A 108,873-nucleotide genomic window follows, 5' to 3' on the forward strand; every position below is an offset into this window, starting at 1 on the left:
ACTATAAGTATGCAACCCATAGTACTACTTGCGTTTCACATGAACCCTCCGACACGGCCATTCTGACAAGTCACACGTCCTCGTGTGATTTTCCTGCAAATTAAGTTCAAACAGTAATAGTTCATTCGGCTTTTCCTGACTAATATCAGGCTATCGATAGTTTTATCAACCTTTCAAATCAAATGCATAAAAGTTTGCCCCAATGCGTGTTACATCTACGATATTTTCGAATATAAGACTAGAGTTTATCTATGGACATGAAAACCTCAAGATCTGCATCACTTAACCAGCAATACAGATTCATCACTTAACCAGCGATGACTCTCAACAGAAATTATCACTTAACCAGCGATAAAATCTCTTCGCCACTTAACCAGCGACGGCTCTCACTAGAAATTATCACTTAACCAGCGATAAAATCTCTTCGCCACTTTACCAGCGACGGCTCTCACTAGAAATTATCACTTAACCAGCGATAAAATCTCTTCGCCACTTTACCACCGACGGCTCTCAACTTAATCAGTGTCCACACAGTTTTCAGTCCAATGATAAAATAATAATAAAAATATAAAAAATGAATAAAATTAAGATTTAAACTATTATTTACGTTGATTCTTCTTCTTCAGAAAAAGTGATTAAATCATCGTCATTGGGTACAAAGTTTTCTGGCATTTTCTTTATGCGGTCATACCAAATAAATATCTGTTACAAGACACTCATAAAATAATTATTACATGTTTTACAATTAACTCTTTCCCAAAATAAGACAACCGATTCCATTCAACACAGGTACTGTTTAGATCGATTTCAAAATATCCGAACATGAACATTGATAATAATTCAAATGCCTTTGTTTATATTCCCAATTAAACACATGAATCATCGTCTACACAATGATCATCTACACACAACGTCTCTACATTGCCTCTGCCCCCTGCGCCATGATCAAAACCAACTGATTTTGCACTTGCAGTTACAGATCGACACATGTAAGACAATCCACAGTCTCGCTACTCTCACTAGACTCAAACTGACGTCTCTTTCAGCGCAGTTCAACTGGAATATAACTTTCTGGCATTTTCCACGATTTTTCATGCGCTTACTTATAAGTTCGATTGCTACTTAATGACTTCAAAAATATAGATTACCATTCAATACCTCTGTCAGGAAGAAAACAATTCTAAACATAGGATCAAATTTTGTTTGGTGTCTGACTTTAGAGCGATCAAACCTGACTTTATGATATTTATGTAAATTTTGCATACTTCATAAACTTGATATACAAGATATTGAATAGACTTTTTAAGAAAAGAACATTTCTCCATATTAAAAGAAAATCTAGCTTTTGTCAGTTTCTATGTCTAAATTTTGAAAATTAATTTTGTAGGAATCGTTTAAAACGCACATGTTAACTACATTGATTTTCTTTAGGCTAAGTTCCTCAAATGTCATATGAACAGCTAATCCTTTACTCAAAATTTCTCGGTCAATCATTGTGTCATGTTGCAAACAATAATCCGGTAAAAAGTGAAACAATACTTCAAGAGAGATATTATAAATTTCAACAACAGCCTAAATTTGTTAGGTACTGTTTATACTCATCTGTCCCATGCCAGTCATAACAACAACATTAGAAAATCGTTTACCATTAAGCTTAAGTGATATAGATTTTTTAATGAGCGAACATTCCGACCCGGAATCAAAACAAAATGAAAACTTCTCACCCTTATGTTTTAAAGTGGCTGCAGGTGTGTTTACCAAACACATATTGACGCGAGTTAAATGTATTAGTGTTTATATTAGTGTTTATGTTAGATATAGTTTTGTATATAGTTAGTTATCTTATCTCTTGGTGGTTTAGGCATGGGAATGTTTTCGTCCACTTATTAAGAGTATCCCTTAATGGGGTTAACGTAAACATTCCCTATTTTAAATAGGTCCATCCAAGGGGGTGGATGGCAGTCTAGCAGAAATTATTGTACATAAAGCATCTATATTGAACAGTGTAAATTGTAGAAAATAAAGTTTTATCTAAACTGTTAAATATACTTATTTAACTGGCGCAGTCGTAGGGTTCACTTCAGTGAAACTATCACGTCGATTTCAATCGTTTGGAAGTGAAAGAACCACATTCCGAAGAAGCATCCATTAAGGAAAATCTAAGGAACAAATACTACAATTAAACACAATCAGCCGAGGACCATCCATCGAGGAAATCCAGAGTAACACATAGATGCAACACAACAAGAAGAATCTACGAGAATCCAACTGAGTTAAGTCCATCGTGGAGAAACCATTAAGAAGAGATTCAGGAAATCAAACAAGTGGAACTCCCAACTAGTTACGTCCATCGCGGAGAAACCAGAAGGAAACCACAAATTAAACCATCCCACACGCTGAACTACGTCCATCGAGGAGAAGTCCACGCAACGGGGATAAAATTATAAATTTTATGTAAGTAACTCATGTTTGTCCCATTAACATTTTAAAGAATTGAAATTGAAGCAATTCAGAATTAGAGTACTAAAAACTGCTAGAACTCGATATTAATTTCAAAATTAAATTTATTAACTAGTAAAAACAAACAAATAAATCAAAATGGCTCAAATTACAATTAAAGACATGATGGATACCATTCCTACCTTTGATGGTGATTCGTCCAAACTTCGATTTTTTATTGGGAGACTGGAAAAAGTAGTTAATAAATTTTATGATATTAAGGACCCCGAAAGTTTAGTAAACGACTACATCACCGCTTCTATTACTAATAAACTACGAGGCCCAGCCCTCGCAGTTATTGAAAACTCAAACGCAACTTCGATTACACAAATTAGAACGGAATTGATTAGACACTTTGGTGATATTAGAAATGAGCATAGTTTGTTGTACGATCTTCACCAGTTACGGCAAAGCCGCAGCGAAACCGCTTCGGATTATTACAATAAAATTTACGAATTATGCAATATTTTTAATAATTATGTAACCCTAAATGAACCGAATCCAGAAATGCGACACATGAAATTAGAACATTTTAACCAAAGCGCCCTAACGGTATTCCAAGCAAATGTAAAACCAACTATATTAGCCTCAATGTTAAGGGTAAAAAGCCCAAGAAATATGTTAGAAGCTCTTGAATTCGTAAAAAGCGAAGAAAAATTCAATTACTATGCTTCTCAAGTTCAAACAAATTATAATAGACCACTCAATCAAAATTTTTCCCAAGGTTCCCAAAATCGCCAGCATGGTCAAGGCGTCCCCAACAGACAACAAAACTTTCCCCGTAACCCTGTAAATTTTCGAACTAAACAAAACAGAACCCAACACCCTACACCAATGAGTGGTGTATCCCACGTTAGAGCCAAAACAATCAATTCTCGTCAAAATCAGTCACCTAAATTTCAGTTTGAAGAGCTCTATAACTTAGAAAACAATAATCCAGTCGACACTAAAACCAATCAAAACGAGACTACTTACGAATTTAACGAAGAGAGTCCTTATTATGAAAAATTTTCGGGACGACCAATATTCAAAACCGACAAAGTAATTCAATTCCACACAAATCCCAACGGAAAAAAACTTCCTTACATCCAAATAAAAAACCCTCAATTAAAATTACTTATCGACACAGGCTCTACAAAATCTTTTCTTAATCCTTTAATCGCTCATAAATATTACCCTCACAAAATAATCAAAGAACCATTTATTGTTACAACAGCATTTGCATCATCCAAACACGACGACGTCATGCAAACAAAGGCATTTCCAGAATTTAATAGTAACGAGGTGATAACATTTCATTTATTTAAATTTCACGAAATTTTTGACGGTCTAATAGGAGTAGATAACATGCATATCCTACAAATAAAACTAGATATTCCTAATAACATTCTAAGCACCCCAAATTCAAATAATAAAATTCTCTATCTACAGACTAGTAATAACATATTAATTCAAAAACTTATTCCCGGTAACACCACAATAACATTACAAGTGCCTACAACAATCTCCGAAGGTAATATATTAATTCCAAAACAAACAATTCAAAATTGCAAAATTCCTGAAATATTAACGACAGCTAAAAATGGTAAAGCACTTATAGAAATTTCAAATGTATCAGATGACGAAATTAATTTTTCCTTACTTTACCCGCTAAAAGCCTACAAAGCAGACAATAATTTCGAGCTGTATAATTTTCATATAACAGCAAAAGAAACTAAATTAAGAAATATTTCCGAAATTATTAGGACTGATCATCTAAATTCAGAAGAAAAAAAAGAAATCATCAAACTCTGCACAAAATATAAAGACGTCTTCTTTAAACCAGATGATAGTCTAACCTTCAGTAATCAAATCACACACAGGATTCGTACTACAGACGAAATACCTGTTTTTACTAAAACATACAGATACCCCTTCGTACATCGCGAGGATGTAAAGAATCAAATTAACAATATGTTAGAACAGGGCATAATCCGTCCTAGCCACTCTCCTTGGTCCGCCCCTATTTGGGTAGTACCTAAAAAAACAGACGCTTCCGGAAAGAAAAAATGGCGAATAGTTGTGGATTATCGCAAATTAAATGAAAAAACAATAGATGATAAATATCCAATACCAAACATAAATGATGTCCTGGACAAACTAGGACGTTGCAATTATTTCTCCACTCTAGATTTAGCCAGCGGTTTCCATCAAATCGAAATGCACCCCGACGATATACAAAAAACGGCTTTTAATACCGAAAACGGCCATTACGAATACGTCCGCATGCCTTTCGGTCTAAAGAACGCCCCGGCGACTTTCCAAAGAGTTATGGACAATATCCTGAGAGAACTGATTGGAAAAATCTGTCTTGTGTACCTAGACGATATTATCGTTTTCTCAAACTCCCTTCAAGAACACATTAACAACCTTGAACTCGTGTTCGGTAAGCTACGCAAGGCACACTTTCAAATTCAACTAGACAAATGCGAATTCTTAAAAAAAGAAACATCATTCTTAGGGCATATAATTACAAAAGAAGGTATTAAACCAAATCCAGACAAAATAATCGCAATAAAAAAATTTCCAATTCCCAAAACTAGTAAAGAAATAAAAAGCTTCCTTGGACTTTTAGGTTACTACAGGCGCTTCATTCCCAACTTCGCACATTTGACCAAACCAATGACCAAACTATTAAAGAAAAATGCAAAAATCACTTTAACACCGGAATACATAAATTGTTTCAATAATTGTAAAGAACTGTTAATGAACGACCCAATCCTTCAATATCCAGATTTCACAAAAACCTTCAATTTGACAACAGACGCGAGCAATTTCGCAATAGGCGCCGTTCTGTCACAAGGAGAGCCTGGCAAAGATAAACCCATTGCATATGCGTCTAGAACCCTTAATGAAGCTGAATGTAATTATAGCTCCATTGAGCGCGAATTGTTGGCAATAGTTTGGGCAACAAAGTACTTCCGCCCTTACCTGTACGGTCAAAAATTTAAAATTTTTTCGGATCATAAACCATTACATTGGTTATTTTCAGTCAAAGATCCTAATTCACGACTCACCCGTTGGCGTCTTAAATTGGATGAATATAATTACGAAATTATATACAAAAAAGGTTCATCGAACACTAATGCTGATGCACTCTCCAGAATAAAAATAACCGAATGTAATATGCACAATAACGAACTTGATCCAATGGCAGAACTAGAATCTATTCTGGCAAATGCCCCCGAAATGTCAGACGTCGAAAATCTAGACGAAATCCTAGAAACACTAGAAAATGCTCAACCAAAAGACAATTTAGAAATTAACGATAATGTAACCGTCCACACGAGCTTAGAGAATCCTATTTTAAATATCCCAATTTCAGAAAAGCCCTTAAATATGTTCAAAGATCAAATTATTATCAATGTAGTGTTACAAAACCCAAAGAAACCTGTCTTGAAAAAACTATTTGATAACAAAAATCGAACAACCATCGAAGTTACAAAAATAAATTTTGAGCAAGATATAATAAAAATATTTAAAGAATTTACGACCAGTAACAAAACCTTTGCAATTTTAATAAATCAAAAAGAGTACTTCAATCTATTAAATTGTACACTACAATCTAACTTCAGAAATTCCGCTCTTAAGTTAGTCATTTGTAACGAAATCTTACAAGACGTCGAAGATGATCATGAACAAACACACATTATTCAAAAATACCACGAAGGTAAAACAAACCATCGGGGTATCAATGAAACAACAATGCAACTGCGAAACCGGTATTATTGGCCTAATATGACTAATACAATTTCAATGTACATAAACAACTGTCAAATTTGTCAAACATTAAAATACGACCGAAACCCCCCTAAACAAATCCTCAATGTTTCACCTACGGCGTCTCACCCATTCGAAATTGTACATATCGATATATTTTCAGCAAACACACAAAAATTTTTGACGATAGTAGATTCATTTTCAAAATATGCTTAGGCATACCCGGTAACTTCCCCAAACGGAATAAATATAATTAAAGCCCTTATTATTTTCATGAGCCATCATAATTCACCATCAATTATTATCTGCGATAATGGCACAGAATTTAAAAATACAGTTTTCAAAGAATTTACGGATCTTCATCAAATTAAAATACATTTCACAACCCCACACACACACACCTCAAATGGTCCTATCGAACGATTACACTCCAGTCTAATTGAACACCTACGAATATTAAAAACAAAAGAAAAAGACCAAAGCATCATAGACCTAATGCCATTAGCCATACTAGGTTATAATAACAGCATCCATTCAGCAACAAAACACAAACCGAGCGATCTAATTAACGGCCACCTTCAAACGAACTCACCTTTCGACATTGACATCAACAAAAAAATGATGAATAATTATATTCTCAAACACAAAGAGTTAACTCAAGAAATATATAAAAACATCAAAGAAAAATTAATTACCGATAAAACAAAGAACATTACCAATATTAATAAAAATAGACACGAACCACTGGAGTATACACCTGGTACAATAGTCTATCACAAAACTGACCACAGGAACAAACTTGCCAACAAGTTCAAACCCTATGTTGTAAATAAAAATTTAGCACAAAAAATACAAACAGTCAATACAAATTACAACAAAAACAACCTAAGAAGACCTCTGTCTAACCAATACCATTCTAATGCAAATCTCAAATATACCGGATAATTTAAAAATACTCTTCCCAGACTACCTAAAATTCATGTTAATCGAACAGTTAAAATATATAAAAAAAAAACAAACACATAAATATTACAGTATAATACAGTATTTATTATATTCTTAGTAGATTCATACTACTCTAATTCAAGAATTGTATTCCCTGTTCCTTCGACCAATACATGAGTTCTAGGCAGCGCATAACAGTATGATTGTAATGTATTATGTATTATTAGTATATTATTGTATAGGTATTATTATGTATGTATTATTGTAAATATTATTATGTACGGCCCTTAAAAAAAATATATATATATATATATATATATATATATATATATATATATATATATATGTATGTATGTATATATGTTTAAATAAGATAATAATAATATTTTTTTTTTCTTTCCTTGTAAGGCCCTCTCTAAGAAGGGAGGAGTTAAATGTATTAGTGTTTATATTAGTGTTTATGTTAGATATAGTTTTGTATATAGTTAGTTATCTTATCTCTTGGTGGTTTAGGCATGGGAATGTTTTCGTCCACTTATTAAGAGTATCCCTTAATGGGGTTAACGTAAACATTCCCTATTTTAAATAGGCCCATCCAAGGGGGTGGATGGCAGTCTAGCAGAAATTATTGTACATAAAGCATCTATATTGAACAGTGTAAATTGTAGAAAATAAAGTTTTATCTAAACTGTTAAATATACTTATTTAACTCGCGACGCTCGGTACTTGATCCCTTCGACTACGGATTGGCGTCTAAGTGGTTGGGTACAGTACAACGTGATGCAAAGTGTCCCTGTCGTCCACACTTGAAACAGGCAATCGATGGCTTCGTTGAATTTGGTCCATTGAATGATGGGTGTCCACTCGAGGTACTGGGTCTCGACATCTGGTTCTCATTATTTCTTGAGCTCCGACACTTGTCCGATTTATGACCCAATTTCCCACAATTGTAACATATTGTTGAAGCCACTGGTAATTTAGGCTTTTTATTGGGGTTGTGGTCGAAGTCGTTCGTCGTTGATTTCCTTTTCATATAAGAAAAAAACGGTCAGTTCTTTTAGCAGTTTAGCTCTTGTATCGATGTCGGAGGTAATCGCAAGTCGACGAGTCCTGGGTTCGAATGATGCGATATGTGCAAGAACTGCACTCGCTAGAATTTCTTCTCTTGTCAGATTCGAACACCTAGTCATTAGCGACGTCATTTGGCGAGCTGCAATACGATGCAAGACATTCATCATCCTTTGGCTTACTGTTTTGGAAATTTAGAAAAACAGTCGCTGTTGTTTCGGGACAATGATATCTTGACGCAAAAATGTCTTTAAATTCCGACCACGTCATCTCCGGGTATGTCACTTTTGATAGCCAAGAGGATGCTTGACCCCTTAAAGCTTTACTAAGCAAAATTATCAAGGGAGCACCACTCATTGATTTGTCCGAAATGCACATATCTGCCGTCGAGATCCAAGCTTGTGCATCAGCGTTCTCTGTATCCGGATCAAACTCTGGCAATTCTACACTGACCTGATTCGACGGTGGCCGCAGAGCTTGTAGAAGAGCCAAAAAGTTCCTATTTTGTTGTTCCAATAGCGACTCCCACTTCACTTCACTTCCACCAGATCCAGATCCAGATCCTGATCCAGATCCTGATTCATATCCCACTTCTGATGTCGCAGCGCGGTCAGGATTATCGGCCATTTCGAATATTAAATAACACGCAAATAGTCCTTACAATGTAATTGAACTAACAGGCACAGGATTACAACTAATAGTCAAACAATTAGGTAGGAGTCGTATGAAACGCGGTGATCCCGACGGTTATGCCAAGCCAAGCCAAGACTTCTACGCAGCTTCCCTGACAGAGCTTAACTGTCCGCCCTCGCAGGTCTCCTCTACCGTCACCCTCGGTTCGAGTACCATCCCCTGCTTAGCACTTCCGCTGATTCCACCCAAGTACTATAAGTATGCAACCCATAGTACTATTTGCGTTTCACATGAACCCTCCGACATATATATATATATATATATATATATATATATATATATATATATATATGAATTTTAATTTAGTGTTGTGGATGCTTAAGAATAATAATATCGTCCGCTCATTCCATTTTAACATACAATATACACTTCTTCCTGTGTTGGAGGCCCATGGATTTTGTCTGCTCTGCCATCTTATTTTTACAGCACTGATATGGTTTACAGCAGTAATAGAAAGTAATAGAAAAGTTAACGCGGTATCGCAAATTAAGTGGTACAAAGTTTAAAATACTGATTAAGCAGTGGTTTTCGTGTCCATAGAAAAAAAGTATAGTTGAGGTATTTCAAAAATATCAATAATACAAAACTTGTATTGATATTCAATATATATTGAATAATTAATGAGTAAATATTAATACATATATTATATTCTATATATTTATCACGGTTTAAGTATTAATGTTTAACATACTTCAATAATTAATATGTGAATATATTTAGTATAAAATTTCCAAGGCCTTACTTATTTTAAATAAGCTAACACTTTATTGATATCACAAAATTACTTTTAAATCATATTCAGGTCACACTAAAATTACAATAGTTACAAATTACAAGTTTGCTTCCTATACAGGTAAGTTAGTTTTGTTACAAACATTAAATTACCAGAATCTACAATTACATGAGCTAATTTAATAAAATTAGATTTAAGTTTTAGTTTCATATTATCAGTATTAATATATATTAACATTCGAATTAAACCAAAACTAATTGTTTTAATCAGAATATTAATAATATAATAATATTATAAACATAATATAATTTATCATATAGAATTGGTTAGCTTAAAATATAATCCACACGCTTATGAGGCCTTGGGCAGCGCTTCGGCTACGATCTTGTGATAGTAAATGCAGAAAACAGTCTCATTGTGCGATACTATTCTTAAAAGTTGACCGGCGACTGCCACAAGAGGTTCCTGAAGTGCTGTTAGACCAGAAGGCACTTTCTGGGGATTAGCTGTTGAGGATTCAATGATGTTGTGGTAAAACTCTCGTACCCTTTGTTCTAAAATGTATGTAAGAAACAGAAATGTTGTGAGATGAATAAAGGAATACTTACTGACGATAGCTCTGACTTTGTGTTCAGGATTTGCTATATCCATTATTTGTTGTCTAATAGTGTTTACAGCTGCTGGGTTCATTTCAGGGAGGTGATGCTTGATGATAGTTTCTTTCGCATCTGTTATAACTTGTTCTGACACGTTTTTTAATATTTCGTCAAGATCCCTAGTATAAAGAATAAATAGATTATAAAATAATTTATAGATGAAAATTCGATGATGCGACATAATTATATCAGTAAATTCAACTTACTTCTCAGTCTTATAAGATTGTAATAATATCATGATGTGATCCTTTAAAACTGTCTTAAATTTCTCTATGGTATGTAAATCAACACTAGTATTGCTAAGAGTAACCAATAAAGCCGTAGCAGTGATAATCAACCTTTCTGTCTTTAATTGTAAATCTCTTAACCGCTCTTCATCTAACATGAACGTCTGCAATCAAAAAGTGAATGTAATTAATACATAGTAATAAAATAGAATTGAATTTAAAGAAGCTACTTATAAGTAAAAATAAAAATATTCTACCTCAGGGAAGGGTTTAGAAGCGTTCCAGTCGATTAGATCCCAACAAGCTTGACAAAAAGCTCTTTTGTAAGTATTCTTAACAAATAAATCGTACTCAGGAGACGCCGGGACCTGTTGATTTAAATCCACATATTTCAGCAGCCACTTCCTAGTCTGTTCCAATCCATCTATAAATCATTTTTTTGTTAAGTTAAAAATATTCATTTATATATTTATAATAGTTAAATAAAATAAAACTTGATATTTATGTCATTATTTCAGTCAAGAGTTTTTACCAGATTGAATGGCCAGAAAGTCAGCAAACTTCTTTCTCTCCAGTTCCACACTGCATGCAATAATATCTGGCCTAGCAAGTCGAAGTGTGAAGTTGGCCATGTCAAGTACCATAAGGTCCAAAGTCTAAGCAAAAAGTATGATTTAAATGCTTATATCTTTGAGCAGAGGAATATACTGACCTCCAAAATACCTCTAAAAGTATCAATAACATCTGTAGTTTCAGTCAGTTCTTTTATTCTTTCATCTCTGATCGGGGCGCACAGTTTTCCCATGATCCCGATGACGAATTGAGCATAACCCTGCGAATCAGCATAATGTGAAAACATTTTTTTCAAGAGATAAGTCTTACTCTGAAATCAATGGTGCCCTGTTCAGCTTGTTGTTTTATTAGGGCGGAATCTAGTACTTCGGATATCTGTTGACGAGTTTTTGTGTGTTGCGGGAGTAGAACCGAGTACAAGCCCTCCTTTATATCTTCCAATAAAACCAAAGCCTAGAAATATAAATAAATAACATATCAACATATCAGATTATAATTATTATATTATAATACTAAAATAGAGAATGGCCATGTCCAATGATCGAAAACTCGAAGCCGTTTTTACAAGATACTTAGATAAATTTGAATCAAACATTTTTATTTCTTACTTTAGTTAATCTATTGTATCTTTTTTAGAACAAAATGAAAGTATAAAAAGTCTCCTGTATTGTTGAAATTAATGATGACAATGATGCAAACAATTAAAATAATTTTAAAAATCAAGTACATGGAAATTTAAGTAAAAACAAATACTATCCATAAATAATATGATTAGATACTAATTGTTATTTCAATTGAATTGTATTCATATTTTGTCATGATCTTGTACAGACCATAATATATTTGAGTAGTAAAAAAACAATTTAAACCTGCATATAGTTGTTGCTCAGAGTGTCAATAGATGTGAAAACCAGATTGATGTTGACAAACATTATGAAATTTCAAATTTTAATAGTAAAAGTTCTAAGTTTTCACTTCTATCGGCAGTCTCTACTACCAATTTTAAATTTTTTTATCTTATCTTAGACCAACAGGACTTAAAATGTTTGAATCTCAACTATTTTTTTATCGAAACAAATCCGTTTCCTCGCAATTTAATCAATTTTTTAATGTGATCGGTACAAAATAAAGCTTAAGACTATATTTTTAACAATCAGGTTAACAGTTAAATTTAGAAACTGCATTTGAGAAGTAATTTGGAAGTTTGCCAACTATACCAAATTTTATTATTATCTTAAAATCTTTAAAATATTTTCTTTATTTTTCCTTATCTTCCTGGTTGATATATATAAATTTTAATTAATTGACCAAAAAAGTTGATTAAAAAATCATAACAAAAAATTGCAGGCATGTAATAATTGGTCTCAGAAATAATTTGTGTATTGTTTATTTAATTTACTAAACAAAGAAATTTGTAAACTCAAATTTGACATTTATTATTTGGGTTCATTTTATAAAAATTAATGGTAAGTAACAAAAATGATATTTCTATTCAAAAATATCCAATAAAAGGAAAAAAAATCTTTGGCGGATTAACGGCGCAATTTAATGAATAAACAAATAGAACAACGACCTTCCCAGATTGGCCCAAGGTCTCATGTGGGCATTGACAACAAAAGTTTACTTGGAACAAAGAGAGCACATACAAGTGGTAATTGTGGACAAAGATAAAACAAAATAATGAACAATTAAATAACTTTTGAATATTTACTTACTTGCGTATAATTCGGCGTTTCTTCTGATAACTGCTGTCTAAGGACATCCCAGAAAGCTCGATGCATTGTATCTTTGATGACCTTTTGCACACTATTGGGTTCGACTTCGGGCTTCTTGAGATGGAAATCTTCATCAACCACTATTTGATGCACCAGTGCCATGTCCCGCATGCTATTTGCTGCCTGCATTATCTCTTCTAAAGATACGAATTTCGGTGGAGACGCTGATGTAAAGCTGCTGCCGACCATATATTGTGCTGAATTTGTACGTTGTCTAGAAATGCACCATATTACATTAATTACAAATTAAACTTACCCCAATATTTATTGTATTCTAACTTTTGTGTATTACCTGGGATTCATAATTGAAGTTAATTTACAAGAGTTTAAAATTGGACTGATTAGAAAGCAGACATGAGTTATTATGCAAGAAAAAGATTTATAATTAACTTTCCCTGTTCAAAATAATAGAATTGTTTACATTTTTCCTGGCAATCCAGCAGAACCATCGTCACTGTTGAAGGAACTTTCACTTTGGGTTCTCACCCTGGCAAATGTACCAGTACCGTGAGGATGAGTTTCCTTGTTTTCCCCTTTGTCATTCATTTTTTCGATTTTAGTTAAATTTAGACCTAGCCGTTTGATGCAACTGACCTAAAACAAAATCACGGGGATACTATGAAAAGATGGCAACGTTGATCAACACGGAAGTGTCGTGTTTCATAAAGGAGAAAAATAAATAGAGGTTATTTCCTTTTTAGAGAGATTCGGGGTTAACTGGTGGTTACAATTTGTTTACCTCGACAAATGACGGTACACACACACTGAAAATTTTGTAATGATGATTTTACAAATTAGAAATGTCACACTAGCTCAGCTGTTCTTTGTTTGTCAACAATGAGCGTAGCACTCTTCCCTGGCAATCAGTACAGACGCATGTGCACTTCAACACATTAGTTTTAAGAATTTTTCAAATTGGACAATGTAAAATTTTTATTTTAGATTACTTGTGTACAATTAATTTAATAAATAATTTATAAATTTCTAAAACTTTTATACTTGGACTTTAGAACTATTAGTAGTTAAAACAACTTCAATGCCAAATGATCTAAAAACATACCATAGAACAACCCAACATTATCTGTTCTGTGCCATTCACCAAAGATATTCCATACCATACCTATATTCCACACCATACCACATTGTGAGGATGCTTGGACATACTGGACAAGTTTAGGTATTTAAATCTTCAGAAATAGTATTTATAATTTTTGAAAAAACTGAAACTTGTATTGCAAAATTGATGTATATTTAAAATAAAAGCCTCCTTGGTATTGGTTTATTATGCAAATGATAAATTAGGTTTTCTTCCATCACATTGTTTATAATCATAAACAATTCGTTAACATAATTTTACAAATTAATAATATACATACAAGGAAGAATATTGTAACAAATTAACATTATTTTGCCATCCATAAGTAGTAGAATACATTTAATTTCAGATTTATGTTTAAGAACTAGGTATTATGATTTTTATGTTTATATTTTAATCATAGAAAATCATAGAAAACCTAAGAAGTAGAAAATAAGAGTACCATCTTAATTTTGTTATGCGCTATTATACACATGTAGTGACCTAGGGTAAAGTTGCAGAATCGGTCACTCTAAGGAATATTTGTAGCGCATGCGTCAACTGGATTTGAAATCGTCTGTTTCGGAGATTTTAGACAGCATAGTTGCCAGATTTCATTTTTAACGAAATATGTAGAGAAATGATTTTTAGAAAAATATATATGTAATTTATTATGTTTTTCATGTATGACTTATATTATTTATGTGGTTGAATTCGAAAAGAGATAAAATTCGGCAAATCACTTTATTAATTAGTATATTCATTTTTTATTTACTCTATATTTCTTTGGTAGTTTAACTATCTAATTAAAAGTTCTTTATTAAATAATTAGGTAAATTTACAACATTAATATAAAATTAACAAAAAAGATATATTTATATATTTTATAATAAAAAAAAATTAATTAAAACAAAAAAAACTATTCCACTGGATATTGCTCACTAATACAATTTAAAATGCTCATAAACATATTATGATTTTTAAATTTATTTCTCCATATGAATTCGTGGAGGTACGATGGAAACAGATCTTCCGAGGAACAGTCATGGTCTATGTAACTCGAAAAAAATTGTTCAATACAAATATAGTATAAATTTATTAATAAATTGGAATAAATTAAAAAATAATAAAAATTAAAAACATTTTTAATTAAATACAATACAATTATCTATATAGTAAAATATATTAATTAATTAACGACCCGTATCAATAAATTAAGATTGTACAAAAAAAAATAATAAATGCAGCACACAAATAATCTATAATGTAAGATAACTTAAAATATGACTGCTAACAAATTAAAAATAATCTTACTAAAGGAATAAAAGTATAATATTTTAAAAATGAGAAAGATCTATAAAGTAAAATATATTAAATGAGCATACAAATAAATTAAGAAAGTAATTAGCAGAAGAATAGGAATAATATATTGTTTTTAAAAACGCCATGAGAATATAATCTGTAAAGTATAATATTTTAATAATGAGCAATAATCATCAAATTAGAAGAAATAATATACTTACCAAAAAAATAAAAAGTATAATACATACACAACAACACAACAATAATTCAACCATAAAAAATGATTCGAATATTTTGACCGTTGCAAACCGACAACACTGCACTTCAAAATGTTCAAGAAGCGCGAAATCAGCGCCTTACGACGCATGCGCTATATAATGTTCCTTAGAGTGACCGATTCTGCAACTTTACCAAATTTCAATGAGTATTTTGTGCACGAGTACTCATAGACATTTTTAAATGTGCCCCTTCGCGTTTTAACGTTGAATAATTCGAACAATCGTGCACGCGCTTTAAGGTCAGAACATCGTTTTAATGGAAGGGTAGTTGAGGTGTGCCTCTGGCCAATGAGATAACTCAAAATACTGACACGAAGGAGGTTCTTGAATATTCCCAATTATTAGATTTCACAAACTCCTTCATCGTGTGGTGTATTAATTAGGGAAAGGTTTGGAAAATACAGGTTTTCTTTTTTATTATAATATGGCATCAAGTAGTTATGATGCAAAAGAATATATTAATATAAGAAATGCTTTTGACGTACTCGATTTTTTATAACATATATGTGGTTTTCTCGTTTAAGTTACTATGACAAAGTTTATGTTGTTAAAAAACTAAATCGTCTAGTTCTTAATTTAACTTCAACTAATACGGAATGAAAAAAATGCAGATTTAATATATCTTGATACGTTAAACTTGATTATCTAACGGGGAGTACTGTAATTAATAAATAATTATGCTGACCGTGTCTTTTATTTTCAAACAGTAGCGAAGTTATTTGGCATAAAAGGGGTTTTTGTGATTTAAAAAACCATATTCATCAAATTGCAACCATGATTGACACAGAGCGAAAAAAAGAAAATGAAATTTTAAATTTAATGTTGAAGAAAATCTGTCTATTATTAAGAGTTTACTAGATGTTACTACATCAGATACTACAATCAGATAATTTATTAAATCGGGAAAATTTTAAAGAACTTAAATTTGCGTAATTTTTTGGAAAAGGACAGTGATTAGGAATCAGTTTTTTAGGAAATGTCGTAAATTATAAACAAAAGTAAATTATGAATAAAAATAAATTATTATAAATAAGTTTTTGATCACATTATAAATAATAAAGAATACGACGACGCACCTATTCGGGGTGTCGTAGGTATACGAAACTTTTTGGAAAACAACAAAAATATATTTCTTTTAGAAACTGATGTTCTTTTTCAATTATTCAAAACAATCTTACGGACATTATTAAGACTCGAAAAGTAATTCAAATACTTTTAGATAAATAACGTGGATTTAGAACTGAATATTTTACGCAAATTTTGAACAAGAACTGAAACGTCGTATGAAATGAATGAAATGAAAACCTCTCTCCTAAATTAAAATTAAAACAAGCCCTAGAACGCGAGTACGTGAAATTGATCGCCAGCTAAGTGAATTTGAAAGAGGCGGAATTATTGGTCTACTGGAGGCGGATTTTTTATTTCGACAGATCGGTAATCTCACTAAGAAAAATCCAATTACTGTTGAGATGTTGTCAAACGTGGTTTGATATTTCCAAAAACCGGAGTAGAGAGGCACCGGACGTCGAAAGGGCACAGATGTAGTTCAAGACTTTGACAACTAGATATTTGGCTGATGAGTGGTAAGGAGAACAAGGGCATGTTATAAGTGTCCGAACGGTTTATCGCCGTATAAGGTCATTTGGACTGCACGTCGCAGACAACGACTACAGCTGTGTAGAGAACGACAGCACTGGAATGTGGAATGGCATACAGTCCTCTTCTTTGATGAATCCTGATTCTGCTTGGGTGGACATGACGGATGAAGATGAGTTGTGTCAAACGGCTTTGGGAAAAAACACGTCAATCTCAGTACAACGAGCAATGGGCCTTAAGGCATGGGGTGCTTTAGTCTTTATTAGAGGCAACAGTGCAACGTTATCTACAGAAAGTAGTACAGGGATCCAATATTTCAGCAATATAATGCTCTCCCCATTGTGCCAGTGATAGTTTAAACTTTTTTGAAGAGACCTATGTGAATCAGATTCCATATCTAGCCAGATCTCCCACCTTTCACCCACAAAAGATGTTTAGGATATGATAAGTAGAAAGCTAGGAAATTTACCACAGCCTCGACGGACTTGAGGTTCTAACACATGAAATCCAGGTAGCTTGTGATACTATACCTCAAGAATAAATAGACCATCTTATTGTTTAGATAACCTCGATAGACAAACACATTATTATCTAAATTATTTTAAAAAAAATCTAAAATCTTTCATATTTTGTTTTCAACCTTGCTATAACATTTATTTTTTACCAAAACAATATTAAATTTGAACATCCTTTTCTTGGTGTTGCAACTCCTTTGTCACTGAGTATATAAATAAATTTACATAGTTTTACACATGTAGGGTATTTATTCGTGATATTATTTCTTGTGATATTAGAATATTGTTTTATTTTTATAGAATTACAATGTTAAAATGTTAGAATTAATGTTTATTCTTTTCTTAGAATATCGTTATGTTTTGTCAGAATTTTTATTTATTTTAAAGAATTATTTTTATATTGTAGTTTTAACCAGAGTTTGCTTTTTTCCATATTCCCATTACCCACCTAACTATTCCATGAGTACTCATCCCTTCTTGGCAAGATTTCTGTACACCTCTACTTTGCATCTTGCTGGACTTTTATTTAAATATTTTTATAGAAATGAGTAGGTAGAGATTTTCCTACTTTATTTAACTTTATTTAAATAACTCAAAATAATCTCAATACTTGTTACGGGGAAAACTGCTTACGTGGAAACGCCCCTCTTAAAGTGACAACATATTTATTTAAATAACTCAAAATAATCTCAATACTTCTTACGGGGAAAACTGCTTATGGGGAAACGCCCCTCTTAAAGTGACAACATATGCCTACAAAAGTTTTTTTCAATACCAAAGTTTGGCAATTTGACTATTCGGCTTTTTGTCTCTAGGATTTTACAACTATGTGAGTAAGACACGGAGTATGGAGATTGGAGAGATCAGTCGGACAAGTCTGACCATTTCACGGGTTGACTCTATTCTGTCGATGTAGTTGAGGACGAAGCTCGACTTGGAGCCTCAAATGGTTAGCTTCGTTTGGAGTCTAAGCGGATGGTGCTGTTTAGGGTTCATGTAATATCTTCGCTTGGAGTTTCGAGTGGTACACATGGCCTATCCTCTTATGTGAGGTGTCAGGCTAACGTGAATGAATGTCGCTATACACAGCACAGCTATTAAGCTAACTCTCTGAAAAGTCCTAAAACCATCAATGAAAATCACCCTCGTGGCCTTCTTCCTGCTGAAAGTACTGCTAATAATTTCAACAATACTTATAATTTGAAACTCAACAAGGAGTTTACTCCTAAATCTAAACTGATTACATAAATTTGTAATTTTGGGAAAACATCATGTCATGCCAACTCATCATTATGATCATCATTATTTAAATTCCACAATTCAAATTAATAGCAGATACGCCTATTTGAATCCATGGTGACACAATCTTCGTTAATGAATACTTCAATTTTCCTCCTTACATAGTGCCACTACTGCGAGTGTCTTACCGTCTATGCACACCTCTCGTGATAAAAATATGATGTTTTGGGTATTTTAATTCAACTTACGTCTCATTATATCACAACTGGAGGTTGATTTTAAGAAAAAAATATCAACGAAAACAAAGATTAGTAGGTAGAGTAGGTAAGTATATACTATATATGTGTAATTTATAATAGATTTTATTAAAAAATAACTTTAGTATCATCTTGTATACTATAAATTATTGGTTTTTCTATTTTACTATAGAATAAAAATAATGATAGATACTCAAAAATATTATTTATTTTCATTGTTAAAAAAAAAATCAAAAACCGTGTTCAGGTATTAACTTTCCTTCTGGATTGACAAAGAATAAGACGAAGTTTGCATAGTAGTTTTATGTAAAAATTAATTAATTTTATTTCATTGATACAGTTTAAATATTTTCTTTCTTAACTCCCACTTAACTTAAACACTTTACAATTGAAGAATAATCCACGTCCTGTTGATTCACATTTACTTGAATCATTTATTAATGCTGAATTAATTGATTAAGTAGACATGTAAACTACTTTTTTGGTATATATCTACAGGTGTTTCATAGTTAGTGCGACAATTATTTAGGGGTTGTAGAGGGCATCAAAATAAGTAATTTAATCAAATTGAAAATTGATGTTATACTACAGTTTATATAAGAGAAGAAAAATAGTCGAATCTAAATTATTAAATTAGTAAAAATCGTTATTTTTTTCCTAGTGCGTTAATGATTCTTTTCTTGATTTCTCAATTTTTTTCCATACGAATAATTTCCTTAAGTATGCCTGTAAAAGTATTTTCTAATTTATTCAAATAATAAACTTGTATTCAAGTAAACTAAAAACTGAATAATTTATTATATTATACATTTTTAAAACTTTTATTTCTATTTATATTGTTATTATTTATCAATTATTGTAAATAATAACAATATGAACTTATTTGATTTAATTTATTTTTATGTATTTTGCAGAACATTTATAGAAGATCATAAAAATAAATACCTTTCTTCACACTAAACTTCATTAAAAAATCATTATTATTTAAAATACATTTCGTAAATCGAGTCTTTTCCCTATCTATATAAATGAATCTTCTCGTGAATTAGCAGATGATCATTCCTCTGGAAACTTTTCCCACAAACTCTACAGCTGTACTTGTAGCCAGTTCCATGAACACTCATATGTCTCTCCAGATCAAACTTATGTCGGTAGGTTTTCTTACAAATCCCACAAATGTACGGCTTGTTTGTATGATTCAATATATGCTTGTTCAGAGACATCAACGTGGGGAACCTCTTTCCACACTTTGAACACTTGTGAATACGTGGACCTTTATGATGAGCGTTGTTATGTTGTTTTAGATACGAAGGTTTGGAAAACTGTTTGTTGCACTCGGCACAATACAAATTGTCATCATGAGGAGTATTAGAAGGAAACTCCAGTAATGGTTTTCGCCTCTTCCTCTTAACCTTAACCTTAACTGGGACAACAGTCTCCGTAATAGATGTGTCATTGTGGTTTGGTATAATTGGGTCAAATAGTGTAGACGGCTCCCGTTCTCGAGGTGGAGGACTGGATATTGGAATTGATGGTAAATTGAATAGGTTGATTGCAATGCAATTGTTGTCAATTAGATCACACTGAGGTACATACTCGTGTTCAAATTTCTTTCGTGTTGGTTCATGATAATTTTGTAAAATTGGTTCGTTAACTGAAAACAATTGATCCGTATTTTGTGTAAAATTTATATTAGACTTGGGTGAACTATTAAGGGTTTCTCCTGAGTGATGGTTTTGCAAAGTTGATTCAAGTTCAATTTCTGGAGAATTCCTTTTATTCATGTATTCCGTTAAGTAATCATAAACATCTGATAAATCATCCTCATTATGAAACATGGACGTCATTATAATTATAAACATTTCTTTTGACAAAGACTTATTATCAATGTACTCTATAGGAGCCATGTCAAACAATATCTAGTAATAGTTTCATCAATATTATATACCTGGAATTAAAACACCTAATTTAATTTAGATAAATATAGAAATCTAAAGGTGTATAATATAAATATAACATAGTAAATTTGGTTTACTTACATCAAATTTTAAAACAGAAAAACACAGAATAAAGCACTCTTTCACTTAAAGTAGGTAAAACATAAAATAAAATAACAAATAACACAAAGTAGTGTGACAGAGACTTTAAGTTGAAGGTACAAAATAAATTAATGGTGTGAAACGTTTTGTAATATTTTGTTTGTTTTTTCAAGTTATTATACAGGGTGTCAGTCAATAAGTGTATCAAATTTTAATTAATTTGATCAATGCTGAGAAAAATAGGAAAAAAAGGTACACTTCTGGACCAATTTTATATTATATATTATAAAAAAGAAATTAAAATTGAATTATATAAAAAATAATTATTATAATCTACATATTCATTTTGGTTTGGCCCATAACAAAAAAATAAAGGTTGCATATAAATTTTCATAATAAATAGTGTTTTTTTTTCGTGTTCCAAAATTCAAATCAAAAGCATTTGATCGCATAGTGTGATACATAGACAGTAAAAGTTTCACACTAATTTTTACTGTCTCTAACAAGATTCGAATGGATCAAACGCTTTTTCATCAGTATAACTTTATTAAAAATAATTTGAGTACTGTAATATTACCACAAGAGCTATCGGAAACATATCTTTATATATCAAAATCACTAATCATTAAACAACAAATTGTAGAAAAGTTCCGGAATGGTGATGACAATTTCCAATTTTAACAGAAGGAATATACTGGAAGGAGTTCCGAAATGTGGTAGAAAACGAAAGACTAACAGAGCTTGGGACAGGAAAACAAAAACCCTTGTTGTCCGCGACACTTTTATCAGTGCGTCACTCATAAATCAATCAAAATAAACGAACTCTGTGTGTTTATGAGTACCATAAAACGAAGACTAAAAGGAGCTGGTTTCTATGGTAGAAAACCAGCAATGAAGTCCTTCATTTCTGCAAACTATACAGCAGCGAAACAACGTCTGCAAGGGAACATGTGAACTGGACAGCTGGGCAAGGGAAACAATTTTATTTTCCGATGAAAGTTGGCTTCAATTATTCAAATCTGATATCATTTTATAGGAGGACCATTTAATGAAAGTTATAATCCCAGGTACACTAGACCTACTGTGAACCATGGTGGAGGAAGCGTTATGGTTTGGAGATGTTTTTCTGGGTTTGGCATGGGCCCACTAGTTAAATTAGACGGGATAATGAATCATTTTGTTTTTTGTGACATTCTAAAGAATCTTCTGCTTCCATTTGCCAAAGGTATCATGAGTTTAAGGTGAACTTTCCAGCACGACAACGATCCGAAACACATGTCTAAGTTAGTTAAAGAATGGTTCGCTTCTCAGGGAGTACGTGTCATGTTTTGGCCAGTACAAAACCCAGTTCTCAATCCAATGAAAAACCTTTGAGAAGAAATTGATCGGAAAAGACATGTAAAAAGACTGTCAAATATAAATGAACTGAAGAAGTTTCATCAATGAAGAAAAGGTGTTTAGAAGTTATTAATAATAATGGATATGCTACTAGGTACTAAATGAATATTTTTCAAATATTAATAAATATGCAACTAAACCCACTAATAAACAATTATGTTGCTGTATTGTTTTTATCAAATATACTGCATAACTGACAATAATATAGATATACACTACACACACACTACACGTACACTTTTATCAAGACAATTGAAAATTTCTAAAGTTGCTCTACATAAAATCGACAGTGTAGGTTAATTTTTAACTTAACTGTTATTTTCAAAATAATTAAATAAATTTGCCATATGACATGCGTTTGATAATGATCGCGTCTGATGATCAGTTTAGTTGATTTGACCTTTTCAGTATATTTAATATGTAGTTATCGATATGTTTATATTAATTGAAGGCCTCTTATATTAATTGTTTCATTAGTTGGAGTGTTTTATTGTTTTATCTTTGTCACACTCCAATTGTTACTAAAGGTCGTATCTTATCAATGCGTCCCTAAAGAGATGCAACCTATCCAGACTAGTTTCAGCACTGTCAATAATTCCTCAACTAAATTATTTATTTATAACGTTATATTATTTTATTTTTTCTCAAATAAAATTTATATCACATTTTTTTTTATTTTCTTGAATCTCGTAAACATTTTGACATATCAATACATATTTATATAGATATAGACAATTACATAATTGTAGCAATCAGGAACTGGTAAATCGAAAAATCCTTTGGAATTGTTACCAATTCAATCATAAGCACTCTTATTGTGGGAACTTCTTATTGCATACGTTACGGTTGATGTGTTTTGCAAAAAATTTCATTAAAAATATAGTGGGTACAAGTTATCAAATTAAATACCATATTTTAGTAAAGTTTGCTTGATTCTCGAGTATTTAAATCTTGCTCTAGTAAAATTTACGTATAAAACCAGAAAGAAAATAATTTAAATCGTGTATTCTCAATATTACATGACTCACATCATGTGATAATTAAAATTACTTCTTGTAATACCAGAATTGAATTCTTAACTAGTTTTTGCAAATGGAAAAGATTCATAACCGTCCCAACAATTTTTCGTCCTTGTGATTGACTTAATTTTGTTATGCTGAGAATGGTCTTTTCTGACATTCAATCCGTGAACTGATCCATCGGATCTTCCTCAGATTGGTCTTGTTCTTCCGAACCCAGTTGACAGGGAGCTGGCATCTTTGTCAGTTCTGTCTTCTGGTTCAGCATACCCCGTATATGCTAATATACGTCCTTTTCCTCCCATATATGATTTATCATACATGGTAACATTATGGTTATGATCGTTAGATCGGTGCCCGGAGAGGGATTTTTAACTTTCCCCGCTTTGACTCAAAAAAAAAAAAAATAATTTTATTTCCCTCAGGGTGGATCCACCTTGCCGTGGACCTGGGGCTCAGTATCGCTCCACAATCCAGTGGTAGTGGGAAGCAAACGGGTCCAACCCAGTAAGACCAATCCTTCCCCTGGAAGATCTCGCATCTTCCTCAGATTGATCTTGCTCCTCCCGAACCAATTAACAATGGGCTGGCTACTACGTCAGCTTTAGTCTTCTGATTCAGCTCACCCGCATATACCTCGCATTTATGTTTTCCATCTGGGTTGTGATCTTTTGGATCGGTACCCGGAGAGGGGTTTTCTGTCTTCTGAGTTTCCTCTCTCGATAAAAAAAATAATTTTGTTATTCCCCAGGATAGGTGAATCTATCCATCCGTCGTGGTCCTGGGGATCAGTACCCAGCAAGACCAATCCTTCTCCAGAAAGATCTTGTATCTTCCTCAGATTGGTCTTGCTTTTTCCGAACTCAGTTGACAGGGGCTGGCATCTACGCCAGCCTAACGTCTTCTGGTTCAGCTCACCCGCGTATGCTTTGCATCATTGGGTTATGACCTTCGGGATCGATACCCGGAGAGGGGTTTTCTGACGGTGAGTATTCGAATTGAAGAAATATCCTTCGGACAACGTTTTTGTACAAAAAATATAAAATCTTGGAGCATATTTCTTAACAAATTTGATCCATATAAATCATTTTTATAAAATAAACAGTGTTCAAGTTGTGCATTGTATTTACGTGTTAATTTAATAACCTTAAACACCCAAATATGTAGATATATTGTTAGATAAAACTAAAGGCAACCCGATGTTGTTATGGAAATTAAAGTCACTTGTCACACTAAAGTAATCCCTTGAATCCAAATTATATTAATATGTTTTTATCTAGAAATAATCTAAATATATAAGGCAGTAGATTTTTTGAACAATGAGCTTATGTTGAACTAAATTGTAGGTCAAACTTTGATAACGGGGTTGCATAGTCGAAAAAATTTTAACCGGTTTGCCCTTTACCTAGATCGTATCATGGACGGTAATGGCGATTGAGGCAAATCTAACATGAACCAGTCAGTCGGCGCGATACGGAATCATATGCACTTTATCAGTGCCACAAGCTAGCTTGTAAACAGGGTCAATAAACCTCACACATCAACCGATATTCATCGGGAATTGTTTTTTTTATCACTTTGTTCAGTTTGCGTTCTGGTTTTGTGTAGTTAACACAAAATGCGTCTAGTGATCTTAGATGATTCGAAGGATGTTGCAGAATGGGCAGCGAAATATGTGACTAAACGAATTAATGAATTCAATGCTGGACCGGACAACTACTTTGTATTGGGCCTGCCCACGGGTAAGGAATTAATTAATGAATAATCAATAAAAAATCGAATGTTTTACGAAGTATTCACCAATTCACTTTATTTTGGACAAACAATTATATATTTATACACTAGTACGAAATATTAACCTAAAAAAAGTACTAGAAACCAAAGATAATTAGATACAGATACTTTAAATTATATATATTTTTTAATTGTGTGATTTATGTATTTCAAATATTAATTAATATTATTAAAATTATTCCAACATCAAACAAAAAAATCACTTAATTTTTGCATTCATTCCAAAAAAATAATTACATTTTAGGGATTTAACTTTTAAACTTATTTAAACTAGAGAGAATGTTATTGAAACTAATAAAACAACAGAAATAACAAATTATATCAACAGAAATAATATAAGAAGAAAATTATTTCAACAAACATTAAATGAAATAAATATAATACATTTTTAAAATAAATGTTGCTAGAAATATTGTAATAATTCTTTATGCATTTATGTATTTATAAAATGACGAATGTAGAAAGTAATTACTATAATATATCAAACACATTCACACACAACATATTTATAGATTCTTAGTTAAATCAATTATATGTATTTGCAATTATTTAGTTTTATTTTTAAATCGATTTACTCCCACGACGCTATTTCTCGTTGTTTTACCACTGTTACATTTAAATTTAATATAAATGGTCCAATCTCAAAGCTTATGTATGCATTATATACAATTAATATTTATTTGTCTCAGCAAAAAATTTTTTTATTGAAATATAACTGTAAATTGTGTTAAATAAAATTTGTTTTATATATAGTATAAATCTAATTTAAGGCAGTACCCCATTGGGAATGTACAAGAAACTTATCGAATTTTACAAAGAGGGCAAAGTCAGTTTTAAGTACGTAAAAACTTTTAACATGGACGAATACGTCGGTTTACCCAGGGAACATAAAGAGAGCTATCACTATTTCATGTGGCACAATTTGTTTAAACACGTAGACATCGATCCCAAGAACGTGCACATCCTTGATGGAAACGCCGAAGATCTGGCAGCTGAGTGCACAAATTACGAAAAGAAGATCGCTGAAGCGGGTGGAATTGAACTTTTCATTGGCGGTAAGCTTCCAATAGTTACTCATTTATTTAGACTGTATGTACTTTTTTGAAGGTATCGGACCTGATGGACATATTGCATTTAACGAACCAGGATCGTCGTTGGTGTCGAGGACGAGGGTGAAGACGTTAGCTCAAGATACTTTGGAGGCTAACGCTAGATTTTTCGACAATGATATCAGCAAGGTGCCAAAACAAGCCTTAACAGTTGGAGTTGGAACTGTTATGGATGCTAAAGAAGTAAGTAGTTTTACAACGAACAGACAGTATAACTAATTGTAATTATGTTTTGGTAGTTACAATACATTAAAATAAAAATAAAATTTAATAACAGACATCAATTAACTAATATTGAGAACACATGTTTGCGATGATAATGGAACCACATGTTATTGTTATAATATATTTGTAGGTATACGGCGATTAGATTAAAAGTGTACATATTTACAAGTTAAGATTATGTTACCACTTGATTTTTTAAACTAAATAATTCTACTACTTACAGATTTCAGTATCAGTCTCCAGACCATTTTTTTGATATGTTTACGGCAATAGTGAAGAAATACCTAAAATATATTTTTGTGTTAGAGATTTTCAGAGTTTAAACATTCAATCTTGTCTAGAAACTAGAAAGAAGAAAATAAAAATAATAAATTGTCTATATGTACAGGATATTTGCAACGCTAAGATTGAATAGAAACTTGTATTTAATCGCGTTCTATATAAAAAATAATTAATTACTTATTTCGCTGAGAGTGATATTTTTGGTTTGATTTAGATTAGACCTAATTCTCTTACACGATAGATACGTTCCCAAAAAATTCGTGTAAAAGGAGAATTAGGTGTAAACAATATTAAAAAATTCTTGTTAGACTTCACTTAAGAATTTATTTCATGCTTACACATTTCAATTCATTAAATATATTATATTTTAAAAAAGGAAAATAATATAATAATATGAGATTCAAGAAAAAAATAGAATATTAAATTCGTGTTAAAACAATTCGTTTAAAAAGAGTTAGGTATATTAAGACACCTAACATAATTGTGATTACAACATGTACAGGATATCCCACAACTTATCCGATGAATTTTAACCAAATACATAAAAGATGATTTAACAAAAAAAGCTGTTTGAAATTGTTCTCATTGATTTGAATGCAAGCTTGGACCCGTCAAATCCAATTTTGGCGTCTTCGTTCATATGTTCCTTCTTCCTGCTATCGCAAATTATTGTTATGCCCTTCTGATCCTATCGAACAATTCTTCATTATTTTAAAGTGATACGTACTGATGATACTTCTTTTTTAAATAATTATTTATAATTATAATAATTTATTGTTTTCAATTCAGGTTTCAAAGATTATATTTTATTATTTGTTATGTTGTTTATGTTTAAATTGACTTCTTAAATTTAACTGTGAAAATGTGGTCAAAATTTGTTGGATAAGTTGTGAAATATTATACTTCATTGTAAAATAGACATGAATTTCAGATATCATTTACTATTACATTTAACAGAAATTCTATCAGTTGTTTTAAATTAAACGCAAGTTTTAAATAAGTTTCTCCCTAGGTAATGATTTTAATTACTGGTACCCATAAGGCGTTTGCTTTATATAAGGCTATAGAAGAAGGTGTTAATCATATGTGGACCGTTTCTGCTTTCCAACAACATCCGCATACACTGATGATTTGTGACGAGGATGCAACTTTGGAATTAAAAGTCAAGACTGTTAAATATTTTAAGGCAAGTTCTAACCTTTTTTCTCAATTGGGTAAATATACTGCATGTTGTTTTTAGAATGTGCAAAATGAATTGGCAAAGAAAGCCGATAATCGGAGGTATTGCTTAATTTTTTGTGTTTTGTCTTTTGTTTGTAATTAACATCATTTTTATTTCTAACACAGGCTCTAAGCAATGTTCATCACAAGCTGATTGAAGATGATAAATCTATTCAACATACTAGGATTGTTCATTGAGAATATGGTACGAATATTACGTCATTCAAATAGTATTAAGAAGTAAACGCATTATTACTAGTTGAAAAACTACATTTAATTTTTGTTCTTACTATTATTTAAATAGATTAATACTACAATTTTTAAGGGCTGGCTTTTATTGTAGCATGTGCATTTAATTTTATATTATGTCAACATGATTATTAATAGTTCATTTTCTTTTTCAGTCGCTGGCGGATCTACACAATAAATTGATTGATGGATAACGATAATATTTTTTTAAAATTATAGTATTTTATCAAATTATAAATGTATATTTTTAAATTATTGTTTTTTTTTTACCCTATTTAAAGTACGAGATAATAAATGAATTCTTTAAGTATATAAAAATTCAATATTGACAATTCAGCAGACTAAATGCTATTAAATTAAATCTTCTGCGCATTATAAAAAAGAAGAATTTTCTTCCAACATTTAATGATACATAAACACAATGTTTTATGTTTTAATATATATTGAATTAAATATGTAAAAAATATGTATAAAATAAATAAATTAAACTAAATCAACAACAATTTCAGTTCCATCTCTCCCAACAATAACTTTATGCTTCACTCTCTTATGCAAATTTAAAGCAGATTCTTGCTTGAATTTTTGCATACACCCTTCAAAATTGCACTCAAATGGTCTCTGAGTTTGATGAGCCATATTATGTTTATACAAACTTGAATACTCTGTAAATCTTTTGTTACATCCCTGTGAAAATAATTGTGAGAGATTTAATTCATGAATAAATACAACACTTACCTCTATACTACAAACATATGGTTTCTCTCCAGAGTGTATTCGGAGATGATTTTTATAGTTTGTAGCTGAAGAAAATGCTTTTTTGCAATGGGGTTCTGTACATACATAAGGTCTTTCACCTGTATGTGACCTTATGTGGACTTTACGAATGTTTGATGTTGTAAAAGATTTTCCACAACCAGCTATAGGACACATGAATGGCCGCTCACCTATAAAATAATAAGTATAAGCTTTTGTCAAATGTCTCTACTATGGTACTAATAGTTTCTTTGCTTTCCATCAAACAAAGTGTTTCTTAACCTTTAGTTTGGGCAATTACCATTACTAACAAAATTGTTGTAATAAATAATACAATACCAGTGTGTATCCTAACATGCTTTTGCAAATCTCCAGTTGTTTTGAACTGTTTAGAACACATGGGGCAGTTATATGGCTTTTCTCCAGTGTGGGTTCTAAAGTGTGATTTCAGTGAGTAGTTGGTTGCAAAGGACTTATTGCAGTCTTCTGCTGGACACTTAAATGGCCTAGAATGACTTCTGATATGTACCTATAATGAAAAAGTAAATTTTTGATAATAAAATAAATAAAATTGTATGTTTTATTTTCATTTAATTTTATGTAGAAATATATGCACAATAAAATCAGATTTAAATTTTAAATAAGTAAACAAGTTTTTCTTTAATGATTAAAAATAAAATATATTGTAGTTTTACTTACATTAAAATGTGTCGGATTTGAATATGCCTTGTCACAGTCTTCATATGTGCAAATATATTTCTTTTCCTTTTTCATTTCCTGTGGAGATTCAACATTACAATAATATACATTCATTCCTTCTGTATCTTCAACCATTCCATCAACCAATTCAATAATTTCATAACTGTTGTCTAAAAATATTCATCATTATATAAATATTATCTGTGAAAAATTATAAGTTTACCTGTTTTAATGTCAGTATTTTCATTGATTTCTACATCAGTTGTTGTAATTAAATGAGGTTCAATAGTTTCAAAATTTTCATCTTCATCAGTGGTCAAGAGAATTTTGCATTCATCTAATTTAATAATTTTAACATTTTGATTGCATTTGACAGTATCTATAGCTTCCATTTGATCCTCACCTCTGATGCCCCCATTTGTAGCTTCATGTTCATCTTTTAATGTTAATAATACAATTTGTTGTTCACTATCAGCAGTGTCTTTGTAACATATATTTTCATTGTTACTTATGATTGTGTAATATTTATACACTTCACCAGCTTCTTGACTGTTGAAGTCTAAAATACAAAATGTATATGATATTTTAAGGTAATCAAAGACTATGTGTCTAGTATGCAGCAGTATATCTAGCAATTTATTTAAAGAATTATTTATTTTATTTGTGTACAAACAACAACGTTCGATAGATTTCTATGGAGTGGAATTTTATCACACCATTTGCTTAGATACACTTGTTGTGATTTCTTATGTGAAAACACAAATAGCGGGAGAAAATCCACTGAAATTTAAATGTAACATAAAAATAAACTTGGGAAATTACCCATAATGGATTGTACAACATCAATCGGCAAATCAACCATCACAGAACGCCGTTAAAAGATACACAAGCGCACTGATTACCACGGCGCCAAATTTGAATATATTGATTCCGTTTTACGTTAGACAAATGGCTAATTAAATTTTGTTTATGATAATTAAAAACTTTATCATATTTTTGTAGTTATAGTTACGTCTGTAGAATATAGTCATATGAACAATATGTTGTTGACACGTATCCAATATGATTATTTAATAAATATTAAGTACAGATCAAATTTAAAACATATTTGTTTAAAATATAAATTTCCTCTTAATTAATTGAAATAAGCCAAACTAATTTATTGTTACTCTGCCAATACTTTTGGTGTATTTAAAAGTTCGACGTACAACCAAAGATTAAGTTTTTGTTAAAACTGGCAACATTGTACCAGACTGGATTCTTAAAATTATATTACAAAGTACAAGGAAAGAAAATTTGTTTTGCATCGAAGCCGAAAAATTTGTATAAAAAGAAAAGTATATGGAGAAAAGCAAAAAAAATTACTATAATTTATAATTATATATTTATATACGACACTTCTGTCGGAATCTCTGATGTTTCAAAATCAAATTATTTAGTCTTGACGCCCTTTTTAACAACGTTGTAGGTTTTCTATGGTAGATTTCTAAGATGCGTGGAAGAACTTGAGGCGGGGACGGGCTAAAATCACTCAATATCAATCGCCAATTATAAATTTTCAGGGTTGCGCACCGAACATTATAATTTAAAACATGTATGTGTATTCAAACTTTGTAATAAATGTGATATTTTTATGGTTTTTCTATTATTAAATATTAATAGTAAAATTTCAATTGATATATATATTTTACGTTAGACAAATGGCTAATTAAATTTTGTTTATGATAATTAAAAACTTTATCATATTTTTGTAGTTATAGTTACGTCTGTAGAATATAGTCATATGAACAATATGTTGTTGACACGTATCCAATATGATTATTTAATAAATATTAAGTACAGATCAAATTTAAAACATATTTGTTTAAAATATAAATTTCCTCTTAATTAATTGAAATAAGCCAAACTAATTTATTGTTACTCTGCCAATATTTTTGGTGTATTTAAAAGTTCGACGTACAACCAAAGATTAAGTTTTTGTTAAAACTGGCAACATTGTACCAGACTGGATTCTTAAAATTATATTACAAAGTACAAGGAAAGAAAATTTGTTTTGCATCGAAGCCGAAAAATTTGTATAAAAAGAAAAGTATATGGAGAAAAGCAAAAAAAATTACTATAATTTATAATTATATATTTATATACGACACTTCTGTCGGAATCTCTGATGTTTCAAAATCAAATTATTTAGTCTTGACGCCCTTTTTAACAACGTTGTAGGTTTTCTATGGTAGATTTCTAAGATGCGTGGAAGAACTTGAGGCGGGGACGGGCTAAAATCACTCAATATCAATCGCCAATTATAAATTTTCAGGGTTGCGCACCGAACATTATAATTTAAAACATGTATGTGTATTCAAACTTTGTAATAAATGTGATATTTTTATGGTTTTTCTATTATTAAATATTAATAGTAAAATTTCAATTGATATATAAATATTAACGTGTTTTATAATTTTCAGGCGTAAATGAATATCTTTTATAATAAAAAATGAATGAAATATTTGGCATAGCTAGATACAGCTAGATTGATTATTATAAGTAGTTGGTTAAATCTAGAGAACAGTATTACAGTTTATCAATTATATAATAGTACTCTTAATATTACAACCATGGTGGGGTAAGAATTGTAAAAGAAAATGTTTGAAAATAATTGATTTTATTTTTAAAGTGTTAGTCTTGTTTATTAATAATTAATAACATTGAAATATCTAAATTTACTACGCTTTACCTTTAAAATCTAAATTTGCTCCGACCAATCATCAGTTTAAACCACCATCCCATATAAAACCTATCCAATTGCTTTGAAGAAATCTTCTGATCGATTCGAGGTTTAGTTTATCCTTCCTTTTAAGGGTAAATAGTAAACCTCCTTATCCCAATTGTAATACTCTTGATTTTCAACGGGGATGCAAGATAGAAAGGTGTGAAGAAAGTGACAATTCGGATGAGGAGTTCTACGTTCCAGGTAAGGACAACTGTAGTTTGTTATGCAATTTGTTGTTCCGCTGTTTTAAATTTTTCGTCTAGGTCCCCGGGATTCCATCTATTTTAGTCCATTCGTCACCAGTAGTAAGGAGAGGACCAGGAAGGAATATCATGTCAGAAAATCACCCAGAGCTGCTGCTGCATCACGAGTTTTACCGAATAGAAGGTAACATTTGTTATAATTAATGTAAGAAATTGTTTATTTATAAATTTGAAATGAACGGGACGCGTATAGGAAAGGATAAGAAAAAATTTCCACAGCTCTGCCGATTGATCGAGTTATACAGATTTCAGGTGGAAGATCTAGATAAAAGGTTCCAAAACGTTTGATGAAGGTTACTTTTCTATGCAACGCCAAAGCTTGAGAATGTCCGTGCTGGCAAATGACGCGCGGAGGAAAATCAATTCTCCTGGTTTGACGATGAAAAGTATTCTGAAAATTGATGGCGTAAAATTATCCAAAAAGTCTGAGCTCTTTAGAGATGATGTTGACGGTGAAATTGAAGAAAGTATTTTTAAAACTGTAGTCCAATTATTATTCACTGTGTTAAATTATTAAATGTTTTATTTGTGATTATTAGCTATTTAAGTTTTTATCGAATTGACTTTTTGTATTATAAGCCTAATAAAAATAAATTTATCCACTTTATAAATGTTGTTTATGTTGCCATCAATACTCTCTTATAAAACTAACAGTATATACGAGTAAAATCATTGTCCATAACAAAATTTGATTACACTGTTTGCATTTTATTCGATATACCATCATAAATTTATGATCCTTATTTGAAATTTTAGGTTTCCACTCTTTAAAACTTCCACATTTACTGAATTTATAGCACATCATCCAGGACAACCCACCACCCATATTACAATACACACTTTTAATGATTTAATGGTTTAACAGTTCCAGTTTTGTCTTCTTAACTGATTAATTTAGAGGATGTCAGATTTGATCTTCGAATCAAAGAGTAAATTCCATTAATAGGAGGTGTAGTTGATGAATCGTTTATCAGATAGATTCGATAGCACTGAAGGTCTTCAGGAAGACACCAGATCGACATCTTCGAAATTCGAATTAGACTATGAAAAATTAATTTATCTAGAATTGTGGACACTCTATTATTATGCATTTTGATGCCTTGGAATTGTAGCTTTTTTTATGCATGTTTAGGCAAATTACAGAGACACGCCTAAATTTTTTCATATTATATATACTATTTTTTTAAGAGAAAACATTAAATACATTAATTAATTGAAACTTCTAAAAACTTCAACTTCTTAACAATGCTAAATAAAATATGTAACAAGTTTAATCAAATTATTTCAGGCATCGTCGATCTGGCTTGTAGTAGAATTAGTTTTGAAGTTAAATACGTTTTTGTGGTGTTGATTATTTTCTACAAAACTTAAATTGTGAATTACGACTGCTAGTTTTATGACTGGAGATCTTCTATAATTTACAACATTCTTATAATACACTTTCATAACATTGATTGATCGACCTTTTTACAGCTGGTTCTGGTAATATCATAGCTTTGTTTGAGTGAAAAGTGATGAACCGAGAGTTAGAGAGTCCCACATTAAAGTAGTTGGACTGAGTTCTTAGATAGGATTCGGCATTCTCACGAAATACTTACGTCTGTATCCACCGATTGTGGTACTTGGTGTGGGAATATGTCGATTCTTATTCGAATATTCCCATTTGTCCCGTCGATAAAAAATGGAAATCTCGAAACATTTCTCATCGGTTTCTGTATAGTATGGACAAATTATGTTGATACACGACTGGAAAATGATACGTCAAATCAACTTGATTATCCGCGTATACAATGACGTCGTAATTATTTTTGATGTAGATCTAACTACATTAATAAATATTAATGATTGGGTTAGTCAGTCCTAGAATTATCCCTTATTCGCCACCGCATTTATTATAAGTTATTAAAAATTTATAGACTCAATTAATGTCATGTTTTATTATTAATTTTATGATATAATTTAATAGATTTTTACAATTATGGGATTAATAAAGATTTGCAGTTTAATGTACTTCTCCCTCATGGTGCTATTGTGTGATGTACAAAGACCTTTCATTAAAATTTTTTTAATCACCACATGAAAATTAATTTTATACTCCTACTGCGTAGAAATATGATTCCGATTTTTGGTTATTTCTCTTTTAAATCACCAATTTAGTATCCAAAAATAATGTAAGAATGCCAAAAACTTTTACTGCGAGTGTAATTCACGTTATCTATCTTCATTTGAAGCTATAAATTTCAGTCTTCTTCTTTTGTCTTACAATGAGATGTTTTATCTTAAGTCAAAGGATTGTTGTGAGAAATCATCGAGTTGGATTTTAAATCTTGAACCACTGGTAGTCATTACTATAGCAACTTTTTAAAGTCTTAAATATTTTATCCACGACTCTTTTATTTAATGTGAACTGTTAAAATAATATTAATTTATTATTTTTTATTTATATAAAATATTACATATATTTTTTTGAATTAAGCAGGATTAAGGGATTTTTAATGATTAAATATGTATGTGTTATTTAATTTAACAATAACACTTTTTCCGTGATATAGACTCAATAGGCCAGTCATTATAGGGAGTTCTCGTATAAAACTTCTATTTTGACATCCCAAAACTTGTTTCAAAATTCACACATGATATGATGGCCGTAACTTAAAAAATCAGTCTGATTTAAATTTATACGTCTAATTTGATTAAAAATTCTCGATGTTTTCTGCGGTTGATGTCTGGAGATTGGAACGGGCAAGACAAAACATCGATGCCTTGGTCTTAATCAATGTGTCATAATTTTGGATTCGTGTTTGGAATCGTTTTCATGTTAAAATACATTTTTTAAAAGTATTATTTCTTTAATATATGGAAGAAGAATTGGAGAATCCCTAAAGCATAATTAAACTGCCACTATGTTTTCAATCAATCAATTTCGATGTCTCTGTGTTTTTCTTGGTTGCATGGTATAAATATATTATGTTATTAAAGACCTTTGTTTTCTTTTCATGTTAATAAAAATATTTTAATACTTTTTTGTTACTTTGTGTACTGAGTTATAATTGAATAAAATTTAGGAAACGCTTTTGTTAATTACAACTACCTAAATTCAATTTAAAAATTTAAGAAAAGAAATAACGCAATTAGGCCACCTAATTACAGAAAATGATGTTAAATCAGTCTAAAATAAAGTCAATGCAATAAAAAGGTCACCAGTTCTCAAATCTTAGACAATTAAAACTTTGGTTAGCAACATTGATATTATCAAATGTTCATAACATTTCCAAATCACCCAAAAACTCATCCAACATCTAAAAAATATACTTTCAATATGTCTAGTTCACAAAATAATGCATTTGAAACTCTCAAAAAACTTTTTACTTTTGAATCTTTTATTTAATGATAGACAAAGGCGAATCAAATTACTGTATAACCGAAAAAGAACAAGCAATAATCTGGAATGTTTCGTCCTTACGTTTACGGTCGAGAAATTACAAATATCAGACTACAAATCATTAACACCGCTAAATAATGTTAAAATCTTGACCTGAGGCAGTATTTTAAACCATAATGTATTTGAAAATGATCAAAATTCAATATTTAATCAATAAACAAAAAAACTAAACAATAATAAAATATCGATGTTTGATTTCCGATGATCTTGAATATTAAGTTAAATTCATAAACGTTCACCGTTTTCGAACCTTGTAAAAAATTATTTGGAACTAACACAAGTTCAAAGTTATTTAAAATGAAACGTATGAATTATATTTAATTCTAATCTTAATATAATCTAATTGTAAAAACAAGAGATTTTGAATATACAAATAATGTAAGAACGAAGTAAGAAACAGAAATGGTAATACAAAGGACAATATTTAGATGATAACCAAAAATAAGAAGCCTATAAAATCTACTATTTAAATAAAAACATAGTATCTGAGTAGAAGTATTGGCTATGTGTAAGCGGAGAGATTACCGTGTTTCATGCGACTCTGGATTATTGGATGGTTGCTTAAGGGCCGATTACACGACACGTTCCTGACCGTCAGTTCCCGTTTATGGTCCCCATCACAGAACACCCATCACCCGATCTCTGTTTTCCCCACTCCTCGACAGAGTGTTGTATTTACTCAAACCTTTTTCTGACCTGCCTAACTATTCAGGATGTTCGTAAAAATGGCCTGCCCTCATTAACTTGTAGCTTCAACTGGTAAACAATAAGTTTAAACTCTCCTTTGAGAAACAGAACGTCCCCTACAACAATACTACTTCAATCAGTGAACTACCGTCCCCGGAACTTCCTATGGAGAAGAGTCTTTAGTCGGTGAAAATCCGACAGTCTTCGACTCTCATCAGGAGTGCGTCTTTGAAAGATTTTCCCCAGCTAATAGGTCAAAGAAGCTTTTGCAAGTTGAAATTTAATAAAAATTTTTGGCAATGATATCTATCAAACATATCAATATTGTCCGTAAATAAGAAGAACTTGAAAATGATTTAATATATAAGTATAAAAGTCAAGGTAAGTAAGTACACATATATTCACAATTTGATACACTTTATTTTTTTAATGTTGTAATTTATGTGTGTATCGGTTGACCAAATAGAGGAACACAAAAAAGTATTACCAAAAGTGTTCTTGAAAAAAGCTTTGAAAATTTCTAAAATGTCCACCGGGTTATCAGAAAATTTGTTTTTTTTCTAAATTGCATATTTTTTACACTATATCTTACAATAAAATAAAGAAAAATATATCAGCCGATAACTTCAGTTTGTTTTGACGGAAGTCGATAAATTTTGTATATAATCAAAGAATTTTATTTACACTCTTCTACGTTTTACAAATATTCGTACCTGTTTTATATAAACAGGTAGACATAAACATTTTCATATATAGGTAAATAAATCATAAACTTTACTTTTTAATATTGCTATATTATTATTGTTACTTTAAATACATAATTTCAAAATCCCTAAGAAGATATGACTTTTTTAAAAATATTTCATATTTATAGTCATATTATATTTTTTCTTAATTTAATTTTATTTTTCTAGTAGTTTGATGTAAAAATAGAGAAACTTTCTCTTACATATTATTGTGGAATTTTAGTGCGTAAAACACGAAAATTCTTTCGAATTTCCTTCGAAAGATTGTTACATGTAACTCAACAAGTAATAAATATTTAAAATAAACTAAATATTATTCAAATTGTTTAATTATTTATTGTTTTAATAAACATGCATTTTCTGGAGTCGATGTCCGTATCAGATGTTATACCACATCAAATTATACAAATTTATATTTGTGTAATATTGTAAGAACATCTAATTTCTTACTCACATAATTAATATAATTAACATCTCATTTATTCTTAATTTCAGGGGTAACGGAAATGTTAAATCATGTAATAAATTTTAGAAATATTTTTTTTCGAGATATGTTTTTTTAATATTGAAAGAAGTATATATTAATAAGATAATTTAAGTAAAAGTAAAATAATATTTAATGACTATAACATAAATAATGAGATTTTATTAAAATTATGATTGTAAACTAAAGGCGGTTGAAATCGCTTTAAATGATAATAATAAAAAAATAATAATAGTAATAGTAATAATTATTTTTTAATATGTAGTGGTAAGGTTATTAAACGATTTGCTTTTGCAGGTGAGAATTTTTACTGTTTTGGTGTGATTACCTAGTCACTTCTCATAACTAATTAGCTTGAACGAAATCATTATTGCCATATGCACTGAAAACAATATGCTGTTCTCATAAGGTAGTTTGTCTGTAATCTTGTGTGAATTTATGAAACATAACACTTGCGAATCAATAATGATATAAAGCGCAACTTTTTATGTTTTCCTTAATATGTTATATTGTTAATTAAGTAAAGAATGCCACATTATTTTAAAATGATTTTCTATTCACATATTAATAATTGTAGATTTCATTTTTATCATTACATTATTCGTTAGAATGAATTTTGAAACTAATCTTAAACTTTCATCGACATCCTATTGCAGTCGCCTTGAATAAAACGTCGCAAAAACACGGCAATAAGCAACTACGAAGTGTAGTTGATGACTTCTTGGCGCACACTTGCAAATAGAACCACCACCTTGTGACTGGGACTAACAGAGGATACAAAGAGACGAGTATTGTATTCACGCAACTGTCTATGTACAATAGTAGCACTATAGTGCTTGAGGAAAAGACGTGCATTCTGTGCAATATGTGGATTTTATGGATTACATTGTAAAAGAAATGGTAAGTGGTAATATATTTATTATTATATTTTTATTATTTTATTGCTAAACAATAACTTTCTGAGTGCTTAAAATACTTTTAATAAAAATTCATCGTTCTTCTGGTATGGTATGCAATTACGTGGGTGATAAATTTTTAGACCAGTTTATATATGTATTTTCTTGGCACACGTATTGTAGACACTTTTCCCAAATTTCAAATTTTGTATTGTAATATTTAAATTTGATTTAAAAATTATCAATTTATGAATAATAATTGCAAAGTAATGTATAAAAGAAAATTAGATATACTTTTAATTGGTGTTGGTAATCAGTTGTCATGAAAATGTTTTTATAAAGATTTTACAAATCAATACCATATTATTTCTTATTTCTAAATATGCTGATTACAATAATGATTACGAAGAACAAATCGTGGCTTATGTGTATAGTACACAAGATAGGACAAAGAGTCGTTAAAGATGAGTATAAACCTGTATAATAAACGAAATAATATAATTTAAGAGGACATCTGTAATATTATCTAAATGAATGTTTAAATTTAGAAATAAATAATTTTACAACAAAACGAATAAAACTAGCAAATTATATTAAATTGAATTATTATATGAGATTAATCATACATATGTCAATAAAAAGAGAAATTTAATTATGTTTAATATTATTTACTACTATTACTTTTAAAGTTTAAAATTGAGTTATATAAATTACCTAATATATCCCTTAATGGCAATTAAATGATACATTAAACCGTTAAATTACATTTATATTTCAGAGTACTTTAAATCATTTACGTAACTTTTCTATATTATCTGAATCTTCTCTGATGTAACTGTTCCGGAAGTAAGTGAAATCGCAATTCAATATTGATTGCAATTGTGTGACATTACCCAGTTACAATAATATTTTAGTTAGTTTTGATAAGTGAAAGGTTTTATTACAAGATGTTTGTGAAGGATTTAATTATATCTTTTATTTCCCATACTTTTTAACGAAAAGTGATTCAAAAGTGAATAAATCTTATATTTTAGTGATTAAATTCCGATTTATTGTTAAATATGTATTTATATTTTATGTTACATAAACTACTCTTTTAGTATAACATTTTCATTTTATACAGAACATCGTTAAGGTTAAATGTTCATCTCTAATAACAAATCGGCCAGGTAATAAATATGTAGAAGATTGCATATCGCAACGATTCCGTTGCAAAATCCCAGTGCGCACTCGCCTATGACTAATTAAGGATCTACGTTGAGTCTAAAATTCAAAACATCTGATTTTAGAAAATAATTTTCTAGTCCATCTCTTAAACTGGTTCAAGGCAAGGCTAAATAATATCCTATTTGTAATAAACGAACCTTTCTTAAGTACTAATAGGTCCAGAAGGTCGAAGAAGTACCATTACATTGATCTCTTTGTGTTATTTCGACTTTTTACATCCTTATATACAATACGAAAAGATGTATCATATTTCTTGGTGAAATGCGGATACGCAGAACCATTTGCAATCTTTAAGTTACACACTGTTGGCTTTATTTTCATTTTTGCTGTGAATTTTTAGGGATCTCGTTTCCATTAGTAACAATAGTATTTGATAATACTGACTTTATTCAGTTATTTCTATGATATTTAAAGACATTTTGTTTACAAACAGTATAATGGATGTAGATATTTAAAACTAATAAATGCAACATAAAGCTATAAATAATGAAAGGAGGTCAATGTTATTTAGGGAAATATTTAATATATATATATATATATATATATATATATATATATATATATATATATATATATATATATATATATATATTATGTTCAAAGATCTGTATTACTTTCTTTATCTCTTATTTTATTTGGTTTTTATTCTCACCGCCAATGAAATATAAATATTTAAAAAATATAGTTTTGTTTTATTATAAAATATTATGCTCGCAGCTCCATTTTGCTAGATTTTTAAATGACATTTGTCTAATATGCACTATAATAAAATAATTAGAAAGTATAAGTTACACAACGAAGATGCAATAAACAATAAGTGTTACATTAGTAAACAAATTATAATTTTGCATTTTAAACAACAAAAAAAGGTTGTTTGCAAGTAAGGATATGGATACATGACTTAACCTAATCCCGAGGTTGTGTCATTCACTAAACAACTGGTTGTTCGTATTAATTTATAATTATCTAGATTAATTTCTCAGATCATTATGAAAAATTAAAGGAAGATATATTGTGTAAGAATTAGTATGATGGCCCAGTTTAATTGCATCAGATTCCTTTCGTTTATTCATATTTCAGAAAATCTGATTTAAATAATTAATTAATTAATATAGATCCAATGAATAAAGAAAATAAAATATAAATTGACCTTTTTCATTGAAAAATGAATTTATTTAAATTCGTAATTTTTCACGCTTTGTTTTCTACAAAAGTTACAACTATTGTTAATAATGTTTTAAAATGTAGTAATTTTTGTTTCAAATCAGTTTAAAATTGTGTTTTATGTTTTATATAAATTGATATAAATTTGTATCTACCTTCTGGTAAAGTAAATTAAAACAAAATTGCACATTTCAATTTTAAAAATCATGTAGGAATTTCGGATATAAATAGATTATTATTAAATTATTAAAAAATTTCATAATACATTTTTCTTCGTTTCCAAAAAGTATAACTATTATAAAATGGCGAAATAGTCAAAAATAAAGCAAACTCTCGGTATTTGATAAACATATATGAAATTTAGATAAGAGCAGAAAGGAGCAAAAGATATATAATTTTTAATACTTTGTATCATCTCTTATCAATTTTTTGGATAAAGAAAACAATTATTATTGTTATATTAAAAACAGTAGAAAGAATCAATTTCTGAATATTTACTGCTCCAAAATAGAAATATTTATTCATTCCGTTCACCAATATGAAGTGAGTCAACGTATATACGTAACATTAAAGTGGTGTTTAAAATATGATTAGATTTTGTTAATAAATTTACTATATGCAGTATGGCCCATTTGAAAGCTGGACACTCCCATAATTTTTTTGTCCGAATTTGATAAACATTTTTTAATCGTAGAGTATAAAAATTTGTATTTATAAACAAAATAATTTGTACATATTTTCTTTCTTTATAATTGAGAACATTTTTTTTTAAATCGCACAAAAAATACAAATTTTATGAGGGTGTCTTGCTTTCATATGATTCACACTATATAAAAAAATATTTATACAAACAGAATAATTTTATGGTTAATATTGGAGTTTAAACTTAAAACAATAGCATTAAAATTGAAAGTGTTTTAAAAGGTTCTATCCTTTCATGAACGCTAATTAACATATTCAACATATTCATATATAGGTAACATTATTACAAAATCAACTTCATCTATTAACAGTTTAGAAATAAAAATAAAATTGAAATTATTATAAAGATTAAAGAATAAAAATGTGTGTGGCGTTGACATTTCACAACCTTCATTAATCGAATTGATCTAGTTTATTAGAAATTTTTCATTCATTGGTTTGTGATAAATACAATTTAAAATGTCAATTTTAATTTACTTGCTCCAATTCTGATTATGTGTAGTACATATGTATAATTGTTAATCTTAAATAGTGATGAAGGTTTATTCCCAGTAAATATATATCAATGTTTTATTTAATAACACTGTATGCAAATTTCGAAAAGTGTTGATGTAAATTGTAGTATATAAAGTTGGATATTGGTCAGTAAAAATTGTATTTTTATGACTTTATTTTTATGAATTTACTCTATTTTAAAATTATTTGGTAAAGATAAACAAATATTTTTAAATATTTTACGACTATAGTATATGGGTAACTATGAGAAATTAGATAAAAAATACGAGTTGTTTTTCGTTTTTTCGATGAAAACTGGCATTTAAGGTATAAAAATAACATAAATATATAATAATCAGAAACCAAGTATCAGACATTCGAAAAAAAAAAACAATAAATACTATTTTTCGTAAATTTTGATTTTTTATACTGGTTAAAAATATAGTTAATGTATATTTATTTTATCGTTTAATGTTTCAAATTTCTTATTACAAACTATTATAATCAACATTTCTTTTATTTTAGTTTTATCTACGTTTTGTCGGTTTTATCATCTTCTTCTCCACTGTGGAGTGTGGAAGTTACCAGCACGTGCGGTTTTTCAACGAAAAAGAACTTGCCAGAAAAAGTCCTAGACATTTGATACTTCCAGAAATTCCCGAATTACCTGAAATAACTTTGGAACTGTGGAACGAACCGGTTTTTCCACTTTCTCATACACTGCCTGCACCTTCAAAGCACATTGATAGTCCAGCATATGTTATTGATCATGGACCACCTCGATATGCTCAAACGGGACAATCATATCAAGGTATTGTATAGATAAGTATTTTTAAACAATATATTAATTAGTTTTGGCTTTTAGGAGTTTATGATCCTTTTCTTTTGATCGGACCAGCAGCTAAACGGGCAGCTAGATATTTATACAGCAAGGAATTGTTTTTCAACGAGATTCCGCATGAGAGGGCAATGAAATATAACGAAGAGTTAAGGATTAAAAATGGACTTTCAGCTCATAGATTAGGCTCGCTTAGATGGCGGTCTCCTTTTTACAGAAATTACTGATATTTACTATTTAACAATTACAGTGTCTTAAATAAACTTTTTATAAAATTCTAGATTAGTATTATTGCAATTAATAAATTATATAACTATACATTACTTTTTATATCATAAATATAATAACAATTTACAGGGTAGTGTAATTTTTAAAAAGGCAAGTAAACATGTAAAATAATTTTAGATTGACTAGTTTTTTACTTAGTAAAGATTATCTAAATAGTAAAAAATTTTACTATTTAGATAATCAAATTGAGATCGAAATCTATTATATCATTTTTTATGCCTTTCAAAATAAAACTTCTGAGAATATCTATAACAACTTGACATATCTTAGAAATTTAGGAACTGCCCTTCATGAAGAAAAATTCAATACTCTCTCAGATCCCCCAAAGATAAAAAGAACCCTCAACCGCTTGTCTCGACAAATATTATTTAATTTAATAAAATCAGTGCTCAGAAACATAAAATTGCTACACAGATAAAATCGGCCATTCAGCAGAACGACATTTCTCAAATAATTTGTATATACAAATTGTAGATCCTGTGAAAAAATGACCATGCCCTTACTGTTTCAAAGATATTACACATTTTTGCCGTTACTTAAAATGACATTATGCAGAAAAAGGTGCTGTTCAAGAACTATTGGCCTTGTCACTTAAGAATCCAAAACAAACAGAATTACTAAATGTCATTCGTGGGCAAGGTAATTTTCAATCAGTGAATTATACCCACCTTATTCGTCTTATCAGAATACCAACAGCAAAGAGAAGTAACTCTAGTAGAGAAGAAAATGTTGATAGTTTAAAGGAAAATTAAGTGGCATTAATTTTTAAGGCTGATTTGTGTTTAGCAAAGAACCTATTAAAAACATAAACCAACACAAATAATAAATGTAATATCAAACAAGATGAGAGAATTACGGCGCTTTAATCAAATCTATTTTTTGATAATTTTGTTGCTGCTACAAAAATTATTAGCAGCAGTACTTCTCTAAAGCGACTGTGTGATATAGTCACTTAAATGTTCATCAAAAAAGTCCCAAATTAGAATATTTAATGTAAATCTTGCAAATTTTTTTCAATATAATTAATTAAGAATTACAGATTTATTAATATTGGAACAATATTTCAATGTTCATCGTCAACATTTGCTAGCTACATAAATAAATATATTTATAGTCTATATCTTGGATATCGAGATCTTCAGCTATAAACTCGTATAAATTTATATTTCGCATCTATATTGTAGAGAAATAAATTCTTTACAACTTTTGTTTTAAACATTTTTTCATACATCAAACCGTTGTCGAAATAGAGGACATAAAGCGTGCGGCTAGAGTATCATTTGATGTCAACTGGTAGTTCTGATCGAAAACAGGTAGTATAAATATTGCTAAATATATAATTATCATTTTGTACAATATGTTGGAGACAATGCCGATGTAAATGTCTACACTTTTGATGATTAAGATAGTAAGTCCAAAAGCTGCTCTCTACGATAAAGGGATACAAAAATGCAGAACCAAACCAAGTGAGAAAGTGTGTACTTGGATATAGTAAATTTCAAATCGAAAATTTACACGATGATGAAGCATTCACAGCAAAAAACATTAACGGAGTAGATATTGCATCGTTGGTAGGTGGTTATCTTAAACTGCACTAAAAATAACAAGAACTTTTCAACATCTCAAGTTGTGTGAATTGTTCAAGATAACCATTCCACCATGGCAACGATGTCTCTTTACTTTCCATACAGTCACAAAAAATCAACTCCGTTTAATTCTGTGAATGCTTAATCATCATGTAAATTTTCGACTTAAACTTTGCTGTATCGAAGTACGATTGATTTTTCATAAACTTGAAGAGATAAATGTGATATGGCTGCCAATTCTTTCACACTTGGTTTGGTTATGCTTTTTTTATCCGTTCATCGTAGAGAATAGTATCTTTTGGAGTTACTATCTTAATCATCCCCATAACATGAAGAGTATTGTTACCGTCAAGAGTTTGGACATTTACATCAGCGTTGTCTCCAACATATTGTACAAGCGCACTAGACTCCGATAATAATAATAAAAAATAAAAGTATATATTTAGCAATAATTTATACTACGTATTTTCGATCGGGACTACCAGTTGACCTCAGCCACGCGCTCTATGGCCTTTATCTCGTCAACGGTTCGATGTATGCAAAAATATTTAAAACAAAAGTTGTAAAGAATTTAATTCTCTACAATATTGATGTGAAATATAAGTAGCGTAAAACCCATAGGAAACAAAATATTTTCAATAAATGTGCAAAAAATTGATTTTTGATATTTTTGACCTTTGACTTTTTAAGTTCAGGCCATTCTATCATGTGTGAATTTTGATACAAATTTTGGGATGTCAAAATATAAGTTTATACGAGTTTATATCTGGGTATCTCGATTTCCGAAGTGAACTCCCTGACTGGACTATTAATCAGTAACAAATTTGATAATTTCATTCCAAATTAAGGTCTTTTAGAATTTTTGTACACTTATTTTCAGTTAATATTAAAATCAATTTTATGTTACTTGCTACTGTAAAATTTATTTATTTTCATGTAAGTATATTTATAAAATTTAGATAAATTTATAATATTAAGTTAATAAATAAATTACAAACGTCTGCATGATATAACAGTAAACTACTATCGGCCGTGAAATATTTGTTTGCATAGTTGCTAAACATTTATACATAATTTAATCAATGTTGAAATATTTTTACATTGTATGTAAAGAATAAATTAAATTGAAAATAAAGATTTAAAATCAATTTTTGTTACGAGCAATTTGGAATTTGGAGGTTTAAAATTATAATTAAAGTTAATAAAACCTATATACTAATAAATATGGATTTCAGATTGTACAAATACAATTTATTTACTTAGGGTGGTATAAAAATATTAAATCCTGCTGCAGTAACTTCTTAATCAACATATGCCATCTATCCAACAGAACTCAAAGTGTTTAATTACATCCTGCTTTTACCTGATGCTACCTGTAATTTCTACAAGGTCGTCGAGTTCGTTGCAGTAGAATTAACAATCGTGCACGGCAGAGTCGAACTATAATATCAAAGAGAAAGTGTCACATCGACAAGATGTTATGGTTTGCGAAGTGAAATATAAAATACTAAAAGATTAACGAAATGCATATTAAATTGTTAATGTTGTGCCCTTTGGCCTTTGTTCTCGTTTTCATATCGACGTGTGTTGAAGGTAAGATACAACCGAAGGTTTTGTTTTGCATCTAGTGTTGAAGTCTCTCTCTTTATATATATATATATATATATATATATATATATATATATATATATATATATATATTATATGAAGTGTTTTAATGATTTTTTAATTTTGAATTTTAGTACTCGAACTACTACCCATATGGCTATATATATACATATATATATATATATATGATAGATTAGCGACTGTTAATCTGTCTTTTTAGTTTGATTAAAACACTAAATTCACAATAATACGCTTTATTACAACAAACGTAGTTTAACCCTCGACATCTAAAGCTTGACTGCTCGGTTCTTTCTTAAGAACTGCCCCGATTATTAAATGTAAACAAATACTTCAGATTTGCTTATGAAACAAAACTAGTCTAAATAGATGTGAGCACGTCGCATCGGTCCATCGGTGAAGGTGATGACGTAAGCTAACACGGCCTTCCTGACATGTGGGGCGTCCTCGCACCTTCCTCAGTTCTGCAAAGATTCACCTGACACCGGTAATCTGTAAACATTATAACAGCAGCAGTACAAGCTCAAAATATATTCGAAGAACTAAGTCTAAACCTTATTTCATTTAACAAAATAGACTGTTATGTGGCACAGTTAACAACCACTAGAAGCTCAGAGGCGACTCAACCATCAACAGGTCTGTTACACCCATGACTCTCAAGTGCTATCAAAAGATACCATATTCTAGCCAGGAGCTCAGAGGCGGTTCAACCACTACCAGGTCTATTACCCGCTTGTCTCACAGACACAGAACACAACAATCTAAGCCTGCAGAGCAGGGACCTTAAAAATAGCCTGCCGAGCAGGGACCTTTAAACATAGCCTGCAAAGTAGGGACCTTAAACATAGCCTGCAAAGTAGGGACCTCAAACATAGCCTGCGACGCAGGGACCTTAAAAATAGCCTGCCGAGCAGGGACCTTAATCATAGCCTACTAAGCAGGGACCTTCACATATAGCCTGATACACAGGGACCTTAAACAGCCTACTATGCAGGGACCTTTACACACATTCACACATCAATCTTATTAAATAAATCTATATCCATCATACCTTATAGAATTTCTGTATCTGGCCAGGTTCGTAACTGTTCATGCGCTGCTGTTGTAGTTCTACCTCGGCTGCCAATCCTTCGGAGTGCGTATCTCTCATTAGGTAAACAATGCGTTACCTCAAAGGGTCCGTGATACTTTGGTTTCAACTTTCCTCTATTCGACAGCTAATAGCGACATCTAATCCTAACGAACTTGCTTCTGTATGTAGTTCGGTTGACAATTCCAGATCAAAAATGTTGAAAATCGGATAAGAAGTCAATCGTACATTTTCACATTTACATGTCCATTCAAACGATTTTCCATCACGTAACAGTGCAGATATTGGTGCTGTTAAAGTAGCAAAGTTTTTTCACAAGATGTCTAAAATATCCAGCCAGTCCTTTTTCGATCACACCTAAATATTTCACAGATGTTTGGAAAAAGTTACATTTTTGTATATTTAAGGGCGTCAATGTCCTTTCTTAAGTTCTTAAGACGTTCTTGAATGGGTCGAGCAGGGCACAACACATCATCAACATAAACAAACGCAATATCGTCTTTAAGTGGTCCAAGGGCTTTAACGATGGCGCTCTGATAATCTGATGAAGAGTTTATGAGATCAAACGGCATTCGGTTGTTCTTTTATTTATTTCGTAACCCACTCGTCCATTCCTGACAAATTCAAGTCATATTCCTCAAATGCAATTTCTAAATCTTACAAGTCGAAACTGCGCTGCAGCCACACTTAAACCTTCTGCGCAGTCATCTTCAATGTTGCTTGAGTAGTTTGGGCGTTGGCCATTGTCGATAAAATTTCCATGTTTTGTTTTTGGAATCTGTTGTTACTTTCTTGCTGCTAGTCTCTCTCCGATGCACTTTCGGTAATGTTCACAACGTTCGGACTCACTGCGCGTTTGTGTTTTTCACTATTGTCTGTTCGTTCACAAAGAAACACAAAAAAAAATTTATTTTTTTAGGTCCTTTCTTCCGGAAATAATTCACGAGAAGATATCCCACTTCTGATGATAGATTAGCGACTGTTAATCTGTCTTTTTAGTTTGATTAAAACACTAAATTCACAATAATACGCTTTATTACAACAAACGTAGTTTAACCCTCGACATCTAAAGCTTGACTGCTCGGTTCTTTCTTAAGAACTGCCCCGATTATTAAATGTAAACAAATACTTCAGATTTGCTTATGAAACAAAACTAGTCTAAATAGATGTGAGCACGTCGCATCGGTCCATCGGTGAAGGTGATGACGTAAGCTAACATATATATATATATATATATATAGTCTTGTAACAAGTATTGTTTAGTCGTTAAAAAATGTCAACCAATACAGCGTCAAGGTCTAGAAAGTATTAGATTTGCCACGAATTAACAACATAATATAACAAAACAAATGCTGTGAAATTTTGAATATCAGAATTTTCATATTTTTGCAATTACAATAAATTTAGTATATGGTTTAAAGGGTTTCATAACGACATATAACTGTTATATATTAAAATCAAAATAAAATAGTTTGTGTTAGCTACATAATTTAATTTGTTTGTTTTTATATTTTTATCTTATATCTTTAATATTTTTCATTCTTCTGTGTATATTGTTTAATACATATATTGATAATTAATGTATTAAAGTGTACACTTTGTGTCGTGTGTTTAATCATACATGTTTGAGTTACAATAAGTGTTTGTTATCAAATAGTATTAATGATTAGTGGCTGATAATTGGACGAGGGTAATTTTGCGTTTTAATATAAGTAATTATGGTGACATTAGTGCGAATTATCGAATGGTGCGAGTTACACAAACATTTAATTAGTTTAATTTGAAAATTAAAATAATCGGCACAATTTAACAGAAAGTTTTTCTTTAATATCTTAGTATAAATAATGATGGCAGACTGTTAAATTATGTAAAATATGCATGTGTATGTACAGTAGGAAAAGCGTTTGACCAGTTTGAATTTAGAGAGAGACATCATGCAGGACACAGACAGTAGAAGTCTATCCCATAGTAGGAGACCTACTGTCTCTATTGTGCATGATGTCTCTTTCAGGATTCTTTTCGTAATCAATATTTTCCATATTAGTATGCATAGTATCATCTTGTGACTATATAGAGGTGAGTTGAACATAAAATAATATGGCACATAGTATATCAGTCTGTGTTTTCCATTTCAAATAGTGTTGTTGTTATTTTAACTTTAAATTTAATAACAACCAATCCGTAGTACAATAATGAATATTCGGGAAATTCAGTATTAATTATGAGATTAACATTTAATATTAAATATTAACTTAATAACTAATTATTGACGATAAACATAACTTGGTACGCTTTTGTTATTTTTCATATTTAAAAGAGTGTAATATTCTGTTTTATTATTTTAAATTCATAATACAACAAAAAAATTAAAATATTTTCTGGTTTTCTCTTTTGTCATTAATTAAAAAAAATTTCAGGTCTTCAGAGATGTTTCGTATGTAGATCAAGAGGAGAGTTAGGTAGTTGCAAAGATCCCTTTGTTTACAATGTAACTCTGGCTGAACCAAAAAGTAAAATCGGAATTGATACTATCCCTTGTGCATCGGGATGGTGTGGAAAAATTGTAGAATCGGAAAATGCGTTAAAAGAAGGTAACGTAGTATCCAGCATTTTATTCTTAATGTATCCTAAAATTATTTATTATTATTTGTTGCAGAGTACGGTGTAGCAACACAAAGAGTATGTTTACAAAGAGGACCTTCTGATAGTGAGGATAGATGTGCGCAAACCAAATGGAATCACAAGAAAGTCTTAATGTGTTTTTGCAAAGGGGATCTGTGCAATTCTTCAGTAATATTCTCCTGTAACTATATATTAATATTATTAAATATACTTGTTAGTTTTAGACTGATAATTACAAGTTAAAAAGACATTATGTAGTATATTTGTACATTTTTTAATAAAACGATACTTAAAATTGTACAGATTATCTTTACATAAATTTGTATTCACATTTTTGTGTTTGTGCTATGCCATTGAGTTATACTCGATGAAATCCCAAAAATCAATCAATTCAATTTTAAATATGATATTTGGTTCTTCAGTTATTCGCATTTACATATTTGATGCTGGACAGAAAAATGGAATAATTTATAAGTTTAGTGTGTAAAGATGAGTAAAAATAATTGAGAAGACTTTAAAAAGCGAATCGTAGAATAGTGGATTGAATCAACGTAAAGTTTCGCAAAATTAATAATAATTAGTTTAGTACTGTTTCATATATTTTGAGAAAATTTTTCATGTAGAGCAATGTGAAAACACGTATAAATGTTCTTCGGACAATAAATTCAAATATCGGTAAATGCATTAACACATTTTTCTAATTGAACGGTAAAACGAAATATTAAAATCCGAATAAGGAAATTATATGGACTGGACTCATGCATGTGGAATTTAGTACTATGGATTGATAAAACCGAGGATAGCTGGAACGAGACACGATTTTAAGTACTAAAAACTAATAGTTAAAGACGGTAGTGGAAATATAGTTGGGGAGTGTTTTTCAGCATGTGGTAATACATTTTTTTTTTGCAAAATATAATTCACAATTTGATTATGGTATTTATAGTTAACTGTTTATTCAATAAGAAAAATATACAAGTAAATCTAATTAAATCAAAAATAATTTAAATTTAATTTTGACCACCACTATATAGTTTATAAATTATTGCGAAATATATAATTACCATTTTTTATTACATTATATTCAATCATTTTTTTGCTTACTTATCTATTTTTAATTTCCATTTCCCACATATAATATTTGTAGTATGCACAGCATAGACACTTTCTTTTGTACTTCGACTACGAGGTCACTGATTCACTGATTTCATAAGAGAATTGAATTTTTCTGTTCGTTTCACGGTGAGAAATTCATTTTTAAAGTTCTCAGAAGTTTGTTCATCCATAGTTTCTTCAAACTTCAGCATATCTTGAAGCTATAAGTGTGCTGATTTTGCGTATAAGAAGTGACCACTGGTGTGAAAATACAACAGCATTTTGCTCACTGCATCCAGATATTCTTTAAAAAATCCAAGTCTTTCAGCCCGAATAAAATCAAGTGCTATTGAAACCATTTCTAAATATCGCACCTATAACTGTGCGTTTAATTCATGCAATTTGTTCAGAAATGTTGCAGGAAAAAGGGTTGAGCTACCTATACCCTTCTATGTTTTCGTAGGGAACATCTCGAGAAGTTATTTACTATATTAACTGATCCAAAGTACCATCTTCAATCTTCAAAATTTATCATTGATAATGCAAATCGTAATAATGTATGGCCTCTGAAGTTTCTCGAGTAAGCCCGACCACTGAGCAATATGTCAACAGAATTCTTTACATATATGTCACCAAGAGATTCCTTGAGTCCACTTCATTATGTATCCTATGTTTCCAAGAAAAGACATCAGCATATGAAATCCTCCTAATTTTTACATCTATTGTACATGATGGTGAGTTAGCATCTGATGCAGCTACTATTTCACGAGCTTTACAGTAGAGGGGTTGATGAAAAGTAATCACACACGTTTTGTGTGTGACTTAGCAATATCGAGAGCACAATGTAAAGTTGTGTAAATAGTATCTACGTGACTGGCAAGATTATCAATAAAAGGAAGAAACATAACTTGAGATGTTGAGAAGTGTTTGTTATTTTTAGTGAGATAACCATTTCACCCTGACAATGATGCAATGTCTCTCCATTTTCCATACAGACACAAAAAATCAATTACGTTAATGCTTCATCATCATGTAAATTTTTGATTTGAACTTTACTGTATCCAGGTAAGTCTGGGTTTTCATAAACTTAAAGAGATACATAGGATATAGGTGCCAACTCTTTTGCACTTGGTTTAGTTATGCATTTAAATAATAAAAAATAATAATTTTATATTTAGCAATAATTTATAAACTTTATACTACGTATTTTCGATTGGGACTACTAGTTGACCTCAAATGATACTGTACTCACGCTCTCTCTACCCTCTATCTCGACAACGGTTCGTCGTACGAAAAAATGTTTAAAAATTGTAGAGAATTTAATACAAGTAGCGTAAAACGATAGGAAACGAGATATTTACAAAAAATGTGTAAGAAATCGATTTTTGTGACTTTGGTCCTCTGACTTTTAAAGTTGCAGCCACCCTATCATGTATGAATTTTGAGATGTCAAAATATAAGTTTATACGAGTTTATAGCTGGGTAACTCGATTTCCAAGATATTCACCTAATTTGGACTAAGATGACTGTACTATCTCTGAATATGTAAAATATGTCAAGTTGATATATGGTATACATTCTATGATATTAATATTAAAACACTGGAAATTAATATATAAATTCTAATTTCATGTTTATATTGAAAACAATTTGTAATTTTAAAATGAATAATTATATAGCATAATCAAACAAAATAATAGAAATTTCTATTATATTTTACATATATATTATAAAAATTAATCAGTGTTTTGCTTGATCTTCCAAGCACCTATTGTGTACCTCAACCATATAAGGCCAAGATCTGTGCCCATTTGAATCCAACTCCATACAGGAGTAACTTTGGAACCATCGATTTCAGTCCATCTTACCGCAGTTTCAGTTATTGCTATATTTAGTTTTTGTGCTATGTATAAGAGCTCCACATCAAACGCCCTAAAAGGTTACATACATAAAATTTATTTTCATATATATACATTTTATACCATCTTTCTACATGCATATTCTCAAAACAAATTCTTGCTGCTTCTCTGGTTAAAAGTTTAAAACCACATTGTGTGTCTTTGATACCTCTCACTGCAAACAACCACACTAGAAAATGAAAACCATACATTAGAACAGTTCTAAAAAAACTTCTTGACGCAACTGACTGCTCTTCTAAATGAGCTCGGGAACCTATTGAAATGGCCAATTTGTTTTCAATATTTGTTGGATTCAACAAATAATCATCTACAATAAAAAGTATCTTTAATAAATATTTAATTAGTACTGGGCAGTATTAATAAAGACCTTGTAATAAGCATTTTAAGCTATCTTCTAGCTTTTTCAAGTCTGCAAATGTAGTAGCACCATCTGCATCAGCAAATAACAATAAAGAACCTCTTGCACTTAACATTCCCTAGAAATTGAATGATTTGATGTATAAAAAGAACAGCATACCCAAAATATCAATGTAGAAAAAATATTCTTTTTAAGATAGCTCATATTGATTAAAGCAACTTCACTAAATTGGAGGATATTTATTTTTTAAACATCGACCTACCAAACGAACAGCACCTCCTTTGCCTCTATTTGTTTCCAAATCCAAAACTCGAAATTTATCTGTGCCTAATTTTTCACAATATTTATCAGCAACATTAACTGTAGAATCTTTGCTTCCATCACTGACAAGAATAATTTCATATTTAAAATTTGAATGTTCACTTCTTTCCTCAAGGAATGATATACATTCATCTAACATTGGGGGTACTGAATAAAAAGGATAAACATTAGGCAAAATTTCATGTCTGTTAACTAGTAACTAATTAAACTTACATCTGACTTCCTCATTATAGGCTGGAACAATTACACTTAAATGTACTGTGCCCTTCTCGTTGATATTCGGGAATTCGTGCAATTTTCCACTCTTTGGATCTTTAAAATGCTTTTCTTTTTTGCTTCTGTATATGACAGGGAATGTTTTACTTGTGGCTATCAGAAAAATGCAAAACTGAAAACGTTATTGTATTAAGTTTTCTATTTAACTTATATGAAACTTACTGTTAGCAATAGAGAAAACGCAAATGCTGAGCTCAAAAATAAAATATATTTTAAGTCCATATTGTATATTTAAAAATTCAGCCTTTTATCATTGTACTGTTTATTTTTTGCACCGCTGGCATTAACACTGATAGGTTATAATAACATTGACAATTCGCAGCTGATGCCGCGTTGCCACGTCACTATTGATTGTTTTTCTTAAATTAATATTTGTGTTTATGTTACTATTATTAATATTACCACTGAATTCTTTTTACATTAGGTAATTGTTTTAATATAATGGAAATATTTCAAAATTTCAAGTCTCCGGAAATAAGTGCTAACTGGGTTGCCTAAATTAATTTTTTAAATTGATAAATATAATATACATAAAATTAAAGTACTGTTGAGAAATTCCTTTTTGTTCATTAGCTTTAACAGATAATTTCATTATTTTTTAATTCTAGGTTTAATTTATTTTAAATTTGTTTAATTAGATATCTGTTCTAACGGGTTGTACCGGCGTGGAGGATTCCCCTGTTAATAATCTTTTTCTGCACTTGTAGCCATTGAAGTAAATTATTAAAAATATAGAAATGTCTATTATATTTAACTGGTGCATAACAATATGCATAATGTGCAAAGGGATAAAATTTAAATTCAAGGACATACAACATTTAAAATTGGTTTACTATGATTCTTCAGGAATTGAGAAGGTCCAAAAACGTTCAAATCGCTTACCGTCACGAACATATCTAATAATAACTATTAGTGGAGATTTTGCAGTAACATCCGTCGTTTCTTCCTTTATGATCGTCAAAAATGAGTTATTAATTTCCTCAATTCCTTAAAATATATAGAAGTTCTCGGAAGCATCGCAATTAGGTCCACAGAAACTAAATCTCGAAGTGGAAGTCTAAGGGTGACAATTATTAGAAACGATAGGTACATAGTCCAAATGGTTATGAAGTTATGGATTGGTGTTAGCAGCCTTCAGAGACATTATGAGACTACAAACTACAACTAATTTCGAATGCAACCATGAGAAGTCAGATTGTTGCTAATTAATTATAATTTAGAAGACTATTAAGAGTGTCAGCTATTATTTAGATATAGACCATCAAGGTTGGAATGGTCTTTTGGTTAATAGTTAAATGCTTTTTTCTCTGACGAAAAGAGACTATCGATGGAAGAGAAAATGGTTTGACTTTTAGATGTACCTGTTACAGTTACTGGACAAATTTACATAGATCTTATAATACGGTCTATTGTACAATCAATACAAGACAATGGTGGCTCACATCGAACCCTAGCAATTGTGGACGTTCTTAGAGAATGTCAAATTAAAAGAATGGAGTGGCTATCACTCGGCCTCAGAATTAATTCAACTCCGTTTAAATCCTCCCATGAGCGTTTCAGATCTTCTATAGGCTGTAGTTGAAGAATGGAATAAAATTCTTCAAGAATTTATTCATTATCTAATAAGATTGATGCACAGATGCGTAAATCCTTTATTATGAAACAGAGATACTAAATTAAAATGTGACCTTACATTATAATCGTTTTTGATAGTAATGCTGAAAGCTTTTTACCACAATTTCATTTTAACTTTTTCTCTATTTTAGATGTTCTTTACAGATGTTAAGGTCCAATAATATGTATAGTATAATTAACAACAAATTTTTATTAATTTTAAATTAAATTGATGAAAGACTTGTCAAACTAAATGTAAACTAGTAACAAAAATTATATATAATTATGATTATGGTTTTTAGAGTTTTCTTGTTTTTTATCTTCGAACTTAAGTGATCTAGATTGGAGATTCCTGTTTCCAACCTGTATCCAAAAAATTAAGCAGGGAAAACGGTTTAAAGCATTTTTGTTGCATGCGCAAATCCACTCAAATTTTAAATAAATATCTCCATTAAACTTACGGGCGTGACTTTTCTCACTACATAGACCAGTAACAGTAAAACAAATTCTCTTTATTCGTATTACGTTAAAATAAAATCATTTGGTATTGTATCTGAAAAACTGAAGTTTATTAAGAGTACCATTTTAAAAGAATAATCAGGTCACAATTGACGCACGTCATCCTTTCGTCGTGTATTTGACATATTTTCACGACCCCGAAAAAAAAAAAAATGAACCATCCTGCCACCCCCGACGCAGAGGGGTGGATATCCAGAACGTAGTGACGCATGCTCATAGCCCTAAAAGTTGCACAACTGCCACTTTGATCTCCTCAGTGGAATGAATAATGTCGGAGTGTGGTGACGGTTGTATTTCTAATACTCTACCCCCGATGTGAAAAGTATTTTAAAGAAGAAATGTGTTCCTGGTTAACGGTGAGTGAATTCTTATTATTTTACTAAATGTACATTTAATGGCATTTTTTCATACGCAAGTTTGAGGGTGTAATAATTGGAGTTGCGCTGATGGTTTCTCCAAGTCAATGATTTCAGATTATATGAATTTTTTATTTTATATTTACAATATATGTGTCATTTTTAATCACTTTTAAATAACTGCAATTACTAAATTATAACAAATAATTTGATTTCTTGTTAAATAGTTCGGGTTATTTGCTTTTATTAAGTTATTGATCGTCTGAAAATAGCTTGAATTTAGTTTACCCTTCCTTACATCACTACAATTCATCTCGGAGTTTAACATCTATATCAATCGATAATAAATATTTTATTAATTGTTTTATGTAATTGAAATGAAATAATGTAATTTCATCCTCATATTTATTTTTTTACTTTATTAAATTATTATTTATTTGTTATATATACATATTTTTTATTCCATTCAAAATTGAAATAAAGAATAATAATATTAATTATATACATATGCATGTGCAAATTTTTCTTGTCTAAAATTTAAACTTATCCTTGAATAAATGTAGGACATTTTGAGAAGGGAAACTTAACATATGAACGAAAATTTCGATTAAGAATAAGAATTTTTATTTTTTAATTAGAAATAAAGTCTTGCAGAATAGTGTATCGGATATTGTGAAAGTATACATGTTTTATACAAAATTTACATTTTTATAAAAATGTATGAAGTTGTAACATTTTATTACAAATATAAACAATTTTATTTTTTCGTTATTATTTTAAAAACTTCATCGAATAAAGCGCAAAAATTAATTCTGAAAAATTTACTTTGTGAATAATAGATGTATATGTAACTGGAAATATTAGCAAAATTATATTGACTAAAAATGTTTATTTGTAAACTATACAAAAGCCTGATAATAACCCACATGCTATGATAAGCTTGTGTGTGTAAAGGCAAATTGTTTTTAGCTGTTTTGGTTCTGTTTATGTGGCGTCGAGCAGGTGTGGGTTAATGTTTGCTTCTGTTTAGTATAATTTTTCAGTAAAACTAAAACCTTGTGAATTATGTAATTATTAGTAAGAATCGAAAGTGGCACAGAGATAACATATTGATTTTAATATTAGTGAATTATCATATGTGTTGATATACTGTAGCAATGGAATAAAATAATATATTTTCTTATCGTAAGTAGAACATTTAATTTACATTTAAAATATTTGTTATTTCTTCTAGATAGAAAGAAAATTTTTAGACATTTAATGATAGCAGATTTGAATATAGTAAAATTAATCAATTTATGTGTTTATCCTTAAAATTATGATATACGATATACTAGTAATTACGATATTGATTAATTATGATATACGATATACTATTAATACATATTTGTCACAATTTATTTCAAGCAAATCATTTCCTCAACAAAAATCAAAGTTATTCAATTTATATATGATTGGCTAAGTAATGACACTAGCAAGATACTGCTGTTCATAAAGTATTATCTTTGGATTATAATTATTTTAAACAAAAATATTTAAAGAGGTAAATCTGAAACAAAGTAAATATAAACTAACAAATTGAGTTGCGCTGATATAAACTATATCCGGTTTTCGAGAAATTAATTAGTGAATATTTGTCAAATGTGTTATAAATGTCGCAACACCGGACCAGTTTGCGTGATAAAAACCTGTTGCCACATCGGTACTAGTTTATATGGTTAATATGAGCTTTTCTATAGTAAAACTTCATAAAAATAGTTATAAGTTAATTTACATTTTTGAAAATGGTGAAGATATACTGGTATGGTCTATTATGTCAAGATGAATGAATGATTTTTATTCATGAAAAATGTTTGTCCCATTCCAACAATTATCAAACTACTCAGAGAAAGTAACCTAAAAATCCAAATAGACAAGTGTGAATTTTTACGCCAAGAAGTCTCATTTCTTGGACACCTTATAACACCTGAATGAATCAAACCCAACCCGGATAAAATTAAAGCAATAAAGGATTACCAAATACCTAAAAGCACTAAAGAAATCAAGGCATTTCTAGGACTCTTAGGATATTACCGGAAATTCATCAATGTGAAAATAAAACACACACCGGACTTTATAACATGTTTGGAAAATTGCTACTGATGAATCAACCCCTACTACAATATCTGGATTTTACGAAACCATTTAATCTAACTATAGACACCAGTGATTTCGCAATAGGAGCTGTTCTTTCTCAAGGATCCGTCAGAAGTGACAAACTAATGTTAGCTATCGTTTGGGCAACTAAATATTTTAGACCATGTCTTTTCGGATGAAAATTTAAAATCTTGTGAGATTGGCGCTTTAAAGCAAATTGAATAGTAATACAGACGCATTATCCAACATAAATGAAACAGAAAAGATGGACAAATACTTACAATTTTTTTGAGGACTACTAAATATCTTTATACCTCAAGATAACTCCGCAGAATATAAAACAAGGAAAATCCAGTATTCCGTATCCAAATTAGTGAAAAACCATTAAACTATTACACTAAACATTAAATCATAGTAAAACCCATACATTATGCCACCATAAATCCAATCACAGAACAGATATTCTCTAATAAACACCGTATTTATGCTGAGAATTCGAAGAAAATATTGTTAATTTCTTTAAAAATTACATCGACTCCTGAAAGAAGAAAATACGGAATATATTTTGAAAACTTATACTCACTAATATGCGAAGTATTAATAACAAATTTAAGGACAGCTCATATGATCTAGTAAAGTATAATATTGTTGTTAAGGTTGTCAACAATACTGAAAGGCAGAAGAGCATAATAAAGGATTATTATGAAGGTTTCACAAACTACCGAGGAATAACAGAAATCGAAAAACACATAAGGAAGTACTTCTACTGGCCAACAATAATAACCGATTTCATAAATTTCTGCGAAATCACGGAAAGAAAAAGGACTATCCTATATCTTATAACCCACATGCTAAAATCCAAACCAGGGCTACAGAAAAAAGAAATAAACTCCTTTCCAGATTCAGTACCAAAACCATCCGAAAAAACCAATTAATAACAGTAAAAACTAACTAAAATCCGGTTCCTAACGAAAATATCCGACATATTCCTAAAAAACTTGTAGGCCCGCATACTTCCACTCAGACTATTTCTTTCCAGAATACCAACAATCTCTCACAAAATTAAGACCGTAGACATAACATCAGAAAAAAGATAAAATCAGCCTATAAAATTAAACAAACTACATAAAGTCACAAAATAAGACATACAATTGGAAACGATCTCACACATCCATCAGGGCAAAAACCACCTGTGGGTATCTCTAATTTTTATAATAACTACAATTGCAATTTTAATTAATATATTAATTAACAGAACAGATAAACCAGTGTGACTGTTCTGTGTGCACCGCTTTAGTCATTCTTATATATTGTGCAATCAATTTTTCATTCGTAATTATCTTGTAACGGGTACGCACTGTTTGGATGAGTATGTATTGCCTAGTTAATACTATTTTTAATAGGAGGTAGAGCTAGCTAATCTCCAACTGCAGTACATATTACTCATAATATTTAACCTTTACTTATTGTTTTACTGTTCTTAATTTTGATAGTAGGAATTTAATAAAAACTTATACTAACATATAAGAATGTGAAAGTGAAAATGGGAAGACATTAACCACATGTGAATCATTGGTCAGTTTGGAAAGGTTGGGTCATGTTGATACCTATATCATACTCAAATTCAAACATAAAGAGTCTCCTGCCATTCCGGTAACATATTTATTTAATTTATTATTATTTATTTAAAATTTATTTATTTGGATATCTTTATCTGTTGACAATCACGTGTACTGTGTGTGAATGAGTATTGTTCACTTCACTCCCTGCCTTGTGTGAATACAATATAGATTGTCAAAAACGTATGAACTCTTTTGGTGTTTTATTACCACAGTTTTTACTGTGAGAATAAAACACCAAAAACTTTAGTTAATCATATGCATAACGCCAGAAAGGTACAATCTCTTCCAAATTCATATAAAATAATACTATAATACTATAAAATAAATACCTTAGGTTTATGTAAAAATAACTGAAAATGTAATGTCGACTTAGAATAAATTAAAAGGAATTTAAATACATTTTGTTACAAGAGTAGAACTTGATATTATTATTTTTCAGGGGGACCGGATGATAAATGTTTGATCACATGACATTCCGTTAATTGCAAGACATGCCTCTAGGTATTTTATTTAATTGTTATTAAATTTATTATAGTAGGTAGGTATATTATGATTTTCATAGACATTGTAAAACATCTAATACTAACATTTTTGTAAAGTATTTTTAATAAATTTATAATATATTAGAATGTTAATCTTATATATTAACTGTAATTTACAGGGAGAATTATTAGAATATTACATCGATATGATCAAAGAAGTTATTTATTGGAAGAAAATTAGGTGACCATTCGATAATCATCACAATGTCGTTGGACAACGAAAGGCAGTTTTTGTGCCCCCGATTAATTGATTATCTAACAATTATAGGGGCGAGAGGGTCATCAAGTGCCGGATGCAATCCTAACCGACAACCTTCATCAAGTTCTATTCAAGTAAATAAATAAATATGAAGTATTTTATGTTATGTTGTTAATATAATATTATTTAATTATTTTATACATGGTACAAATTTTGATTTGAATAAATGAACCTTTAGTTAGTATTTAAAATGAGTCACAAATAAAATGCATCTTTGCTTTTTAAAAATTACAAATTAATATACATATTGAATTGTATCGACATACAGTGTTGTGAAAAATAATAAAGATACAGAAAAATGCAAATTAAACCAATCTTTTCAATAAATTTAAAAAAATATTTCAAATCCTTTAAGAAAAATAATTGATTTATAAAATTCATTAAACTTTCATGTGATATAAAATAGGACAAATTTCAGAATAGCCTAAAAAGTATATGTTTTAATGGATTTATTTACTATAATCTATTTAGCACTTACTTGCTATGTCTCATTTTTAATAACTGCCAAACACCGACGAGGGATCGAGTCTATCAACTTTTGGCAATTGAAGAGAGTTGGAGAATTGAATTTCACCCTTCCTCCACCAGGAACCAGATGGCTTCTTTATTAGTGACACTTTTACCTCACAATGTGCCACCTTCCATGTAGGCTTTGGATCGTTGGCTTGTTGAAACACCCATTGTTCCAGCTTTTTCTTTTAGGGATTATATTTTACTGTATTTTCGACAATTGTCTTCGAGTCATTTAAATTTTTCGCAATTTTCTGATATGAAATACCTTTTCTATGCAGTTGTTTTATTTACATTTCTTTGTTCAAAGGTGCAATGTTGTGTAGTCCTCAATGGGAGTGGGAGCACAATATTTAAAGTTTTATCAATCAATTATCACACTAATTTGTGCACTTTTCACAGGTAATCCCACAAATGCTCAATGGGATTAAAATCCGGTGAACAAGAAAGCCATTCTAATTTGATCACACCTTCAATTTCCAAATAATTTTTCTGTTGGTATGTGGAGGAGCATTATCCTGCTTAAATATGAACGAATCCTTGAAAGCACTACTCCAGAGACTTATTACAGGTTATAGCATTAAATCCACATACTTTGACCGGATATTCTAAAATATTACACTTCCTCCTTTATATTTGGGGACCGGTTGGGCAGCATGTAGCCTAGCTTGACCTCTTAAAACAGGGACCCCCAATCATCCGATTGTAAGCCAATATTGGTCTCATTCGAAAATAATACAGTTTATTAATTTTCAACTCTCGTTGATAATTGTAGAACCCTTAACTGTATTCAGCTAAATAATTCGAGTGCGAAGAGTTGGGATGTTGTAAGATTTTTGTTTGCTATTTGAACTAAAAAATGGTTGATTTAACTATTACTGTACCTGGGATCAATAAAATTGACACTGCAGGAACCAATCTTACCGCGCATTTAACTATACAATTGCAGAAAATGTATATTTAATCTTTGCTGTAATCTTTATTCTTGTCTGATTGTTTGTACCATTTTTTGATAAATAATCATAATTAAAAACACTTCAATTAAAGTATTTATAATTATAATTATTATATGACATTATTTATAATTTATTATATTAAAAACATGAATAGTAAAAACTTTCGTATAATTTAAGCCGCCTGAGCTTCTCCGTCGATATCCTATAGAGGACCACAAAGATTTTCCAATGCCTCTAGATATGGTATACTTTTGTCAGCCCGAAGGATGTTCTTCAGTAGGACCTAGAAAAACTGCTTTGCGTGAAGCCTCGTCGTTTGTTTTTACATTAACTGACAAAGATTCCGGAAAAACTAGATATGGAATTTGTGTAAACTTCTACAGGCCCATTGAGAAAATAAGTGTTTCTGCGAAAAGGACAAATACTACTTTAAGGAGGGATTCATGGAGGAAGAGCATGGAAAAAAGTTCAGATTCTGCTTTTTCCAGGTGTTTATTTTTGTTTAATGTTGTCATTAAAGGTTGGCATTTTCTTTGTGAATTGATAAATTTCTTTCAGTGACTATAGAAGTAGCAATGTTGGACCGAGCGACTCTGAGAAAGATTGTCCTAGTCGTAGAGACTCCGAAACACCCGGTCTCCATGTTTTACCAGCCCCTCGTTTAGGGGTAACAGGTCCTTCCAATGATTCAGAAAGTGGAGGAAGTTTATCGCCTTCTCCTAGAGCAAGTCGAAGGCGCCAAGTAAGTATATACATAACATTTTTATAGGAATTTTACCTGTTTGTCTTTTTAAATTGTAATTTAGTTACATATGATTTTCAACAAATTTTCCAAAATTATATATATTTTTAAGTTTGTTTTATTTTGACGAAATTAATTTTTTTGTAATATTTGGTGCAAAATATATCATCAATTGACTTTGTACTTCAAAGAACTGAAAAATTTATGTTTGAATGGTTTCATTTCTTTAAAGATTATTCAATTAATAATAAATGCTTGTTTTTGCTGTTTTGGTTATAGCGAATACGGAATCACTCTCTGACGTCATTGTGTCTGCTGTCGCATCATCCGTTTTTCACAATGTTTCGAGAGTGCCTATTTATTCTAAAAAAATTGATCGACGCATGTAACGAGTCGTCTCATCCGAGGCGCGTCGGTGGATCCAAACAGGCGTCACGGTAATAAAAATATATAATTTATTGAGGGATTATTCTCTTCCTTGTAATTTAATTACAATTATGTGATGAAATTAATCTGATGATATCTGTAATATTAAAATATTATTTAAATTAAACAGGAAAAATATTTAACGACATATATATTTTTGTCTACTAAAAATATAATTTTATACATTAGACTACATACCGATCAAAAAGTGTCTGATCCGATTGAATTTTTGAAAGAGACATCTTAGACGACAGAGACAGTAAAAGTCTCCCAGTCTCTGTCGTATACTATGACTCTCTCATAATTTAGTCGGATCAAACGCTTTTCGATCGATATTCACACTACAATAATATACACATTGTACATATGTATAATATGCATTTTATGTTGTTTCATTATAATAACATTTAGTATATCAAAATATTAAATATATTTATAATGTTTTATTTAATGAGACGGAAAAAATGTTTGATTCTTCCCATAACCCCATAAAAGAATCGCTTCTTTTTAATGTCTTTATTTTTTTCTGATTAATCAAGCCGTGGAATGAAATGAAGAAGATCTGCAATTGAAACAAAAAAACTGTGAAACAAATTGTATTATTACATATTTGTAGAAAAATATACAACAATTATTTAGTTTTTTGTAGTTAAATTTACCAGTAAATATACTAAATACATCCTATTATTTGTTAATTCTAATTGTAAGAATAGGGAGTTCACAACAATTTTCATTATTGCAGAATTAATCTAAAAACATTTGTTTCATTGATCATAAAAAATTTATGGTAATAAACATAATAAAATGCAGTTTAATCTCTGAGAATTTAAAACTTAAATGTATTTGTTATATTTTCTTAGTGCCATAGACAAATTCATGTATTTTATTTTTCCTTCTTAGAAAGATGGTTTTCATCTTAAGTGAATTATTCTGTCAAAAAATAAATGAGATGTAAATAGTTTTACAGTACAAATTTTAGCGATACTGTATGGAGTGTCCTTACTGGCCATTCTGGTGACGGTGCATCCTCTATAGTTCTTCATGATGTAAAAGAAATAGAAACTTGGATTTTGAGACTACTTTCATCTCCAGTTCCCATTCCTGGAAAAACTAAGTATAATTTCAATAAAAATCTTTAAATTTATAATATACAATATATTTTTTTTAGAATTGAGTTAGAAGTATTATCTCCGAGTGTATATGAGCCGTTGATATTCGCTTTGCCGAGTCATACGCGTTTCAGTCTTGTTGATTTTCCTTTGCATTTGCCACTTGAATTATTAGGTAATTTAGCAATATATTACAAAAATGATTATAAAGTGTTTTTTGATTGTAGGTGTTGATATGTGTATTAAGGTTTTGACAATAATCTTGTTAGAAAACAAAGTAGTTTTTCAATCACGGGATTACAATGCTCTGTCGATGTCGGTGATGGCATTTGTTGCCATGATTTATCCCTTGGAATACATGTTTCCTGTTATACCACTATTACCTACTTGTATGAACTGTGCTGAACAGGTTAGAAGTATAAAAAATGTCGTAACATGAATAATACTTGTTAATAATTGTTATTAGTTGCTGTTAGCACCTACGCCCTTTGTAATAGGATTACCTGCAAGTTTTTTAATGTACAAAAAAAATTTTAAGTATGTTCAAAAATATATAATGTGGTTGTATATTAATATCTATATATATATATTTTAGATTACCAGATGATGTTTATTTAATAGATTTAGATTCTAATAAATTAATTTCTCCCTCTGAAGTGCCACCTTTGCCAGAACCTGAAGGAACTATATTAAAGAACCACCTAAAACAAGTAAGTATTTCTCTAGTTTACATTAAAAATTTTTAACTATTTTTTAAAAGTATTAAGTATGAGCCGTATGAAATATTTAACTAAATTTATTTATAATTCATAATTTGGGAATCTCAGTGTTCAAGAAGATTCCCAAATTTATAATTTTTTGCTTTTTAAATAAGAATGTTTTCTAGTTTTATCTAATCTTCTATATTTACTTAAGGCTATGCAACTAATGGACCAAGTTGGCACTGGCGTAAATATTGTTCATTTGTCTTTGCACTGCATGTTGATACACCTGTACTAATATACAGAGTAGTTTTAAGCTAGAACTTATATTACAGTATTAGAAATTTTACCTTGAATCGTAACATCCAATGAAATTTTATGAATTTTTTTAAAATGCATGATGTTTAAATTAATTAAATTAATCAATCCCATTTGATATATTAATATTAATAATTACAAAATTACATAAATAACTTCTTATATAATTATTACAAAATATTATGATAAGACAATATGTCAATAAAGCAAGAACTTTTCCAAAAAAATCACAATTTTTTTGTGTTGTCAGTATAAAGTTTTAAATATATGCGTTTTGATAAATGAATATTTATGACACTGAATAAATATGTGAACTGATTATTAACACACTATAAGCGGGTCGGATAAAAATACCCGTCTCGAGAACTGTTGATTGTTAGTGGACCGGGTAATTTTTACCTTTTTGAATGTACTTACTTTAAAAGCTGGGTGAGATAATTTTACTCTATTGGTTTACATACGGAATTGAAAGAATTATCTCTTATTTTTTGTTATAATTCAACAACTTAGTTTGGACTATTTTGCTGCCCGCCTATAGTGTGTTAATATTATTTTCTGTGTTTATAATATTGGAAAAACATTAGTAGAAATTTAATTTTAGAAACATAAGAGCAAATAAAATTGTTGTTAAATCGTTTTACAGTTTCGATTTGCTTATAGTAAAAAACCTAAATATCTTTAATTAAAAGTAAATAAATTTTTCTTATTGCTAATGTAGTCGTGAGATTGAGAAAACAAACTGTGATAGCTTAGAAAGCTTGATTTAAAAGTTTTTAGTAAATGTAGAACATTTGTTAACATATTCTATTTTTTTAAAACAATATATAAATGCTACAGGCAATGACTAGCCTTCAAACTCCATCTACATCTAGTAACCAGCTTCAACCTTCAAGAAGGGACAGTATTTCTGGTACTACCTTAAGGTAACATTAGCTAAAAAAATAAACCAAATAGACAAAATGATTTATTTTATAGTGTGAATAAACAAAATTCACCAGAACTACAAACGCCAATTGTGTCGCCGAAATTACCATTGTCACCCCAGTCACCAGTGCCTCCAAGGACTAATACCATTATAACATCTTCTCAAGCAATTTATAATCCTTTTATTTATGGAAGTGATATTGATTCTGTTGATGTTGCAACGAGAATAGCGATGGTAAATGATTTATTTATAGTTTATTAATTCATTTTTAAATATATATTTTTAGGTTCGATTCTTTAACTCACAAAATCTTCTAGCAAATTTCTCTGAGCATACAAGAACTTTGAGGTTGTATCCACGTCCCGTAGTTGCTTTTCAAATTAATAGCTTTCTCAGATCAAGACCGAGAGCTTCTCAGTTTTTAAATAGATTTGCAAGAACACAAGCAGTCGAATTTCTTGCAGAATGGTCTTTAACTCCTACCAACGTCGCTTTTCAAAGAGTCCACACAGGAGTTTTAGATCCATCTTTAGTTGGTGATAAACCAAAATGGTATCTTCATAATTTAGAGCCCCTTAAATTTATCGTATGGGATGATGGTAGTTCTTTAAATGGCGCACTTAGGTAACAAATTATATATTTATGACATGATTGGAATTATAAAATTCTATTCACAGGTGTCTTCAATATCAAGAAAATCAACCAACTGATGAAAGTGGCTCCGATTCTGAAGAAGTGGATAGCACTAGTTCCAGTTATTCATCACTCAGTGACTTTGTTTCAGAAATGCAATCTTCTGATTTATCACCAAGTTGTATGTCTTATCAGGAGCAGAGAAAAGCTACTGCTCGAAACATATCTATTTGTTCTAATGTAGACGTGGCACAAGTTTACAAACCTCCTTCTGAATTACACTATCCAGACGGTGAAGTTCCCGTTACTAGATCAGACTCACCACAATCTTCATCTAGTAGTGATTCAGATTTAAGTTCACCTTCATTTAACCGTGACTCAGAAATTGAATACAACAGTAAAAATAAGAGTGAAACTATCAAATCGACCTCTAAAGTTGATAAAGAGGAGAGCGGAAGTTGTGAAAATGAATCCGATTCTAATTCTACAATGACACCAAAAACTACAGTTAGTATGAATACTGTAAAGACTGAATCTGCTAGCAGTACCAATAGTGAATCACTAGATAGACCATCAACACCTAGGAAAACTAGAAGATCTGTCACGCCGGTAAGTGTTAGCATAGTTTTCATGACATTGTTGAAAAATATTTTAATAAGGTCACAACAAAATTTACAGAATAAAATGATAATATTATGAAAGAATGAACAGATAATGTTCAAAGTTCAAAGTATCAAAAGTCACATGATATAGCGAATATTGTTATAGGTTCCACCAATTACTCCTATACTTCAAAAGCAACCCAGTATTGGAAATGTATTCGTTAGAACATCAAGTTTTGGTTCTTCTTCTGGTGGTAGTTCAGCTCCTTCAACTGCAGGAAGTGTACAACGTCAAAGCAGCCAAGGATCACTTTTCGAGCAATTTGCTTCTCAAGCTAAAGAATTGGTCAAGGAAACAACTCGACAAAGTAGTCAAGATGGTTTATTAGCACAAATGGATAAGGTATTGTTATTTATTATACCTACATTTATACTTTCAACTTTTATACAAGCACACAGTAAATTTTATGTCCTATATACATATTTTTCTATAGTTAAAATTACAAGCCAAAGAAAAATTAACCGAAGCAGAGGAAAGCAATATATTTGCTCCATTTGATAAGGTTTGTAGTTTTTGGTTTATGCTTTTCACTTAATTAATTCATTTCTTTGTAATGATGTATATCGATATATATTGAATGTTATATTATTAGAAATTCATGCACACCTGTAACAATATAATGAAATGCAATATATATGAAATTAAATTTTAGTTGACTGTACACGCAAAGAAAGCTGCGGAAGAAGCAACAAAAAGTGTTCAAGAAGCAAGTAAAACTGCTACAGCTGTAAGCAAAAATACATTTGAGGATTTAACTTACGTTGGTAAATCTACGTTAGATGATCTTACTAAAAGTGCAAAGGAAGTGGTCACCAAAAAAGGATTGCTTAGAGTAAAAATCAATATTTTTTTATTAATATTTTGTCTAAGTAAACATTATTTCAGGCTGACTCATTTAATAAGTCTTCTGAAGGAAGGAAAGATTCAACTAGCAGTAATACGTCAATTGTAGCCACTTCAGGGAACGTGTTCTCAGGAGCCAGTCGAGATTTTTTCTCTAACTTTAGTCCAGATCTTAATGGAATTGCAACAAGTACTACAAATATTTTTTCCGATTTATTCGGAAGCAAAAAAGAAACTCCAAAACCAACCCAATCCATTCAACAACAGAAACCGAAAGAAACAAAGATAAGTATGTTTGGTCCATTTCAAAGAGGTCCTAGGGGATTAGCTGAAAAAAGTCCCTTAATAAAACATACTCCAAGAAAACAAGATGAAATTCATAGGAAACAATCTATAGATAAATCGGCAACCAACAGTGAGAATCAAACCTTTTTGAAGGATGTTATCAATCAGGTCTTGGAAGGTGAAGGTGTGGGATGGTTGAAATTAAATAGGTTGAAAAAGTTAATGGAGGATGAATCTTATCGTAATTTTGTTTTAAGTAAATTGAACAAAACCTTAGATAGAAAAATTGCTCCAGATGATCATATCGATGATGTGGTGTGTAATTAATATAAATTAATTAGAAAAAACTCAATTTGAAAATTATTTTTTCTAGTGTATTACAAAGCCTGTTTGGAAGGGTATGTTGAAAGTATTGCAAGCAATAGTACATGGTTTGGAAGTAACTTTTGGGAATTACGGATTAGGAGGAATGGCTTCAGCATTTCAATTACATGAAATTGCTCATACTCATTATTGGAGTAAAGAGTTAGCAGACTATAATACCGACATAACTAGTGTAAGTTTTAAATTTTTTTGTTTATTGGAATCTGTAATAAATAACTTTTTATAGAGTTCTAGTCCAAGATCTCCACAGAGTCCAAGATTATCTATACAATCTGACTGGGAAAATTCAAGGAAGTCATCACATTCAGGTATTTTTCTGTATTTCTGTTAGCTATCATAAAAAATGTTTTGTATAATTTTTAGAGCCACCTGAAGTTAGATTAATTCAGGGAGATGAATCAGATAAAGATCAACATTCAACTGCAGAGATGTTTAAGGATATGTTGACACAAAAGAAGAACTTACTGCTCAGTAAACTAACATCGTTTGATTCTGATGTGAGTATTAAATGGGTTGTTAGCATGTTCATGTTGCTACAAGTCAATGTAATAGACATATTAAAACAAAAATATAATATAATATTAGATTAAAACGAACACATTTTTTTATTATTAAATTATTTTTCATCCGATTTTATATTTTTTTTACGATTTTTACGATTTTTACGATTTTGTGCAGTAGAGTGATAGACCTCTCCAAAGAAAAAATAAATATATTTCACTCAATTGTATGGGGTTTTGCGAATTTTTTCCCAGTTTAATTTAGAACTGCACATTTAAAAAATAGGTTTGAATCTGAATTTTTAAAGTAAAAATGAGTGAATAAAATGAGTCGATAAAAAGCGATTGTTACTAATTTAATAATGTTGTTTGAGGAGTAGTCTTTTCTTATACAGATAACAGAACAAGAAAATAATTAATTAACGACTCATTTTCGTATAGAGATTTTTAAGACAAAATTACTTTTTTTGATGCCCTGTACAACCCCTATCAGTTTGTCGCAATAATTATCAAATTCACATCATTCAAATCCTTCAAAATTTAAATGAAATTAAAAAAAACGATCAAAATATGACAATGGGTTGAATGAAAGAAAAAGACCAATCGAGGAAGATCTTCCTGGGAATGGATTGGATTTGCGGTTGGATCCGTTAACCTCCCATTGCCACTGGCTTGGACTTCGACAAAGTAGACCTATCCTGGGGATCGACATTTTTCTATTATTATAACTCTTTATATCAATTTATGTATATAAGAAAAGTAACCACATAACTATCACCTAATTAACTTGAACAAATAATTAATAATGTGTAAGGTTGAGAAAGATATTGATATAATTAAATAATAAAATAAAATAAATAAATCTAAATAAATGTTTGTTAGTAAATGCTTGTAATACATGTTGTGCAAACAGGCTGAGGGCACTATGCATGGGTCTGGAGGCACCGTTTCACCATCAACAGGTTCTATAACCACAGGCCCTGCATGCGGATTAAATCGTGGCGGTACGCAGGCTTCTTTCCGGTCCACTGTCTCAGATACCGAAGTTGAAACTCTGCAGGTACATAAAATTGTGCTTTAAGCTTAAGTCGTTTTAAATTTGTTTACTTAATTTTACGTTTCAACTGTTTTTTTTATTTTCAGTTTCCTAAGATTGCCAAACAGAGAACTGCAAGTGTGTGGTCCAGTAAATCGTCTCTAGGTTCAGGGTTTAGGTATCACGCGGGACAGATGGTTAATACAGTAACTTCACCTTCTCCCGATGCGCCTCGGACATACTTATTTGAGGGATTAATTAATAAAGAGAGATCTAGCTTATGGGACCAAATGCAATTTTGGGAAGATGCTTTCTTGGACGCAGTATCCCAAGAAAGAGATATGATAGGAATGGATCAAGGTCCAAGAGAGATGATGGAGAGGTACAAGGGCTTAAGTGATACTGAGCGAAAGAGACTTGAGCATGAAGAAGATAAACTATTAGCAACCATGTTATATAATTTGACAGCGATTTTGGTCATGTTGAACTGTAACAAAGAAGAAGTGAAAAGAAAAATTAGAAGATTGTTGGGAAAAAGTCATATTGGTTATGTATATAGTCAAGAAGTTAATCTGTTATTAGATCAAATTCATCACTTGGTAGGTGTATTCAAATATGTTTATTTTTAAGTAAAATCATATTATTCTCTGTTTCATTTTAGAATGGAAATGATATTGATTTGAAACCACTTGGATCGAGGTTACTACATAGACAGAGTTTCACAGTTCATCAGGGTGTTGACGGAGGTGGTGAATTGAGATTTATGGAAGTAAGAGATGATGGGTTAGTTTTGAGATCAGTTTCGGGGGTAATTGTTGAACGTTGGTGGTTTGAAAGGCTTGTAAATATGACCTATAGTCCTAAAAATAAGGTATTATGCTTGTGGAGAAGAAATGGACAACAGACTCAGCTTCATAAATATTACACTAAAAAGGTAATATAACCTACGAACGATTTGCCAGTAATATAATGGGAATTTATTTATTCCAGTGTAAACAATTGTATTATTGCATTAAGGATGCCATGGAACGAGGCGGAGTGGCAGGTACTGCTCCAGAATTAGGCGGCGAGTTTCCTGTTCAGGATATGAGTACCGGGGAGGGGGGTCTGTTGCAGGTCTGCATGGAAGGTGTTGGACTTCTCTTCGCTAACAGCAAGGTACAACATCGCCGACAATGTTCTATTTTCTCTTCCAACAATTTTGTCACAGTGTATATTGCGTATATATTTACATATATAAATGGCTACATTGGTTTGACTTAAGCGACTTTGTATACAGATTATATATTAAGTTTATTCATTGGACACTTGTCTGGGTTGGGCAGAAATCATACTTAAATTGGCCCAATTTCCATATATATATGCCCGGTACATATATATATATATATATATTAAATTTACTATTTAATTATAAATTGCGTTGCCAATTAAGTTGGCAATTAATACAAAATATACTATTTGGAATATTAAATATGTTGCTGCTATATAGATCATGAGAAATTCTTAAATTTACTAAAAAATTTTTGTATAAAAACTTGGAACTTTTAAATTGAAATACGGAAACCGAGATGTGATTCATCAGCTAACCGATATAAAATCTAAGATAAATGTACCAATTATTATACTAGATATCATTTTAGTTTGACTTCTGCCCTCCTGAATTGTATTCTGATGACTGTTAAATGTTGTCGGTGCGCTGTGACATGTGCATTTGTTTTTTGCAAGGACCACTCAAATTTTCTACTTGCTCTGCCACTCGCTCGGTGCCATCTTGCATTTGTTTTTTTACATCTACTATACATCAATAGTGTCAATATTTCGTTATGATTTGTAAATTTTCTCCTATTAGTTATTTTTTATCAGTTTAAATTCAAGTGTGTGTAGGTGGCCTCTCTGCGACGTAACTGACTCGATAGAGAGACATTCTGTCGAATCCCATCCTAAAGGTAGTAATATTTTATATATGTTATTTTTTTATTTATTTTTCTCTAGGCTTATTTGTCAGGGTCAACGGCCGAGGGTAAGTAGTTATAAACACGATCCAAATTTAGTTTTTTTCTATACTCTTACGTGATGGTAACTAATGTAATTATGTTTATAACTATTATCAAATGAATTAGTTTTAAATGAACACGATCATCAAAATTAAAAAAATAGTTTACTTATAAAAAGATATGTTATGATTAAAATTGCCCTGCCTTTAGGCATATTTTTTTCAGAAGAAATCAATTTTTTTCATTTTTGAAAATAGGTTTATAGTGTATGTTATGTATCTTAATAAAAGGCCGACCATTAAAAACTAATTTAATTTTATTAATGTATCACAGTTAAGCTAATTAGATGAAACACATATTAATTTTATAAAATTAAAAAATATTCCCTATCAATTCATATGCATTGATTTATTTTTATTTTATATTAAAATGTGACAATTGGACCATTTTACAAAAAAAAAAAAAAAAATATATATATTATTGATAATTGTAGATAATCGACGACATTTCATTTTAATATTTAAATTAATATTTTGCATGAAATGCTGAATGTGCCAACAAATTAGTTTCTATATGAATGCTGGATGTATATTTTTCTTTTTTCTCTATTTATCTTTCTAGTAAATGAGTGGTCACTTTGTGGCAATGAGATGTCTAGATTGACAGAAAATGTGTTTGATACATTACTAGTGGAAACTATTCTGAATGTCTAGACATCTCGCTAAAGCTCAGGAACTTTTGAGATGGTCCTTGGAAACGACAAAAAATTAATTGATTAACTAATGTCTGTGTTGATTTTTTTTGTAACCCTGTTCATCTCTATCCACCATCGATACGTCCAATGGCTAAAATTCAGGATTTTGAGGTATATAGAAACAATCAGGTCTATATAACATTAACTATATTTTTTGGTCGTTAGTTTAGTAAATTAGTTTTTATTATTTTACAATTATTTATTTATTTTTTAATTTTACGTTTTTGTTGGATTAGTTCACGCTTATTACTGTTTCTTAAGTAGTGAAATTGCATCTCAATTTTCCGACACCCAAATTTAAGCATAGTATACACGAAATTCCATCAGTTTTGAATCTGCGTATTCGACCTGGATTCAAGGCGCACAAATTACTTATTACACGACACACTTTGTAGTTTCAGTAGTAGTGTGTTCTGCTTCCAAAAATTAACGGTTAAAAGCATGATCAACGCAATAAACAAACAACACAAACTTTTTTCAATCACTACCCAAACACCGCATATTACTACCACGTACACATCAATACAATGTGAATTAGTCAATGATATTACAGCGTAGGTTCCATATTACATCAGAGGCAAACCATCTCAATAGGGCCTGGCTGGCTTTGTGGCTAGTTTATTTATTTATAAGTTATTTTAATGTGACTGCTAACTGCCACCGGCATGCGATAACTCTCTATCTATTGCTTTGCTTTAAAACGATTTTGGAGCAGACTTTTTAGATGTTTTTTTTCTGTTTTTCTTCATTTTTTATTTTTTGAGTTTTGGGTTGTTAATTTACAATCTGTTCGGGATTTTTTGCAGTTTTTCGTAAGGATCGACCATATTAGGAAGTGTTTTACGCAACAAGGAAGCATATTTATCATTGAAGAATTCAGTAAGTAATATTCATTAAATATTATAAAATAGATTTTTAATCTTAATTTTTTCAGACCCAAAAACGAGGCATGTTATTCAAAGGAAATATAAATCACCTATGGTGAGTTACCCTATATAAATAATTAATTACATTTAGTTCTCTTAATTAAAAAAAGTATTTTATTATTTATTTTGATGTTATAGGCTCCTCAGTTATTATTAATTTTCCACCGGATTTTTTCCATTTGCATGACCCGGAATATACATGAGCTTAAAGAATCACGAACTGCATGAGTATTTTTCTCATAGTGTAAGGCACACTTATTTTTATTTTATATTCTCATATGTAGTTAAAACCACAACCAAAATGTACATAATCTTAATTAATTAAAATAACAAATCGATGCTAACAAACGTGATATAAAATATATTAAGTTTAAAAAAAACTTTTTTGGTTTTAAATAGTTTTCGTTCGCCAGTTTCGGTCTTAATAAACCATCATCGATTAACACATACACACACACTGTTTTATTCCCTTACATATTTGTTTAACACATATACAATGTGGCCTATTTGAAAGCGATAAATTTTTTTTCAATTGTAAAGCATGTAAATTTGTACTTATAGGCAAAATCTCACGATTTTTGGCCAAATCAAAACTTACAAGGTAATTTTTTAGACATGAATATTAAAGAAGCCATACTAGTAATTTTTTTCTGGCAAATCTGAACTGGGTATATAATAAATGAATTTATTTTTTTAAGCCAGGGAAAATCAAGGCTATGGAAAAAGCCTATAAAAAATTGCACAAATTATTTTAATTTTAGACAATATTGGAATATTATACTAATTAATTATATTAAAACTCGTAATACTCAAATTTTATTTCCTTTCACCTCTCATCATATCTTTTTCGTAAATTTGTGGTTACTTTTCTCAATTCTTTACTGAGATAATTTTTTACATGACTTATAAATTCTACTACGAATTTATGGAAAAGATATAATAAATGCTTAATTTTTTATTAAATTTTACACCAGGGGGTCTACCACGAACCCGAGTGAGATATCTCACCGGTGAGTTAACTCACTTATGACATCAATATGGCAACAGCGCATTTCGTCTTTGTTTACAATATTTTCTCCACTATAAAGTCCAAAATAATAAAAATAATTGAATCATTGTATTAATAAGTTATTACTTGGTAATAAAAAAAGTCCAGGAGAACTTCTACGAAAATCTATGAGATATTTTATTCGGTTCGAATGACGTTATTCTTGTAGGGGTGTCCAAACGCCTTTTACAATGCCGGTGACTTGTATTACAGGTGAGATATCTCACCCAAAACCGGTGACTTTACACGGTTGGTGTTGAGTGAGTGAGATTTGTCACATTTTGCGTGAGTTCGGATTATGTGGATTTCTTGATATATATTGATACCTTGAGTGTTTTAAAGACATTATTATATTTATTTACATCAATTAGGAATATATAAAGTTTTAAATTTAGGTTAATTTGTCGTGAGTTCAAGTTGAATGTTTTGTTGATATTATATATTTTTTTGATCTATTATGACCGTGTTACGTTAGTAGCAATAAAAAATATTTGATATAAAATAATTCCGTTGTTTATTAGGTATTAATAAAACAAATGATTTGATTGTGTTTTCAATTAAGATTGTCAAACCTTAACGAATAAAATTTAATTTATACTGTACAATGTATCATATAATTAAGTGAGGTAGAGTTTATTAAGTTGTGTGGGGTACTAATAGATATCTTTCATATATTGTTGAAATATTCCATCTATTTATAAATCTTTAGCTCAACACCAAAGGTTTACCTGTGTAAGGTAAATTTAATTTTACGCTTCATTTGTTAATATATAATTTGAAAATTGTAGCTACTTGCAGCTTTGTGTTTTTATACCTCAGTTAGTTTTCAAGTAGATATCATATGTAATTAGTTTATATGTTTCCTATTAGTAATTGCTTCAAAAAGTAAAAAATACATTGATATGATAGATACGTCAGCTTAAGTTATTAACACTCAAGATAAGAAGGATATCTTCAAAATGTTGAAGGGTTAAACATTTACAGAAAAAAGATAAATAGTAAAACTTAATTGTAAGTACAACATTATAATGTATATATTCTTGTTTTTTCTGAAAAATATAATTTCCCAGAAATCACAAAACGTACTGTTTGCACACATGTAGCATTTGTACAAATTGAAAAGATATCAATCCATCAATAATTATGCTTACTTATTAAAGACATCATCAATTATTGACAAAATTGCAGATATGTGGGACAACTCTAGATATTTCAAATGTCATCATACATCCTGAAAAATTAAATTGCATTGAAAATGTATTTGGGCACATACATTGGATTGGGACGAGAGAACAATGACAAGATTGGATTTTAATCCTTTGATTATCGGCGCTCTTTTTCTATATATTTAGCTCATCTTTCAAGAAATTTATGGGTACCATTCCAAACAAGAACTTCATCTTCCATTGAACTCCATTGATCATTTGTTGTCGGGAACGGACGTAGTTCACTAGTACTTTCGGATCCCACCGCACACATTACATCTTCATCTACCCAAACCAATCCGATCTCGCACTCAATGTTGATGGCGTTACCCATTATTTTTTACCTTTGAAAATTTCAAAATATATTAATTTTTGATTGTGATACCCTTTCGTTATGGCGTAAAAGCATCATGTCACGTAGTTTTTCGTTATTCCTTCAGTTTGTGTGAAATCCATTTTCCAACCTTTTGAATCTTTCCTATGGCTTTCAGGCGATCGGAAATGGTTTACAGGGTAACATTCAACTCCTCCACCATCATTTGTTGTATTTGTATATCATGTTTGTCCAATAATACTTGTAATTCATTTTGAAACTTCTTTGGTCGATTTTCGTATTTTTTGACAATAACATTGAAATCGCCACTTAATGGTTACAGCACGATTGCCGTAAGTCTCGATAAGAATTTAATCACTTTCCTATGCCTTTCTCTTTGATTAAACAAAAAAAATATCACAGACCACAAATGCTGTTTATTTGGCTCAACATTCGTCATGTTTACCACGAAAAAAAATATCTTATTAATTCATAAAGAACTAAATGAATATGTTGTATTGTAGCGGGGAGTCCTGCCAACAAAGCATTTGTTTGCGATTATCTTTTGCTTCAATATGTTTTATGTACGGACTCTTGATAGAAAAAAGTACTGATGTTCTGTTTCTTTTTAATATGGTATTATATTTTAAGATTTGTGATAATTTTGTATTTTACATTAATTGGTGATGGTTTATAGAAGCAAATAAAAGTTATTTTAAACTGAGGAAGTACGTTAATTAATTAATTTAAAATTCTCAAAACGATATCATATTTCTGTTATTTAGTTATTTGGCGATCGTGCACTTTTTAAAATTAAAATATCATTAGTAGATTATAATATATATGCTTTATTTATCGTATATATTATTTTTTAAAGCACCCTAGTGATTGTTATGTAATTAATATGTTGTTTTGTTTAATGAATGTACCGTTTTTTCAAGAAAATAGATAAATGTCAGTTTTATTGTTAACATAGACTAGGCATTTTAAATTTTAGATATATAATAAGAAATTTTTTTAGGCTGATCAGATTTGCTACTCAGTCCTCTGCGTGTTTTCCTACGTTGCTGCAGGTTCAGACAAATCGGTTGCTCCTCAACTTACGAAACCTAAGTCAACACATCTGCCCCTGAGTTGTGTCCGCCCTATATTATCTCCTCAAGATTCCCCACATAATCTATCACACAAATCGACGTCTAGCCCGCAACAGTTACAGGCGGCTCCTCCACCGTCAAGCCCTGAACCTGGATCAGTGACACCGGTGGGGGGACCTCCAAACTACCCACCTCCTGCATTACCACCTGGTGTGGCGCCACCAGCTCAACCTCCTGGAGGTAGGACTTATATAGTGCCTGTGCAATTGGCTAGTTCTAAGCCACCACCAGTTCCACAGAGATCTATGTCGTTAAGTTCGGCGCAGCCACCGCCGACACCGCCTAGGCCCAAGTGATATGGTTTAGGAACAATTTTATGATAGTTTTAAATTAAATTATTATTTATCAATATATTTTTAATTTAGTACATTTGATAGTTACAGTTACTGTTAAATAATGTTTATGAACTGAATTACGTACATAATAGAGCGTATAATTTTTATTAACTCTAAATGGTAAATGAATAGAGTTTGAGAACATTTTAAGGTGTTGATGAAGTATTCATCATATATTACTGATATTAATTAAAATAAATATTCACCTCTATCACATAAACACAAATTGCAAATACATATATATATATATATATATATATATATATATATATCATACTACATGGCTAAGCAAATAAAATTTAATTACATACTTATATACAAATTCCGTTCCCAATAAATCATATAAAATAAAATTTTGATTTTATCCATGAAAGTATATTTCCATGGCGCTTATTTTATATAAGAGGAAATTTTCATTATTATTTATGATTATTCTTGAGTACTTTAAGGTACAAAAATGTTTACATTTTCTGCTATTTGTTCATTTTTTTGTGATAAACCCATATCATATTGATTGTGTGATAGATGTAACATACATTAATGTTTCCATAATTCCTTTAAACAGCAACATTTCTGTACTAATGTTCTGTAAAGATGTGCAATAAACGTAAATTGATAAGCTAGTTTTTATTTTTAATAATTAACAAAGAATTGTAGTCATTAATCAAATATTAATGAATAATAAATTTGTGCCTATTAGTATCAACTAAACAGATATGTGTGGAATATTCTTGTAAATCAATTGAATGTAACTTTTCCTGTAATTATGAACTGATTATGTTATATTGTTTTCCTCGAAGATGCTTGTACTTTTCATATTCATATTTTAAGTTTACAATAAAGTAAATATGTTAATAATAGAATTTTATTTACAACAAACTGGTCACAATTTACTCCCGGATGTACTAATATTATCACATCAACAGCAGAAGATGTACTAGATAGTACCATAGTGGAACACTGAATGTGTTAAAGCAATTGAATCCAAAAACACTTCTCTAACAAGTGTGAAAAGACATAATACGGTATTAAATCGGACAGAGTTTAAAAAACATAGGGAACAAATTCTCCAACCTAGTTAATATAGAAAAATATCAGGAAAATGAAAGGTCTTAATAATAACGCAATATCACAATTAATCAGAAACAACCAAAACATAATAAATAGTAAAGAAATAGTGGAGACACTAGTAGATATTTTCAAGGAAAACTTTGATGACAACTAAACTGCAGACTTTTTTCCTAAACGATAGTCAGAAGCTCACATAATTCTAATTCTAAAACCAGGAAAAAACCAATATGATCCTCAATCTTACAGACCAATTGCATTAACATCAACAATGTTCAAAGTACTAGAAAAAATGATCAATAAAAGATTAATGTGGTCCCTAGAAATAAACAATGAGCTAACAAATGCACAAAGTGGGTTTCGTCAAGGAAGGACAAAGCCTATGACATAGCGTGAAAACATCATTTCATCTAAAATTTTCTCAATCAAAGAACCTTCCGTGTCAAAGCCACACACTTGTGGGACACCACAAGGATCTGTCATAAGTGTAACCTTACTCTTAATATTGATAAATGATATAGTCAATAATATGTATTTCCAATTCAAGCCAGACTATTCGCATATGACCTGGTTATATATGCAAGAGGTGTCAACATTCATTCCATAGGTATATTCAAACATCCATCCGCCATCTCAAACACTGGTCAAGACAAACAGGACTTAAATTTCGTCCAAAAAAAAAAAACTAAGGCCATTCTTTTCAGTGGAAAAAATACCCAACACCTATTAAATTTAACACTTAATGGATCTAATATTGAATTAGTTGATAACATCAAATTCCTTGGAGTTGTTTTTGACAACAAAATGAATTAGGAAAAACATTGTAAATTGTTAAGAAAAGTGACTCAACAAGGAATTACATTCATAAGATCAAGGATTAATTATGCAGGAATAGCATATGCATTAGCCAGGGATTACATCATTCGAACAATACAAAATATATTGAATGAAGCTTTGAGGGTAACGACAGGAACTCTTTATAACATACAAGTCCTACCGAAAGTTTTTTTAGTGCAATGTTATTATTAAATATGAAACAACACAATTATTTGAAAATACAATAAGAAAAATTTCTTTTATAAATAGATAAATTGAAAGAATTACTAAATGATATCCTTTCTTGTATACTGCATGATCACAAAGATGTAAGTCTCTTCTACACTGATTGCTCCTACGGGGTACTCTCGGTTTATGCGAGCAAGCGATTACATTACATTCTATGTTGTTTACTTATTATATGTTAATGTTTATAATTATTATTATAATTTATAATTATGTGTATACTACTATTTATTATACACTACGAACACAACAAAACTTAATTAATTATACTAATATTCTTTATAATCTGTTGCATCTTGACTTGAATGCTTAATACTTAGACAAAGTCACACACATACATATCTCTCTCCCAGTCCTGTCAGTAGCGCCCAATTTGAATCGTAATTTACTACAATTACAAGTTAGAATAGAAATTATTCGATGTGGCAGTAAATGAACATTTTTAAATATGTAACAAATTCGCTGTAAGAAAGAATTTAACTGAAATTGACAAAATATTTTGTTGAAATTTGAGAAATGATAAAATCAAATATTTGGTTTTGAACTTGACTGGACTTTAATTTTACAATTAAAATATATGAAAATTTTGAAAATACGATGTGGAAGTTGCTCTCTCTCTTGATCCTCTTGATTTTCAGGAACCGTTTCTTCGAAGTCCATGCGTGTCCATGACAGGTATCTCCTGTTCGTTCTCTCTTGCTCAGGATATCTTTACTAGTTCGCCCATGTTTGGTTCCTGATATTCGGCCTGGTTTTCGCTATGTTGTTGATCAAAGACTTGAAGAATTCTCGTTTCTGGTCTCGGCAATTGAACTTTTGAACTGAAGAGTTGGTCAATCATAGAGTTTGACGAGATAGTGAAGTTGATCAAATTTCTTGATGATGAGCCCCACTTTCCACGAGTTTTTGTCGTTGCTGTTCGTGGGTTTCAAGGCTTCAAGTTCAATCCTCATAGGACGAATCAGTATCTACAGAATTTTTTCTTCTTCTTCAATGCCACAATTCAATTTTTGAGAGGTTAGACGTTTCGCTTGGTGGGGGGGGGGGGGCTGTGAGAAATAACCCAGATCTCTTGCAGAAGTCCTGGAATCTTTCACTGGAAAAAACCCATGTTGTGAGAAGATGTTCTTCAAGATGGCGATGGTAGAACTGGATGTTGGTGCTGAATGACCAGTTTCGACCTGTGCCCATTTTGTTTTGCATCGACAACGATGCCAGTTTTGTTCAAACTTATTCCAACGTTGCAGGGGTGCTTTTTAAGGCTCTGTTTGACTCGAGCGCAATCTCTTCGTGCGGTGTAATTCTTGTAGAACCGTCGATTGAAGAAATGCTGGCACGACAACGCGCTGCTCATTGAAGATGATGCCGCTATCCACGATGGAATCCAGGTCCAGGTTATCTTCTTCCTCGAGCTTATTCTTAAGCTTTTTGAGTTCAGGATTCTTGGAACTCCGGACCTTCTAGTTCCTGGCTGACGCGATCCAGTAAAGCGTAGGGAACTCGACTCTCTCGTCAAAAGGCTGGTTTCGCCCCTTTGCGCAATTTCAACTGGACAGTGAGATCCGGAACACGTTCAATACCGGAGAATTCAGAAAAAATTTCTTGTTTATCTTAGACGCTTCTGATTGATCGGCCTCGAGATGATGATCCGTGGTCCTGATCGATGGTGCTCAGGTCAATGTTGAATAGAGGAATCCAAATTCTTCCGAGTAGCGCCGAGTATTCTTCAGTGACTATGTAAACTTCCTCTTCTGAGATGATCTTCCTGTCAGGAACAAAAGCGTCTCGAGTGTACGAGTGGAATTCTATCGATGCCGGTGATAACGGTACCTTCAAGTTCAATTTTTTTAATTGGTCCCTTGGTAGAAACTTGTAGCCTGACTGTGCACGTAGAAAAATGTCTGCGATTGACACAAGCACTGAAATTCGCAGTCTACAATATCGGATCTGAGAGCTGCCACTAATTGTTACTGGCTCCGATTGAGTTGAGCAGCAATTTCGCACAATATTCTTTGTTTTATTTGATACCTTTCATCCCCAAATAATTCTCGAAACGTAGCTTGTTGTTCCCTTAAAGCAGTGAGCATCTCCTGGTTTTGCTTTGTTATTGTGTTAAGCATAGTTTCTTGAAATTGCATAAACTGAGCAATTTGCTGAGTATCCATTTTGTTCCAATACAATAAATTGTATTGTTATTGTATTTTCTCGGCAACTTTGTTTGTAAACAAACCTATGTTGGCAACCTTGATTGTATAGATTTTTAAAATGGTATTCCATTGCAATTGACATGTGTAAAATGTAACCTAACTTTTATGGATTTCAGATTCTCACATAATTGCTTCCTAGAATTGCGACGATTCTCGAGTACTTCTGAGTAGTTTTCACCTCGTCGCCAATTTGTTGTATCTTGACTTGGTTGTTCGATACTTATTTATTATGGAATTCGGGTAGATTAATTATTACGCGTTATACCTTAGTCACTGTATTCTGCCAATTACACACATACATATCTCTCTCTCACTCCCGTCAGTAGCGCCAAATTTGAATTGTAGTTTACAACATACTTACATTAATTTGTATTAAATTGACACATTCTGGTACTAAATCGTAACAGAAAATATGTAGAATATTTAACTAGCCATATTCTAATGCTTTTTCTTTAGTTTTGCCTCTCTCCATTTACTTTTTCTATTTTAGGGGGATTGTCGATTTATACGTCACCGTAGATGGTATGGTTTTACAAAATACCCCTGCTGTTATTTTCACTCTCTTATCTTTCTTGATTCTTCTTTTTGTTTCCCTTCCTCTTCTTTCGGCTTCGGTATCCGTGGATCGCATTAACTCAGCATTCTACTCACATGTACCACCTCCTTGGCACTGTCAACCTCACCTTTCTTGATCTCATAGCCTACCTCTGACACTTTTTTTATAACGTAATATTGTCCAAATAATCTTAGCAGTAGTTTTTTACACTGTTCGACTTTTCTGACTGGTGTGAGAACTTTCATTTTGTCTTCTATTGAGAACTCTACATTTTCTAAAGCTTCACTCCTTACCTCCAGAATGTTTTCTCTAATTTGTTTTGTATCAATTAAATTCCATCAGGTAAATTAATATAAAAGACATAACCTTGTAGTTTTTTTTTTTAAAGGTGGGGGAATGCTTTTACGCACACTCAGCATCGAGTGCTGAGTAGTGTGGGGCTGGCCATAAGGGCCTACCCACCAAACCTATAACCACCTACACGCCCTCTCTGCAAACAGGGATACGGTTTTACAGGTAGAAACCTTTTTAAAACTAAGATTACAACACAACTTTCGTGTATCATCTCGTGCACCGCCGCCGTGGGTACACTAGCATCACACGACTCCTGTATCCAAACAACAGGATCCAGGGTAAGCATCACTCATACCAACAAACACACAGGGGAGGGGGATTTGAGCCCTCTGCAGAGTGGCCAGCCGCAGCCCCGCCAGGGACTGAAGATAACTCCAGTACCCCAACCGAACCACAGCCAACCCATCTACAGAGGGGGTATAATTTCCTAAATTCTTCTGCTCTTCGGCCACAACGCCCAAACCCGAACGACCGCCACAAGACCAACTGAAGACCACGCCACTGCAGCTCCCCGCCAGAACTGAAGCCAGGCTCCTGCCCTGCCAGGCCGACCAACCGCAAGCGCTACTCCATGACGTTCAGGATCTCCCTGGGCATTCTGTGAACAGTCCTGGCGAACCAAACACGCTCCTCCGGAGTCGGCCCTAAAGCCGCCTTCCTCACTAACGCGTTGCGGTGGTCCGCCGCGATGGTGAAGAACTTAGAAGCCTTCTTCTTAATGTACTCTTGGAATTCCGTCCAGTGGATGTCCCTGAAAATTTGACTGTTACGGACAAACCAGGGGGCACCCACGGACATCCTCAACCACACGCTCTCAACTCTGGCCAGCTTACTGATATGCGTCTTTGCCGCGTAGCCCCACACTGACGAACAGTAGGAAAGCTGGCTACGGGCAACCGCCCGAATGATTTGGATCTTCCCAGCAGGATTCATCCTGCTTTGACGGCAAAGCATCGGATAGAGCTTCACCAGAGCTTTCTTCGCAATAGCCTTCGCATGGTCCGTATGCAACTGCCAGGTGAGGCGCGAGTCAAGGAGAACTCCAAGGTACTTCGCGTACTTAGCCCATGCCACCACATTGCCATCTACAACTATGTTGTCCCGCACGCCAAGCCTTCTCTTCTGAAAGAGAACCGCCTGGCACTTCCCCAGGTTAAGCTTAACTTTCCATCTGGCACACCATTTTTGGATATCTGTCATAGCTGCCTGCAGGCGTTTGGAGATAACGGAGGTATTTCTGTGGCTAGCAATAATAGCTGTATCATCAGCATATTGCTGAACACGACTGCCGGCTGGCATGTCAGACGCAAAGATGTTGTACAACATAGGAGAGAGCACTGCACCCTGAGGCACCCCTGCCGAAATTCTACGCGCACTAGCGTACGCTTTCCCAACTCTAACTACAGCATCTCTGCCACACAAGAAGCTCTGGATCAGCTTCACCAGGTTACAGGAGAACCCCAGGTTGCTCATCTTGGCAACTAAGCCATCGTGCCAAACCCTGTCAAAAGCTCGAGCTACATCCAGGAACACTGCGCCGGTGGCCTCTTTTCTGTTAAACCCAGAAGTGATCTGGTTGACCACTCTGAGCACTTGGTGCTCAGCGGAATGGCCAGCCCTAAATCCAAATTGATGATCAGGAATGGCCTCCAACGTCTCCGACACGTCCGCCAGCCTTTTCAGGATCACCCTTTCCACAACCTTACCTAGCCCCGGCAGGAGACTGATGGGCCGATAGTTTTGCGGGAAGGTATGATTCTTCCCAGGTTTAGGGATCATCAGGAGAATAGCTCGTTTCCATACTTCTGGGAAATAACAGAAACGCAGGATGCTGTTGGCAATTTTGACCAGGTGACACATGGCCTTCTTCGGTAGGAAGCGGATCATGACATTGGTGATGTTATCGCAACCCGGGCACTTTTTCTTGTTGAAGCGCTTCACAATCTCCCTCAGCTCCTTTAAAGAAGCTGGTTTGAGGCCACCTAACGTAGGAGAGTGAAGCGCAATCCTGTTGCAGAGGACCTGCACATCCTCAAGATGTTGCTCATCCTCGTCTTACGCCGAGACGTTCAGCGAACACTCCTCAACAAGAGTCTCCGTGAACGCCTCCGCCTTATCTTCGTCCCTGTATACGATACCAAACACCCCATGAATAGGCGGGATTACCATCTTCTCTCTCCTGAGCACTTTCTGCATGCGCCATGCAGAGTGATCACGTATAGACAACTCCTCCAATCTCTTATTCCAAACTTCAAGCCGGAAGTCCCTCAGAGCTTTTTTCAGCTGATGGCTATGCCTATTCAAGGCAAGCCTGTCCCGGTCCAAGTGACTTGAAGTATACCTTCTTCGGAGCCGCCTATTCTCCGTGATCAGCGCTCTGATGCCACGAGGAACGTCATAGTAGTTACTACGCGCCCTCGGTGACACCGTAGTGGAACTCTCGTAAACAGACAAGATACTAGCCTGAAAGTCTTCCACAGCTACCTCCAACTCTGCACACAGCATCATGTTCGTGTCACGATCCGCTATTAGGGTGAAGGCCACTGGATTGTGATCGGACGTACCAAGATTGATCGCCCGGAGATCTACATCAGTCATGACATTTTTTACAACTGCAATATCTAAGACGTCTGGCAGCCCCCTCCCATAGGGGATGTAGGAAGGCTCCAACGGGCCCACTACTACTGCCCCAAAATCGTCTGCCCATTCCTCCAATCTTCTGCCATTGGCATTTGCCATGCGGCTATTCCATACTGGGCTTTTGCAGTTAAGGTCTCCCAGCGCAATCGTCGGAACATCAGATCCAACCAGTGACTGTATATCATCCCTCTCCAGCAGTTGCTGGGGGGACTTGTACAGAGAGGTAATTTTAACTGGACCAGTTGCAGTGCTCAGTTCAATGGAGATGTTATCCATCGTGACACCCGAATCCGTCCCCAGGAAACAGTGATCAACTCCTGGCTTGACCAAGATAGCAACCCCACCCGAAGGGGTGTCCCGGTCGAATCTATAGGCGCTGTAGCCTAGGAGCGCCAACCTGCAACCCGAGGGGGTTTTAGTCTCCTGCAGACACAGGACGTCCGGGAATGCTCAAAAATGAGATCCTCCAGATCCGCCCTCCTCGTCCTAAAACCGTTTACGTTCCAGGATATCACGGCTATACTGCCTAAGGTCGTACTAGACATGTTTGTCATAGTTTTCTAATGCCGCCAGGATCACCTTCTGGATCTCTGGCATGATGGTGCTGACGATTGTGGTTACCAGCCCTGTGCACTGGCTCGCAACCTTCTCCGTGGGCCTCGAGCTGATGGGCGCTCTCTGGCCGGACTTCGCGACCGGGACCTTACGCTTGTAAGAGTAATTGGGACACCCGCGATAACTCGCAGGATGCCCAACCTGCTTACAATTAGCATATCTGGCATTCCTCTCGCCTTCCACGCTAGCTAACGTGCACTCGCCGGCCGAGTGACTACCTGCACACTTCACGCATTTCTGCGGAAATGTGCATCTCAGCTGGGTGTGATCGATGAAATGACAGACACCTCATCTGACCACAACCTGATCTGCCTGGTGATCGACAACGGGCCTACAATGAAACCGATAAATGCAAAAATGAGGACAAAGTGGGCACAGTTCTACATGGTCCTGGATCGGAAGCAGAGGGAAGTGCAACCGTGCGCAAGTTGCTTCGAACTGGACAGAATGGACCAGTCACTGTCCTCAGACATTTAGGAGGCCCTAAACATGGCATCAGTAGAAGTAACCAGACATCCCAATAAAAATAAAACCTTGCCGTAATCCCTACGAGAATTAATAAAAAAGAAAAGGAAAGCAAAAAAAATCCCCAGAGGATACAGGACCCCCGAGACAAAAGGACCGTCAAACACCTAACGACAGAACTAAAAAGAAAATTGGAAGAATACAGAAACGAAACATGGAATAGGAGATTGGAGGAGTTAGGTCACGGATCCAGGGGATTTTGGAGGCTGGCCAGGGAACTCAGAGAAGGCAAGAACAAAAGGGAACACCCACTGCATGGCCGAGGGGGAATGGTCGACGATGCAGAGACCAGGGCGGAGGTGTTCGCCGACCACCTGGGGGACACTTTCACCCCAATGGAGCCAGAGGATTAGCACAGGAGGGAGGATAGGGAGATGAGGCGAGAGGTTGAGGAATACACGACTTCGATGGACGGAGAGGACATAGAGATGACGACCGAGAGGGATGTTGCAGAGGAAATAAGGCGAGCGAGGGCCAGGACCGCCCCCGGAGAAGATAAAATAACAAACTTAGCCCTCAAGAAACTCCCGAGTGGCACGGTGAGGAAACTGGTAGCTCTCATCAACAGTGCCTTCAGGCTGAGACACTTCCCGAAAACCTAGAAAAGAGCCGGGCAACTACAGACCAATATGCCTGCTTCCCACTCTGGCAAAGATTGCAGAAAAAATCATCAAGAAAAGATTGGAAGAAGAGATGGAAAGGCTGGAACTAATCCAGCTGGAACAGTTCGGATTCAGAAGGGGGCTGTCCACCGACCTGCAACTTGTCAGAGTGGTGGAGCTCATACTGAAGGGTAGGAACATCGGGAGGAGTACGGGGGCGGTGTTTCTGGACCTGGCCAGTGCTTTCGACAGGGTCTGGCATGACGGACTACTGTGAAAGATGGTGAGGGTCGGATTCAGCCCGCCCATGGTCAAGCTCATGGCGTCGTACCTGAGGGACCGCATGTTTGTGGTGAGAGTGGGAGTAACCAGGTCGGGGGAGCGCGAGGTGGGGGCCGGAGTACTGCAGGGATCGGTGCTGGCTCCTACCCTCTTCAACATCTACATCTCGGACATACCCAGGGTGGAGGGAATCGAGCTGGCTCAGTTCGCGGACGACACGGCGATATTCGCACAAGACAAAAATCTTAAATACATTAAATCTCTGTTACAGGCCCAGCTTGAAGCAGTAGAGGAATGGGCTAAAAGTTAACCCAGCCAAAACTCAGGCAGTTCTATTTACCAGAAAACGAGAAGGACTGGGCCCACTGGAGTACGACGGCGCGCAGATCCCGTGGACGGAATCAGCGAGATATCTGGGAGTAACCATGGATTCAAAGCTGACCTGGGGTCCCCACATAGATGATATAAAATCCAGGATGTCAGCGAGGATGGGGGCACTGAAGTCTCTGTGGAACCGGGGAAGCGGGTTACCAATCAACGCTATACACACAGGTAGTGAGACCCGTAGCGTCCTACGCATGCCAGGCTTGAGCGACGGCCTCAGCGACGAGGGGGGATCAACTGCAGACCCTGGAGAATAAGACATTGAGACGCATCTTGGGGGCGCCATGGTTTGTCCGAAACTCGCAAATAAGAAAAGAACTGAGCATAATTCCACTACAAGACGTGGTAAAACAAAAGACAACGAAACAGCCGAAAAAATCCAGTTGGGGACAAATCGGGCGCTCCGGAATACTCTTGACTATAACCCGGCAAGGTGAAAACCCACCTCGAGAGGCGTCAGGGGTTACCTGGAGCCCGACTGACGTCAGATCATCCGAGGGACCGCTAGACTGCGCCCCGACGGGTGGTCGATGAAGCATCATCAAAGAAGGTAATTCAACACTCCTTATGAAACACTCAAAAACACATCCCGGCCCGCAAACTTTGTTACAATTCGTTCTGTTTGTGTTACTTAAACTGTGGGATATATATGACTATACGCATCTATGTTTTAGACTATGTTTTAGATTAAGTTTTACACTACTCACGTTCTTAAATTGATTGACTATGTGTATATATATGTAAACCTAGGCTAAGTTTTATCTATACAACTGAATGTGTGCTTTGACTAAATAATGTCTTGTATATTTGTTTACTTTTAACATTAACTGATTAACATTTTAAGTCTATTTTTAACATTTAAATTTTTATTTTGTTTTTATCTCTTATCTATTGTATTTACTATGCTCTACTAACCTATTATGTAATTTTTCTATGAATCTGTTATGTATGTAAATTATGCGGACCGTAGCTAGCCACTGACTAGTTATAGATGGTGGAGGCTGCGCCCCCGCTATAGTAAATCTGACCACTGGCGGTCCTTACCATAACACAACCCCAAACCAGATTACAACCCCGGAAGAGTTGGGGCAAAACTGACCTCAAGCTCGGACCAATCATGTCCAGCAATTCTAAAGGTCACAATTGAGTACCGCCATGTTTTATGCAAATGTCACGAGAGGTAGGTACTCATCTCAGTCTGTTTGCTGCGTATTAATATATATGGACAGTATATTTGGTAGTGTTTAATTAAGTCGTTCCGTGAGTTCATTGCAGTTTGTATGGTAAGCAGAAATTGGCTGTTTCTACTAGAATGAGCTGTAAGAGTCCTGTGGGTTTTTTACCTTTTAGTCCCTTTCTCGCTTGGCAGTCTGGACATTCCTTGATGAATTTCTCCACATCTTTATTTATAGTTTCCTAGCAATATGTACTTTTCATTTTCTCCGAAAGATGGGATTACAGAATTTTTTCCACTAGGTGTTCCGGGATGTGTAGTAGATAATCCTGTTTTGTTGATATTCTATACATTGTCAACTAATAACAATTTTTTTGCTCTTTTTGCTGTTCCTATTGGGTTGTTGGCAGGGTCTTGTTCTGCTGATATAGTTTTCTTTATTTCAGCATTCTTACGTTGTTCCTTGGCTAGATCAGTTGGCATTAGTAGAAATGTTTGGATGACATCAATATTCTCTCCAGTTTCTTCGGGTGTTAGGACCGCGTCTTGATGTTTGACACCACTTTTGTGAACGACATAGTTGTATTCGAAGAGTTTCACTATTCATCTTGCCAGACTTCTTGTAGGTTCCTTTAATGATCCTATCCCATATGAAGCATCATCACTGACTATCGTCACTGGCCTTCCATATATAAAATGACGCAGGTACACCAGTGCCCATATGGCTGCTAGTCCTTCCGTTCCGTTATTGTGTAGTTATTTTCCGTCTTACACAGACTTCTACTGATGTATGCAGTTGAATGCGTTTTAGGACTTCCACCTTTTTGTAGCAAAACGACTCCTACTCCCAGCTTGCTGGCATCTACGTATAGTTTTATTTCTTCGTCCATGTTGAAATGGTGCAGAACTGATAAAGACAGGAGTTTATTCTTCAGAGCTACAAAAGCGGAATCATGTTCCCCCGTCCAATTGAACTTACCATCTTTTATTGTCAATTCGTGTAACGGTATTGCAGATGTTGCGAAGTTGTCTGTATAAATTGCATAACCCCCTAAGATAGCTCTGGTTCCTTTGGGATTGGTTGACCTAGGAAACTCCTGCATTGCTTTGAGTTTGGCTGGGTCTGGGAGTATTCCTTCTCTGCTGACTAAATCCTACCAGCTCAACTCTCTCTTTGGCGTAAGCATCTTTGATTGGTTTAAAGGTAAGCCGGGCTTTTCTGAGGAGCTAGAACTCCTTTTTCAATTTTTGTTCTTTCAATATTTCAATGTTTTGTTGGAATGTAGCCAGTGCGTTGCAAAAGCCAATACGTTAAATTCGTAAGATGTATGTCCTTAGGTCACAAATGTTGTGTACTGCTCTGAATCTTATTTCAGCTCCACCTGCCAGTTTCCACCACATGTCCATGGTGGTGAAATATTGTGCGTCTCTGAGGAATGTGAGTATGTCATCAATCACCGGGATTGCGTATGATGACTTCCTAGTGACGTTACTCATTTTCCCGTATCTTCACAGAATTTTGTGGATCCATCCTTCTTCGCCAAAACTATCTAGGTCGGATTATACTGTGATCTAATATCTATTTAATTTGTTCGTCTATAATTTTTTCACTTATTTTACTAATAATCTGGTTCTACTTCATTTCTTCTATTTAGGACTCCTACTGTCTTGCCCTTCAGGATTCTTACTCACTGATAATCTATGCATACGACGCGCATCCAGTACTCGCCTTGACGATACTAGATCTAGTATTTTGTCGTCTTGTTTTTAATAATTATTTTCGTGAAAGTTATATTTCTTCATATTAACTGTTATTCTGTCTTCCATGCTTAGCTTAATGTACTCTTTCTTGGTTGTTTCTGTTAAAGTTGTTACCGTGTTTATGAATTTCAATTGGTTCCCTAATGATTCTGTTGTGATATACACTTGTCGAGGCAAACAATTGTGTACTTTCTCGCAAGAGCATGGTATGCGGTATATTCCAGAAACCGTTTGAGGGTTCTTCCTATCTTTGGCAGATCTGAGACTGTGTTGAATCTTCCTTGTTGGTATAAAAACTGTATGGATGTTATGTTTTAACATGATTTTTCCCATCCTATCGATAACTTTACAAATATGTGGAAGAAAAGCTTTACCAATCCTGGGCTCACTAGGTGGATCTTTTTTATTAGTATGAGGTCTCATACTAAGTAGGATGATGGTTAGATAGTTTAGGTAGATACTGATCAGTGAGTGTTTTCGGTATACTGTATGGTCTAAATGTTCACCCACACTTCTTTTTATTTGGATTTTTATATTATGTTGAGAGATTATTTGTTTTAGAAACTGATCTACTTTTTCTTGTCCATGTTTACATATCACGAAAGTAGAACTTTACCAGAAAATGTAGTATGGAAACATATGAAAACGAATTCACCGATAAGCAATCTTGCACGTATGGAGTGCCTAGCGATTAGAACTCTGAACATGGGTGGATGAAACTATTATAGTTCTGTAAGCAGATAAAGAAAATGTAACGGTTATAATGAAATTTCAGGATTAAAAGAACAAATTTAAAAATTTCACAATTTAAAATTTAAAAATTTCGAATTTCATAAATTTAAATTTGAAAATTTAAATTTGAAAATTTAAATTTCAAAATTAAAAATTTCATAATTTTAAAATTTAATATTTCATAAATTAAATATTAAATTTAAAATTTCAAAATTTAAAATTTCATAAATTTAAATTTCAATAATTTAAATTTTAAAATTTCAAAATTTCAAACTTCATAAATTTAAATTTCAAAATTTAAAACTTCAGTTTAAAAATTATATAATTTTAAATTTCGTAAATTAACATTTTAAAATTTACAAACTTATAATTTTAAATTTCGCAAATTTAAATATTAAAATATAAAAATATAAAAATTTCTTAATTTAAAAATTTTGTGAATTTAAATTTTAAAATTTAAAATTTCATAATTTCAAATTCCATAAATTAAATTTTAAAACTTAAAATTTTATAAATTTACATTTTAAAATTTAAAATTTCATAAATTCAATATCGTAAATTTCAAAATTTAAAATTTGAAAGTTCGAAAATTAAAATTTCAATTTATGAAATTTTAATTTTCATAAATTCAAATTTCTATAATTTAAATTTTAAAATTTCAAATTTTTTTATAATTTAATTTAAAATTTCATAAATTTAAATTTCATAATTTAAAATTTCGTAATTTTAATTTCACAAAATTAAAAATTTAATAATTTCATATTACAAAAGTTTAAATTTTAAAGTTTCATAAATTTAAATTCAAAATTTAAAATATCAAAATGTAAAATTTCAAAATTTTAAATATAAGAATTTAAAATTGAAAAATATAAAATTTAAAATTTCATAGCTTCTCAATATCGTAAATTTCAAATTTTAAATTTTCTAAATTTAAGTTTAAAATTTCATAAATTAAAAGTTTTAAATTTAAAATTTCATAACTTCACATTATCATGGTAGATTAATTTAAATTTTAAAATTTTGTAATTTCTATTTCATAAATTTAAATTTTATAATTTAAAATTTCAAAATTAAACATTTTATAATTCCAAATTACAAAAGTTTAATTTTTAAAATTTCAAATTTTTCATAAATTTTAATTTTAAAATTTGTAATTTCAAAATTTAAAATTTCAATACTTTTAAATATTGAAATCACTTGTGAATGCAGAAAAATAATTTTAGAAAAATCTGTACGTAATTTATATTGTTTTTCATTATGACTTATGTTATGTCATTTATGTGATTAAATTCTAAAGAAGATTATATTCGGCTAATCATAGTTTATTAATTAATACAGTAAAAGCTCCTTATTCGCCTTTCCTTCATTCTCGTTTTCACTATTCGCGGATTGAAAGAATGCGACCTAATTCCTATATTCTCGACTAAAGATTTCTTTATTCTCGGATCTAAATCGGTACATACATGTTAGAAACAATATTAATTATTATACAAAACTCCACCGTAAAACAGTAAAACAACCGGCAAAAACTGTTCACTGAGACATTTTCTATCGCCATTCTGTAAAATTCGCTGAACTTACAGATTCCTGTTATTCAGTGCTCTGTCCATTCACCAAGAGGTATAATCAATAACAAATAGTCAATTGCACAATAAATAACGATTTATCAATAATCAATAATAAATATCAATTACACAATAAACAATGGTTTATTAATGATGAATCTCATTAAAAAAATACTAAACATAAATTATTAAACAATAATGACGGTGGTCCATTCTAACACGGCCATCCTGATCTGTATCCCGTCCTCGGGATAAGTCTGTAACGTTGCTAATCTGGTCAGTCACTGAAATAAAATCATGATAAGTTTCAATTATTAAATATTGTACTTTTATTCAAAACTTTACCGATTCCAATACTTCTAAAACAAAACAATTGTAATAATAAACTAAAATTTTAATTTTAAAGTAATTTAAAATTTAAAATTTAAAATTTAAAATTTAAAATTTAAAATTTAAAATTTTGAATTTTGAATTTTGAATTTTGAATTTTGAATTTTGAATTTTGAATTTTGAATTTTGAATTTTGAATTTTGAATTTTGAATTTTGAATTTTGAATTTTGAATTTTGAATTTTGAATTTTGAATTTTGAATTTTGAATTTTGAATTTTGAATTTTGAATTTTGAATTTTGAATTTTGAATTTTGAATTTTGAATTTTGAATTTTGAATTTTGAATTTTGAATTTTGAATTTTGAATTTTGAATTTTGAATTTTGAATTTTGAATTTTGAATTTTGAATTTTGAATTTTGAATTTTGAATTTTGAATTTTGAATTTTGAATTTTGAATTTTGAATTTTGAATTTTGAATTTTGAATTTTGAATTTTGAATTTTGAATTTTGAATTTTGAATTTTGAATTTTGAATTTTGAATTTTGAATTTTGAATTTTGAATTTTGAATTTTGAATTTTGAATTTTGAATTTTGAATTTTGAATTTTGAATTTTGAATTTTGAATTTTGAATTTTGAATTTTGAATTTTGAATTTTGAATTTTGAATTTTGAATTTTGAATTTTGAATTTTGAATTTTGAATTTTGAATTTTGAATTTTGAATTTTGAATTTTGAATTTTGAATTTTGAATTTTGAATTTTGAATTTTGAATTTTGAATTTTGAATTTTGAATTTTGAATTTTGAATTTTGAATTTTGAATTTTGAATTTTGAATTTTGAATTTTGAATTTTGAATTTTGAATTTTGAATTTTGAATTTTGAATTTTGAATTTTGAATTTTGAATTTTGAATTTTGAATTTTGAATTTTGAATTTTGAATTTTGAATTTTGAATTTTGAATTTTGAATTTTGAATTTTGAATTTTGAATTTTGAATTTTGAATTTTGAATTTTGAATTTTGAATTTTGAATTTTGAATTTTGAATTTTGAATTTTGAATTTTGAATTTTGAATTTTGAATTTTGAATTTTGAATTTTGAATTTTGAATTTTGAATTTTGAATTTTGAATTTTGAATTTTGAATTTTGAATTTTGAATTTTGAATTTTGAATTTTGAATTTTGAATTTTGAATTTTGAATTTTGAATTTTGAATTTTGAATTTTGAATTTTGAATTTTGAATTTTGAATTTTGAATTTTGAATTTTGAATTTTGAATTTTGAATTTTGAATTTTGAATTTTGAATTTTGAATTTTGAATTTTGAATTTTGAATTTTGAATTTTGAATTTTGAATTTTGAATTTTGAATTTTGAATTTTGAATTTTGAATTTTGAATTTTGAATTTTGAATTTTGAATTTTGAATTTTGAATTTTGAATTTTGAATTTTGAATTTTGAATTTTGAATTTTGAATTTTGAATTTTGAATTTTGAATTTTGAATTTTGAATTTTGAATTTTGAATTTTGAATTTTGAATTTTGAATTTTGAATTTTGAATTTTGAATTTTGAATTTTGAATTTTGAATTTTGAATTTTGAATTTTGAATTTTGAATTTTGAATTTTGAATTTTGAATTTTGAATTTTGAATTTTGAATTTTGAATTTTGAATTTTGAATTTTGAATTTTGAATTTTGAATTTTGAATTTTGAATTTTGAATTTTGAATTTTGAATTTTGAATTTTGAATTTTGAATTTTGAATTTTGAATTTTGAATTTTGAATTTTGAATTTTGAATTTTGAATTTTGAATTTTGAATTTTGAATTTTGAATTTTGAATTTTGAATTTTGAATTTTGAATTTTGAATTTTGAATTTTGAATTTTTAATTTTTAATTTTTAATTTTTAATTTTTAATTTTTAATTTTTAATTTTTAATTTTTAATTTTTAATTTTTAATTTTTAATTTTTAATTTTTAATTTTTAATTTTTAATTTTTAATTTTTAATTTTTAATTTTTAATTTTTAATTTTTAATTTTTAATTTTTAATTTTTAATTTTTAATTTTTAATTTTTAATTTTTAATTTTTAATTTTTAATTTTTAATTTTTAATTTTTAATTTTTAATTTTTAATTTTTAATTTTTAATTTTTAATTTTTAATTTTTAATTTTTAATTTTTAATTTTTAATTTTTAATTTTTAATTTTTAATTTTTAATTTTTAATTTTTAATTTTTAATTTTTAATTTTTAATTTTTAATTTTTAATTTTTAATTTTTAATTTTTAATTTTTAATTTTTAATTTTTAAATTTTAATTTTTAATTTTTAATTTTTAATTTTTAATTTTTAATTTTTAATTTTTAATTTTTAATTTTTAATTTTTAATTTTTAATTTTTAATTTTTAATTTTTAATTTTTAATTTTTAATTTTTAATTTTTAATTTTTAATTTTTAATTTTTAATTTTTAAATACTTTTGAATTATAAATTTAAAAAAATTAAATATTAAAAATTTAAATTTAAAATTTTAAATATTTAAATATTAAATTTAAAAATTTAAATTTTAAATTTAAAAAATTTAAATACTAAATTTAAAAAATTTAATAATTAACATTTGTAATTTTAAAATTTAATAATTTAAATATTAAATTTTAAAAATTTACATATTAAATTTTAAAAATTTACATATTAAATTTTAAAAATTTAAATTCTAAATATTTAAATATTAAATTTTTAAAATATAAATATAGAATTGTAATAGTATAAATATTAAATATTTAAATATTAAATTTTAAAAATTTTAATATTAAATTTTAAAAATTTGTATATTATATATTAAAATTTAAAATTTTAAAAATATAAATACCTAATTTTAAAAATAAAATTTTAAATTTAAAAAATTTAATTATTCAATTTTAAAAATTTAAATTTAAAATTTTAAATATTTAAATATTAATAACTTAAATATTAAATTTTAAGAATTTAAATAGTAAAAATTTATATTTTAATTTTTAATTTTTTAATTTTTAATTTTTAATTAATTTTGAATTATAAATTTAAAAAAATTAAATATTAAAAATTTAAATTTAAAATTTTAAATATTTAAATATTAAATTTAAAAATTTAAATTTTAAATTTAAAAAATTTAAATACTAAATTTAAAAAATTTAATAATTAACATTTGTAATTTTAAAATTTAATAATTTAAATATTAAATTTTAAAAATTTACATATTAAATTTTAAAAATTTACATATTAAATTTTAAAAATTTAAATTCTAAATATTTAAATATTAAATTTTTAAAATATAAATATAGAATTGTAATAGTTTAAATATTAAAAATTTAAATATTAAATTTTAAAAATTTTAATATTAAATTTTAAAAATTTGTATATTATATATTTAAATTTAAAATTCTAAAAATATAAATACCAAATTTTAAAAATAAAATTTTAAATTTAAAAAATTTAAATATTCAATTTTAAAAACTTAAATTTAAAATTTTAAATATTTAAATATTAATAACTTAAATATTAAATTTTAAGAATTTAAATAGTAAAAATTTATATTTTAAATTTTAAATATTTAAATTTAATTTTAAAAATTTAAATTTTAAATTTAAGAAATTTAAATAATAAATTTAAAAAATTTAATAATTAACATTTAATTTTAAAATTTAAAAATTTAAATATTAAATTTTAAAAATTTAAATATTAAATTTTAAAAATTTAAATTCTAAATATTTAAATATTAAATTTTTAAAATTTAAATATTGAGTTGTAATGTTTAAATATTAAAAAACTAAAAATTAAATTTTATAATTTTAAATATTAAATTTTAAAAATTTAAATATTAAATTTTAAAAATTTAAATATTAAATTTTAAAAATTTAAATATTAAATTGTAAAAATTAAATATTAAAAATTTAAATTTAAAATTTAAAAAATTTAATAATTAACACTTTTAATTTAATATTAAATTTTAAAAATTTAAATATTAAATTATAAAAGATAAAATGTTAAATTTTATAATTTTAAATATTAAATTTTAAAAATTTAAATATTAAATTTTAAAAATTTAAATATTAAAAATTTATATTTAAAATTTAAAAAAAATAAATACTAAATTTTAAAAATTTATTAATTAAAACTTTAAATTTTAAAATTAAAAAATTTAAATATTAATTTTTAAAAATTTAAATATTAAATTTTAAAAATCTAAATATTAAAAATTTAAATTATAATCATAAAAAATTTAATTAATAAATTTTAAAAATTTAAATTTATAATTTTAAATATTTAAATATTGAATTTTAAATATTTAAATATTAAATTTAAAAAATTTAAGTTTTAAATTTAAAAAATTTAAATTTAATATTTTAAAAATTTAAATACTAAATTTTATAAATTTAATTATTAAAACTTTAATTTTAAAATTTAAAAATTTTAATATTAAATTATAAAAATTTAAATATTAAATTTTGAAAATTTTAAAAATATAAATATTAAATTTTAAAAATTTAATTATTAAAACTTTAATTTTAAAATTTAAAAATTTTAATATAAAATTATAAAAATTTAAATATTAAATTGTAAAAATTTAAATATTAAATTTTTAAAATTTAAATATTAAATTTTTAAAATTATATATTAAATTTTAAAAATATAAATATTAAATTTTAAAAATTTAAATATTAAATTTTAAAAATTTAATTATTAAAACTTTAAATTTAAAATTTTATATATTTAAATATTTTTAAATTTTAATTTTAGAAAATTATAATTTAAATTAAAAATTTAAAAATTTAAATATTAAAAATTTAAATTTTAAATTTAAAAAATTTAATAATCAAATTTTAAAAATTTAAATTTAAAATTTTAAAAATTTGCATACTAAATTTCAAAAATTTAAACTTTAAATTTAAAGAATTTAATTATTAAATTTTAAAAATTTAAAAATTTAATATTAAATTATAAAAATTTAAATATTAAATTTTTAAAACTTAAATATTAAATTTTAAAAATTTAAATATTAAATTTTAAAAATTTAAATAATAAAAATTTAAATTTTAAATATAAAAAATTTAATTGATAAATTTTTAAAATTTAAATTTAAAATTTTAAAAATTTAAATACTAAATTTTAATAATTTAATTATTAAAGCTTTTAATTTTAAAATTTAAAAATTAATAATAAATGTTTAAAATTTAATATTTATATTTGTAAAGTTCAATATTTAAATTTTAAAAATTTAAATATTAAATTAAAAAATCTAAATATTAAATTTTAAAATTTAAATATTAAATTTTAAAAATTTATATATTAAATTTTAAAAATTTAAATATTAAATTTTAAAAATTAAAATATTAAATTTTAAAAATTTAAATATTAAATTTTAAAAATTTAAATATTAAATTTTAAAAATTAAAATATTAAATTTTAAAAATTTAAATATTAAATTTTAAAAAATTAATTATAAAATTATAAAAATTTAAATATAAGAAATTTAAATTTATAATTATAAATATTTAAATATTGAATTTTATATTTTAAAAATATAATATTTAAAATTATTAAAATTAATATTTAAATTTTTAATATCTAAACTTTTACAATTCAATGTTTAAATTTTTAAAATTTTAAATTTAATTTTTTTAAATATATTAATTAAATTTTTTAAATTTAAAATTAAAATTTTTAAAATTTAATATTTAATTAAAATTCAATATTTAAATATTTAAAATTATAAATATAAATTTTTTGTATTTAAATTTTTAAAATTTAAAAATTAAATTTTTATATATAAATTTAAAATTTAAATATTAAATTGTTAAAGTTTAAATAATAAAAATTTACATATTAAATTTTATCATTTTAAATTTTAAATTTTAAATTTTAAATTTTAAATTTTAAATTTTAAATTTTAAATTTTAAATTTTAAATTTTAAATTTTAAATTTTAAATTTTAAATTTTAAATTTTAAATTTTAAATTTTAAATTTTAAATTTTAAATTTTAAATTTTAAATTTTAAATTTTAAATTTTAAATTTTAAATTTTAAATTTTAAATTTTAAATTTTAAATTTTAAATTTTAAATTTTAAATTTTAAATTTTAAATTTTAAATTTTAAATTTTAAATTTTAAATTTTAAATTTTAAATTTTAAATTTTAAATTTTAAATTTTAAATTTTAAATTTTAAATTTTAAATTTTAAATTTTAAATTTTAAATTTTAAATTTTAAATTTTAAATTTTAAATTTTAAATTTTAAATTTTAAATTTTAAATTTTAAATTTTAAATTTTAAATTTTAAATTTTAAATTTTAAATTTTAAATTTTAAATTTTAAATTTTAAATTTTAAATTTTAAATTTTAAATTTTAAATTTTAAATTTTAAATTTTAAATTTTAAATTTTAAATTTTAAATTTTAAATTTTAAATTTTAAATTTTAAATTTTAAATTTTAAATTTTAAATTTTAAATTTTAAATTTTAAATTTTAAATTTTAAATTTTAAATTTTAAATTTTAAATTTTAAATTTTAAATTTTAAATTTTAAATTTTAAATTTTAAATTTTAAATTTTAAATTTTAAATTTTAAATTTTAAATTTTAAATTTTAAATTTTAAATTTTAAATTTTAAATTTTAAATTTTAAATTTTAAATTTTAAATTTTAAATTTTAAATTTTAAATTTTAAATTTTAAATTTTAAATTTTAAATTTTAAATTTTAAATTTTAAATTTTAAATTTTAAATTTTAAATTTTAAATTTTAAATTTTAAATTTTAAATTTTAAATTTTAAATTTTAAATTTTAAATTTTAAATTTTAAATTTTAAATTTTAAATTTTAAATTTTAAATTTTAAATTTTAAATTTTAAATTTTAAATTTTAAATTTTAAATTTTAAATTTTAAATTTTAAATTTTAAATTTTAAATTTTAAATTTTAAATTTTAAATTTTAAATTTTAAATTTTAAATTTTAAATTTTAAATTTTAAATTTTAAATTTTAAATTTTAAATTTTAAATTTTAAATTTTAAATTTTAAATTTTAAATTTTAAATTTTAAATTTTAAATTTTAAATTTTAAATTTTAAATTTTAAATTTTAAATTTTAAATTTTAAATTTTAAATTTTAAATTTAAATTTTAAATTTTAAATTTTAAATTTTAAATTTTAAATTTTAAATTTTAAATTTTAAATTTTAAATTTTAAATTTTAAATTTTAAATTTTAAATTTTAAATTTTAAATTTTAAATTTTAAATTTTAAATTTTAAATTTTAAATTTTAAATTTTAAATTTTAAATTTTAAATTTTAAATTTTAAATTTTAAATTTTAAATTTTAAATTTTAAATTTTAAATTTTAAATTTTAAATTTTAAATTTTAAATTTTAAATTTTAAATTTTAAATTTTAAATTTTAAATTTTAAATTTAAATTTTAAATTTTAAATTTTAAATTTTAAATTTTAAATTTTAAATTTTAAATTTTAAATTTTAAATTTTAAATTTTAAATTTTAAATTTTAAATTTTAAATTTTAAATTTTAAATTTTAAATTTTAAATTTTAAATTTTAAATTTTAAATTTTAAATTTTAAATTTTAAATTTTAATTTTTAAATTTTAAATTTTAAATTTTAAATTTTAAATTTTAAATTTTAAATTTTAAATTTTAAATTTAAATTTTAAATTTTAAATTTTAAATTTAAATTTTAAATTTTAAATTTTAAATTTTAAATTTTAAATTTTAAATTTAAATTTTAAATTTTAAATTTTAAATTTTAAATTTTAAATTTTAAATTTTAAATTTTAAATTTAAATTTTAAATTTTAAATTTTAAATTTTAAATTTTAAATTTTAAATTTTAAATTTTAAATTTTAAATTTTAAATTTTAAATTTTAAATTTTTTAAATTTTAAATTTTAAATTTTAAATTTTAAATTTTAAATTTTAAATTTTAATTTTAAATTTTAAATTTTAAATTTTAAATTTAAATTTTAAATTTTAAATTTTAAATTTTAAATTTTAAATTTTAAATTTTAAATTTTAATTTAAATTTTAAATTTTAAATTTTAAATTTTAAATTTTAAATTTTAAATTTTAAATTTTAAATTTTAAATTTTAAATTTTAAATTTTAAATTTTAAATTTTAAATTTTAAATTTTAAATTTTAAATTTTAATTTTAAATTTTAAATTTTAAATTTTAAATTTTAAATTTTAAATTTTAAATTTAAATTTTAAATTTTAAATTTTAAATTTTAAATTTTAAATTTTAAATTTTAAATTTTAAATTTTAAATTTTAAATTTTAAATTTTAAATTTTAAATTTTAAATTTTAATTTTAAATTTTAAATTTTAAATTTTAAATTTTAAATTTTAATTTTAAATTTTAAATTTTAAATTTTAAATTTTAAATTTTAAATTTTAAATTTTAAATTTTAAATTTTAAATTTTAAATTTTAAATTTTAAATTTTAAATTTTAAATTTTAAATTTTAAATTTAAATTTTAAATTTTAAATTTTAAATTTTAAATTTTAAATTTTAAATTTTAAATTTTAAATTTTAAATTTTAAATTTTAAATTTTAAATTTTAAATTTTAAATTTTAAATTTTAAATTTTAAATTTTAAATTTTAAATTTTAAATTTTAAATTTTAAATTTTAAATTTTAAATTTTAAATTTTAATTTTAAATTTTAAATTTTAAATTTTAAATTTTAAATTTTAAATTTTAAATTTTAAATTTTAAATTTTAAATTTTAAATTTTAAATTTTAAATTTTAAATTTTAAATTTTAAATTTTAAATTTTAAATTTTAAATTTTAAATTTTAAATTTTAAATTTTAAATTTTAAATTTTAAATTTAAATTTTAAATTTTAAATTTTAAATTTTAAATTTTAAATTTTAATTTTAAATTTTAAATTTTAAATTTTAAATTTTAAATTTTAAATTTTAATTTTAAATTTTAAATTTTAAATTTTAAATTTTAAATTTTAAATTTTAAATTTTAATTTAAATTTTAAATTTTAAATTTTAAATTTTAAATTTTAAAATTTTAAATTTTAAATTTTAAATTTTAAATTTTAAATTTTAAATTTTAAATTTTAAATTTTAAATTTTAAATTTTAAATTTTAAATTTTAAATTTTAAATTTTAAATTTTAAATTTTAAATTTTAAATTTTAAAATTTTAAATTTTAAATTTTAAATTTTAAATTTAAATTTTAAATTTTAAATTTTAAATTTTAAATTTTAAATTTTAAATTTTTAAATTTTAAATTTTAAATTTTAAATTTTAAATTTTAAATTTAAATTTTAAATTTTAAATTTAAATTTTAAATTTTAAATTTTAAATTTTAAATTTTAAATTTTAAATTTTAAATTTTAAATTTTAAATTTTAAATTTAAATTTTAAATTTTAAATTTTAAATTTTAAATTTTAAATTTTAAATTTTAAATTTTAAATTTTAAATTTTAAAATTTTAAATTTTAAATTTTAAATTTTAAATTTTAAATTTTAAATTTTAAATTTTAAATTTTAAATTTTAAATTTTAAATTTTAAATTTTAAATTTTAAATTTTAAATTTTAAATTTAAATTTTAAATTTTAAATTTTAAATTTTAAATTTTAAATTTTAAATTTTAAATTTTAAATTTTAAATTTTAAATTTTAAATTTTAAATTTTAAATTTTAAATTTTAAATTTTAAATTTTAAATTTTAAATTTTAAATTTTAAATTTTAAATTTTAAATTTTAAATTTTAAATTTTAAATTTTAAATTTAAATTTTAAATTTTAAATTTTGAATTTTAAATTTTAAATTTTAATTTTAAATTTTAAATTTTAATTTTAAATTTTAATTTTAAATTTTAAATTTTAAATTTTAAATTTTAAATTTTAAATTTTAAATTTTAAATTTTTAAATTTTAAATTTTAAATTTTAATTTTAAATTTTAAATTTTAAATTTTAAATTTTAAATTTTAAATTTTAAATTTTAAATTTTAAATTTTAAATTTTAAATTTTAAATTTTAAATTTTAAATTTTAAATTTTAAATTTTAAATTTTAAATTTTAAATTTTAAATTTTAAATTTTAAATTTTAAATTTTAAATTTTAAATTTTAAATTTTAAATTTTAAATTTTAAATTTTAAATTTTAAATTTTAAATTTTAAATTTTAAATTTTAAATTTTAAATTTTAAATTTTAAATTTTAAATTTTAAATTTTAATTTTAAATTTTAAATTTTAAATTTTAAATTTTAAATTTTAATTTTAAATTTTAAATTTAAATTTTAAATTTTAAAATTTTAAATTTTAAATTTTAATTTTAAATTTTAAATTTTAAATTTTAAATTTTAAATTTTAAATTTTAAATTTAAATTTAAATTTTAAATTTTAAATTTTAAATTTTAATTTTAAATTTTAAATTTTAAATTTTAAATTTTAAATTTTAAATTTTAAATTTTAAATTTTAAATTTTAAATTTTAAATTTTAAATTTTAAATTTTAAATTTTAAATTTTAAATTTTAAATTTTAAATTTTAAATTTAATTTAAATTTTAAATTTTAAATTTTAAATTTTAAATTTTAAATTTTAAATTTTAAATTTTAAATTTTAAATTTTAAATTTTAAATTTTAAATTTTAAATTTTAAATTTTAAATTTTAAATTTTAAATTTTAAATTTTAAATTTTAAATTTAAATTTTAAATTTTAAATTTTAAATTTTAAATTTTAAATTTTAAATTTTAAATTTTAAATTTTAAATTTTAAATTTTAAATTTTAAATTTTAAATTTTAAATTTTAAATTTTAAATTTTAAATTTTAATTTTAAATTTTAAATTTTAAATTTTAAATTTTAAATTTTAAATTTTAAATTTTAAATTTTAAATTTTAAATTTTAAATTTTAAATTTTAAATTTTAAATTTTAAATTTTAAATTTTAAATTTTAAATTTTAAATTTTAAATTTTAAATTTTAAATTTTAAATTTTAAATTTTAAATTTTAAATTTAAATTTTAAATTTTAAATTTTAAATTTTAAATTTTAAATTTTAAAATTTTAAATTTTAAATTTTAAATTTTAAATTTTAAATTTTAAATTTTAAATTTTAAATTTTAAATTTTAAATTTTAAATTAAATTTTAAATTTTAAATTTTAAATTTTAAATTTTAAATTTTAAATTTTAAATTTTAAATTTTAAATTTTAAATTTTAAATTTTAAATTTTAAATTTTAAATTTTTAAATTTTAAAATTTTAATTTTAAATTTTAAATTTTAAATTTTAAATTTTAAATTTTAATTTAAATTTTAAATTTTAAATTTAAATTTTAAATTTTAAATTTTAAATTTTAAATTTAAATTTTAAATTTTAAATTTTAAATTTTAAATTTTAAATTTTAAATTTTAAATTTTAAATTTTAAATTTTAAATTTTAAATTTTAAATTTTAAATTTTTAAATTTTAAATTTTAAATTTTAAATTTTAAATTTTAAAATTTTAAATTTTAAATTTTAAATTTTAAATTTTAAATTTTAAATTTAAATTTTAAATTTTAAATTTTAAATTTTAAATTTTAAATTTTAAATTTTAAATTTTAAATTTTTAAATTTTAATTTTAAATTTTAAATTTTAAATTAAATTTTAATTTTAAATTTTAAATTTTAAATTTTAAATTTTAAATTTTAAATTTTAAATTTTAAATTTTAATTTTAAATTTTAAATTTTAAATTTAAATTTTAAATTTTAATTTTAAATTTTAAATTTTAAATTTTAAATTTTAAATTTTTAAATTTTAAATTTTAAATTTTAAATTTTAAATTTTAAATTTTAAATTTTAAATTTAAATTTTAAATTTTAAATTTTAAATTTTAAATTTTAAATTTTAAATTTTAAATTTTAAATTTTAAATTTTAAATTTAATTTAAATTTAAATTTTAAATTTAAATTTAAATTTTAAATTTTAAATTTTAAATTTAAATTTTAAATTTTAAATTTAAATTTAAATTTAAATTTAAATTTAAATTTAAATTTAAATTTTAAATTTTGAAATTTAAATTTTAAAATTTAAATTTAAAATTTAAATTTAAATTTAAATTTAAAATTTTAAATTTAAATTTTAAATTTTAAATTAATTAAATTTAAATTTTAAATTTAAAATTTAAATTTAAAATTTTAAATTTTAAATTTAAAATTTAAATTTAAATTTAAATTTTAAATTTTAAATTTAAATTTTAAAATTTAAATTTTAAATTTTAAATTTAAATTTAAAATTTAAAATTTAAAATTTAAATTTAAATTTTAAATTTTAAATTTTAAATTTAAATTTAAAATTTAAATTTTAAAATTTTAAATTTTAAATTTTAAAATTTTAAATTTAAATTTAAATTTTAAATTTTAAATTTTAAATTTTAAATTTAAATTTAAATTTTAAATTTTAAATTTTAAAATTTAAATTTAAATTTTAAATTTAAATTTAAATTTAAATTTTAAATTATTTAAATTTTAAATTTAAATTTTAAATTTTAAATTTTAAATTTAAAATTTTAAATTTAAATTTAAATTTTAAATTTAAATTTAAATTTTAAATTTAAAATTTAAAATTTAAAATTTTAAAATTTAAATTTAAAATTTTAAAATTTAAAATTTAAAATTTAAATTAATTTAAATTTTAAAATTTAAATTTAAATTTAAATTTAAATTTTAAATTTAAATTTAAATTTAAAATTTAAATTTTAAATTTTAAAAATTTAAATTTTAAAATTTTAAATTTTAAATTTAAATTTAAAATTTAAATTTAAATTTAAATTTTAAAATTTAAATTTTAAATTTAAAATTTAAATTTTAAATTTAAATTTAAATTTTAAAATTTTAAAATTTAAAATTTAAAATTTAAATTTTAAATTTTAAAATTTAAATTTAAATTTAAAATTTAAAATTTAAATTTTAAAATTTAAATTTAAATTTAAATTTTAAAATTTAAAATCTTAAAATTTAAAATTTAAAATTTTAAAATTTAAAATTTAAAATTTAAATTTAAAATTTAAATTTTAAAATTTAAATTTTAAATTTAAAATTTAAATTTAAAATTTTAAATTTAAATTTAAATTTTAAAATTTAAATTTTAAATTTTAAATTTTAAAATTTAAATTTAAAATTTTAAATTTAAATTTAAATTTAAAATTTTAAATTTTAAATTTTAAATTTAAATCTTTAAATTTAAATTTTAAATTTTAAATTTAATTTAAATTTTAAATTTTAAATTTAAATTTAAATTTAAAATTTAATTTAAATTTTAAATTTTAAATTTTAAATTTTAAAATTTTAAATTTAAATTTAAATT

The 108,873-nt window shown here is 28.2% G+C and overlaps 8 protein-coding genes across 12 annotated transcripts; 4 read left to right on the forward strand and 4 right to left on the reverse strand.

The window, feature by feature from the left end:
* Positions 1-9,551: 9,551 nt before the first annotated feature.
* Positions 9,552-13,865, reverse strand: LOC126266178 (T-complex protein 11-like protein 1). Of its 2 annotated transcripts, XM_049969486.1 has the most exons (10): positions 13,668-13,865; positions 13,350-13,522; positions 12,869-13,142; positions 11,463-11,606; positions 11,293-11,412; positions 11,113-11,236; positions 10,838-11,004; positions 10,560-10,744; positions 10,306-10,472; positions 9,552-10,251 (listed from the first exon to the last, which is right to left on the reverse strand). In XM_049969486.1, the coding sequence occupies exons 2-10, from the start codon at positions 13,472-13,474 to the stop codon at positions 10,049-10,051; spliced, it is 1,509 nt and encodes a 502-aa protein (XP_049825443.1). In that variant the 5' UTR covers positions 13,475-13,522; positions 13,668-13,865; the 3' UTR covers positions 9,552-10,048. The 2 variants fall into 2 exon arrangements, with proteins under 2 accessions (XP_049825443.1, XP_049825444.1); XM_049969487.1 differs by lacking the exon at positions 13,668-13,865 and having other exon boundaries at positions 13,221-13,492.
* A 6,324-nt stretch (positions 13,866-20,189) lies between these two features.
* Positions 20,190-22,186, reverse strand: LOC126266243 (zinc finger protein 70-like). The gene is made up of 2 exons (XM_049969843.1): positions 21,230-22,186; positions 20,190-21,138 (listed from the first exon to the last, which is right to left on the reverse strand). The coding sequence occupies exon 2, from the start codon at positions 21,095-21,097 to the stop codon at positions 20,207-20,209; it is 891 nt and encodes a 296-aa protein (XP_049825800.1). The 5' UTR covers positions 21,098-21,138; positions 21,230-22,186; the 3' UTR covers positions 20,190-20,206.
* Positions 22,187-24,876: 2,690 nt separating this feature from the next.
* Positions 24,877-28,778, forward strand: LOC109605180 (glucosamine-6-phosphate isomerase). 3 transcript variants are annotated; one of them, XM_049969845.1, is made up of 7 exons: positions 24,877-25,388; positions 26,211-26,495; positions 26,548-26,732; positions 28,069-28,242; positions 28,297-28,337; positions 28,404-28,482; positions 28,682-28,778. In XM_049969845.1, the coding sequence occupies exons 1-6, from the start codon at positions 25,265-25,267 to the stop codon at positions 28,408-28,410; spliced, it is 816 nt and encodes a 271-aa protein (XP_049825802.1). In that variant the 5' UTR covers positions 24,877-25,264; the 3' UTR covers positions 28,411-28,482; positions 28,682-28,778. The 3 variants fall into 3 exon arrangements, with proteins under 3 accessions (XP_049825802.1, XP_019877306.1, XP_049825801.1); XM_020021747.2 differs by lacking the exon at positions 28,297-28,337 and having other exon boundaries at positions 24,877-24,988; positions 25,056-25,388; XM_049969844.1 differs by lacking the exon at positions 28,297-28,337 and having other exon boundaries at positions 24,878-25,388.
* A 172-nt stretch (positions 28,779-28,950) lies between these two features.
* LOC109605181 (zinc finger protein 143) lies at positions 28,951-30,910 on the reverse strand. Its single transcript, XM_020021749.2, has 6 exons — positions 30,801-30,910; positions 30,202-30,537; positions 29,979-30,148; positions 29,619-29,808; positions 29,262-29,470; positions 28,951-29,210 (listed from the first exon to the last, which is right to left on the reverse strand). The coding sequence occupies exons 1-6, from the start codon at positions 30,838-30,840 to the stop codon at positions 29,010-29,012; spliced, it is 1,146 nt and encodes a 381-aa protein (XP_019877308.1). The 5' UTR covers positions 30,841-30,910; the 3' UTR covers positions 28,951-29,009.
* Positions 30,911-39,099: 8,189 nt separating this feature from the next.
* On the forward strand, positions 39,100-43,926 carry LOC109605185 (uncharacterized). Its single transcript, XM_020021752.2, has 3 exons — positions 39,100-39,267; positions 43,377-43,662; positions 43,717-43,926. The coding sequence occupies exons 1-3, from the start codon at positions 39,244-39,246 to the stop codon at positions 43,914-43,916; spliced, it is 510 nt and encodes a 169-aa protein (XP_019877311.1). The 5' UTR covers positions 39,100-39,243; the 3' UTR covers positions 43,917-43,926.
* Positions 43,927-46,966: 3,040 nt separating this feature from the next.
* On the forward strand, positions 46,967-51,201 carry LOC126266301 (uncharacterized). Its single transcript, XM_049970075.1, has 3 exons — positions 46,967-47,156; positions 50,697-50,870; positions 50,936-51,201. Exons 1-3 carry the CDS (start codon positions 47,087-47,089, stop codon positions 51,142-51,144), a joined length of 453 nt encoding a protein of 150 aa, XP_049826032.1. The 5' UTR covers positions 46,967-47,086; the 3' UTR covers positions 51,145-51,201.
* Positions 51,202-53,603: 2,402 nt separating this feature from the next.
* Positions 53,604-55,184, reverse strand: LOC126266207 (dolichyl-phosphate beta-glucosyltransferase-like). The gene is made up of 6 exons (XM_049969686.1): positions 55,033-55,184; positions 54,808-54,982; positions 54,536-54,741; positions 54,283-54,391; positions 53,979-54,222; positions 53,604-53,928 (listed from the first exon to the last, which is right to left on the reverse strand). Exons 1-6 carry the CDS (start codon positions 55,090-55,092, stop codon positions 53,733-53,735), a joined length of 990 nt encoding a protein of 329 aa, XP_049825643.1. The 5' UTR covers positions 55,093-55,184; the 3' UTR covers positions 53,604-53,732.
* A 3,142-nt stretch (positions 55,185-58,326) lies between these two features.
* Positions 58,327-79,710, forward strand: LOC126266204 (MAP kinase-activating death domain protein-like). Of its 2 annotated transcripts, none has more exons than XM_049969652.1 (30): positions 58,327-58,544; positions 61,557-61,655; positions 61,779-61,992; positions 63,562-63,872; positions 63,943-64,126; positions 64,406-64,563; positions 65,532-65,666; positions 65,721-65,836; positions 65,889-66,070; positions 66,128-66,198; positions 66,257-66,371; positions 66,577-66,609; positions 67,518-67,603; positions 67,656-67,839; positions 67,892-68,229; positions 68,283-68,847; positions 69,007-69,243; positions 69,335-69,403; positions 69,554-69,733; positions 69,787-70,344; positions 70,403-70,585; positions 70,640-70,721; positions 70,777-70,910; positions 71,827-71,973; positions 72,057-72,548; positions 72,611-72,883; positions 72,940-73,107; positions 75,504-75,576; positions 75,632-75,678; positions 79,211-79,710. In XM_049969652.1, the coding sequence occupies exons 3-30, from the start codon at positions 61,864-61,866 to the stop codon at positions 79,637-79,639; spliced, it is 5,679 nt and encodes a 1,892-aa protein (XP_049825609.1). In that variant the 5' UTR covers positions 58,327-58,544; positions 61,557-61,655; positions 61,779-61,863; the 3' UTR covers positions 79,640-79,710. The 2 variants fall into 2 exon arrangements, with proteins under 2 accessions (XP_049825609.1, XP_049825610.1); XM_049969653.1 differs by having other exon boundaries at positions 63,952-64,126.
* The last annotated feature ends 29,163 nt before the right edge of the window (positions 79,711-108,873 follow it).

Source organism: Aethina tumida, chromosome 7 (assembly GCF_024364675.1).
Source record: "Aethina tumida isolate Nest 87 chromosome 7, icAetTumi1.1, whole genome shotgun sequence".
Classification (NCBI taxonomy): domain Eukaryota; kingdom Metazoa; phylum Arthropoda; class Insecta; order Coleoptera; family Nitidulidae; genus Aethina; species Aethina tumida.

What these genes read in the sequence shown, in the direction of transcription:
- LOC126266301 (XM_049970075.1), top strand. Translation starts at nt 47,087, where the DNA reads ATGCATATTAAATTGTTAATGTTGTGCCCTTTGGCCTTTGTTCTCGTT. An exon ending in CATATCGACGTGTGTTGAAG is followed by an intron (nt 47,157 to 50,696) that starts GTAAGATACAAC and finishes AAAAAATTTCAG; the next exon opens with GTCTTCAGAGATGTTTCGTA. An exon ending in GGAAAATGCGTTAAAAGAAG is followed by an intron (nt 50,871 to 50,935) that starts GTAACGTAGTAT and finishes TATTTGTTGCAG; the next exon opens with AGTACGGTGTAGCAACACAA.
- LOC126266204 (XM_049969652.1), top strand. Translation starts at nt 61,864, where the DNA reads ATGTCGTTGGACAACGAAAGGCAGTTTTTGTGCCCCCGATTAATTGAT. An exon ending in CCCATTCCTGGAAAAACTAA is followed by an intron (nt 65,667 to 65,720) that starts GTATAATTTCAA and finishes TATTTTTTTTAG; the next exon opens with AATTGAGTTAGAAGTATTAT. An exon ending in ATTTCTGGTACTACCTTAAG is followed by an intron (nt 67,604 to 67,655) that starts GTAACATTAGCT and finishes TTTATTTTATAG; the next exon opens with TGTGAATAAACAAAATTCAC.
- LOC109605180 (XM_020021747.2), top strand. Translation starts at nt 25,265, where the DNA reads ATGCGTCTAGTGATCTTAGATGATTCGAAGGATGTTGCAGAATGGGCA. An exon ending in TGTATTGGGCCTGCCCACGG is followed by an intron (nt 25,389 to 26,210) that starts GTAAGGAATTAA and finishes ATCTAATTTAAG; the next exon opens with GCAGTACCCCATTGGGAATG. An exon ending in CTGTTATGGATGCTAAAGAA is followed by an intron (nt 26,733 to 28,068) that starts GTAAGTAGTTTT and finishes GTTTCTCCCTAG; the next exon opens with GTAATGATTTTAATTACTGG.
- LOC109605185 (XM_020021752.2), top strand. Translation starts at nt 39,244, where the DNA reads ATGGATTACATTGTAAAAGAAATG. An exon ending in ATTACATTGTAAAAGAAATG is followed by an intron (nt 39,268 to 43,376) that starts GTAAGTGGTAAT and finishes CTTTTATTTTAG; the next exon opens with TTTTATCTACGTTTTGTCGG. An exon ending in AACGGGACAATCATATCAAG is followed by an intron (nt 43,663 to 43,716) that starts GTATTGTATAGA and finishes TTTGGCTTTTAG; the next exon opens with GAGTTTATGATCCTTTTCTT.
- LOC109605181 (XM_020021749.2), bottom strand. Translation starts at nt 30,840, where the DNA reads ATGGTTGATTTGCCGATTGATGTTGTACAATCCATTATGG. An exon ending in AAATACTGACATTAAAACAG is followed by an intron (nt 30,149 to 30,201) that starts GTAAACTTATAA and finishes GAATATTTTTAG; the next exon opens with ACAACAGTTATGAAATTATT. An exon ending in GCATGTTAGGATACACACTG is followed by an intron (nt 29,471 to 29,618) that starts GTATTGTATTAT and finishes ATTATTTTATAG; the next exon opens with GTGAGCGGCCATTCATGTGT.
- LOC126266243 (XM_049969843.1), bottom strand. Translation starts at nt 21,097, where the DNA reads ATGGCTCCTATAGAGTACATTGATAATAAGTCTTTGTCAAAAGAAATG.
- LOC126266207 (XM_049969686.1), bottom strand. Translation starts at nt 55,092, where the DNA reads ATGGACTTAAAATATATTTTATTTTTGAGCTCAGCATTTGCGTTTTCT. An exon ending in CGTTTTCTCTATTGCTAACA is followed by an intron (nt 54,983 to 55,032) that starts GTAAGTTTCATA and finishes TAACGTTTTCAG; the next exon opens with TTTTGCATTTTTCTGATAGC. An exon ending in CTTAAAATGCTTATTACAAG is followed by an intron (nt 54,223 to 54,282) that starts GTCTTTATTAAT and finishes TTTTTATTGTAG; the next exon opens with ATGATTATTTGTTGAATCCA.
- LOC126266178 (XM_049969486.1), bottom strand. Translation starts at nt 13,474, where the DNA reads ATGAATGACAAAGGGGAAAACAAGGAAACTCATCCTCACGGTACTGGT. An exon ending in GCTGGATTGCCAGGAAAAAT is followed by an intron (nt 13,143 to 13,349) that starts GTAAACAATTCT and finishes GTGCATTTCTAG; the next exon opens with ACAACGTACAAATTCAGCAC. An exon ending in AGGGCACCATTGATTTCAGA is followed by an intron (nt 11,413 to 11,462) that starts GTAAGACTTATC and finishes GCTGATTCGCAG; the next exon opens with GGTTATGCTCAATTCGTCAT.